This window comes from Ctenopharyngodon idella, chromosome 19 (assembly GCF_019924925.1).
Source record: "Ctenopharyngodon idella isolate HZGC_01 chromosome 19, HZGC01, whole genome shotgun sequence".
Lineage (NCBI taxonomy): Eukaryota > Metazoa > Chordata > Actinopteri > Cypriniformes > Xenocyprididae > Ctenopharyngodon > Ctenopharyngodon idella.
This window is the reverse complement of record NC_067238.1, coordinates 3,126,495-3,270,673: the sequence shown is the minus strand read 5'-3', so window position 1 is coordinate 3,270,673 and position 144,179 is coordinate 3,126,495. Positions and strand designations below refer to the sequence as shown.

Below are 144,179 nucleotides of genomic sequence, written 5' to 3'. Positions count from 1 at the left end.
TCTGCTTTCTTATAGCCCAAAACAAGTCTGCTGTTCCCAGACTATTTCATGTCTGGACTTGAGACATATTTGAGAATAACAGCTCAAGATGCAGATCACGGTCACTTTTGTGTTATGGTACACGTACAGCAGATAGCCTAAAGTGATAGTCAGACGTCCAATCCTGCAGACATTAAGACCTTCTTTATAAACAACCTTCAGCAAGCTCTGTAAACAGTCAAATCTGTCAGTTTAATTGCATTGGATCACTATCTTAATTTCTCATTCAAACCTGACAGTGATAGCCATCTCTGGTTGACCGTGATCCACATACCAGAGAATGAAGGGAAACCCAGTGACTCCTGGTGCAGGACGGTGGAATCTACTCGGATTCATGTTGTGAGGGAATGCAGGCAGTCACGTCTACTGCGAGCAGGTGCATGAAGGTACGGCTGTTGACTGCAGATGCAGTTGTTTCCTATAACAGGTCTAAACACTAGGCCGAAGCAAACAAATTTGTTTTTGTGGGAAGTCATTACTGCAGGTTGAGAAAAGAGGGAATACTATGGCAATTGTCTATTGGATCAAGAATGGAGCAATTCTCATGGGAGTCACGTAAGAGAGCATTTCCTCAGGGAAATATTACGTGTTTTGCAGAAGGAGAAGCAACTATTTCAAATGAAAGACATCCTCGTTCCCCAAATCAGAAAGCAAAATACACTCTATTGAGAAGTACTCAACTTTAGAAGCACAAAGAGCCATGTTTAAACCACAACAGATGCAAAGTAGATTAGTTCTGCCTCTAGTTGTGTGGCAGGATTGCACGTTGCATAGTAAAATATTGACCCAGCCACTTGAGTATTTTTTTCTGGACAGGTGTAAATTAAAGCAATAAGCCCCGTGAAGCTGTGGTTTACAGTGAATTTATAACAGCTAAGGGGGTTTTAGGTAAAATCATTAAAAGGCTTCCTTCCGCTGGAAAAAATAGTCCCTGACTATGAACAGCAACAGAAGTTACATTTCTTACGCCATTCGATGGCGGCAAAGATTGTCTTTATAAACGAGTCACTAAGTCGCAAAGACTTTTATATTTAAACTTTTATATTGAAACAAGACGCAAATGACAAATGCTTTGACTAGCGCTGTCAGTCAGCAGGGCACGGGAAAACCCATTAAATGTTAAAAGGACAAGATGCAGCAGACATTCAAACAGATTTTTTATTATGAACATAGGACTGGCCTGAGGGAAAATGCTAAATTTGAATTTAATTCACTTGATATCTCTCTCACAATACTCTTCTACATAATGCAGTAAGCTTCAATTAACAAAATCAATAGAGGACAAACATATGTTTACATTGCTAAGAGTGGTTGCTAAGACAGATGCAGCAACATACACATTCAGTGGCTCAGCAATACTTATGTAATGCGGTCAGCTGTATGTTTTCAGGAATTTTACAATGGCGAACGTGGCTCAACCAATCAGAATCAAGGGCTGGAACTATCCGTTTTATAAATGTATGCATACCCTTGTGAAAAAAGAAGTGCACTTTTAAAAGAGCACTTACTGTATTATGGAAATAATACAATTTAAAAGAATATACTTAATTGCAAATTGAATGTACTGTTTTCATACACTAAACTGCATGTTATTTTCAATCAAATGATAATGTATATAGTTTACAGTTTTATATTAAATGCAATTAGTTGAGCTTAAGAACCATTTAAGTAGGCCTTAAGTACATCTTCATATGTCAATTTATGAACACTTCTATTGTCTTTGAAATATGATTAAACTTTACTGCCAAATGTACTGACAAGCATTTATAGTAAATTACAATATACTTTAATGTCATTTCTATTGAAATGTATATGCCATGTTTTTAAATATATTTATAATCACACATTTGTAATGATGAAGTTGCAATTTACTTCATTTAAAATATATTAACTTAAATGTAATATTGAATAACAGACTACAGTCAAAATTATAATCAAGTACATTTCATGTGCTTTAGTATGTTAGTCAACACATCAAAATAAGTGTACTTCTTTAAAGCATGAAAAAAAAGATTATTAAAACAATGATTTAAAATGTACTTTAAAGTGAAACTTTTATTTGAAATTACTAAGTGCACTTTTATGAAAGTGTACTTAATACTTTTAAATAGCCATTTATTTAAATAAAATGCTATTATCTAAACATATTTTTTTAATATATTAAGATGTGAAGTATACTACAAAGTGTACATTCAGTACAATTAAGCGCACATATTTTTCACATGGGTATTGTATATAAACTGTATACATATACATTTTTTATTTTATAATTTTGTAATCATTATTATGTAATTAAGGCTGATGGACTGGTTGTGGCATGTGGGTGCCTGTTACGTACCTCGGCTTTATTGTGCAGTGTACACTGTTTTAGATCATCCATTTGTGCCATAAGTTTTGGTGTGTTGACAATTCTTTTGAGATATTTAGGAAATGTTTAGTTACCAAGGAGATATATACCAAATAAACACACACCTAAAAACTCATTAATTGGGGACGGAGGTGGACTTAGTGTTGTCTGTAGCTATAGCCCTAGTTCAATAGGAAGAAACGTAAGCAACAGAACCGTATAAGGGCGTTGTTCTGCAGCACAATCATGCTTTCCATGACATGCACTCAGACTAATGCTAATCAAAGAAAGGAATGCCAGAATAATAAAGAGGTTTTAATTATAGTTTGGAGGATTCTACAGAAGCAATTCAAGTAAATCAGAGATCAGAGATAACAGCTTCCATTTATATGAAAGATCAGAGCCATAAACTCTGTTACTTATTCAAGCGGCATTGCTCTCTTTCCATATGAGTAACGTCACACTTTTCACTTTCGTTTAAGCTCATATGAAACATTCACAACTGAACTTGCAACTTCCTGCCAAAATCAATAAAATAACCAGTTCAAATAGGAAGGAAGAACATAAAGTAAGGAAGAATATCAACTGTAAATGTGATTATATATAACAAAGAGAACAACAAACTAATGCCATCCATTCATTTTTTAAATTGCATGTCCCACATAGGGTCACAGGGATGTTGGAGCCTATCCCAGCGGCTGAGGCTGGCAGGGGAAACACCCTGGGCAGATGGCCAATCCATCATCTAACACACAGTAACATGCACACATATGCTCTTAACAATATAAGGTTCTTTATTGGCATTGATGGTTCCACGAAGAACCTTTAAAATGTTAAATTAACCGTTCCAATACACAAAAGATTGTATCATAGAAAAAGGTTAGATAAATTTGCTGGTTTAGATAAATAAAATGTTCTTCACACTTATAGAAAAATTGTTCTGTTCACTGAAAAATTCTTTGGGGAACCCATATTGTATCTTTTATGGCATTGCTTTGAAAACTCCAATTTGGAACCTCTATTTTTTAAGAGTGTAAATAAAATATGTAACCATGGTTTACTGAGATTAGGGAACGAGACTAGGCACCGCTATGGGGGAATGCCTCCAGCATATCCGGTGTCGGAAGCATGAGTCTCAACATGACAATGAACTGTACATTGGCAGGCAGCAGCCTGTGACGTCACTACTGGTGCGACCGTGAGTATAAAAGGGCACCTGTAAAATATGTCATCCACTTCTTGTCTGAAGGAGACGTGTGCAGGAATACTGAAAGCATGGCAAAAGGGATGCAGCGTCTCGTTTCCTATTCTCAGGGAACCATGGTTACATGCGTAACCTTAGACATTCCCTTTTGAAAGGGAACTCGTGCTGCATCACCTAAGGGTCGCTATGGGGAACGGAGTACCCATGCTGTCATGCTGAAGGGATGAGTGCCCTATTGGCTGAGCTAAGTCAAAGGACTCAAAGGAGTCCTCATCCCTACGGTGCACACCAGCAACGCGATCATAGACCGGAGCTTCTCAAGAACTGAGGCCTCGACTGGATGACTCTAAAGAGAGGAAGCCTAACGACGTTCATATTCAAGCCAGCATCCAAGGATGCTCACAGATAGCCTAGCACTTCTATTCAGACAGCCCTGAAGATTGGAGGCCTCAAACAAGAGGCCTAGCAAATGCTCTAACCCAAGGGCAGTACCAAAAAAGCTCAGAAAGGAGCTAGCAACTTAGTGTAAATGGCCCGGGAAGCTCTGTAGAATGGAGGCCTTAAAGGATTAGTTCAATTTCAAATAAAAATTTCCTGATAATTTACTCACCCCCATGTCATCCAAGATGTCCATGTCCTTATTTCTTCAGTCGAAAAGAAATTAAGGTTTTTAATGAACATATTCCAGGATTATTCTCCTTATAGTGGACTTCAATTGGCCCCAAATGGTTGAAGGTCAAAATTACAGTTTCAGTGGAGCTTCAAAGGGCTTTAAACGATACCAGACAAGGAATAAGAGTCTTATCTAGCGAAATGATCGATCATTTTCTAAAAAAAAGAAATAAAAATGTATATGCTTTATAAACACAAATGATCACCTCGCAAGTGTTTCCGCCAGACCGCCTTCCGTATTCTTCGAAAAGCTTACGCTGTATGTCCTACACCTTCCCTATTCAACTTACGGAAAAAATGGAACTGGCGCCACGTTCGTTCCGTAAGTTGAATAGGGAAGGTGTAGGACATACAGCATAAGCTTTTTGACCTTCAACCGTTTGGGGCCAATTGAAGTCCACTATAAGGAGAATAATCCTGGAATGTTTTCCTCAAAAACCTTAATTTCTTTTCGACTGAAGAAAGAAGGACACGGACATCTTGGATGACATGGGGGTGAGTAAATTATCAGGAATTTTTTATTTGAAAGTGGACTAATCCTTTAATACAACGACTCTCATAATAAAAGACGGCCTAGCAACACTCCACACTAAAGTCAGTAGCCAATGAGGCTCCCAGAGAGCCTATCAACTTAGCATACTACCCTACCACCTAGCCGAGTTCTAGAAGCGGAGGCCTCAGTATGACGACTCTCTAAATTGAGAGGGGACCCAACAACGCCGCATACTCGGGCTATCTTGCAAGGAGGCTCACAGAGAGCCTTCAACTCGCAATCGGTGTCAGAACTATATTCTTTGGTTTTACTGATTGTGATGAATGATTAAGGGAATTTGGCCTTTGTGTTTCCTCATGTTTATACTCCTGTGGAACAGGAAGTCATGGCTGGACAATTTCATGTTGATCACCCTGGTGTGCTAAATAAATGTAAATATGAATGGGAATATACTTCAGAGATATTTTACTCATAAGAATTTCTAGGGGTGCCAATAATTGTAGCCAACATGTGTTGGAGAAAAACATTTATTTCATAATGTGAGTTTCCCCCCACTTGTTTTACTTCAATGAAAGGTTAGAATTTTGTGAATTTTTTGAATGAAAGATCAAAAGGATAAACAATGCAGATTTATTTTCACAGCTGCCTTTGCTCATATTTAATTAGGGTGCCAATATTTGTGGAGGGCACTGTATAAAATATAAACATATTTTAATTTTCCATACCTTACCACAAAAGGTTCTTTATAGTGGAAAAAGATTATTTTAGATTGCTTTAGATAATTAGAATGTTCTTTACACTTCAAGCAACGTTTACACGACAATGATGTAAAAATGGAAAAGTTTTTCCTTTGCATTTTCCGCGTACAGACAACACCAAGGTCAAAACAATTCCCATTCACATGGATCTGCAAAAATGACTAAAAATGCTGTATTATGCATTTCAGGCCAGTAGCTGTTGATGTCACTTTGTGAAGAAACACTACGTGCCTATAGACTGAACACGTAATAGCCTACACATGCGCATGACTTCACCATTGTCATAAATTTGCATTTCAGTCATTTAAGTCAAAGATTATCAGAGACAAACTTTTTAGTCAATTTTTTAGTTGCATATTTTGCTGAAGTTACATTTGGCGGTATGGCTCTGTTCTGAATTCCCTGTCCTTTTCATGAGCTCCATAAAAGCTAAGACCGGGAACAGCAGCAGCTTCTGGGGACAATCTCCCAATTTTTTTAACAAGGAGAGCAGCACAAAATCCCCCTATTGAGAACAGAGCATGCATCAATGACAACAGAATGACACTGATTAAGTTAAACACAAGTTTAAGGAGGAGCTGGTGGAGGAGGTGGGTTGCAAGCAGCGTGCAGTGGAAGCAGCCAAGCAAGCAGAGAGACGGAAGCTGCGTTTAAATAATGCGCCTTATTTGAGTTGCCAATTGAGTCCATAGAAATCAGATCAGCTGATATGGGTGGGGTTGGAATTTGTGGATCAGCTGATAGCGGAGCTTGACTACGAGGCCTGCCTGAACTAACGCAGAATGCTTGATTTTTGTAGTTTACACAGAGACAATAACAAAAACTTGCACTTTGAAACGCGTTTTCAAAAGTTTGCATTTTCAGGCCTCCAAAATGTCAGTGTCATGAAAATGAATGGCCAAAACACATAAAAATGTTTACGTTTTTAGTTGAAAACAGTGTTGTGTAAATGGCCCCTTAGAAAACTAAAGGTTCCTTTAAGAACTGTTCACGTGAAAGGTTCTTAAGGAAACTCAAAATGGCTCTTCTAACCTCCCTTTCTGGAACCTTTAGTGAATAGTGTATAATGTCTCAGTTCTCCTATACAGAAGTGCATTTTCTACCATTATATAGCAACATCATTAATAAAAAAAATATGCCCCAAAGCTATTGGTGACACCATTTTCATGTTAATGTCAACAAGTTGAACATAAATTGAAGAGTTCAGATGCAAAAGCCTCTAGGTGCCATCTGAAATTTTCTTCTAAAATGAACATTTTTATCAAGCTTGTATGTTTAGGTTCAGTAATTTCACTTTAATGCCAATTAATAGGTCCCTTTCATTGCCATTAAAGTTAAATAACTTAACATAAACATACAAGCTTTATAAAAAATGCTCATTTTAGAAGAAAATTTCAGACAGCACTTAGAGGCTTTTGCATCTGAACTCTTCAATTGTTTCTAAACGTCAGTGCTTTACCAAATGCCAAATGATTTCTTGTAATCTCCTCTGTTTCAGGTAGCACAAGTTTCTAAAACAGATCTACAATGTGATCAAAACAGACATTCTTTTCAGGAAGTGTGGGGTTTTCCGTGTTTGTCACAGTTGCCTGTAAATGAACTCTGACTAAGCTGGAATGATGGAATGGCAACATTCTGAGAGCAGATGACCTTAATGGCTTTAATGATGGATTTTTACACCCTTACAATTCTTACTGAACACTTAATAAATTCCTATCATACCATAAGATGGCAACTATAGCTGACTTGAAACAACTTAATTTTGCTTGGGGTCTCATACCTCCCCTTGTGAAAAAGAAGTGTGCTTCATTTTTATTGAATGTGCATATAGTTCAAACTTTATATACTGTATATAAAAAATCTGTGCTTGCAGATAATATAATATTATGAAATAATAATAAAATATTTTATGAAATAAAAAGCCACATAAGTGTACGTGAAGAGAGTACAGTTTAATGACTATATTTCTTAACCAAAGTGTGTATTTGATGTTACATATATTTTAAGTGTACTAAACTGCATTACAAATGTGTTATTACAAATATATTTAAATACATGAAATACAAGATTCAATAGAAATGACATTAAATCATATTTTAGTTCACCATAAATGCTTGGCAGTACATTCAGTAATACACTTTAAACATATTTCAAAGAAAACAGAATTATGGAATTACATATAAAAATGTACATAATTCCTTTTTAAGTTGGTCAAAAAAGCACTCTATAGGTTCAGCTAAATGCATTTAAAATAAATTTAAATTATAATATAGTACATTTCCATTTAATTGCAATTAACATTTAACAATTAACAATTAGTGTCCAAAAACATTACATTCAGTTCGTACTTCTTGACATGCAACCACAAGTTCATTTCATTCATACATTCATTTATTCTTTATTTAACCAGGTTAAAATCTCTTTTACAAGAGTGACCTATGGGCAAGAAAGCAGCAACAATAACATAAACATACATCACATCAAGACAGAAAAATACAATCCTACAATCCTATTAGTTCCCCTGTAAATCTGACACAGTGCATCCAAAGAATATTGCAGGCATCACATTTTACTAAATATTTCAAAATTACAAAGTTAATGTTTTTGCTGTACACATTCGTGCAATGGTGTTTATATCTTCTGCCCTCATTCCTGATTTGGAGTGGTGATCTAATTATTTTTCACTGTTGTCCGCCCCTGACCCACTGTTAGGTAATAGGTAAACATACCACAATACATCTGAGACCCACTTTCTCTGATGCTGATGACCTGGAGTTTCTAATCCATTAAACTCTTGTCCTGAAACGGCCTCCAGATCAAGTCTGGTGCTTTGGCAGTCTGCGCTCCCATTGGGTACACCCAGATTCCTCAGTAGCTTGAAGCCATTGTTCCATTTTCCTGTGTGACTATATGACAATCTCCAGACTGTCAGATCTGCTAAATTTGGTCCTGCTTTCCACTGCTCAAAAAACAATCTTTCCCCTCAAACAACATGTTATCGTTTTCCATGATGTGACAGACATCAAGGGACTCAGACACCCATCTTAAAGGTTAGGAAAGATGACAGATTTAGCATAAAGTGCAGAGGGGTCATAGTTACATATCAGGGTGCTCTGGTCTGGAGGGACTAAGTTGGGACATGAACCAGGAACCAGAGGCCAAATGACTCACAATGATGTAAAAAGCATGGTTTGCTTTATTTAGCAAGAAAAGGTTTTTTTTTTTTAAATCTGTTACATTGCACTAATCTCATTTTAGAGATTTGATGCAGATTTGATGTCATGTGGTATGTTTTGGCAGAGTTTAGTATAACGGGGGCCAGCTAGTAGTCACTTTGCAAGTAAACCTCACTCCTCTGATCTCAAGAGATGCTCTGGCGACTGACACTAGAGGTTGCAGCCTTTAGCCTCCTTGCTAGAGCATCCGACTCCCACACCGGAGACCCAGGTTCGAGGTCCGCGCAGAGCGGGGCAAGTAGGGGTTACATTAGTAAAATCACAGAGTAAAAGTAAGAAGTAAAGTAAGAAAATTTGGACAGTTCGTTTTTTTTTTTTTCACCAACAAAAATTCCCAAACAAGCATCACACCATTGCATGTCGGCAAGCAACATACAGACTAGAACGATGGCAATTTCTTCTCCTCGCTCAAAAGGATCTGTAATCATCATGTTCCAACTTTGCTCTGAGCGATTTCAGAGCAAGAGAATACACAGGCACTCCAATTTTTAAAAACTCTTTTCCACGCTCCAGGCAAAATCACACAACTCTGCTTCCGCTCACATACTCTGGTCTGAACCATTATGGGGGTGGAGGGATATAAACAGTAAAATTGTTATATTAAACAACTGCAATGCCACATGGCCAAACAAATTAGAGAACCGTAACTATGTTGTGCAATATAGGCTAATATTCAAAGATCCAGTGAGGTATGTAAGTATCCTTGCGAGGCATGGTGCTGGACACTGCTTGCATTTTTTTTTTTTTTTTTTGAAATAATCAAAAATGAATATTTTATTTTGTGTGAACCTCTAAAGAAACATATATTCTAAGGTTTAGAATTTTTTTATGCTTTGTAAAAAAAAAAAAAATAATAATAATAATAATGTGCAATTATTTCTTTCTAGACTTATTGTAACTACATGATGTCCCTGCAAAATTATTAAATAATTGATTAGCCTGTTATCACAAATGACTGTGACTGGTTCAGCTTAAACTGTGATGCGAAGAAAAAAAAAAAAAAAAAAACTTTGGACAAAAACTTGCAATCTACAATATGTACCAGATGTTCAAATGTCTGGTTGCTGATGCTACATCATAATTATAAAGCACAATTCCAGACAAATTATTTATATTTTAGTGACTGACTATGCATTAAATCTTTTTAAGGATAAGGTGATAAAAAATCCTTCATGGGCTTAATAAAACTGTTCAGATTTAAGCTGCAGAAGCCAACCCTTAGTGCCGCCCATTCACTAACCTAAACAAAACAACAGCAAATACCCTCCTCTATACTCCTTAACCATTACAACAAATGTTAATGATTTCCAGACACATATTCAATTTTTTCTCATGACATAAATACAGTAAATATGCACACAACTAAATAATCTATCTGTTATGAACTGTCTGACTGATAACATAATAAGACCTAATTGAGCTGGCACACACTAGACGGCTGTTTATCATCTCACTAGGAGATGAACAATCAGTATGAATGTGTGTATATGTCAGACTTTTAGAATCTGAATCATGCAGTTCTCCTGCCCGCAAGACTTGGTGAGTTTGTTTAGTGTTAAAGCCTTCAGTGTGTGAGACACTGTCTTATCTGATTCCTGCATGGTTTGGAGTCGAGGACTCCGATACTAGACTGTATTTCACACACCTGCAGCAGAGAACCAGTACAGTGCGTCATTAGAAACAACAGCACTATTTGTCTCTGTCCTGACCGACACAGAAACAAGAAGCTTGATGACATCATGCTGTAGCAACACCTAATCTGTAGATGGGAGAGGACGGATGCAACAAGGCCTGTATGCTAATCCTTCTCAAGGACTAACCATCAGCTGACTTGCTGAACTGAATCAACTTGATATTAGTCAGGGATGCAACGTTTATTGTTTTTCCTGAAATCTTGGAGACAGGGAAAGAGACTCTGTCTCAGTTTGAAACTCTGCACTGAGTAACACTAGAGGCCCTATCATACTCATACACCCGGCACAATGTGGAGCCAGGCAGGACGCAAGTGTTTTTTGCTAGTTTCAACCTGACGCAGTTATCATTTTCATGTCCTGCACCACAATGTTTAAATAGCAAATGCGTTTGTACACCCATGTTTTCTGGTCTGAAAACAAGGTGTGTCCAGATGCATTGTTGGCGCATTGCTATTTTGAGGCAACTGAAATAGACTGTGCCATTGACCAACTGAAACCTGGTCTAAAGTCAATGCCGGATTTTATTTTATTTATTTTTTTGTTATTTAAAGAGCATGTTAATGTAGCGTGTTCCGTAGATGGTTTGCTCGCACACTTTAACGTTGTGCATGAGCAGATCCGTTTCCTCGCTAGAGAAACGTTCAGTTTTTCCGTTTGCAAATTCCACCATCTAAATAGCGAATCCGCCATGGCGCGAGTGCCACTGGCTTTTAAAGGGAATGGGAGATGAGACTCTGATTGGTTTATTGCACGTTACGCCTAAAACACACCCATTACTCATTAAGAGAATAGGGACAACCCTTTTAGACCATGATGCGCCGAGTGCATCGACCATTTTTCCCGTCATTAAACTAGCAAAATTGGATTTGGACATGCCCTAAGTGCACCGTGCGCTTTAGACTATGTGCTTAGATTGTTAAAATAGGGCCCTCTGTCTTAGTTTGAAACACTGCATTGAGTAACACTTTATTTTAGTGCCTTTGTTACATGTAGTTACTATAGTAATAACTATTAATTATAAACAATTACATGGAACTAACCCTAAAACAAACCCTCATAGTAAGTACATGTAGTTATTACTTAGTACTTACATGTATAATTACACTGTAACAATGACACCTTTAAATAACGTGTAACCCTGCATTGTGATGGCCAAAAACAGTAGAATCACACAGGTATAAATAATTATAATACATTATGCTTTATTCTCCATTTAATTTGTTATAGAATGAAAATTAGTCTTTGACCCATAGCCTACTGTAAAATACATATAAGTAAATAAATATTAGACACAAATTATTGCAACTGTTGCAATCAGCATGATGCTCTATTGCATTTGAAAATAACGTAACCTAGACTTACCACCTACGCTAAAGCTAACTGATAGTGTTAACAAAAGCAGACTTGATACAGACAAGCTTGCTTCTATTTTAGCTCGCTTCTAGGATTTTAATCTACAAGCCATTCATCGTAACTTGTTTCATGAGACTCATACCCCATGATTACTCATACAGCCATCTTCATCGCAAGTGCACACAGCAAAATCCCCAGAGTTAAATCAACTCTGCTCAGATTACATATGGTCCCTCTCTATATAGTGTTAAAGTAACACTGAAGCACTGAGTTAAAATTAATGAGATTAATTAAGTTATGACTGAGCATTAGTGATGAACACCTGCTGTTAACAAGCATTACCGAAGAGAAACACAATAACTACAAATGACTTCCAGCCACAGCCTTAGATGAAATCAACTGAAGATAAAAGACATTAAATCTCTCAAGATCTGATTAAACAACTCCACAAACAGCATATTATCTCATTAACTTTAACTCTGCTTCAGTGTTATTTTAACTCTATGTAGAGAGGGACCATATGTTCTCTGAGCAGAGTTGATTTAACTCTGGGGATTTTGCTGTGCACTGATGTACCAGGTTAACTACCGAGCAAGTTTACTGCAAACTTCAAAATGTATTAGCGTATACATATTGTATTGTGCATAACAGATGGACCCAAGGGCAGAAGAATAACATGCAGGCTTAGATGACTGAACGAAAAGTGTTTTACTGAAGAGTCCAAGTTCAATAGTACAACAAAAAGGAAGCCGTGCTTCCGCAGAAAAAATACAAGAAACAAAAGATGAGTTACAGACAAATCCAAAAACTCAACAGACTTAGCTTTCTTGGCAAGGATACACATGCATAGTAGGCTCAAGACTAAACACAACTGAAAGAAAGAGGCGTGCTTAAATAGGCAAACACAAACAAGATAATGATCCACAGGTGGGAGAAAACAAGTCCTAATGAGTAGCAATACAATGAATTCTACAAAAGCTGGGGCCACCTAGTGGCCGGGAGAGTCATTACATGGCATAAGTGTCAGTGCCAGCTAGTGGTTGGGAGAGTCATTACAAGTCAGCGCCAACTAGAGGCTGGGAGAGTCATTACAAGCTGGAGCCTTACAGTTGCACAGTTTACACAGTTTAGCTCTCTTCCAAAACCTAGTGAGCTGTCTACAATTTAGGCAATTTCTACTGTTTACTATTGTAGACTACTGTTTACATAGGCATAGGCAACCAAAATGGAACTTCATACTTTAACGTGTTAGCATGTACCCTAATAATCCAGTAATTGAAATCATATCTCAGTTGCAATGAAATGTCATCATGTAAACACCTTAGTTAAAAAAAGGCATGTTTTAAATGTGTTGGAAAGATAACACTTATTTGCTTATGCATTTATGCAAATCAAATTCAATTTTATCAGTAAATGTCACACTTTTTAAAAAGTTTTAAAAGTGCATAAGACAAATAGGTTAAATAGTTTTTAATTATTTTGGAAATCTAACACTACACAATAAAACAATACAAAATTTTTATACGTTCTAAATAATAAAATATGTTTATTTTAATCTGCCATTTTGGATTATCTTTTGCACTAACGTCATTGCAATGCATTCTGGGGTTGGTCTTATCTGTAAAAATAATTATTATTTATGTGAATACTTAAAATCCATTACATTTAAAAAAATAAAATAATAATAAATAAATAAAAATCTTATATTAAATTAAGTGTCACGCATCTTGTGTTTTGAAAAAAAAAAAGTTTACTAATAACAGTATGAAGAGTTATTTTATCCTTCTTTTAAAGTTGTTTTACTTGTTTAGGTGGTGGATTATCGATAAACAATGTAATGGTGTGGTTGAATATAAAACTGAATAAAAGTTTTGTTCCTTTTCTGAAAAACTTGATTTTTCCATGGTGTATGGCTGACATTTCAGTGGAATAGCCCATAGATATGTAGATTATATACATTTCAGATGTCATATAAAGCAAAGTGATATACATAGTGATAACATGATCTACGTGCCCTTCTCAAGTTTTGCTACATGCCACCTATCTCTTCACAGACTTCATGTTCCCAAACAGGCCTCACACAGACCTCACATGACCATGTTTATCAGGCTCAATCAGAACCTGCATCCACTGGGTTATGTTATAATCCTGACGACAGCCATGAAGACACGTTCTCCTGTGATCTCATCTGATTAGCCCACAATCACACGTCATTGTTTTAAAATACCTTGAAGAATGCAGTAAGAGCCATCTATGCTCATGTCTGAGGGATTCCATGTGGTTCTATTATTAGTCTCTGACACAGAGGACAGGGAGAGGGAATATCTGGTGAAGGGTGTGGGATGGTTAAGCACATTGTTTGCGTGGTAGATTAAATGTTGCTTATCAAGGACATTCAGAGGAATGCATTTAATATTAACTCTGTGTTTTGTTTTGTTTTTTGGCATTTAACATCTGGCATTTGAGCAAAGAATGAGGAAAACATTATATGAAAAATAACTGCATCTGTACTTATGTTTGATTTAGAATGGTATGTAAAAGTTGAAAAATATTAAGTTATCAGGATTTGCATTGTTCAAAAATTTATAAGATTTACTTTTTTTGATAAAAAGTGTCCTATACTCAACAAAGCTACATTTATTTGATCAGAAAAATACAGTAAAAGCATAATATTGTGAAATATTATTACAATTTAAAATAACTTTTTTTTTTAATTTTAACATACTTAAATTATTATATTCCTGTTATGACAAAGCTGAATTTTCAGCATCATTACTCTAGTCTTCAGTGTCATATGATCCATCAGAAATTATTCTAATATGCTGATTTGCTACTTCAGTTGTGCTGCTTAATATTTTTCTAAAAACCGTTATGCATTTTTTACAATTCTTTGATGTGTAGAGACTTCAAAAGAACAGCATTTATTTTAAATAGAAATCTTTTGTAACATTAGGCTATAAATGTCTTTATCATCGCTTTTGATAAAATGAATGCTTCCTTGCTGATTATAAGTATTATATATATTTCTTTTTTGTCCCAGCCCTATTACATAATTGTTGTTATTAAATGAAATATCTGGACATTTAACACTTATTTAATAACATTATAGATTGATCTGAATAAACAGGGTATGTGCAACTTTGGTGTATAAGACAGCAGGCTAACCGGGTTGCTGTATTTGTGCGAACGATTTTGTAGAAATTGTAATTAGGTGCTAAAAAAAGAGTGCCCATTAAAATGTCTTAACATAAAGGACCCGATCATGGAACAATGCACAGTACAAGCGCAGCGTTGAGCTTCTTGAGTCTGTTCAGTAAGGAGCATTTTGATTGGTGGATTAAAAGCTCACCGTGATTGGCTAAACAGAACATCCTCCAAAAAAAGATATTTATGAATCTTAACCTGCCAGGAAGGTCTCAAAAATACCATACACAAATTAAAAGCAGTTCACGCACGTGTGACGATTTGCAAATGCAGATTCAACTATCCATAAATACATGTAACATCATTCATAAATGTGTGATAGAAATTCAAGAACTTGATATTTACATATTTGTGTAAACATTTTTAATTTATTTAGGTAAGATGCATTTATATGAGCATTTGGGGAAATATTTATGCTTTTACTTGTGTATTTATGAATTGTGTTTTGAATTTATGAATCGGATTTTGTAAATGTGAATTGTGCATTTATGAACTTTGTTTTGTAAATGTATTATTTTTGAGGCTGATCTGGCTCGATATAGAAGCACCTGTAACACTTTTTTTTGGGGTTGTTATTTGTTGATATGTAGCCAAGCTGTCTGAACTTGAAAACATGTTTTTCACAGAATTGCACATGAAAGATTGTGGTGTATTATGTAATAATGCATTGTAAGGTGCACACACACACACACACACACACACACACACACGCGCGCGCGCACACACACACACACACACACACACACACAGAGAGGTTTGTTTTGCTATCAAAGTGAGGACAAGGTGTAATGGTTTTTATACTGTACAAACTGTACATTCTGTCCCCCTACACTACCCCTACTCCTAAACCTACCCATCACAGAAAACATCCTGCATTTTTACATTTTTAATAAAACATTGTTTAGTATGTTTTTAAAGCTATTTTAAATATGAGGACTCATGAAATGACCTCATATTTCATGTACGTCGTAATACCAGTGTAATACCCATGTCATTATACAAAACAAACAAACAAAATACCTTGCCAAAACGTCTTTGTTAAATATATGTACACTGTAAAAAATGAATCATCGGTCTTGTAATTTTCATAAAAAAAAAAGGAAGGATTTTACATGATTTATTCAAGTAGATTCCATTAAAGAAATCCAACCTTAAAAACTGCTCAAAAATATTATGTGTAATATTGTTACCATAATTTTTTTTAAGTAAACAGCACATAACATTTTTTACAGTGTATAGATATATGTATAGATTTTCTGTCAAAATTAAATATTAATCTAAAAATGTTTTATTTCATCCTATAGTGTTGTTAGGAGTGACTGTGCATATCATTTTTGCATGACTTAACCATTCTACTTTGCTTGAAATGTAATGACTTGCAGAAGACATAGTACCCATGGTGTCACCAGCACAAACTGTGCCATCAATATGTTGGCCTTCACTTCAGAACAAAGTTCTGTTTAAGACATTTTATTACGAAATTCATTCAGAAATACAGTTATCCACACACATTTCTATTCACACTGACCTATTCAAACTTTTGGAGACAAATGATGAATGTGACAAAGAAAAAGAAATAAAGTATGAAACCACAAAATATGATGATATACATCTTTTCACAATATGAAAAGATGTATAATGCTCCACCGAATGGAGACAGTAGACTGGAATCCTATAAGGAGAATGTTGGCTACTGTTGTGCTGAACTTCATCAGATAAATAGAGCGTATCCTGTTGTTTATGTGGTCATGCTAAAAATATGACAAATCATTCTTACAACTACAAGAGCTTAAATTGTTTGTGAAACAAAAAAAAAAATTTACAATGCAAGATATGGTTTGTTATGAAAAACAATGAATCTAGTAGTTTCCATTGTGCCCCATATCGCTTTGATCTGTCATGTAACATAAAGGCAGGTACTTTCAGTGGGAATTAATGTGTGACTCAACCCTGATCATATCTACTGTACATTATCTGATGCTACAGCACCATCAGACACACATGTATGTTTATTTTTCCCTCTGTGAAAACATATTGGTATCGGTGGGCCATACTTCAAGGGTCTGTCAGGGTGCTGTTTTCCACTCCAAATTTATCCGCGTTATGTTTATTTTTGGCTAAGTATCACAGTTTATCTCAGAGAGGATGTAACAATTTTCCAATGGTCATTGTCCTGTTGTGAATAAGGTTATCACCTCTTACTTGAATGTGGTTGATATTTTCGTTTTTTTTCTAGAGAGGACCCGTCAGGAAAATACCCTGCTTTCCATCAATTATGTGGAGAGCTGACTGCATGTTATTTATTTTGTGATATAACAGTAACACGTTTTTCATGCTGGAAAGATAATAAAGTTATGAAAATTTTAGCTTATTTTGAGGTGTCCTTGTTACAGTGTAATTATATATTTAAGTACAGAGGGTTACTTACTATAGGATTAGGGTTTGGTTTAGGGTTAGCTGCATGTAATTATGCATAATTATAGTTATTATTACTACATGTAACGTGTGACAATGATACTGTAAAATAAAGTGTTACCAAATTTTACACCCTCATGAAAAAGAAGAACACTTTAGCATTTTAAAAAGAGTACCTATAATATATTTTAAAACAATATCCTTAAAATAATATGCTAAAATAATATACTTGTGCAAACTGAATGTAATGTTTTTGGACACTTAATTGCATTAAATGCAATTATTTGAGTACATCTTTATTTGCAATTTTATAATTACTTCTATTGGATTTGAAATATTGTTAAAGTGTACTGCTGAACATACAAGCATTTTTGTAAACTAAAAAAAAAAACACTTTAATATAATTTCTATTGATGTAATATCGAATAACACTACAGGTAAAATTATAATCAAGTACTTTATATGCGCTTTTAATAGTTAACATTAAAATAATTGTATTAAAACATGACAATACATATTAAAACATTATTATTTATAACATTATTATTATCATTTTATTTAAAATGTACTTTAAGGAAAAAAAAATAGTTTGGTTTTGACAACTAAACCAACTTCTTTTTCACAAGGGCCTTTGAAATGTAATTATCTATGATTAATTATTTTTCTACTTTTTGATTGATAGGCCTACTTGATGACTCTTAGTTTATATAGCAAACTTGACTTTTTTTGGTGTATTACCCCTTTTTTTGGTGTACTATCCCTTTAACAGATGTAAAATTTGCTTAATAGTTTACACTAACTTCAGTATAAAAAACTAAAATATTTCTGCTGTTTTCAACCTGCTACTTTTTTTCATAGAGTGAACTGTAGCGAGAGAAAATACACTGGTAACACTTTAGTTTAGGTTTCAATTCCCACTATTAACTAGTCGCTTATTAGCATGGATATTACTAGTATATTGGCTGTTAATTAGTACTTATAAAGCACATATTATTGCCTTAATCTGCATGACCATATTCTACACACTTAAACGTACCCAATACCTAAACTTAACAACTACCTTACTAACTATTAATAAGCAATAATTAAAAGTTTATTGAGGCAAAAGTCATAGTTAATAGTTAGAATTGGACCCTAAACTATAGTGTGACCAAGACACTTGCATTGGAAATCTTCCATATTGTTTCCAGCTATGCACAGGCAATGACATTTGATGAGTCACAAAGTCTTGTTTTAGACAGATTATGACTAGTCGTTATTTAAACATTATTGTTAACAGTAAATCTAGTCCTAATGTCTAGTTACATCAGTCTTGTACATTTCTTCATGCATGTCTAGGAGTCTAGACTAATACATATTGATAGACCTGCTTTCACATCTCAGACTGTCAATATGAAGTGTGTAAACTCACCATTTATCACCAAAGCAGTCAATATTTAAGCTAAAACAAAACCACATACATAAAATACTGTGCTATCAAATCAAAATCAGCAGACCGTGAATTTTCAACAAAATATTGGTTATGAAATCCATAAAAGGGGATATGAAGAAATTGACTGTGGATTGGTTGTTGATTTCTCTCAGCATTTTTTTCTTTTTTCTTTGCAAGATTATGATTAATCACTTCTTGTTAAGTCTAAGAGGAATGCATTGTTTACTTTAAACTGTGTGACCTGCTATGGTTGGAATGTCATATTTACCCTTCCATGAGTTGCCTTTTAGAATGGTTTTCTGTGGTCAACAAATTAGAAATGACGTCAGTAGATTTACCACAAAAGCTTACAAAGTGTGACTAGTGAAACAGGAACTTGAAATGCAGTGTAGACCAGTGGTTCTTAACTGTTCAAAGTCCCCCCATTGTCAAACATAAACAAAACAGGGGCAGTCATGGCCTAATGGTTAGAGAGTCAGACTGGTATGCTGAAGGTTGCAAGGTTCGATTCTCAATACCAACAGGAAATGACTAAGGTGCCACCTAACCCCCAATTGCTCCCCAGGCACCACAGCAAAATTGGCTGCTCACTGCTTTGTGTGTGTGTGTGTCCACGGTTTGCAATGTGTGTGTTCACTGCTACTAATGTGTGTGCACTAACTTGGAACGGTAAAATGCAGAGGACAAATTCCAAATATGGGTTACCATACTTGGCCTTCACATGACACTAACTGTTACAGATGCTGTGTAGCTGCAGCAGGGATGAGGCGAAAGACGGACTTCTAACAAAAACAGGGTATTTATTAAACAAGGAACAGAACAGCGACACAATACTTAACATAAGATAACATCAAGAATGGACAGGGAGTGAGTCCAACTTAAAGGGAGTGCTAATGACGAGGAACAGGTGAATCCAGGGAGAAGTGGGAAGCTGATGAGGGAAGTGCAAACAGGTGTGGAGCAAGGAGGATTCTGGGAAATGGAGTCCAGGACAGGCGTGACTGTGACATTACCTCCCCCTCCCCGGAAGGCACGTCCTCGTGCCCAAGATGTAACAACAGGGGAGGGGGGGTGGGCAGAGCAGGTTCAGTCAAAAAGTCTATGAGCCAATCGACCTCCCTTGGCGAGGGCTCAGGCTGGGTGGCAGGCTTTGCTAGAGGTTCTGGTGAGGCAGCGGCCTTTCTTTTCGGCCGTCTGGGACTCACGGTGGACTTTTCTTTGGGCGGCTTGGTTTTTGGGTCAGGCAGGACCACAGGGGAATTCCAGGAAAATACCCATACTTTAACTTGTTGAAGTCCTTAGGTGGGTCCGTTCTTCTGTTACAGATGCTGTGTAGCTGCAGCAGGGATGAGGCGAAATATGGACTTCTAACAAAAACAGGGTATTTATTAAACAAGGAACAGAACAGCGACACAATACTTAACATAAGATAACATCAAGAACGGACAGGGATTGCAAGGAGTGAGTCCAACTTAAAGGGAGTGCTAATGACGAGGAACAGGTGCCGGGAATCCAGGGAAACGCTGGAAGCTGATGAGGGAAGTGCAAACAGGTGTGGAGCAGGGAGGATTCTGGGAAATGGAGTCCAGGACAGGCGTGACTGTGACACTAAATAACTAACTAATATTCAGTGGTCTCCCCATGTACTGTTAGTTTAACAGAAACTAGGAGTATTGATATATATATATATATATATATATATATATATATACACACTCACTGGCCATTTTATTAGGTAAACCATGCTAGTACCAAGTTGGACCCCCTTTTGACTTCAGAACTGCCTTAATTGTTCACTGCTGGATTCAACAAGGTGCTGGAAACATTCCTCGGAGATTTTGGTCTCTGAGTTTAGTTTAGGGTTCAATTCCCACTATTAACTAGTCGCTTATTAGCATGGATATTACTAGTATATTGGCTATTATTGCCTTATTTTGCATGACCATATTCTACACAATCTTACCCAATACCTAAACTTAATTTAGCAATAATTAAGAGTTTATTGAGGCAAAAGTCATAGTTAATAGTTAGTTAATAGTTAGAATTGGACCCTAAACTATAGTGTGACCAAGACACTTGCATTGGACATCTTCCATATTGTTTCCAGCTATGCACAGGCAATGACGTTTGATGAGTCACAAAGTCTCGTTTTAGACAGATTATGACTAGTTGTTATTTAAACATTATTGCTAACAGTAAATCTAGTCCTAATGTCTAGTTACATCAGTCTTGGACATTGCTTCATGCATGTCTAGGAGTCTAGACTAATACATATCTCAGACTGTCAATATGAAGTGTGTAAACTCACCATTTATCACCAAAGCAGTCAATATTTGGGCTAAAACAAAACCACATACATAAAATACTGTGCTATCAAATCAAAATCAGCAGATTGTGAATTTTCAACAAAATATTGGTTATGAAATCCATAAAAGGGGATATGAAGAAATGTATGTGGATTGGTTGTTGATTTCTCTCAGCATTTTTTTTTTCTATGCAAGATTATGATTAATCACTTCTTGTTAAGTCTAAAAGGAAAGCACTGTTTAGTTTAAACTGTGTGACCTTATCAGTGTTGGGTAAGTTACTTCAAATAAGTAATTAATTACTAATTACTAATTACATCATCAATGTTGTATTTAAAATACTTTTCTAATTACTCTGTCTGAAAAGTAATTTAATTACTCAGTAAGTAACTTACTAATTACTTCTTAAAATCTCTATAAACCTTGACCGGATAGACAATAGAAAGGAAACTCTTTTAATAATTTAGTCAAACATGGAATAGTTTAGCCTTTTATAGCTTTTTAAAACATTTTAACTTTATTAAAACATATACTATAATACTTTTATTTACTTTATAATACTTAATTTTTTTTTAGTAACAAATAGGGATGTCACTATACCAAAAATCTAGTAGTCGGTACCAATACCACCAAAAGTGCACAATACTCGATACCACGGTAAAAATATATAAAAATACAAATAAAACAATGCTAGGCTATATATTTTTTTCCAGGTAGGTCTAATAGTAGTAAGTAAAAATACCACAGAAATTGAATAATCAAATATAAAATAACTCTGCATAGTCATAACTGTATAAATTAAATATAGATTAATCCTTATTAAAGCTTTTCTTTTGTTGTTTGATTATCATTTATAATACAGACAGAAAATAGTAGACAGTAGCATGTTTTAAATGCTGCTGTCACTAAGACCTAATGGACGGAGACAATATGCTGTTACACATGCTGTTCACATTCACATAACTATGCTCAGAAAATTAGAATATTACTTAAGACCAATACAAAGAAAGGATTTTTAGAAATCTTGGCCAACTGAAAAGTATGAACATGAAAAGTATGAGCATGTACAGCACTCAATACTTAGTTGGGGCTCCTTTTGCCTGAATTACTGCAGCAATGCGGCGTGGCATGGAGTCGATCGGTCTGTGGCACTGCTCAGGTGTTGTAAGAGCCCAGGTTGCTCTGATAGTGGCCTTCAGCTCTTCTGCATTGTTGGGTCTGGCATATCGCATCTTCCTCTTCACAATACCCCATAGATTTTCTATGGGGTTAAGGTCAGGCGAGTTTACTGGCCAATTAAGAACAGGGATACCATGGTCCTTAAACCAGGTACTGGTAGCTTTGGCACTGTGTGCAGGTGCCAAGTCCTGTTGGAAAATGAAATCTGCATCTCCATAAAGTTGGTCAGCAGCAGGAAGCATGAAGTGCTCTAAAACTTCCTGGTATACGGCTGCGTTGACCTTGGACCTCAGAAAACACAGTGGACCAACACCAGCAGATGACATGGCACCCCAAACCATCACTGACTGTGGAAACTTTACACTGGACCTCAAGCAACGTGGATTGTGTGCCTCTCCTCTCTTCCTCCAGACTCTGGGACCCTGATTTCCAAAGGAAATGCAAATTTTACTTTCATCAGAGAATATAACTTTGGACCACTCAGCAGCAGTCCAGTCCTTTTTGTCTTTAGCCCAGGCGAGACGCTTCTGACACTGTCTGTTGTTCAAGAGTGGCTTGACACAAGGAATGCGACAGCTGAAACCCATGTCTTGCATGCGTCTGTGCGTAGTGGTTCTTGAAGCACTGACTCCAGCTGCAGTCCACTCTTTGTGAATCTCCCCCACATTTTTGAATGGGTTTTGTTTCACAATCCTCTCCAGGGTGCAGTTATCCCTATTGCTTGTACACTTTTTTCTACCACATCTTTTCCTTCCCTTCGCCTCTCTATTAATGTGCTTGGACACAGAGCTCTGTGAACAGCCAGCCTCTTTTGCAATGACCTTTTGTGTCTTGCCCTCCTTGTGCAAGGTGTCAATGGTCGTCTTTTGGACAACTGTCAAGTCAGCAGTCTTCCCCATGATTGTGTAGCCTACAGAACTAGACTGAGAGACCATTTAAAGGCCTTTGCAGGTGTTTTGAGTTAATTAGCTGATTAGAGTGTGGCACCAGGTGTCTTCAATATTGAACCTTTTCACAATATTCTAATTTTATGAGATACTGAATTTGGGATTTTCCTTAGTTGTCAGTTATAATCATCAAAATTAAAAGAAATAAACATTTGAAATATATCAGTCTTTGTGTAATGAATGAATATAATAGACAAGTTTCACTTTTTGAATGGAATTAGTGAAATAAATCAACTTTTTGATGATATTCTAATTATATGACCAGCACCTGTATTTCCATTCTGCAAAACAGCCACTCGCTTCTGCCTACATCTTCAGACAGCGACTACGCAGCCAACTGGTGCGAAATTGTGGACTCACACGCACTACAGCTAATGATTTTAAAGAGGCAGCGTTCACTTTTACCTTTAGATGACAAATTTAGATTTTAAATTCAATATTGATTTAAACAGAACTGTTGAACTAATTTACAGTACATTATAAGTAACTGTAATTATATTACCAAAAAAAAAAACAGTAATCCTTTACTTTACTTTTTCAGTGGATAAGTAATTTAATTACTTAGTAATGCGTTACACCCAACACTGGACCTGATATGGTTGGAATGTCATATATCCCTCCATGAGTTGCCTTTTAGAATGGTTTTCTGTGGTCAACAAATTAGAAATGATGTCAGTAGATTTGCCACAAAAGCTTACACAGTGTGACTAGTGAAATAGGAACTTGAAATGCAGTGTAGACCAGTGGTTCTTAACTGTTCAAAGTCCCCCCAATGTCAAACATAAACAAAACAGGGGCAGTCATGGCCTAATGGTTAGAGAGTCAGACTGGTATCCTGAAGGTTGTGAGGGTCGATTCTCAATACTGGCAGGAAATTACTAAGGTGCCCTTGACCAAGGCACCTAACCCCCAATTGCTCCCCGGGCGCCACAGCAAAATTGGCTGCCCACTGCTCTGTGTATGTGTGTCCACAGTTTGCAATGTGTGTGTTCACTGCTACTAATGTGTGTGCACTAACTTGGAAGGGTTAAATGCAGAGGAATTCCGAATATGGATTACCATACTTGGCCTTCACATGACACTAACTAACTAACTAATATTCAGTGGTCTCCCCATGTACTGTTAGTTTAACAGAAACTAGGAGTTTTGATATATATATATATATATATATATATATATATACACACACTCACTGGCCATTTTATTAGGTCAACCATGCTAGTACCAAGTTGGACCCCCTTTTGACTTCAGAACTGCCTTAATTGTTCATTGCTGGATTCAACAAGGTGCTGGAAACATTCCTCAGAGATTTTGGTCTATATTGACCCCATATGACATCATGCAGCTGCAGCAGATTTGTAGGCTGCACATCCATGATGCGAATGTCTTGCCCTACCACATCCCAAAGTGCTCTATTCGATTGAGATTAAGTGACTATGGAGGGCATTTGAGTATAGTGAACTCATTATCATGTTCAAGAAACCAGTTTGAGATGATTTGAGCTGTGTGACATGGCTGCTGGAAGTAGCTGTTATTCTGCTGGAAGTAGATGGGTACACTGTGCTAATAAAGGGATGGACATGGTCAGCAACAATACTCAGGCAGGCTGTGGTATTTAAACAATGGTCAATTGGTTCTAAGGGGCCCAAAGTGTGCCCAGAAAATATACTGAAATACTCAGACCAGCCGTCTAGCACCAACAACTGTGCCACGTTCAAAATCACTTAAATCACCTTACTTCCCCATTCAGATGCTCAGTTTGAACTTCAGCGGATCGTTTTGACCATGGGTGTGTCTCAATCAGCTCTCTAGTTCAGTATTCAGGGCACTGATCAGAGAGTCAGCCATTTTAAGGGCTGTATCAATCTCAAATTCCTACCAGTGCACTCAAATTTTCGCTCCCAATGCACCGTGAAAACCTTAACAAAAGTTCTGAAACACGAAACAACTATCCGGTTGTATTTTTTTTTTAAAATACAAACCATTATTGAATTATATTTATATACAGTTACGATACAACTGGCATAATCAACTTTTACAACGTGCCCCATCACATGTTACAATGTGCCCCATCTATGGGGCATGTTGTCACATTTCACTTCCCTTCTTTCGGGGTAAATAAAGAAAAAAGTATACACTGTATTAATGAAACAAAGCCACATATTTGTACTAGACATGTGTGAAATTAATGTGGAACAAAATAAATTCTCTGACCCCTAAGTAGATTTACACAAACTGAGAAAGTCAAAAAGAGTTAGGTTGTGCCCCGCTCTCCCCTATTTATCATACTGTACTTTAAATAACATTAAAAATAATGTCAGAAAGATATCAGTTCTGCTGTTGTTCATAAATACCAGTAGTGATGTTGTACAAGGAGGATGTTGTCATGTCGCTGGAAATAGAGTTATTAGTGTCCTAATGTGTAGTGAGCCAGGGTCCTGTCCTTACTGATTCACAACCTTGGAAGCTAGGGATCTGATTGAGATGCACCCCATGTCTACATACCTGCAGTGAGTTGCTGCCACGTGATTGACTGATGAGATATTTGCGTTAACGAGTAGTTGAACAGGTGTATGTACTGTACTAATAAAGTGGCCAGTGAGTGTAAAACTATTAATGTTATTATTATTCTTTTTTTTTTTTTCTTTTTTTTTTTTAGCATTTTAATTTAGAGTTAATAATAATAATTTCAACACCTCTAAGTCATCATGCAGCCCCCTTCAGATTGCTAAAGGCCCCCTGGTTGTAAACCACTGGTGTAGACTGATTATATAACTCTGACAGATGTTACAACAGCTGTTTTAAAAGCAGCTAAACTATTTAATGAGAACAATTTATTCACTGTGAGATGGCTTACATTTAAAAGTTAAGATGGTAAGATGGCAAGTTCTCAATAACTATATGTTTTAGAAATGAATTTGGTTGTTAACTTGGGGTGTACCTCCAGAGGTGTCGATCTCAGTTTTCCTTTTACATTTCCAGACATTGCAGAGATATCAGGGCTGTCAATACATGACGCGTACGATCACACTGGTGTGACCAGTCTTGGTTGGTCCCTGGAGCGTAGGATCACACCGGTGTGATTAGAACGTTCAGTACATCACGTGATCAACTGCCAAATTCAAACGTGCGTGCGCGCTTTGGCTAGCGCCAAGCCAGAGCCGGACGCGCTCAGCGCTTTTCATATCACAAATATGCAGTGTTTTCAACCACATAATGTTTATTTTAGGCTTCAAACATTTAAATACACATGAGTACTAACAAAACAATACATTTAGAGTTTTTAAAATACACACTGATGTCTATAGAAGCGGCAATAACATTCCTTTCCATTATAATTAGACGACACGTTTTATTCATATCAGATACACATTGTGTAAGTAACTTTAAAGTTTACTCTATTCTTCCCCAGTTCACTGGCTCACTTACTTTCATGTATTTCGGGAGAAGTGGATGAATTCACGTGTTGTAAATCCAAAAGATCCGATTCTCTGGGTGGCGCAAACTAACATGGCGGCGCCTATCGCGCATATTCGGTTGTTAAGTCTGACGTCACGGGGCAGCGCTTCCGGGTCCAAACGCTCTATCTCATACCACAAGAAAAACAACAAACGGTGCTAATATACACACACAATGTGGTGTAATACTACAAAAAATTATAATGATAACCTTTATCTCCATACCAAAATTCCAGATGACCAGACAGTGATTCATCTTTTATAAATCGTTAAAATATTAATGTCTGTGACACTGTGAGCACGGAGACTGTTGTGTAGACTGTAAGTATTTAAAATGTTTAACTTTTTAAAATGTTTGGTGTTTAATATGAATAAATAGCGCTCATAAACGGCCGTCGATGGCATTCTCAAGTGAAATGAGTTCAGGCTTGGACCCAGAAACGGCGTTCCTTACGTCACGACTTAACAAGTGGATAGCTCAACTAACGCTATTGTTATAAAGGTGTTTAAACAGCAAAACACATCCACTTACACATATTTGACAATCGGAATATCAGATATTTCATGCTATAGTTAAATTTGGGAATATTTTGAATAAAAAAGAAAAAAAAGAAATAAAGCACATCATCAGTCATACAGGCTGCGGTGAGTTACGTGACAAGCAATGACGCGTCGTCACCATGGAAACAATAAAGCGATACGTTCTAAATAGTGATACGGTGGCCTTGGAAAAATTCACGCTGGGGGTCAGCCAGAATATTTTAAACTTACATGTGAAAGGGTTAAAATACATTAAACTCACAATTAATTTGTGTGACTGACACACTTAGCAAAACCAGACATTTCTGCAATATTTCACTTGTTAATAAAATCTATGCTAAATTAGAAAGAAATAGAATGAAACTGGGAAGGGCCAATTTAGCGTAACTGTTTAGGTGTGGAGGATTTCGATGAGCTGGGTTGCTGTGAAACTTGGCTTTGGGTAATACTACAAATGGGCAAAATTATAATAAATAATTATTATAATAAAGGTCATCAACTCTTTGTAATACCAGCAATAACTTTCAATAGAACTCACAGTCTCCACCTACAGAATGCTTTAGATATTATGTCACAGTGTGTCATTAAAAGGAAAATGAATTATGGCATGAGTGGGACAAGCTTGCTAAGCTTATGATGATCTAACACAGGGAAGATTAATTATAAGATTAAACAAGGAATTAACACACAAAAGTACTAGTTTACTACAGCACTATTGTACATAGGGTCATAACAGCTTGACAATTTTGGTAAAAATGCAGTGAGGGAAGGTCAGCAAGAAGCTTATATGACAGACTGTTAAGAAAAACTCTCTTTTTTTCAAGTGCTCAGAACACTGATCTGCAAATTCACATCACATTAGTTACAGAGCCTGAACTAAACTTTAAGCAGAGCACTTAGAGAGTCAAATCCTGGTGGGATAGGCTGTTGAAAACAGCATACATTGTGTATATTTTGGGTGCTGTCAGAAGGTGTCGTATTTATAGATGTTCCATTACACTTCACTGGCTTCATTTTCCTTCATTTGTCTATTGATTCTAAAAATACTTTTAAAAAAAAATTATTTTCTTTGTCTTAATCTTTTATCTCAGAATGTTTCTAAAAATGGAGACAGTTTTAGATTTAACTGTTAAGAATGGAAAGGGCTAAATGTTTTTAGCATGAATGTTTTAAATGTAGTTTTAATGCTTACTGTAACATGCTACATGTTTCAAATCACATTTAAAAATCTGATGATGGCAAGAAGGAACAGGGAAGGTTTTTGTTTTGTTTTAGGAGCTGCTTACCTCTGACCTACTTATTAAAAAAACACTTCCTTCATGACTGTATAGACTCCCTTACAAAAAAGAAGTATTCTTCAAGTTAATTTTAGTATACTTAAGTAATGTTCAAGTATATTTTTATTTATACTTTATGTAGTAAGTATACTAATGTCAATGTACTAGTAGTAAAATTGTAAGTGTACTATTTCTTTACTGTTTGGGACCAAATTTAGTATATGAAAAGTATACTATAAGTGTAACAACAATAAACTTTATGTGCATAACTAGTTCACAACTACGTTTCTCATTTGTGCTGCACCTGTACTACAAGTGAATTTATAAGTATACAAGTAGTTTACTATTTTAATACTAGTAGTACATTTTTAGTTTATGAATGTATACTCTCAGTAAACTAGTTTAGTAGTTTTATACTGCAAGTTTACTTGTAAGTTTTCTTTAAGTGAACACATCATACTTATAGTTTACTATTTATACATTATTTTTGCACTTTAAGTATACTACTATGTTCCTATTTAAGTATAAATACTTTTATAGGCTACTTGAAATATACCTTTAATGATCAAAATAGATGGAGTAGATCGAGTCCATCAACACCCCCAAAGCTTTACAGTCCTATAGCTCCTCCTGGGTTGACATTTCATTCAGTAACATTAGGCAGTGATGCCTAATGATTTATATGCTGTTTAATGTTTGATGATTGCATTATTTTAAATTTGCGTGAGCAATCTTCTAGCACTTGTTTCGAGATAGTCCTCACTGCAGAACACGAGATCCAGGGGGCGAGATTGGATCCAGATCCAACTCCTCCCACTTTACATATCCCTAAACCTACTCATCTCCACCCCTTGGATCTGGATCCTAGATCTTAGCTGTGTCCCAATTCAGGGGCTGCGCACTTCGGAGTGCATGAAAGGGGTGGGGCTTTGGAGTGGAGGAAGGTCTAACTGAAGTCCAGGGTTGCCAGGTCTGCGCAACAAAACCATCCCAAAAGTAGCGTAATCACAGCACAAGTGTAAAAGCAGCCTAATTCCAGACATGGTAACAATAAGCCGAGCGTCGTTACATGGCTAGCGTCTGTGTGACAGACAGCTGACAGTTGACGTTTGTGTGTGCATTTTTAAGTTTTATGACTTTCTATTGGGTTTTGACATGCTTCACTGCCGGGTGTTTTAAGGTGTTCTCCCGCGGTATAATTCGCGTTCCAGGGGGGGAGAAATGGGAACGCGGGGGCACCGCGACGCAACCGCAAAGGGCACTTTTGCGATCAAAGGGGCAGGGGCTCAAGCTACCAGTGGGGAACAGATAACAGTACAGATAACAGTTGATAACAGTGGGGAAGCTACGTTTGAGACCATTCAAGAGCTCAGAAAAGCGACCGATCTGGCTCTCCATGCCACCAAGGAGACAGCCAAGTCAATAGGCCGTTCTATGGCAGCCCTGGTGGCCATGGAGAGGCACTTATGCCTCAACTTCTCAGACATCAAAGATAAAGATAAGAGCATCCTGATGGATGCGCCGCTGTCTCCTGTGGGCCTCTTCGGCGACTCCGTTACATCGGTCGTCGAGAGGTTCCAGGAGACACGTAAACAATCAGCGGCATTCCAGAGGTTCCTTCCCCGCCGTTCTCATCCCCCCGAGACTGCTGAGCGGGAGCAGTCTTGGCCGTCGACCAGCTCCTCGGGGCATAGAGCGCAACAGAAAGCCAGCGTTGCCACCCGTGCTCCCCCGCAGAGAGCTTGGGGTCCGGGGCGGTCAGCACAGCCGAAGCCTTCAAGGGGTAGGGCGGATCTGCGGACCGTCATTATCGCCAAGAAGGCTTCGAAGAGGTCCTGACGCCAGTGGCTCAGGACCTGTGAGGGCAGCCCCCTCTGGAGAGGGTCCTATATTAAAATCCATAAAGTTAACTCCTCTCCGGTGCCCTCAGGGGGCCGTTCTGCCAACCCTGCCACCTCGTGTGCTTCAGGGCGCAGCGGTCCCCACCGACCCTACGAGGAGGGCCAGTCATCACTTGATTCGGCTGTTCCCTGCCGGTTCGCCGCTTCAGGGCGCCGAGTCAAGTGCTCGAAAAACACCAGAGGCCAGTCTCGAGAGACTGGTTCCCTTAGTAAATTTTCTGGCAGAATGGAAACTTCTCCCAAATATCTCAAAATGGGTGCTGCTCACAATAGAAAAGGGTTACAAAATTGAGTTCGGGTCTCGCCCGCCCCAGTTCAACGGGGTCCTTCCCACAGTCTCTGGTGATGGAACAGGAGGTTATGACACTCTTGCAAAAAAGGAGCTATAGAAAGGGTTTCTCCTCCCAGCAAGCTGTCAGGGTTTTAAAGCCGTTACTTCATAGTTCCAAAGAAGGAGGGAGGGTTGCGTCCCATCATAGATTTACGTGTCTTAAATCGCTCTGTGCAAAATCTCAAGTTCAAGATGCTCACACTCATGTATCCATCCATCCTCAACACAGGAAGTTCCTCAGGTTTGCTTTCAGGGGCGAAGCTTACCAATACAGGGTTCTTCCCTTCGGCCTAGCACTATAACCCCGCACGTTCACGAAGTTCGTGGATGCAGCTCTGGCTGCATCAGGGCATCCGCGTACTGAACTATATCGACGACTGGTTGATTATAGCTCAAACTGAACATCTGGCAGCTCAACATCAAGATGTTATTCTGTCCCATATGAAGAGGCTTGGGCTGAGGCTCAATGCCAAGAAGAGTGTGCTTGTTCCGGCTCAAATTACCAACTACTTAGGGGTAGTTTGGGACTCCATCACGATGCAGGCACAGTTGTCCCCTGCTCGTGTGAGTTCCATTCTCAGGGCCGTGAATGGGGTGAAACTAGGCCAGTCACTCATTGTAAAACAGTTTCAGAGACTGTTGGGTCTAATGGCAGCTGCGTCCAACGTGATACCTTTTGGCCTGCTGTACATGAGACCCTTACAGTGGTGGCTCAGGACCAAGGGGTTTTCTCAGAAGGGAAATCCTTTTCGCATGATCAAGGTCACGCGGCGATGCCTTCGTGCTTTGGTCATGTGGAAGAAGCCTTCGTTCCTGTCCCAAGGTCCGGTGTTGAGGGCTCCTTGTCGTCGCGTAATGCTAACGACGGATGCTTCCCTCATGGGCTGGGGGGCGATCATGAGTGGTCGCTCAACTCAGGGTCTCTGAGAGGACCGTCAACTTCCTTGGCACATAAATCGGCTGGAAATGATGGCGGTATTCCAAGCATTAAAATACTTTCTCCCAGACCTGAGAGGCCACCATGTGTTGGTCCGTACAGACAACATGTCGGTGGTCGCATATATCAACCATCAGGGGGGTCTGCGGTCTCGCCAACCATACAACTTGGCCCGTCGGATCCTCCTGTGGTCCCAGGGGAAGCTCCTCTCACTGAGAGCAGCTTACATCCCAGGGCATCAAAATGTGGGAGCAGACGCCCTGTCGAGGCAGGGGCCGAGGCCCGGGGAATGGAGACTCCACCCCGAGGTGGTGGAGCTCATTTGGAAAAATTTCGGTCGAGCAGAAGTCGACCTGTTTGCTTCAGAGGAGTCAACCCAGTGTCCACTATGGTTCTCTCTGTCACATCCAGCGCCATTGGGCCTGGATGCCATGGTACAGACATGGCCGAGGCTGCGTCTGTACGCATTTCCCCCGTTCGCTCTGCTCCCGGGAGTTCTGGAGAGGGTGCGCCGGGACGGGGTCCGTCTAATATTGGTAGCCCCTTCTGGCCAACCCGAATTTGGTTTTCAGACCTAGTGTCTCTTTTGGATGGCTCTCCGATGGAGATTCCTCTCAGGCAGGACCTTCTGTCTCAAGCGGGCGGCATGATACTTCATCCTCGCCCAGAACTATGGAGACTGTGGGCCTGGCCTCTGAGGGGGCCAGGCTCATAGATGCTGGTCTCCCAACTGAGGTTGTGGAGACCATACTCCACTCCAGAGCTCCCTTCACGAGGAAGCTTTATGCCTATAAATGGAAGCTATTTGCTACTTGGTGTAGACAACGTCATGTGGACCCTGTCCATTCTTCTACCAGCTTAGTGCTGCAATTTCTCCAAGACAAGTTCTCGGATGGTCTATCCCCTTCGACTCTGAAGGTTTATGTTGCGGCCATATCGGCCTATCATGCTCCTCTGGGGGATTCCTTGGTGGGTCGAGACCCCCTTATTATACGCTTCCTTCGTGGTACTCGGAGGCTGAGGCCCATTGTTCGTACTAGAACCCCGGCCTGGGACTTGGCTGTGGTACTGGAAGGGTTAGCTGAGGCTCCCTTCGAACCACTGGAGGAGGTTTCTGAGAAGTTCCTCACTTTGAAAACAGTGTTTCTACTGGCTATCTCGTCTCTGAAGAGAATAGGAGATCTTCAAGCACTATCAGTTGCACCTTTGTGCCTAGACGTTGTGCCTGGTATGGTAAAGGCTTTTCTTCACACTAGACCTGGCTACGTGCGAAAGGTCCCCACCAATGTCCCAGGACCCATTGTACTTCAGGCCTTCTGTCCTCCTCCCTTTGCAAATTCGGATCAGGAAAAACTCAATCTGCTGTGCCCAGTAAGGGCTTTAGACACGTATGTCCACAGAGCTGCCCTGTGGCGTAAAACAGACCAGCTGTTTGTATGCTATGGGTCTCCTAAGAAAGGAGGCCCGGTGTCTAAGCAGAGGATGAGCAAGTGGGTGGTTGAGGCCATCTCACTCGCTTACGAAGCGGCCGGGCAGCCATCTCCCTTAGCTGTCCGTGCCCATTCGACTAGGGGTATGGCGGCCTCCAAGGCGCTAATGTCAGGAGTTTCCATCCACGACATATGTGATGCGGCTGGGTGGTCCTCCCAGCATACATTTATTAGGTTTTATAACCTTGATGTCGGCTCCACTCCGGGGTCAGCTGTGCTGTCTCAAGATAACAGACAGGTACTTGGCACTACGGTGTAGTTGGGATAGCGTTCCCAATGCGTATGACGCAGCGTCGACAGTTCCCATGAAAGGGAACGTCTCAGGTTACGTATGTAACCCTGGTTCCCTGAATAGGGAACGAGACGCTGCGTCGCTTTACCGTACCCCCGGCGTACCTGTGAGCGTCTTGCTTCAGCCATATTTCAGAAGCTAGCGTTCTTTGTTCTGGGTATGCTTTATAGTTTCCTGGTCCGTGACGTCACCCGCTTCTGACGTCTCGTCATGTTATTGGTTAGATTCACGAGTGCTTCACGACGCAATCACGCAGAGGCGTTCCCAATGCATATGAAGCAGCGTCTCGTTCCTTATTCAGGAAACCAGGGTTACATACGTAACCTGAGACGTTTTCTTTAAAAATCAGTAGGCTAGCTACTTTCAAACAATGTAAGTTTATAAGACTGTTTATAAAACTATGTGAAAAAGCGCTCGGATGAAAGTGAGCTCACTTCAGCTCAGGTCCCGCGTGCCTCACTTTCTCCACAAAGAGAGCCTTCCCTTGTCCCCTTCTCCCGCCCGGACCGCTGGATGACAGCATGTCCCTAGAAATGGTTTAGAAATGGTTAGAAACAAATGGTTTCTGCCCGGACGTCGCCAGCCTCCTCCCCAGCGGGCAGCTCCCTTTTTTTCCTGAGGTGCACGAGGAGCTCACGAAATCATGGCACGCCCCGTACTCTGCCCGCCTTCGCTCTTCTGCCTCTCACGCTCTCACCTCGGTTGACGGCGCAGAGCAGAAGGGTTATGACAAACTGCCGCCTCTGGACGAATCTGAGCCAACACAGCAGCCTCCTAAATCTGCGCCATCCGCTACTCAGCCCGCACCACGGCCTGAGCACAGACAGCGTTCACGCTCTGCTAGGCGCCACCCCCCTCCGAAGCGGCAGGGACCCCGGCCCAAGATAGTGCTGGACCCCGCACCTCAGAAGTCGGCCTGATACCCAAACAAGGAAGAGGAGGAGGCTAAGTCCCACCGCGGCCGGACCACCCTCCAAGATGCCTCACTCAGTTTTCCTGTCGCCCTGTTCAGTTTCAGGTGCTTGAAAAAATGTGTTTTCTGCCTGCACAGAGCCTGTTCAAACGCCCTGGCAGTGCACCGCTGTTATAGCGGACATAATAAAAAACAAACATTCTCAAAAAGAGAACAAATTTCCTCTTCCACCCCTTATGTGCACCACAGTTCCTCACAGCGACTTGGTGCTCGAACCAATCCAGCCCCTTGCCACCCGGGCCGAGGCCTGGCAGGCCATCCCCGGAGTGTCAACTTGGGTGCTAAACATAGTAAAACAAGGTTATGTGCTCCAGTTCGCTCAGCGGGCCCCGTTATTCAACGGAGTGGTCCAAACCTCAGTAGAGAGCAGGGACGTGCACGTCCTACGTTCTGAAGTGAACACTATGCTGGCAAAAGGAGCCATAGAAATGGTTCCCTTGGCACTGAGCGAATCAGGCTTCTACAACCGATACTTCCTCGTTCCCAAAAAGGGTGGTGGTCTCAGACCCATCCTCAACCTCAGATATCTGAAACGGGCCCTAATAAAGTGCTCATTCAAAATGATCACTTTGAAACAGATCTTCTCGCAGATGCTTACTTTCACATCCATATAGCCCCCTATCACAGACAATTCTTGAGATTTGCCTTCGAAGGGGTGGCGTATCAATACACGGTCCTTCCGTTCAGGCTGTCTCTGGCTCCGCGCACTTTGCATGGATGTGGCCCTCTCCCCTCTGAGGCAGATGGGCATACGCATACTCAACTACCTCGACGACTGGCTCGTCCTGGCCCAGTCGGAGGCGGATCTAGTGGCACACAGGTCCCTCCTCCTCAGCCACTTGGAGTGCTTGGGGCTCAGGGTCAATTTTCCAAAGAGCTCTTTATCTCCCAGCCAACGTATCTCGTTCCTGGGGATTATTCTCGACTCGACCTGCATGAGGGCCGTAGTCTTGCCAGAGCTATCCCTGGCCATTCAGCAGCTCGCGGAAACTTTCACGCCCGGATCCTCTCTGCCGCTCAGAACGTTTCAGAGGATGGTAGGTCTCATGGGCTCAGCATCGCCAGCCCTGCAGTTGGGCCTACTTCGTATGCGCCCACTACAGTTCTGGCTGAAACCGTGGGTCCCGCCCCCAAGCCTGGCAGCATGGTTGCTGTTCGCTCAAAGTGAATCAGGCGTGCACTGCAACCCTGGCTGGTGCCCCTTTCACCCAAGCCCCTTGTCTAGCAAGAACCACCCTAGAGTGGGCCCAGCACAACCTGCTTTCACTCAGAGGAGTGCATGTTCAGGGCATACTGAACAAATGGGCGGACATGTTGTCCCGGAACAACCTTCCCTCGGAGGAATGGTCACTCCACCCCCTTGCGGTTCAGGAAATTGGGATGTCTTCGGGAAGACAGAGGTCGACCTCTTCGCCTCAGAAGACAACTTTCGTTGCCCAGTTTACTTTTCAAAGTCCAAGGATGTGCTGGCCCACGACTGGCCCAGCCTCCTCCTGTACGCTTTTCCCCCGGTCGCTCTGATTCCCCAGGTTATCAGACGAATCAGGGAAGGTGCCCACAAAGTCCTCCTGGTGGCTCCCCTATGGAGGAGCCAACCATGGTTCTCGGACCTGTCTCAGCTGTCGTCCATGGAGCCATGGCCAATTCCCCTGAGACAAGACATCCTCTCCCAAGCGGGAGGGACGATTTGGCACCCCAAACCCGAGCTGTGGGATCTCCATGTATGGCTTCTAGACGGGAGCCTTCAAACCTCCCTGAAGATGTCCTGAACACTATCTCACAAGCCAGAGCTCCGTCAACGAGACGTCTCTACTCCCTAAAATGGTCAGTCTTTGCTGCCTGGTGTACAGCCCGGGGCGAAGACCCATTTACTTGTGACATATCTATGATATTGTCTTTCCTTCAAGACTTAATGGATAAGGGCCATACTCCCTCTACCCTTAAAGTCTATGTCACAGCTATAGCGGCCTCCCATGCTCCCGTAGCAGGGCAGTCGATAGGGAGAAACAACCTTGTTGTTCGTTTCCACATGGGACCTGTCTTTGGTTCTCAGGGGCCTTAAGGGCCCTCCCTTTGGACCACTCCAGACTGTCGACTTATGTCCGCTAACACTAAAAACCGCCTTATTGCTAGCCTTAGCATCTGTAAAGTGAGTGGGAGATTTACAGGTGCTCTCCGTGAGCCCCTCCTGTCTTGAGTTCAGGCCTAACAACTCAAAAGTCGTCCTGAAACCGAGACATGGATATGTCCCGAAAGTCCTATCCACACCCTTTAGGGCACAGATGGTCATTCTCTCTGCACTTCCTCCTTCCCAGGATGATCAGGAATTGAACCTACTCTGTCCAGTCAGGGCCCTGAGGACTTACATTGATCGTTCCGCCTCTTTTCTTCAGCCGGAACAACTCTTTGTCTGCTTTGGTGGCTGTACGAAATGTCTTCCGGTCACGAAGCCCAGATTATCCAGATGGATAGTCGATGCTATAGCGCTCGCTTACTCCTCCTTGGGCCAACAATGCCCCATAGGTGTTAGAGCACACTCCACAAGGGGCATGGCCTATTCTTGGGCATGGTCCACTGGCGTGTCCATTGCAGAAATTTGTGAGGCGGTCGGCTGGGCCTTGCCGTCCACCTTTGTCAGATTTTATAATCTAGACGTCCCTACATTACAAACGCAGGTTCTCTCTGCATAAGCCTCACCAATGTGACCAGATTATGAGTACTCGTTTATGGCCCTGACCAAAGTCCGGGTAATAACGTATTTTTCCCATTCCCTATATATGCTCTAGGCCCCAAGGGGCTCCTAGATTATATAGAAACGGAAGGACGACTACAGTGTCTTCAAGTCCCCTATCTTTCGGAATATATTATGCTATGTGCATCCGTGCAAGCCCTCCTTAGTGCTCTGCTCGGATGCTCTGTCGTCCCCCCTTCATAGCACAGCGTGATTGTATAATCCCCATTGCGTCTTGCCTAAACAGCAGACGACGCAGTACGGAGTGTAGTATCGAAAGGGAACGTACTCAGTTACTAACATAACCTCGGTTCCCTTAGATACGGAACAGAGTACTGCGTAACTTGCCGTGCTATTCGTAGGACGCCTCATGCCGTCGCTTCAGTCGAATTAAATCAGTTTGCCAAGGCGAGACGGACGCTTATATAGCCCGAGACCTCGCCCATTTTGGCGGGCTCGAGCGGGCTCGCTCACCATTGGCTCGCGCAGCTCTGCCGCGCCATCATTGGTTCGTTTTCTTAAACTCCACGAACCAATGGCCGTGCAGTTTTCACTGCGTGATTAAAAAAGGCTTCAGAATCAGTGAAAACAGGAGTTTCCCCGTTGCGTCTTGCCTAAACGGCAGACGACACAGTACTCCGTTCCGTATCTAAGGGAACCGAGGTTACGTTAGTAACCGAGTACGTTTTTTCTCATAGAATTCTAAATCCAACAGCCAGCTTGTTCGTTGGCGTTTGTTGGTGTTTGTTGGCGTTTGTCGGTGCGGTATGAATTGGCCTTAAAGTGCAGTTTTAGGTATATTTCTGAGAAGTATATAAAAAGTAGACTGAAAGTATAGTTTCTTATTTTTAGTTTAAAAGAAGTATACTAATAGCACACTTGAAAAAACTTATTTTTCGTAAGGGCTGTCATAAGTGAAAAATAATTCATACTTTTTGGAACTTTTACATAACATTAAGAACTGTGTACGGCATGTGTCTGTAACATGTAGTCTGGTTTCAGTTTTGTGTTTCCTGGACTTTTATTTTGTTTCTCAATGTTCTGTTTTTCCTTTCTGTTTCCTTTGTTGTCACAGTTTCCAAGTGTGCATCTCAATCAGCACCCTAGCTTCTGAGGTTGTGAATCATTATATCATGTACACGAATTCAGGCACTGGTAAGGACCCTGGCTCACTACACATTGGGACATTGACTCTATTTCTGGCAACATGATGTCCTCATTGTACAACAACACTACTTGTATTTATGAACAAAAGCAGAACTGATATCTTTTTAAAGTACATTATGATAAATTGATTGTTACATATACTGTACGTGCAACATTTCAAATAATAAATTATAAATGTTAGCTAAATTATGTTCATTACCTGTCTAGCAATGTATGTTTATGCTGAAATATAGCTAATAATAATAAACAATGTAAATACAATGATTTGTATTTTAAAAAAAACATCTATCGTGTGTCATTATGTGTAGTGAGTTGGTTCACATGATTTATGTTTCATGTTTCAGAACATCCGTTAAGGGAACATAGTAAGCATCAACGCTCCCTGGTTTTCATGGCGCATTATGGGACTATTTAGGAAGTGAACTAAGGACCAGCATAAACCAGCTCAAACCAGCTGCCATGCTTCAAAATGTATACATAATCAGCATATGCTGGTTTTTTGAACAGGGGTTTCAGTGTACTGGAAGGATTTTGCAATTGAGACAGCCCTTGATCCCTGATCAGTGCCCTGATTACTGAACTAGGGAGCTAATTGGGACACCCCCTAAGTATTTTTGCCTTTGTTGTCATTCACCCTGCGTTCTATTCGGAAAGGCTCATCCTTATGCCCTAATCCCTTCAAAGGGTTTACCCTCCGGAGTGAGAGCTTCGAAGGGAGTGTAGGGGTCAAAAAAACTCTTTTTTTGTAACGCACTTCTGCGTCATCTTAATGAGACAATCAAGGAGGCGCATTCGTCTTTTTCCCCCTGGTGTACTCTTTGTATTAATACGCATTCATTTATTGTAGTAATAAGCTATGCCGGTCTTTTACGTTAAATATAATGTATATTGTGTCTATGTATTTGAAACATTTGAATGGACTGATAAAGGTAGCTGTAAAGTATTTTTGTGGAAGTACAATGTCATTTTGACCATAATAATGTACCAAATCGAATTCATATCAATATTGCAGTAGTATAGAAAAATACTATACATACATTAGGTAAAATCGAACTCCGAGCCTCCTGTACCTATTCTGTGATGCCAAACAACTTCCCTGTGCAAAGGATCATGGGGGCCCGAAGTGTCCGTCAGTTGTACCCTTCGAAATCCTTCATTCCGAAGGGCCCTTAGAAGTGGCCAGTTTTGAGCACTTCGGTTTGGAACGACCCTTCAATATGGCGGCCATGATTGTTTTCACTCTGAAGTGCCCTTTGGAGGGCGATATATCCCGTTTGAAACACACAGAGTGATTCACTAATTGATTGATTAGTCCCCACCTGTGCCTTGTTTTCCTCTTCAGTTATCCTTTGTATAGTCCTCAGTTTCTGTTGTTCTTTGTCCATTATTATTAGTTGTAATGTGGTTTGTATCTTCAATGTTTGTTTTTTTTTCTTTTAGATTCTGCATCAACTTTCCATTGCTGCAACCATCGCTGACAATGTGTCAAATTCCACTCTGTGCATGTTAAAGGATTTTCACTGTGGGATGACTGTTAGATAATCTACATGCTTCATCTGTGAGACACAAATAACCCAGACCACAGTACACATATTTTGAAAAAGACATTCTGTGCTATTCCAATATTCAAGCATACAGGCAAGTAAGAATAATCAGACAAACTAAGAAACTCGTCTGGAGATTTTCAATCTTGCCATTTATTACACTGCAGTTTGTAAAAGTAGTAAAGTTATCCAAAGTATGTGCAGAAATAAATGAATGTTCGACTATGGTGGATATTCTGGTTTTGGCAAATGGCTTTCCCGTGCATCCCGTGCACGTTTTATAGACGTTTTCTCTTAGTATAGATATGTTTTATATGTATTATAACAGAGCTGTAAAAGTAAATTAAAGTATGACAATGGTAGAATCATAATAGTGATTTTTTTTTTTTTAATATTAGTTTATAATGAATTGAAGTTGTGAAATATATAACATGAATTAATAATGAAAATGAAAACAATTCATTTAATATTAAAAAAAAGTAAAATTAATAATAAAATAATAAAATTAATAGTCATTCTCAAATAATCAACTGCAAGCTGAAATCTGAAAGAATATACTATAAATGTAACATAAAACACATGTCTGAAGAGATCACCCTATGCAGTATAAGAGTTATTAAATTTCTAACACACCTAAGGCAACTGGTAGTTTTCTTTAAAAATATGATTGGAATAAAAAGAGAGACCATAATACCAAATTAACTGACTAATATGGCCTATTCTAAATTGAGAAAATTCCGTTTCATAATAATAGAATTGATAGACAAATTTAGCCTATGCTACCAAATAAGTAATAAGGTTGACAAATTGAATTTTTTGGTTTGTAGAATCAAATATGGCCACTAGATGGCATGCGTGATTAGTGGAACAAGTCCCACACATCATCTGGCAGTATTGATGCCCTTCCAGCCATTGATGTACTGTGAATGCTATGAACAGGGATATCATTCTTACAGTTGACTAAAACTCAAACCATAAAAAAAAAAAAAAAAACTAAACAAAAAAAAAAACATTTTAGTTACTTGAAATAAAATGAACATTAACTGAAATGAAATTAATGAAACTAATTCTATTTTAGCTAGTTACCAAGACAACATTTCCCGTTTTCATTTAGTGTTGTACTAAAATAACTAAAAATAAAACTGAAATAAAACTAATAAAATATATATATATATATATATATATATATATATATATATGTATAAACTAATATAAATGACACATCACACAACAAAAATGCTAAAACTTTAACTAAAATTAAAATGAAAAGGGGAAAATATAAAAACAAAAACAACAAATATAATACAATGTCAATGATACTAAAATAACACTGCTTTGAACCACAGAGTGAGTGGATAAAAGCTCCAAACTCAAAATATTATATTTAGAAACAAGTAAGACAGAAAGAGTGAGAATTTTAGAGAATAAAACAACAAAAAATAAATTTGGTGTCAACTCTTTACCAATGTTGCTTTTGTTAAAGGGATAGATCACCCCAATCATGTCACTCCAAACTTGTATGTCTTTATCTCCTCTGTGAAACACAAAAGAAGATATTTTGAAGAATGTTGGTAACCAAACCATTTGGGTTACCCTTGACTTCTATCTATCTATCTATCTATCTATCTATCTATCTATCTATCTATCTATCTATATATATATATAAAACAACCCAGACATTTCTCAAATTATCTTCTTTTATGTTCCTACATTTAATGACATTAAGGTGAGCAGTAAATTTACTAGGCTATAGTAAATGACATGGCTTTTGCAGTAAACAATTAGTTATTTAAAAAAATATATTTAGTTAATACAATACCTTAACATTATACAATAACATATGTTACTTAAATATAAAATGTAATTATAAAATAAATAAATTAGCAAAACATAGGCTACATTTAAAAGGAGGGATTTATGGTAGCAACCTGGCAACCTTTTGATTTTATTGGCAAGTTCGAGCTTTTCCTTGTCACATGATCTGCCAGACTGCCAGCCATGGAAGAGATAGAACCGCCACAGGTTTGCAGAGGAGGAATTCCAGGTGAGACACCTGGCAACCCGTGATCTCTCGCTTGATCAGAGAAGGTAGAAACCTGACAGTCAACCAACTGTTGCGGTCGATAAACACGAGTTGACATTAGGTTAACTGAACTAACGCAACCCACAACAACGCCATGAGAGGGCTCTGGATTAGGACATATTAATCCAAGAACATTTCGGATATTTCTTTGTTTCATCTCATCTCATTTTGGGAGTTTGTGGATTTGACAGAGTTTGACTGACAGCCGCAAGGTTAACCTGGGTTTCCTGTGTATTAAACTCTTCACGGCTTAAGAAAAGTTTTATGGAGGGATTTTATTAATACATTCAAACAGGTAATGCATTTTAAGTTCTAGAAATGTCGTCATTAGTAATAAAAGGTGATGTTTTAATGTTGTTAATCATTAGCCGCTAACGGCTAATAGCTCAACAACCTGTTGCTCTGTTTCAAAACATCATCAGCAAACCAGGAAATAATAACAATAAACAATTTTAAAAAGAATGTAAACACTCGAATCAAATCATTTAAACACAAACCGTCTAAAGAATAATTGTTTAAATAATGGTGTCATGTAATTTAGTTAATTATAAAGTGACTTTTGTTTTGAGTCAATGTAGCATCCGTTCTGTGATTCACCTTTTCAACATGTGAACATCTACACTGATTTATATGTTGACTAAGTTTTCAGCCTTGTGATTCTGCCAGTTTTGGGATGAAGGTTCTCGTCGTTGACATGTACGAATTCATTGCATTCCCCACATGGTTTCTGTTGGCGTGGGCAAGTTTCAGCAGGCACAGGTGATGTTCGGGGTAGAAACTCACAGAAAGAGCAACCTCAGGGTTTGTTTTCTGACAGAGACACATCGAACACACATACAACAGGAATTAAAATACCTGCTGCTGTTCTGATAGCTCTATTTATTATAAAGTTCAGGGAAGGGTTAAGTGGCAAAAGTGGCACACAATAATTATGACATACTACTGTATGTACAAGTCATAATCATGAGATTAGAGAGTCTTATGACATAAAAAGATGAAACGGACATACCACAAACTAGTCATAATTAGGACTTTTTTACATCATAGTTATGACATTAAAAGTCATAACCTATACTGTGAAAGTGAGTGCACTGTAACTTTGCTGGTGGCGGTGTCCATCTGAATACTATGGAAACCCATTTCTGCCACATAAAGGAAAAAAAAAAAGTTTTCGTAAATCATAATTATGACATACTAGTAAGGAATATGAGATTAAAAAGTTGAAATTGACATACTAAGTCATATTTTTTTTTTATTATTATTTTTTTTTTTACTTTTAATGCCATAGTTGTGATATTAAAAAAAAAAGAATTAAAAAATTATATATTAAAATATGACACTTTTAATGTCAGGATTTACTTTTTAATTTCATAATTATGATTTAGTATGTCAATTATACTTAGTATGTAATATTTTTGACTTTCTAAATACCATAACTATGGCACAAAACTAAAAAAATGACTTAGATTTCAGTTTAAACTTTTTATGTCTCTTTACTCTTATAATTATGACTTGCAGTATTATGTCATAATTATGACTTTGTATAAATTTGGCTGTAGATCTCATAACTTTGACTTTTTGTGTCAAAATTAGGCTTTTTAATCTCACAATTATGACTTGGTAGTTTGTCATAATTATGACTTAGTATGTCGAGTTATTAAATTTTATGTCATAATGAAGATTTACCAAAATCCTGTGGTGGAAACGGGCTTCTACAGAATACAGAGTGGACTCTGGGTTAATCATAAATGAAAAATGTGGCTGTGTGTCCTGCAAATGTTGCAGTGATTTTGTTCAGTAATGGCCTAGTTCAAGCTTGACTGTGTCTCATTTAACCTCTATTCATCTTGTCAGTGCATCTAACAATGTCTGTGTCAGACAATGAAGGATTGTTTAGCTGAGGTCAGAGCTCTTGATGCTCTTTAGGATGGTGAAGTGCACTGTAAGCGTCCTGAAATTGCTGTTGTGATGTCATTTTAGTCCTCTGAGCAACTTAAGGTTTTGTCTCAGGCTGTCTTTGAATATGTTTCCACATCATTACGCACAGTTTATGGTTAACTTGTGAGTTTAATGGCTAATGAGAAGATTCACAGTTCACACTGCATGTTTTACTTACAAAGGCATTTGTGCAGTTCTGCTTTTTTTATTAGTTTAATAAACTGAAAGAATATTCACTCTTGACAATTGACAATAAAATGACAATTTGCATATGAATGAAGTGTTAAACAAGAAGTGTTAAACAAGAAGTGTTAAAGATCTCTTAATATCCTTTTATATTTTAGTTTTTAACAAACTGCTCTTTTGGTATCAAGGCCTATACAGGGCTCTACGCTAATATTTTTCTTTAGGAGCAATTGTGCTCCTAATAAAAAAAAAAAAATAGGAGCACAGTCAAATATTTAGGAGCACTTTCTGATCAATAACAGACATTAACTTTCACATTACAAGGTGATATTTGCCCCTTTAAATTAATTTCCAGAGGCATTTTTACCATTATAAGATCTTTTTTTTTTTCTAATCTTATTAAATGTATCATATTTCATCAATTTCTTAAATTAAAATAGAAAATTTGTTTTTTAAATGTTAAACAATAAATTCAGTTAGAACAATAAGACCCAATCAGACTGATACCACTCAAAAGAAATAATCTCCATCTGAAGTGGTATTATTTACACACATGTACATAGACTGCTTAATGCAGCTCATTAGTAAATAATGTTGTACGAATGTTTTTAAATATATATATATATATATATATATATATATATATATATTATATATATACACAGGGTTTTTCCTGGGTCAAAAATGGTCTTCGGTGGTGACAGACATGGTCATCCACACAAACAGTAAAATATGCCCTACCCACATGATCTGCGAGCCCAATACTGACAATAAAGTACCCGCCACTCTCACTGTAATCCTTTCTTGCCCTCTTTGCAAAAAAATCAGTGATTTCATAGCTTTGTAAGAGAAGATGCTTCTTTGCTAGACCTGACAATTATTTTGTTATGTATAATAATAATAATAATTAATAATCAGTATTAAAAAGTAGCATTAAAAAGTTACATTAACTAATAATATAATTTTCTACCATACAAATTTTTGAATGCACCTAGCAAACAACAACTTGCTTTGTTCTAGTTTCACCTCATGAAATGTAAAGCGTGCATATTTAAGCGAGTTTGTCATTGTACTGTTTTGTTGTTGTGTTTTTTATTAAGAATAATAATGAACCCACCCACCATTAAAGCAATTACCGCTACTTCAAAAGTGAAAGTAAAAGTGCGCACGGGCATTCATAGCGGTGTGTTTTTTTTTTTTTTTTTTTTTTTTTTTTTTAATTTTTGGAGGCATTTTTGGTCGTAGTGTAGAGCCCTGCTATATGTTTCAATTCCAGAGATATTGGGATCTCAATATGGCTCTAAGGCTACATTCAGACTGTCAGTCCAAATCCGATTTGTGTGCATATCCGATTGAAATCCGATCAATTTTAGCTAGTGTGAATGGCAAAATATTACATGAAATGCAATCTGTTTCAAGCTGTATTCATATGTGGTTTGCATTTCTGGAAATCTGTTTCAGTCTGCCTGCTCTGATCGGATTTCACATGGTTTATATGACTCTCACACCACGTAAAACATAAACGTCAGACGTTGTTATAGGAAACATGCTGAAAGTCGCTGCAGAAACAAGGTTGTGTTGTTGCAAAGTGCCAGACGAGCAGAAAATGACAATATAACGGAGACATGTTTTGAGATTGTTCAATTGTACACATTTTCAGTGGTCAAAAACCAAATGAAAAGAACCAAAAACCAAACCACTTTGCAGTTTGCATACAGCTGATACTTTTTTTTATCTGAACAAATAATGTAGAAACTAGAATTGTATCTCTTTATCAACAATTGCATAGAACATACCTGTCTGAGTGCCATAAATATTCTTTTTCCGAAGTTTGCGTGCTTATAACTCTAAAGTCAACATATTTTACTAATAGACGTACCAATCTGACCCATAAAATATGAATGGGAAACACTGCATCCATCATAAAAGTAATCCATACGGCTCCAGGGGGTTAATAAAGGCCTTCGGAAGGCAATGGGTTTCTGTACGAAAAATATCCATATTTAAAACTTTATAAACTATAAACTTAGGCTACTCCTACATCTCGTCAGAGTTTACTCTTTTGCTGTAAATCGATGCTTACTAACCCCCCTTACTAATGTTATTTTAGGAGATGTGTGGAAATGTTGATGTCAAACACGATTGATTGTTGTACAGTATGACTGGAAACCTTGATGTGGTCAATTTCAATCAAGTCTCTCAAATGAGATTTGACAGCTTCTATTTGCTGCCCAAGTCATATTGACTTTTTTAGAGCTGGAACGATGCGTCAATGTAATCGATTACATAGACTACGCACTGTTTATGCTCATCCCTAATCCCCTCATGTTTCACACAAAACAAAACTGTAGAGCAGATGCTAATGGCTAGTATGGTAGCACTGCTTAACTCACAAAAATTGCGATGTCCATAACATCAGGAAGTTTTATCACAATTGACATCATGTTATTAAATAAACGAGTCCAATCGAGGTGAGAGTTCATCCATCGGATATTTTGAACAACCAACAAGGACTATTATCTAATGCTTAGTAACCGAGTGTACGTTTGAGCCTCGCACCCAGCTCCGGTGGATCTGCGAATGAACGCAAATAATTTTGTCGCCTCCGTAAGTAAACTAAACCTGTCATGATTATACAGTTCACTGTGGCTCTCACATTATATGACATGGCAGATAGCTAGTTGTCCAATGTGGTTCCATTCATTAATAGCACGGTTTGTCGAGAATGCAGATGCTAGTCCTCAAAATGTGCAGGTTTGGTTATAGAATGGAGTTTTCATTCACGTAAAAAACAAAAGTTGTATGAACACAACTGTATTAAGTGGTGCTGCCGTACTAGCCATTTGCATCTGCTCTAGATTTTTGTTTTGTGTAAAACATAATGGTATTAGTGATGAATATAAACTGTGTGTAATCGACGTAATCGATTACTTTAATGCGTCGTTCCAACCCTATTGTTTTTGTTAAACTTTTATGTTGTTGTTTTTGATGTTGTTGTAATTTTTGGAGCTTGTCAAACCTCTTTCCTCATTCACTCTTATTGTGTGAAAAACTGCAGGACATTGTGCAAATTTACTCATCTTGTGTTCTTTTGAAGAAAGTTTATTCTGTAAGAATTATTGCTTTAATTTGAAGGGGTCATGAACTGCGTTTTTATTGCTTTATGTTTTGTGGGGTTATTATGTTAGTATGCTTTTTACATCAAAAAATGTCATAATTTAGAAATAAAAGGCATTTTTCCTTTCATCCTACTGGGTCATTCTGTGTCAAATCAACCAAATTTCAGAAACTTACACAGCTCAATAAATAGTGATGAAAGCCAAAATATTAAATGTTACAGATGTATATTTACTGAGTAATCCACGATTTTGTAGAGGGGAGTCAAAATTACAATTTTCACTTAAGATTTGGAGCCAGATTAGAGGGGTGTAATTGAGTTGGAAGAAAAACACAAGATACATTTCTAGTTTTAACATTATTTGTTCTTTAGATAATACTCTTTAAAAGAAAAAAGTATCAGCTGTATGCAAAGTGACCCACATTTGGTTTTTGACCACTGAAAATGTACAATTTACTCACGGAGCCACATTAACATGTCCATATTTCTGGGATTGAATCGTCAAGGGCCTTTAAAATGAAGATACCAAAAGGAAAGTTTTTTAAGAACCAGAATCTAAAAGGATATTAAGATATCTTTAATACTTCCTGAGTTACAGGCATCCAAACGTGAAAAACTGATTTTTGACCGAAGGTGAAAATTGTCATTTTGACCCCCCCTCTACAAAATAGTGGATTACTCAGTAAACATACATCTGTGACATTTAATATTTTGGCTTTCATTTTCATTGTTCCGGGACGAGCCGTTCGCTGGGCCTGGTGTAACTAAAAGTTTTTAATGGACTAACGAGTAAGTTTTCAGTTCTGAAACTTGCAGGATATTCTTATAGTACGATCACCTCTTATATATCAAAAGCTCAAGGAAAAGTTGATTTCTCGATTCACGACCCCTTTAATGCTGCAGCAGAATGTGGGATTTTGCATGACAGTTTCAGTTTTAGATCTGTGCCATGTGGTGCATGTGTGGGGCTGGTTTGAGCTAAAAATCTAGGTTGAACTTTAAACTCTCACAGCTATGTAAATACAGTGACACTGGGTCACTTTACACAACCAGTCATTCCAGTTCCGTCTCATTTTTGTCAGGCTTTCGCCACACTGCACTTTATCTTCTGTGGGGATGTTTGACTCATTCATGTGGTTGGTTATGTTTTTTATTCATTTTATGAACCTATCCCTGCAGTCCACATTATGCTGTTCACCTCACATGCACATTCACAGCACTGGCTGTCATGTGATTGCTCTTGCATTTTGTACAGTGCCAGTAAAATGGCGGCCCAAGGTGTTTTTTGCTCACGTTACCTACTCTAGAGGGAGGTGTTACAAAGGTGCAGGTGTTCTGTACGTAAAGTGTTGATCATTTTGTTGCTTTGCCTATACTGTTAAGATTGTAATGTTAATATATCTCTAAATTATAATGGACCTTGATTGATAATTGAATGATTTTAGTGTGAGTTTCTGTTCAGTTGTTGCTTTGAAACATTCCTGTGTTTGTTGTATAACTGCAACAGTATTATGAAGTACTTTAAATGAAGCATTATCAAAACAAGATGGCTTTTATATGAATATGGGCTGGGCTGCCAGAGAATTGTCAAAGCACAGACCTGTAACAGTCAGTTTTTCTTCAGAGGTCATTTGTCTTAACATGTCCTGAGCGTGCTGTTCAAGCTAACTTCAGCTGTGCTGCATTTTTTTCAACTGTGTACAGTGTTCAAAGAGTTGTCGGACCAGTTTGACGAAACGGGTTAGGCTGTGTACCTTATTAGTTAATCCATCTTTTTTATTTAGACCTACTTGTTTATTTTCTTTCTTCTCATTCACTTTTAATCACTATATTGTGTTAATGTAGAACAATGCTGGAGATCAGATATCTTTTTAGGTAACTTGTCAAATCAACAGAAAGCATTATTGATTAACCTTATTTTTTCAAATGAAGGTACATGTTGGTCAATAAGCAGTGGAAAAGAACATGCGGTGTACGCGATGATGTGACACAGCATAAGTACGTGCACAGAAAGCCATGTCTCTCAGCATGCGATCGCAAATTCAGTTGTCTTTTATGTCTTATTGCGCTTGAATGGTCGAATATATGCGCAATTATGTCAAAATGCCCTTGGTGTGGAGTATTCATGTAAACACAGCCAGTTATGTCCCAAAGAAAAAGTAAACAGGATGTGTCAGTATAATGGATTTGTGTGTTTGGCCTTAAAGTGACAGCAGCCTAATATACCTACCTGCTGTCATTAATGTGAATCACACAAAAGAGAAAATAACTTACTGCTCTTGACTGAAAACCATTTTTTTATTAAGCTTTAATAAGAATAAACTTATATTATATTCATACAGTGAAGACTATGCAATGACATAAAACATGAATGAACATCAGAAGGAATTTTGAAAGAACAGGTTCTTCTCTTCTTCGTACCTGCCGATTGTACTAAAGTGATTATTTCCAAATTCGCCATTCAATAATAAATCTCTAATAAATCATAAATCGGTTAGCCTTGACTGGCAACTCGATTCGCCTCGCACGTGTGTTCCACACCTCCACTAAATGGTTTCGATCAGAGTAATCAATGCGACTTCAGAAATGGAGTGGAAGTGCCCAAGTGGAGTAGAGAGGCAAAACTACTGACCTGTTCAGGACTTCAAGTGCAGGCCAATTTCATCTGTAATTGTAAAATAGGCTATTTTAGTTTTGTCTTTGTTTACTTAGTTAAGCATTAAACTGCTAGCAAATGTTAGCAGTAGCACCCCATTACTATCATCACTCAAAATACTGTATGCTAAAGGACATCATTATCTATTGTAAAGTTACGGTAGTAATTTAGCAGAAAAATATTCACATTGTTTTATAATGGGTTTAGAGTGAGCTAGGGCAGACAACAACACAACCCTTACAAAAATTAAAAAAACAAACAGACATGTTTACTATAGTTAAACCATGGTAAATACAAATTAACAATTGTTTTGCTACACTACCCATAGTTTCACCATGGTATTTGTAGTGAACTCTGGTTATACAAATGGTAATCAATCTGCCAGAATAACATGGTTACTATACTTTTACTATAATAAAGCCATGGTTAATTTTTGTAAGGGAAATACATGACTCATGATAATGAGTCTTGATCAGTCTTGGCTGGTCCCTGGAGTACGATCCCAACGGTTTGATTTAGAATGTTCAGTGCATCACATGATCAACTGCTGAATTCACATGTGCCTTCGCACTTTGGCTGGCGCTGAGCCAGAGACGGACGCACTCAGCGCTTGTCATATCATACTAGGGCTGCACAACGATTAATCGCGATGAATCGTTTGCAAAATAAAAGTCTGTGTTTACGTAATATATGTGTGTGTTCTGTGTATAATAATTATGTATATATAAATACACACACATGTATAAATTTAAGAAATATTTTCATGTATATTATATATAAATATAAATATTTTATATATAAATATACATTTTTTTCTTAAATATATATATGTATGTGTGTATATTTATATGTACATAATTATTATACACAGAACACACACATATATTACGTAAACACAGACTTTTATTTTGCAAACAATTAATCGTGATTAATCGTTGTGCAGCCCTATTTCATGCATATAAAATAGTATATCAGTCCAGCGAGTAAACTAAAAAAATTACTAGCCAATGGTGATTCTATTGCCAAGGTGTATGTAGAGGGTTGCCACGTTGAAAGCGTTTCTTGTATGTAAAAAGTACCTATGTACACATAAGACGCAGCAGTATCACAAGAAAAGCTTGACGTGCGTGTGCCGGTAACCATACATTAAGGTAACTATAACTGTACATAGGGCTGGGCGATTTTTCCGATTAATTCGAATTTAATGTTTTGCCTCCATTTTATTATCTTTAAATCGAGAAATCGCGATTTTGAATAAAAATGTTAGCAAACGTTACAATTAGACGTTGACAATACAGCAATGATAACCATTAAGAGAAGAAAATGATCCGACCACATGATGGCGCGCATGATTAACATTTCTCACGTGAAGCTCTATGAACGTAGAACACATCACTAGTCTTGAGCGGCTTCTTACTCAAAAATGCGTTATTGCGTTGACAAAATGAGACGCGGGCAGTGGAATGGGAAAAGAGCAAAGCTATTAAACGCACGTTGAATTTTTTTTTAACTTGACTGCCGCATTTTTAGAATGCCGTTTCATGGGAGACGCTGTAAAAGACGCGAGACACGAGTGCAACAGCCAAACATAAAAATAGCGCAATGGAATGAAAAAAACCTGTAAAGAACTACTACTGTATGTTTGATATTTCATGTTTGCATGATGGTGACAGGCTAAAAGGTGTTGTTATTTTCTGTTTTTGCAAAGCATTTGCTGTTAATAATAGCCTATTACTGGTGTTACTTATTGCTATTACTTTGTGGCTAAGAAATATTTAGCATTTTTCTTATTTTAAAGTATTTCTGAGTATATAGGATGTTTAAGATAAGTTTGTCATATTTAATACATATTTTCTGCAAAGATATTTAACAAATTGTACATTTACACCATGTTGATCACTGCTGATGTGGTACTTTTGAATAGAACTTTAACCAGATGGTTAATAAAGAGAATGTAACTTGAATCATATTGTAGTTAAGTTTTTAAGTTGACTAGTTAAACATAAAAAATAAAAAAAATCGTATTAAAATCGTCAATTGTTCTGAAAAAATCTAGATTTTATTTAGGCTAAAACCTAACTGTACATTAACTATACATCATGTCTATTGGTTAGGATACTGATATAAGAACTGTTGTTGTCAATTAAGCTTCATTCATAATGCTTCTTCTTCCCGGTTTCTTAAACCTGTGCATTCTCTAAACTGTCCGGGTGTTGCACTGCTCTCGCAGTTGACTTTTGCTGCCTGTGTTCCAACAACATGGCAATCGATTCAAATTGATAGAAGTCACAATCTATATGTAAATCCATTTTTTTCCCCCTCCTACCCCTATTATTCTGTACACACTGTGTAGATTTTTTTGTAAATGCGTTTGTCACTAACTGAATTATTTGGGAGTTAATTGGTTGTAGAATACATTGTCAGTACTGAAAATGACTGAACTCTGTGTGTACAGAACACGATTAAGCACAAAAAGGTGAATTGACACAGAATTGTGAATGTGGCCAATGTATCCAAGAACAGTGAGTGTACATCTTGGATTTCTCCCACTCCATTTATAGAAACACACCTGCGTTGGAAGAAACTTTGAACAGCTTTAAAGCTTAGTAACTTACTTTTTTTTTTTTTTTATATATATAAACCAACACGATGCAGATCTTGTTAAAACTTTTACGGAAAATCACCTGAAATGTTCCTTTTATGTCACTGTTGACAACAGTTGTTACTTGATCATGCTGAGACTATTAATGTTATGGCAAACATTATGAAACTCAATATGTGATTGACTTGCCTGTAAACATACGTACCCATCTTGATCACATGTGACCCAGTATGTAAGATGCCCTAGTGACAATGTGACATTTCAATCAGCTTGTGCAGTTGAAGGACCTAGATTAGACCTGTTATCCTTCATCCTGCTCTAAGTGCAAGGGATATTTCACATCTGCTGTCCCAAGGTTCATAGTGCACAATAGTCATGGTGCTTAAAGCTGCTCCAGCACTACAGGGAAGGGAACTGAGACAGACATTCTGTTTAAAGAGGCTTATTAGTGGAAGCCTAACAGCACTATAGAAACAAATGGGATGCATGGTATATTCTGTGCTGATTCAAAACGGCAACATTTCAGAAGCACTTCTGAATAAATTTAGCATTGCTGTTACAGGGAAAATAAAACTGAGATTTGTTTAACTTTATGTGGAATAACAAAACGCAAAAATAGCCTGACAATTGGTAATGTAAAAGAGATGAGCAACTGTAATCACAGTTACGTAGGATTATGATGTTGTTTAGGGTTAGTTGCATGTAATTATGCATAATTTATAGTTATTATTACAGTAAGTACATGTAATGTGTAATAGGGATACTGTAAAATAAAATGTTAACTAATAATTTATAATTTAATTAGATAACTTTAATTATATAATTATGTTTCTACTATTTGTACATTTCTACGTTTGTATTTATGCAATACAAGCATAATATTACAACTTATATTTGCACAAAATGACGCAAATGCACAAGTGAACTTGAACTAAGTTACGTGCTAGTCAGAATGTTTAACTTCTGGTGTGGATACGCTCTTCCCGTAAAAATGCGCTGAAACACGGCAACTAAACCCAAAGAATTCACAAATTTTTATTACAATAGTGTTGATCAAAGGAAATTGTTGTGCTCCAAATTGATAAAAAGTTCCTTTTTCTTTCAGGTGTGTAGAGCCAAGGAAATACTTAAACATAACAGAAAAGGTAGCTGGCTGCCCACTAGTAACTATGATTGGGACTGTCATATTACATAACATTATAATGAGAACACTATTGTAATATAAACAGAAAAGGTAGCTGGCTGCACACTGAGTCCAATGAAGACTGAAGAGGTCTAGAAAAACATCATTTATTTTATAATTTATTTGCAATTTATAAAATAAATTATGTTTTTCTAGACCTCTTCAGTCTTCATTGGACTGAGTGTGCGGCCAGCTACCTTTTCTGTTTATATTACAATAGTGTTCTCATTATAATGTTATTTAATATGACAGTCCCAATCATAGTTTCTGATGTTGTGCATTTCTGTACTGATGTTGTGCATTTCTGCTTAATCACTTTATATGATAAACAGACTTAATTTAGGCTTTTATTCACATAAACAATCACTCAAGGTTGTTTCATTGCTCAGCGGGACTGCCAAAATTTCACCAACATTTCTCCACCCCCTGCTCCTCTGCGCTGTTTGAGACCAGCAAGTTCAGATCTTTCTGGCCTGAATTCCCCTTGCATGTGGTGGAAAAGCACCAAACGGTTCGAGAATTGAGCCAGTCTGATACAGTAACGCACAACATGACAGGAAAACCACAATTTTATTTATATAGTGCTTTATACAATACAGATTGTTTTAAAGCAGCTTCACAGTATACACAGAAAAAAAACCCTGTTAATGTTGCAAACTTCATCAGTCAATGCTGAAATTTGTTTGTGGGATTCTGTGTTTTCAAAATGCTGTATGATTATATTTGCAAAATTATTGCTGTCATTTAATTCGCTACTATGCTGCTTGGTCATAATCCTGTCTGGGGAAAAAAATGGAATGAATAGTTACATATGCAGTTATATAAGAGTCTGGAGCGACTTAACCATAATTAATGATTATTCATAACAATTTAGACATACTTTAGCAAATACATGTCTCTTACTATAATGCAGATGAAAGATAGTATTTACTGTCAAGATTATTAAGTTTTCTGGAGTTTCAGAAGGTGGCAGAAAACATCTAGGATGTTTCGTATCACTCCACACTGTTTTTGTTTTTATTTTTTTTTATATATATATATATATATATATATATATATATATATATATATATATATATAAGACATAAAGTGAATAAGAATATTTTCAAATCAATATTTAATGTCCATTTATTTATTTGGTAAGTAGCCTTGTAATATGTGGGATAATATAGTCATTATCACAAAATAATCTCCTTCAGGGTGATACCCTCTGCTTTGTTGTTGCTGTTTATTTTGTGATAATGATGTGTTGTCTGTACATTATCCTTTACTTGCATGTTGGCTTCATTCATGGGTTCTTGTTGTGTCAATCAATAGCCCCTTTCACACAGCAATTACCAGAATTACTTTACCGGTAAATAATACACACATATGCTGTTCACACAAGCAACGGCATTATGACTTTTTACTGTTAAGAGACCATTCACACATCAGCACCAAAATACCGGTCAGTTCTGTGATGTCAGTCATCGGAAATGATCTTTAAATGCTGTGCCGTTGTCTTCATTCGCCCGCATGAGAAGATCTTTAGTTTTACTATCTGTTCAATTTGACAACAATTTTGGACGTCTGTGTGATGGGCATTAGAGGATGATCAAACAGAACGCATTTTTTCCTCTTAAAAACACGAGACGCAAATACAGTGCTCAGCGTAAATGAGTACACCCCCTTTGAAAAGTAACATTTTAAACAATATCTCAATGAACACAAAAACAGTTTCCAAAATGTTGACAAGACTAAGTTTAATATAACATCTGTTTAAATTATAACATGAAAGTAAGGTTAATAATATAACTTAGATTACACATTTTTCAGTTTTACTCAAATTAGGGTGATGCAAAAATGAGTACACCCCACAACAAAAACTACTACATCTAGTACTTTGTATTGCCTCCATGATTTTTAATGACAGCACCAAGTCTTTTAGACATGGAATGAACAAGTTGGCGACATTTTGCAACATCTATCTTTTTCCATTCTTCAAGAATGACCTCTTTTAGAGACTGGATGCTGGATAGAGAGTGATACTCAACTTGTCTCTTCAGAATTCCCCATAGGTGTTCGATTGGGTTCAGATCAGGAGCCACTGAATCACTTTCACCCTGTTCTTCAGAAATCCAACAGTGGCCTTAGATGTGTGTTTAGGATCATTGCCATGTTGATGGTAGCATCTTCTCTTTCAGTATAGAGCAGTACATCTGTGAAGTACACCAGCAGCACTCATGCAGCCCCACATAAGAACACTGCCACCACCGTGTTTCACTGTAGGCACCATGCATTTTTCTTTGTATTCCTCACCTTTGCGACGCCATACAGTTTTGAAGCCATCAGTTCCAAAGACATTTATCTTGGTCTCATCACTTCAGAGTACAGAGGCCCAGTAGTCTTCATCTTCGTCAGCATGGGCCCTAGCAAACTTTAGGCGGGCTTTTTTGTGCCTGGGCTTTAGGAAAGGCTTCTTTCGTGGGCGGCACCCACGCATGCTATTCCTCTGCAGTGTACGCTGTATTGTGTCACGGGAAATAGTCACCCCAGTTTGGCTTTCTACTTCTTTAGATAACTGCAGTGAACTTGCATGCCGATTTTCTTCAACCTTTCTCATCAGAAGACGTTCCTGTCGAGGTGTTAACTTCCGTGGTCGACCTGGACGCCTCTGTGAGATGGTTGCAGTTCCATCTTTTTAAAATTTTTGTATCACTTTTGCTACAGTATTCTGACTGATAAGTAAAGCTTTGCTGATCTTCTTGTAGCCTTCACCCTTCTGATGTAAAGAAATTATTTTCTTTCTCAGGTCTTGTGACATTTCTCTTCCATGTGGTGCCATTGCTGACAGCATGAAATGGGAAGAGGTTTTAACACCCTTTTATAGTCAACTGTCTGCTGGACACCTGTGTAATGAATAATTAGACTCACCTGTGGTTGAATTCTTGTTAAATTAAACATTTATAGTCTAAAATTTAGCTTTGCTCCAGAGACACAGTGGGGTGTACTCATTTTTGCATCACCCTAATTTGAGTAAAACTGAAAATTTTGTTCTCTAAGTTATATTATTAACCTTACTTTCATGTTGTAAGTTAAACAGATGTTGTATAATACTTAGTCTTGTCAACATTTTGGAAATTGTTTTTGTGTTCATTGAGATATTATTTAAAATGTTACTTTTCAAAGGGGGTGTACTCATTTACGCTGAGCACTATAATAGTATGCAACTGCAGAGCCGCAGCGCTCAAAGCAGACTTATTACATCAGCGCGTTTAAGTGCTCATAACGGTAATCTTCATTCTTTGTTCACACACAGCATACCAGTAATTTACTGGTAATGTTACAACTTCTCATGCCAGTAAATTGCCAGAACTGATTTACTGGTATTTTTGAAAATGTCCTGTTCACGCATGATCTCTTATGTGTGAAAGGGGCTAATGTGAGGTCTGATGTTTTAAATAAATTGTAGCCATTGTATTGGTGAATTTATATGTAGTGTTTTTACTAATCAAGCAATCTATCTCTTATTTCCTCAGGAACCTCTACCTGCTGCTGTGTTCTTGACGTGGGAATGGAAAACCGAGGTAAGACAATGGAAGGATGATCTTGTCAAAAAGTCAGAAGAAATATCTGTGATTGGTCACAGTGGTCATCATTGAAGGGTCATGTGGATTGAATTGGTTTTTGGCTGCAGCTGACGCATTTTTTAATAATCATTTCATCTGATTTAGATATAGATTATTTGGATATTCCACATCTTTGTCCAAAAAATGCACAGTGCAAAGACCCCACTAATTAGTAGTAAAATTAGTTTTCAATATTTTCTTTATTGCTTATTAGCAGATTTTCCAATTAGGATATCTTTTGTTTCTCTTGAATAGTTGCATACACCCCCCCCCCCCCCCCTTTCTTTTTTTTTTTTTCTTTTTCCTCTTTTGTTTAACCACAGATATTTCAGAGAAAACAATGTCTGGTTTTACTCATGATAGGAGAGTAATTGGTGATAGTGATCCTGTGTTATATTATAAAATAACTGACCTCATAAGGAATGTTAGCCTCATAAAGAAGGTTGACCATGTGACACATAGGTGTGTTGGCTCTCGAGTGAGATATCTGATCACGCTTTGCCCAGTCGACACACCCACAGGTGAAACTCAGCGCTTTTCATTTGCCACGTTGTAGCTTTGTTTTCCTGTGGGGAATTTTACCTTTATGGACAAAGAGAGTAACTCTGTAGAAGAGGAGTCTACCTCATCAGGTAGGAAATATTTTCAGTTTGCTGCATTTCAGTGTCTGCAGACTGAGGAACAGGGTAAATATCTGTTGTCTACCATTGAGGGTCAAGTGCTTTTCATTGATAATGATGAGGAACGTTTAAAAAATTGAAGCAGCCTTTAATTTTTTGTTGGTATAGACTGTTCAAACTTTTTTTTCCCTTCAGATTTTGGGTTATTCTTTTTAAAAGGGATATATTCCTTTTCAGTTAGCTTTTGTAGGTGTTATGCAACAGCACATATGAGCATGTAAAAGTGGACCTCATAAATGGCCATGTACTTAAAGAACTCTTTATTTCTTCAAAGAAATCCTTTGTTTATTCAATATCAAAAATCTGTCATCTGATGTTCTAGATTACATTTTTTTTTTTTTTTTTGAGTTTAGAGAACGATATACAGCAGCAGCAGATCTGTGATTATTTGCCCATGTGATACTTTTTTAAAGTACTGTACTTTGTCAGGATCATGGTACAGAGATTATAATGCACCGTCATACTTCAATATATACACTACTGCTTTAAAGTTTGCGGTTGGGAAGACTTTTTTTTTTTTAAAGAAATGTATACTTTTATTTAGCAAGGATGCATTAAATTGATCAAAAGTGACAGTAAATACATTTATAGTGTTACAAAAATTATCTTTTAAATAAATACTGTTCTTTTGAACTTGGTGAACATAAGATAATTCTTTCAAAACAAAAAACAAAAAAAACTTTGGAACGTTAGTGTATCGTAATTACTGTTCTATGGTATTATGGTAGACAGTATTTTATTAATTCTTTCATAATTACTATTTATGCTCTTTTTATTTATATAAATATATATTTATTTATATATCTATATTGCTATGTAAATTATTTTTCTGCAGGATCATTTAAAATTAACTTGTGAAGACAAAAAGGTGTTTAAAAACCCCATATGTTATGTGACATTCAATGCTACTCTGAGGTATTGCAAAGGATCCCATAGTATTACTATGTTACCTCTCCAAAAGCTACCATAGTCCTGTTTCATTCAAAAAGCATTATGATATCATGGTACTTGTTAATATTTTTGTCAGTAATGAAAGTTATATTAAGGAACTTTGGCAGGAAGTAGAGTTACTCTTTACTTACATGAGTTTCTGCTGTGATCTGGAAATAGTCCAAGAGATTTCCTTGATAGGATTTACTCACCTCAGTGTTTCAGCCTGTTTTCTTCATGTGACTCTTGTCCTCAGCATTGGGACAGAAAGAGATATCAGGACAGCAGATAGGGAAAGAACAGGGATACACATAGACGGTGTTGTGTCTAATGCAGGGACAGATCACATGCTGATAGTTGTGTTTGTTTAATACATTTGTCTGTATCATGGGTGAATTCCTTTCGAAAGTGAGCATCGTCTTTATGCGGTACTGATACAGTGTTTCAGTACCGCATAAAGACGATGCTCACTTTCGTATGCGTCACTGCGGCTTTATCTGAATCTAAATGTTATCTGAATCTAAATGTTACCTTGACAACAAAGCACAAAAATGTAAATGTCTATAGTGGTAAAAAGTCTGTTATGACAAATAAAACTAGAAGTTTTTTTTTTTTTTTTTTCAGATATTTAATGTAAATTGATTTAAGTTTCCATATGGTGTCTGGTAAAAGCAAGCAAACAAATAATACAGTTTTTTTTTAATTAATTTCTCCTGATAGTTCTTGTGTACGAGTCAAAATCTCCTAAGGGGTAATAATGTAACAGTTTTAAAAAGTGATTTTTCACTATTATTTACAACAGGATCTGCATTTTTATTGGTTTAAATAAAATATTTTTGTAAGAGACAATAAAAATAACTTTGTGCATCAGAACCACTCCTTTACTGGTAAAAAATGAACATGATTTTCAAAAATTCAAAGAACTGAATGAAATGTAACATTTTTGACAAGCCCAACATGTCAGTCTTTAACATGTAACATGTAATTTATTTAAACCACGAAATAAACTTCATTCCATAAAATAAGTATAATGAACTACTCAAAAAGCATTTATAACATCTCCAGCATGTCTTATAATTACCCAAAATCAAACATGGTTCACCCCTTATGCACATTTTCACGTCTGTCAAAAATTTAGGCTGGCTGTCGTTTGGAATATTATAACTAAAAACATCAATATAACATACTCATGAGCATTTTCTAATCCACATCACTTGAATATAACTACATCGATGTCTGTCAAAATATAACGTGCACAATACACAGTATTACGAAAAACAAAAGTCCAGAGAGTACATGCATTTCCTGGAAAACCCACACTACCGGATGTTTTCCAAGAAGGAGAAAATGGCGGCCTGAGCGGCTTTACTATCTCCTCAGTTGTTTAAAAGATTAAGGCAATCATAAAAGTTTGATAAAATGTTGTTTAATTTTCCAATAAAATACGATGCATTTTTACATGATTTGTTACATTGAATTACCCCTTTTTGAATCATATACCAGGTAAAAGTTAAGATATTTCATCGGGTCTCTAAACAAATTGTAAGGACACATCATGTGATGTGATGTTTCACAATCCTAGAAGACCTGGAATTATCAGGGTAATTTTAAGATGTTTTCTAGATCTTGAAAAGTATGGATTTTTGTATTTATGCTCTGATCTAAAATATTTAATCAACTAGCTATTGCTCTTATGAGGACTAAATTAGCTTGCATGTCATGATATCTGATTTTTGAGCGAATTGTTCCTTCAATCATCTTTTAAATGAGTCACACTTGTTCACAAATCAGTCTGAATGACTCATTAGTGAATTGGTCTGAAGCAAAATGATTCTTCAAAATCCTTATCTAGTGATCACCAATTACTGGAAAGGACATGGGCATTTTTTTGGCCGAAAGGAGTGGCGACTCTGTTAAAAGCCAATTTACTTTCTCCAAGACACCGTGGTATGTATACTTTGCGTTGTGGAAGCACACTTTGACATGATTTAATTGTTGTCCTTCCTGTAGTGTCCTTTTCTGGTGCAAAAATGCCATTTGGAATTCACCCCGTGTGTTAATTTCAAACGGCTCCTCCTTTCTTCACCTCGACAGTTTCACTGGTCAGCTGTCATTATAACCATATGCTAATGTCCAGTGAGTCAGCAGTCGAGCAGCACAATGAACTGAATGCATCTAAAGCCTCACATCTGTGTATCAAAAGAACAAATAGTCAAAGCAATTCAGAGTGGAGCGAGCAGTATGAACAATTCTGTATCAGTTACAGTCATTGTCATTGTAACTATATTGCAATATAGTTGTTTTAGCTGGAAATACAATCTTGGAAATACTAAAAAAGTATTAGTACAATATAGCCATGTAGGAATGGCAATTTACACAATGTTTGGAACTATATGTCACTGCAACTTAATTTTAATCCAAATGTTTTCTTGAAAACATAGCAGAAAAGTCCAAAATTCATATCAGTTAAGACTGTTGAGACTGACAAAATATGTCCAAGATTTTTCAAATCTTTAATTCAGATTACTTTTAAAGGCATAGTTCAACCAAAAATGAGAATTCTGTCATCATTTACTCACCCTCAAGTAGTTCCAAACCTGTATGAACACAAAGAAAGATATTTGGAAGAATGACAGTAACCAAACGGATCTTGCCCCCTATTTACTACCATAATTTTCCTACTATGGAAACTGTATGGTATATGGTACATTCTTCCAAATATCTTCCTTTGTGTTCAGCAGAACGAAGAAATTCATACAGGTTTGGAACTACCTGAAGGGTGAGTAAATGTTGATAGAATTTTCATTTTTGGGTGAACTATCCCTTTAAGTAAAAGTAAAGAACATTACCTCAGGTTTCCATATAAATTGCAAAGACAATTGGTCAAACCTGACAGTATTAGTATCAGTTAGTGTCAGTATTATTTTCTAATATGTGTTTTCAAGGAAAAGTCATGAACTTTACAAATAAAAGGAGTCAAAAATTTAAGAAATACCAAGATGGTGCAATCCTATTGAACACGCAATATGGTGGAGTAAATTCCGCCTTCCAAATAAAAGAGCCAATTAGTAAAGCTGCTATTAGAAGCTCCGGTTGCCATAGAAACAATCAGTGTCCTGAGATGTGCACTTAAGACTGCATATGCACAGGCTGGTTTTTTAGCGCTATTTGATTTTACATTTATGAGACAGATCAGATTGTGTTGCTGATTTAAAATGTTATTTATATGTGAGTGTGGCAAACAGTTTTTGAAATTTCAGGATTTCCTGATTCAAATATACAAGACTTGATTTGAATTCCCAAAATAGCTGCACGGAGGTGTTGCAAATATGGCCCCCTTGAATGGGACTTTTTATTTGATTGATTGATTTATTTATGTTTTGTCTTTGGAACAAAGTCTCATGGTAGATTTGTGCTTTTAACGTTTGGATGAATTGTTTTATATTTGAATTAAAGGTGCAGTAAGTGGTATTTGAACTACGCTGTTGGACATTGTTGAAATTTGAAATCAGCAGTGCGAGTGGATGTCTGTTTATCACAGCTGACGCACAACAAAATGCTTCACGAAAAATAAAGCGCAGTTGATGAACAAACGACAAGGAAGCACAAAAAATGAACATACAGTACACACGAGTAAGTGTTCGTTGTTAGTCGCGAACAGCACAGCAGCTCCAGACAATCAAAACCCAGTGTACTCACATGAGAAACGGGATCAAAGCAGTTTTCAGGCCTTCCCTCTTTGCTCTCTCCAGCACTGGAAAGCTTTTCTAATATAACCTGTTATATTATCATTCCAGTGATATTCTTTTGAGCTGTTTTGTATTGTGTCCCATTTCTCGTTCTGTAGTTTTTTTTTTTTTTTTTTTCTTATTTTCAAATCTCCCTCTTGCTCGTTCTCTCTCCTAGACCGTCATACGCCCCCTGATGCTGATTGGTTAGACGTTTGTTATTGGACTCAGCCCAACTAACTTCCAAACAGTGGATTTGAAATATCACTGAGTTCCCCTTTAACTGAATTGGATTTCAGTAACACACTGTGTCCTTCAGATGGCGCTGGTGTAATTCATTTGGCTTTTGCTGCAGGCAAGAGGTCATATGTAGAGCCAGTGGAAATGCGTGCTGTCAGCCTGTATCTGCTTTACAGTTTCTGTTTGTAACTGTAGAACAATACGCTTTGAATTAGGCCTGTTGACTGTCCACATATATAAGTTTCTCTCACATCTATTAATGACATGAGATGCACAGTGCATTTGCCTTACAGAGTTGTTACAATTGGTAGATGTCGAAGAGAATCTAACCCTTGATCTTGTTGGAACTCTGTTGGTATTGCCATGCTCTGTAGGAAAGGGAATCGTAATTGTTCATATTTCATTGAAATATTCTATTATTATTATTATTATTATTTTTATCAGAACTTCTGAGACTGCATGTTCAAGAACTGTCAACTTAAGAAAATCATTTGGTTTCTGTTCTTTTAAAAAATGAAACCAGTTCTGAACAGTGTGCTGCAGGAATGAGTCATAAAAACTGGGGGGAAATCACTTTTTTACACTTCCTGTTCAGTGGTATCAGTCTTTTTTTTTTTTTTGGTTAATTGCCTGAAATAAAGTCTGTAGTTAACACAAGCTAAAGATATTGTCATATTTTAATCGACAAAATAAAAATACATCAGTAATACCCCACTCAATGGATCTACAGAGGTCACAACATTAAACGTCATCCTGCCAAAAAGGATGTGAGACTAGAAATTGACATTAAGTAACTAGATCAGGTCATGCTAAGAGAAAAGACTTTTGTAGAAGAGGCAAGCATGCTAAATACTTTTTTTTTCACCAAAAGAATGTAAAAACATTAGTCAATGAGATGGATTTTAAAGCTTTAGAGTTTCCCTAGAGTTTTACTGAATTTAACGGAAAAAAAAGAAAGAAAGAAAGAAAAAAGAAAAAAAAACTGTGGAAGTCAAGTAAAACATATTTATATCATAAAGAATAACTATCCAAAAGAGATGCATGTGAATTTTCTCCAAAGAGAATTTTCTCCAAAATAATGCAACATAGCAATGCAGTCAGAATTACCAACAATACCAGAAAAAAAGTACAGTAGATCCTTATCAGGGATTGTTTTCTGTAAATACAGTTTGAAGGAGTTTCCTGACGCTTTCTTAGTGGTGGTGAAGTAATATGACTGTTGTGTAGTAGCCTATTTGTAGCTTTTTTTTTTCTTTCTGGCGATTGTATTTATTCTTCAAAACGTGAAGAAAAAAAAAAATACAGATTTGTGTATACATCTTGATTAACAGAACAATCATAAACTTTTGTTGGTCACAGAGCTTATTTTCTGCAATAATCCAAAAGCCAATATAAAAATACTATTGGCTTTTTGTTGAGGGAACCAGTGTGATGCGAACTTACAGTCTGACCTAAAAAACGTTGTCACTGCAGCGCTCTATAGCTTGATTCATAAACTTAATGATCTAGCTTTGGAAATACCTCTTTAGGTATTTCTAAAGAGGAATTTCAAATGCAAAATTCTTTTATCTTAAGAAATTATTCTTTTTAATTTAAACAATAATAATAATATTGTGGGGAAGTTTTACAGTTGTACGCTGTCTCAAGTGTTTTAAAGGGCAGTGCTGTTAACATGCTTCCCTGGCACAATAAAGCTGTCTGCTATGTTTGCAGACCAGTGAAGTCATATTTCTGACATTATTAGTGTTATATTTGGTAAATCTTTTAATATATATTTTAAAAAATGGTTTATGTAAACTAAGAGCATTTAATTAAGTTGTATCCTATTTAATGAACCAGTTTTATCTGTTTTAGTTCATTCAACACTTGTCTGGCTTTTGTCTCCTGACAGCTTAAGTGAGTTTATCCAAACAGCGTGTGTGTGTGTGTGTGTGTGTGTGTGTGTGTGTGTGTGTGTGTTTCACTGGAAAACCTGGCTCTGACTGGCACTAAAAACAGCCAGCCTTGCCTTTTCTGTCCTCCTAGTCTCAGAGCTCCATCTCTCTGATCCCAGACTCCCACACATAACGATAACACTAGCCACATCATGTCCTGTGTGGAAAACTCCCTTCTCCAGAGGGATTTACATGAGGTTATGGACATGGAGTTCTTTTTGATTTATTTATTTTTTTTCCATCTTAATATCCACATGCAATCTGTTCAAAGTTTTGGAGCTGGCACTAATGTTTTAATGTTTTTGAAAAAAGTCTCTTATGCTAACCAAGGCTACATTTATTGAATTAAAATTCAATAAAAAACAGTAATATTGTGAACTATTAATACAAATTAAAATTAACTGGGTTTTTTTAATGTTTTTTTTATCATTATTATTATTTTAATACATTTTAAAATGTAATTTATTCCTGTGATGGCAAAGCTGAATTTTCAGCATCATTACTCTTGTCTTCAGCATCACATGTTCCTTCAGAAATCATTCTAATATGCTGATTTAATGCTTTAAAACATTTCTTATTATTTTCAGTGTTAAAACGTTAAAATATTTATCTGAAAATCGATCTTGTAATCATGATTCCTTGATGAATAAAAAGTTTATAAGAAAGGCATTTATGTGAAATTGAAATCTTTTGTAACATTATAAATGGCTTTACTGACACTGTTGATCAATTTAATGAATTACTGCTGAATAAAAGTATTTATTTAAAAAATAAATGATAAAAAAAAAAAAAAAAAATCTTACTTGCCCCAAACTTTTGAAAGGTATTTTCACTGACCCTTAAAAATTATTAGACACTTAAGCCACACTTATGTCTGAATGGCATTGCATTATATAACAAATATCAAAACAAGTGGCATTTATTTTAAAGATTGCATAAACACTGCATTTCACAAAAAGATGTCTGTTATGGTATGATTAAACATTTACAGAAGCCCCATGAGGCCATCATTATTATTTTTCTTTGTTGTTGTATATATAAACATGTAACTAATTTTATTTCAAAAGGATGAGGAAAATAAAGTGGGTTGAAGCCAAGGAGCTAAAAGAATTTGAAAATTGTTGTCTGAGGCATCCTGTCAACTGAAGGGATGCCACCTGCGTTTGCTGTGTTTGACTACACTTTTGCTAGAGCATTTAAAAATGTTAAATACACACAAAAAAACTTCATCTATCTCTAAAAAAACAGCAGTGATTTTAAAGGGTTAGTTCACCCAAAAAATGAAATTTCTGTCATTAATTACTCACCCTTATTTCGTTCCACATCTGAAAGACCTTTGTTCATCTCGGAACACAAATTAAGATATTTTTAAAGAAATCCAAGGGTATCTGAACCAACATAGGCAGCAACGTCATTAAACCTTTTGAGGGTCCAGAAAAGTAGTAAAAACATGGTTAAAATAAACAACGTGACTAAAGTGGTTCAACCTTAATGTTATGAAGCGACCGGAATACTTTTTGTGCTCAAAAATAAAACAAAAATAACGACTTTATTCAACAATTTGAACCGTTGTCATACGTAGTGAACTCTGTACAGGCTTCCGTGTTTACATCCGAACGCCGACTCAGTATTGGCCGAAGCTGAACATGTGAGCAGCACGACGCATGCATGTGATGCTGAAGCAAGAGCCGGCCAATACTGAGTCTGCGTTTGGACGTAAACAAGGAAGCGCTGCACTGTTCACCATGTATGACAACAGTTCAAATTGTTGAATAAAGTCGTTTTTGTTTTGTTTTTGCGCACAAAAAGTATTCTCGTCGCTTCATAACATTACGGTTGAACCACTTTAGCCATGGTGTATATTTTAACCATGTTTTTTCTACTTTTCTGGACCTCAAAAAGGTGCAATGATGTTGCTGCCTATGTGTGGATCAGATACCCTCAAATGATTTCATCAAAAATATCTTAATTTGTGTTCTGAAGATGAACGAAGGTCTTACAGGTGTGGAACGACATGAGGGTGAGTAATTAATGACAGAAATTTCATTTTTGGGTGAACTAACCCTTTAAAGATATGATTTTACTGTTATTTTCAAAATGTATTAGTACAATGAACTCCAAAAAAAACATTAGTAACCATACTATTAGTTCCTTCTAACTGGTAACTAGGGATGCACCGATACCATTTTTTAAGGACCGAGTACGAGTACCGATACTTTTTTTTCTAGTACTCGCCAATACCGATGCCTATACATTTATTAATCTCTCTCTCTCTCTCTCTCTCTCTCTCTCTCTCTCTCTCTCTCTCTCTCTCTTATTATTATTTTTTTTTTTTGTGATGTTGCAGTTTTACAAGCACAACACAGTGAGTCTAATAAATGTAGGACAGCTTCTTTATTATTACTCTAATGAAAAAAGTTATAATTTTTATGTGCTTGTCACAAACTTAAAGAACAAAAATTTCACAGTGTCCAATAACCTTCAAAGGGCATTATTACCAATATATATAATCGTTGTTATATAAAAAGAAATTTACAAACAAATTACAAACAATACAACAAATACTATAGAGATACAAATTAAATACACTTGTTTTTCAGATTCAGTAGATTTATTTACCATGTATACATTTATTTAACATCTTTTGTTGTTTTATTAACATTAATGACAAATATAGGCTACGGTCCCTTTAAGACCGACTCCATGGATACTGACACATATCCTGTTTTCACCCAAATGTTTACGTCCACTTAAGCCATAACTGACTGTATTTACGTGAGATACTCCACACGCAAGGAGAACTGATCGCGCGCAAGAGAGAGAGAGAGAGCGAGCGCGCGCACGCGAGAGAGCGCTTCTGGTCTGTGTCATTCAGCGTGATTCTGCCTATCCCGCCTCCACTAATCGTTAACGAATTGTGATTGAAAGGATGCAGTTCGCAATGTGTGGGTTGTCATCATTAATTTTTAAGTATTTCCACACCTCTGAGGCTGACATTGTTTCTGCTGCTGCCGTGGTTGTGCACGGAAAATTCTGTCAGTTACGCCACGTGAGGTATCGGTCTTTGGTATCGGTGGTATTTTTACGAGTACGAGTACAAGTACATGAGCTTGGTATCGGTGCATCCCTACTGGTAACCTTTTGGAAAGGAGACCTCTGAACTCTGAGACCTGGAACAACAAAGCGAAATAAAAACAATTTGTTTTTATTATTTTATTCGATTTAAAGTAAACTGGAAAATAAGTTGATCATGAGAAAACAACTATTTTGCTATGTCGAGATCATAAGAAAGCAATAAAGAATAAAATAATAATGCATGGCCTTATGGTTTCCGTAAACCGTAGTTCGTGTTGAACCTAACTTGTATGGTTACTTTTCACACTGTACGGTGTGAACTTGAAGAGAACTGACATTCATTTGCATTCACTAAAATTACTGACACACCAGTTTATTAAAAATCATTGATCAGAGCGAAAACAATGAAACAAAATTTACATTTGCCCCATGTAAAGTATAACTTTGCATATTCTCATTTACTGAGCAGTGGAGGAGAGTATGACTATACTGACATATTGCAACACTTTATTTCTTAATTTAAGTTCTCACCACCATAATTGTGTGGAATTTTCCCTCCCACCTTGGTTACGCCTAGGTGCTCAGCATCAATGTAAATATATACTGTGAACAGTCTTCATTTCACGCCCACACACACACACATAAATAATCACCCTGTACCGCCAACTCACTATCTGTCTCACCCACTGTAATTTGAACCTTCTATGATGTCACTTCCTGTCAGTCAAGGGCTCCACCTCGCCCCAGCTCAGGTTGCAGCCACTCTCGGGTTACACTGCACCTTCTAATGCGTTTTGAGAAATGAAGGTGTGTAGCAACAGAGGTAGAGACTGGCTCCGACCTCCTCTGGTCCCTCCAGAGATTCCCTCTGTGAACTTCTGCTCTGAAAAATCTGCCATCGGGAATGACTGGCATCCTGGCCAGCTGACATACTTCAGACAAGCAGTGTATGTTATTTATGAAGTCAGGGCTGCTGAGAGGGAGGGACCTTCATGAGTTGTTGAGCAAGCGAGCCACCAAAACAGAAGTTGTGAAGTAAGAAGGAGGGACGAACGGGCAAGCGCAAACAGCTAGGATTACAGAGCGAGAGTACCTGCTCGCTGAGAATAGTGGAACTGTGTTTTGCCCTCCCTGCCGCGGGCCCCGTGACAGGCAGAGGACGGGGCACACGGGACTTGGGGGTACAGGGCAAGATTATGGGACAAGGAGCAAGTACTCAGACTTTAAACCCAAATCATACCTACATAACAGGTGAGTCACAACTGAATTTTGGACAGAGTGTGGATTCAGAAACTCATAATTTGTATGGTTTCTTTTGGTTTTTTGTAAGCCGTGCCAGACCTGTTTTGCTTTTTACGCAGGAGGTGTTCGGGTGATATTGCTTATGCATACTCTACACAGATGCCAACTGCACTAGTTTGAGTTATCGCTGGTGTACGCTTGTTACACATGAAGGAAGGAGTAAGAGACAGGCAGGGGCAGGTTGGGTGAATGTACGCTGATGGAATCTGGCAATTGTGCAATCGGACATTCTCATGTTTCTGTCAAGCACGCTTACGAGTTGATATAAGAACATGCTTCGCTGTAGCTCTCTTTTTAATCATGTATGACCATGTGTTCGGTGTAGGAGTTGTGTACAGCAGTGTTAAAGGACAAAACCTGTTTGTACTGTCTATTGATTCAAGCTGACTCAAGTGGTTGTTGTTGACACTGTTTTCCAACTCTAAAAATTGCAGCATTATGAGTTCGAACCCAACATGCAGCCTTGCACTTCCTTTACTGTGTGGTTTAAGACAACACAAACAAATAGAGGCTCTGGGCCAATTGTTTTTATGAATGATTTGCAAAAATTTGTTGTGACAGAGGTCTTATTTTCTGAATAGCATAGTACTGTTTCTGCTGTTTATAGTACACAGTGTATGGCATGCATGTATAGGTGTATTGAATTAACTGGAAATATATTTTTTTCTTTCTTATTTTCAATTAGATGACATATTACACAGATTGATTTAAAGTGATTCAAATTGATGCATTTTTTCTGAGTGGATAACTAGACGCTCACACAGTTAAATCTGTACTGAGGTCATGTGACAATACTGTGTGAAATGTTTATCGTTGCTTATACTGTGGGGCTGTTGAATGCTCGAATCTGATTGGTTGACCAACGTTCTAAGGTGTGCAATTATTTTCAGGGAAACACACGGCTAAAGTAGTTCTAGGCAGGTCTTGACCACATTGCAGTTCCATATCACTATCGCCAAATGATTTCAGTTATTTCAATAGGTCCTACAGCCTATAACCGCAAAAGAAACAAAACACACAATGACACCGACCAAGCAAATAAATATAGTAAACAATAGGATGAAAATGACAAATTATTGTCATGGTTTTTGCCACAAAATGCATATTGTGTCCTGAAAGCGCATACTCTCTCCCGTTCTCTGTTTCACACATCACTTACTGCATAGTACGGACACACACTTGCACAGAAACGTTTTCTCAGCGCTGCTCTGACGAATTAATCAGTAAAATAGTTTAGCTTAATAGTTTAACTTAAAAGATACATGACATTTCTCACCAGCGATGTAATAACTGTGCCGTTCTTGTGGTAGATAAACTTAGTTTCGCTTTTAGTAGAGATACCGCTGCTGTGAGAGGCACACAGACTTAGGTAGGCTAATTCACAAGCTTATTCTCTCTCTCTCTCTCTCTACTGTGTTAATAACTGTATCAACTGTATTAGTCTGCTATCAAGGCTCAAGCCTCCATTACTAGTTCTGAAATGATGTTTTGGAATTAGTAATGGAGGCTTGGGATGAGATGCGTAAGAAATTAGTCCCACACATAAGTGTTTTAAGAACAAATACCTGACAAATGTCTTGAAATACAACATCGGAACAGTGTCTTGAGGTGTGGTAACCGTAGTATAAGCAGAATAATTGATGACGGGCCATTGAATTCTTAGAAAATAATGCACACCCGAGGTGTAACGGCCACTCCACTCCATTTTGCGTCATTGCCGGATTACCACCTTGGGTGTGCTTTATTTTCTAAGAATTTAACGGCCCGTTGTTAATTTTTCCTTACATGCAAAGTTTTGTATAATAGTTTATATATGTTTTAATAGTATGTAGCATGCTTGTATTTCATTCCAAACATATTAGTAAAATATTATACAATTATTTAAGAATTCTTTTTTATCTGTCTTGTTATATTTTAGTTACACTACCATTCAAAAGTTTTGGGTCAGAAAGATTTAATTTTAAAAATAAATTTTTATTTAATTTTAAAATAAATTAATTTTATTATTCATCAAAAATTAAAATTAATCAAAAGTGACCGTAACAACATTTATAATTTTACAAACGTTTTCTATTTCAAATAAATGCTGTTCTTTTGATCTTCCTATAAAGAATCCTGACCCCTCTCATGGTTTCCATAAAAATATTAAGCAGCACACGTTTTCATGGTATATAATAAAAATGTTTCTAAAGCAGCAAATTAGCATATTAGAATGTTTTCTGAAGAATCACGTGACACTGAAAATATTCAGCTTTGCCATCACAAGATCAAATTACACTTCTTTAAATCGCAGTAATATTTCACAAAATTATTGTTCTTATTGCATTTTTGATCAAATAAATGCAGCCTTGGTGAGCACAAGCAACTTGTCAAAAACATTTTTAAAAAATTGTATTATTAGTGCTCAAATAACCACCAGTTTTTCATTAGTTTTTCACCTTCTGATGACTTGTCATGTTGTTTTAAGGTGTTGCCACGATTCTCCTGTTTGTACAATACTCTCCACTAGTTTCCTCTCACATAATGTTTGATCATTTTACGAGCTTGTTCACTTGTCCCATTGACTTTTGACCTCTGTGTTTATTTACACACTACACAGTGTCCTTGTGTGAAGTCCACTACCATTAGCAAAGCTGTATATTACGCTCTATGATTTCAGGACAGTCAACACTGATCCGATTCTCACGTTTGTCACTGATATGAGAGGAATGTGTAGCCTTCCTGAAACAAAGAGCTTATTGAGGCTGAGGCAGTGCTTCATAGAAGCGTTGATTGAGGTGTGTGTGTGTTTGTGTGTCAGGTGAAGATCAGTGCTTGGGGTTTTTGGGTATATTGTGGCCTGTGCTCCGATTGTGGGACGTTCACTTTGATTACTTTATTATCCTGTTTTATCAAGGTCGTGGTGCCATGACGACAAGCCACATTGTTTCTCATGTCACTGTGTCCTTCTTTTTCCAATCAACATAAGGACAATGTGTTTTTTTTTTCAGTAAGAAGTAAGTAGACTCAGTAAAAATTTAGAGGCTATTCCATATATCTACTGTGATTTTGTGGGAAAAGCTGCGGAATTAATAAGTCAAACAGAGTAGTTAGTAATGTATGCTTAATGTATTAATAATTGAAGTCATAATCAAGTGAGCCAAACTATTGAATTAACTGGCATAAAAACTGAACGGAGACTGTGTAGAATTTTGTAAATAAAGGTGTTCAAGATAAAAAAAAAATATCTCTATTCTTGTCTGCTATCTCATTGACCAATCAGGGGTAAACGTTTCATCAAAATAATTCATTCAGTAACCCCTGTGTGTTGCTCAGAGACGCTAAACAGTTCTGCCGTGGCTTTGTTTGGAACTATTTTCGTCGCAAAATAAAGCAAAACAGGCAAAATTGTGTCTAAAAATGTAAATCACTTAAAGCCGCTGTCTGTAACTTTTTTTTTTTTTTTTTTTGGTTAAAAATAATCCGAAATCAATTTTTGAGCAAGTGCATAACCAGCCAGTGTTGAAAACTATCTTTTTACCTTAGACCGATTTACAACGGTAAGCTTGTAATAATGTTTTATAATTCGGGTAGTACTGGTGGGTTTCCGCGGAAAATTCGAGCATGTCGCCGTTTGTCTTTGCATCATTAAAGAACGAGTCCCAGCTAGTAGGCTATACTGCATATGAGGCGGATCATTTAGCCTTTTCTCACAGCAGCTGCAATAATTAAAATTAATGGCAGATTGTATGGTATGACAAATTAATGTTAGAGATTAGACTGTACAGAAATTGAAATCTACAGGTAACGCTAATACACACTAAATACACATAGTCATGCAATGCTGATGTTGTTAACATTAACAATTTGAGAACAAAGTATAATAATAATAATAATTTGCACGGTTTGACGTGATCCAAGCTAAGTGATCATTAGATTTAATCACCATTGGCAGCACGGTTTATTGTAATGCTTTTTTTCCCCTCAGTTGGTCAGAACAAAACTGGCAGGCATGTTACTTGTTCAGATGACATTTTCCTGGGGGGGGGAGAAACGGCATATTTTGTGTGATTGCTTAACTATAACATATGATAAATATAGCCTAAAAGACAAATACTCTTACAGGGGCATTTTTACCACATTTTAATAGAGTAAATCACACAGTGAGAGCTTGCACTTTAAATGAGCACGCACAGTAGTCTAACCTAAACCAGTAAGGCTACATCATGCAGTGTATGCACTCTCAAGGCATTTTGGTTTGATTTTTGCAAAGTGAGGGACATACTCGTCAGATTGCATATCGTTAAAACAACAATTGCAATGTTACCCCCTAGCGGTACATCAGGAAAAAGTTAGTTGTAGGGCTGGACGATATATTTAAATTTTCACAAAACAATATCCGATTACACCTTAGCAATCACACAGCAATGCCCTGGCAACAACCTACAACACTCTTAACGGTGGTTACTTTTTCTCTCGCATGCACCACTTTTAAAAAAAAATAAATACAATTTCACAATGTTTCACAATTTCACAATAATTAATGCAGCTTTGGTGAGCATTAGAGAGACATCACAGTCTCTGTCTCTCGGGAGTATGTGACATGAAGAGCGTGTGGTCTGGAGAGCTGATTGGATCACTGCATATTTTTTTTTAAATTTAATTAATTAATTTATTTGTTTATTTGTGCATATCAGGCAAATATGCATGGTTATTATGTGTCTTTATTGCTAAGTTTTTGTAACACTGCCATGTTTTTTCATTGTCAAAGCTAGACCTTCATCAGAAGAGCTTGTAGTTTTGACTTGTTTAAAGTGTTTTCATTGGAAAATCCCATTTGAGTGAAGTAAACTAGGTCTGTGTGCTGTCAAACACTTGCTTAATCAGTTAAGGGCATCTATGCCAATGAAGCTGCCAAAACCTATAAACATTCCAAACCTCCCCATGTGTCATACGCAACTTGCCTTGTCTTGTGTCTCCAGACCAGTTTAACGTTCTCTCTTTCTCTTTTTCTCATAATACATTATTCATGCTATATAGACATCATTTGCACAGTGAATAACACAACCTTCTCTTTCCTATGTTACAACATTTTTGTTCAAACAAAGGAAAAAAATGCATGTACTGGAATCTATGGAGCAAGTGTAAAGGAGGAAACAAAATTTCTTTAAATTTGTATAAGTCTTTTCCTGTACTCAAAAACACATATAATTACAATATAATTTGACCTTTTACCTTTCTGTATTCAGTCTCATGGACTGTGGGTCCAATAGCCAAGACTATTTCGACTCAATTCGGTACCCATTGATTGGCAGCTGCTTTCAAACGGTACTGTGCAAAGTTTCTATTTCCAGTCGCTCTGCAAATTAAGTGATTGACAGCTTCAGTCATTAAGGGAGCCTGTATGGGCATGATGTAGGCAAAAGTTTTGTATTGTTTACATGACGGATGTATGTTTTCGTATATATATTTTTTTTCTTCTTTTAATTATTACCATGTTGGGCTGCGTGTCTATTTTTCTTAAATGCATCAACTCAGAATGCCTAATGTTGGTTTGATTGCTTGTGTTACATGAGAAAATAAATAATTTCTGTCTACCTGATGTAGTAGATTTAATTCAGGTGTGGTTCGGGTCGTGGTCTTTGTCAAACGGGTCAGGTCAGGTACGGAGTTAAATTAGTTCTGCTGTCAGATAACGGGTCGGGTGTTCTGTTAAGTACTGGAGGGCAGGTTTACCAAACAGGACCCATGTAGGACTCTGATGTAGTTAAAACAAAACTATTGTTAACTTTAATTTTACAAATGTAAGCGGATTGAACTGAAATTTAATTGTGACAACGTTTATTAGTCTTTGTTTTAGTTAAAGGCACAATATGTAGGATTTTTGGAATAAAATATCCAAAAACCACAAGAACAGTGTTATATATTTTGTTGACTTGTGTACCTACATTATCCCAAATGTTTCCAAGAATGTTTAAATCCAGAGAAATAAGCAATTTTTAACCAGGACACGGACGTGTCCGACTGTCCTTGCGTCGCCTATCAGTGACGTCATACTAGTGTTGTCACGATACTGGAATTTCCAACTTTGATACGATACCTTGAAAAATATCAATATTCGATACCATTTTCGATACCACTGGGTAGTGTTGTCTAAAGTACCGGTACTTCGGTACCAAGTCGGTACTGAAATTTTGAAAATGTGACGATACCAGCATTTCTGTAGTACTGGTAGTACCGAGAATCCGGGTATATTCGGTACCCACTGATAGGGCTGTGCCAGTATTTACTTGAATATGACACGAGTGAAGCACAAAGCTTTGTTTACAAAAGAAATAATAGGTTAGCAATTAAATGTGACATCGCAGCCATGGAAACATTTTGGTTCATGCCGAATGAGAGAGGTACGAGAGTCCATAAATTTAAGCTTTGTATTCTGTTTTGCAAATCACGATCTGGTCACCTGATTAGCAGAGAATTTAACAATATTCCATTAGTTATTCCACTGAACATGGAATATCTGTTTCTTTTCCCAAATCTTCACTCACGCAGGGGATTATAATGTTTCTTCCTTTCGTTCGCTTTTAGGTCCGCAATTTCTATTTAACACGGCTTGTGCTTGTTATTAGACTTCATAAGGCGCATCAAGTTTATTTGTATAGCGCGTTTCACACATGCTGGTAATTTTTACTTTTGCTTTCCCTGGCAGCGCTAAATCAAATATAGCCTGAATGTGTGAAGATAAAACTCGCTCTTCAGACCTTTTACAACATATGTCAGTTTCTTGTAACATCAGGAGATAACATGAAGATATTATTTAAGCGAAATGGTCTCTTTCCTGCTCGTGTCCCACATCCCTCTCAAAGAGCAGAGCAGTAGGCTATATGATGCATCTTTGTGTAGAAATAAAAAACGAATGTTTTTCTTTTTTTTTTAAATAATATTTAACTTTCTTATTATTTAGGTTAGCATTATTTACCGATATTTATTTCATAGTTTTACAGGCTGTAGTGTGTCGTTTCATTGAAGGAATAGCTAAAATAAACACGCACGTCTGTTACAAAATGGATGTTTGAGCATTTATTTATTTTTTATTATATTTCAAAATTTATTTCATTGAGGTATATATACACACACGGACATACACACGCTCCAAATATTTATGTGTATGATTACCATATTTAATATGTTTTTAAAATAGGCTATATAAAATAGTAAAATAGTTCCAAAAGATTTTGCTGTGGTACCGAAATTGGTACCGAGAACCGTAAACTTTTTATGGTATTGGTACCGGCTACTGGAATTTTGGTACCGTGACAACACTACCACTGGGAAAACTGCCATACCGTCATACAGATCATTTGTTATTATCTCATAATTTTTTTAATAATTTGGGTAATTTTGTTGTAATAGCTTACACATAGCACAAGGAGGCTTTATTTAAATGATTGAACTACATTTACAAAGAAAGACAAGTAAACAGTCAGTAATAAAATAAGAACAAATAAACAAATTGCAAGCAATGGCACAAATAAGTACAATAGAATAAAGAGACAAATTAAATAAACATGTTTTAAGTGAGTCTAACAGTAGTATTCAGGTAAGAAATAATACAGAAATGAAAGTAATCAAATGTAAAATAACACTGAATAGTTTATTGTAAAAATGAAATACAGATTGATGTTTATAGTCTAATTACTTATATTATTATAATTACAGTTTTTCAGTCAAGAGCAGCGAGTGATTTTCTCTTTGTCTTTTGTTCTTTGATTAACATGACAGACAGCAGCATGTAGGTTGCTGTCCTTTTAAGAGCTTAGGCAGGAAGGATCTAATATAGGCTACTGTTACACAATATACAAAACTGACTATATTTACCTGAATACTCGGCAAGACGGGCATTTTGACATAATTTTATATGTATTTGACCTGTTTAATCACAATAGGCCATGGAAAAGAAGTCCATTTGGTTCTCGCGAGTTGGCTTTATGAGAGCGCCACTCATACAGATCAGTGGTGTGCGCGCTTAAATGGTGCGAGCGCGGAAACTGCGCGAATGACTGAAATTATGCGCAATACAAGCACTATTTAACTGGAGGGAATGCGACGAGTGACGGTGTGTCTCCACCGGCGCGAAGCAAGCGGAGCAGAGCGATTTTGTTGTTCAATCCTATGGAAGTTGAGCTTCATGCTCACGCACCGGAGGAGGTGCGTGCGTGTCAGTTCGCTGTCAAAGAGAAGAGAGGGCGAGAACGCGCAGGTGGTATCGGTGTATCAATACGTTTGTATTTAATTGCATGCCATTTATCAGCACAAGCCATCCAGCATTTATTAATATCGATCTAGCTTACTGCAGTGTGCAACAAGTGTCTCACAGCATTCGCTCGGCAGCAACACACTCAAATGTATCTAATATGATAAAACAGCGCTGTGTTACCTCATAAGCTTGACCGGAAGAAGCGGAAGTGGCAACTGTGGCATAATAAAAGTTCCGCTGCCGTCGAGCCGTGTGTCGCGCTCATCTCTCGTTAGCAATCGCTCCAGTGGCCTCGTTCAGCTCCCACAGCACTCGGCCCCGCTCTGCTTCATAATACAGTAACGTTAATAATCTCATTCATGAACATGATTCCGCGCTCAAACTCGGTGTCATCAAGCTACGCCTTTGTTTTGAATAGGCGACCTCTAGCGGCGAAAATTCTACATACTGTGCCTTTAAGTAAATTGAACAGGCAGCAAATTTTATTTATTTATTTATTTATTTTGGCACTATTCTATGGAGCCCAGCCCACATATGACAATGGGTGAAAAGATATTGTGATATTGTAGCCAAAATTAATAATTAATTCCCACAACGTACTTTTTTTACACGTTATTAACACATTGTACTAATTCACAAATTATACAAATTAGTACAACGTGGTCACGGTTTTCCTAAAATGAAGAACTAATTTATCATACTATTAAAATGTGGCCACAAATTCACAAGTCGTGAGAACTTACTTTGTGGCCTTGATGTCTCCTTTTTCCCACGTCATGTTCGGGGTCTGAAGTCTGAAGACTTCTCATGTCTTGCAACTATATTTTGGAGACAGTGTCTATGTTATCATTTATCCTGATGCAATGCTGTGCTCCATAGACTGTGATATTATTTCTTTTTTTAAACTGAAGGACTAAGGAAAAAAAACTAAAATTGCTGATAATGTTAACCCAACATTAATTAAACCAACACGGTGAAATAGACCTTTTGTTATAGTTAATCTTTATACACCGATTAAAGCCTTACTGTCACCAGCTGAATGTCTTCTGAAATGCATATTCAAAGGGTGGCAACTTTTTAGATTCCTTTGGGATTTTGTGAAATACCATGAAACTGGCCTGTTGGCTTGATGTGTCATGATTAGATCTATAATTAAACTTAAAGTGAAACTGAAGCACATCTCTAGACACTGTATACTGTATCCTGTCCTTATGATTACGTGTACTGGCTTTAGTAGCAAAGTTTTGTCTCACTCATTTGGGTGTCACTGCATGCAAATAGTATGGCAGCTTGCAAATCACAGTGAGCTCATGGCTTGGTTGAGTAAGAGTTTCAGTATCATCATCGCTACCCACTGTTGTAACTTGTAAATGTGACTCATTAGGCTGTTAAAAAGATTGTAATTATATAAATTTATTTTAGCAACCTGTTACACTCACAGTGTTATCTAACAGTGTTAACAGACTATAAATATTTAGGGAATTACAGTTATTGTGTTAAAGGAACACTCCACTTTTTTTGAAAATAGGCTAATTTTCCAACTCCCCTAGAGTTAAACAGTTGAGTTTTACCGTTTTCGAATCCATTCAGCCGATCTCCGGGTCTGGCGATACCACTTTTAGCATAGCTTAGCATAGCTATAGGCGCAATGATATTACGCAGTGCCTGTGACCCCCTGCTTGCACAGGGAGCGTGCCTTGCAACCATGGAGACATTTGTGAGAGATGCTGCGTAATATCATTGCGCCTGCTGCAGCCATGGTACGGCAGCAAAGTTCCTTGATCATTACGCCGGAATGACAGTACCTAGTCATATCGGCCTAAAAATCGCAACTTTTCATTTTCCGTTGGTCTTAGTACACGATGTAACTACAGAAGAGTCAAGTTTTAAATAGGAAAAATATTGAAACTCTTTGGTCATTTTTTAACGAGATGCTAACGGTCTAATCAGATTCAATGAACTATGCTAAGCTATGCTAAAAGTGGTACCGCCAGACCCGGAGATCGGCTGAATGGATTCGAAAATGGTAAAACTCAACTGTTTAACTCTAGTGGAGTTAGAAAATGAGCCTATTTTCAAAAAAAGTGGAGTGTTCCTTTAAGATCTTAAGAAACCGAGTCTGTTTCCTTTCCCTCTTGCTGTGAACACATAGCAGTGCAGTGGGTGTTATGTTACTGTAGTAGTACCATGATGACTTTATGTAGTTTGATTTGCATAGGTTGTTGGATTCAATGTACAGTGTTCGTACACTTTTGGTTTTAATCACAGAGTTCGTTAAGCTTTTTGTTAAAAATGATTCCATCTATTGTAAACATAATAACCCACAAAAGGCCATGCATTACAGTCATTTTGTCTGAATTAACCCAAGTAATGATGGCGTAGATTGGACTTTCTGAGTTGTATGTATTTAGACAATTTAGACACACATTTAAGTTTCTTCTAAAGTTTATTACTAAAAACAGTTTAATATGATGTTTCAAATAGCTAATCAAATTTCAAAAATATATAATGCATTCTGTAGTAAGTTGTATTAATATTAAATGTGTTACAAGTGTGTGTTCAGCATTTTACAACATACCTGTGCACATTAGAATTGGGATTGGTCATTTTAATTATACTTTATCTTTTTTGATATTTATTGTTATTTAGTCTGTTTAAAATGCATGATGAAAGTACAAAAACTGCAAAAATGTAAAAATGGACACCCACTTGTAGGTATGAAACTGACTTCACTCTCTTTCCTCCTCCACAGATGATGAAGTCGATCATAGTATGCCAGAGAGTGATGGAGCACATCCAGGAGCAGGAACCCCTTCAGCTAAGGGCAAGGGCAAGTTCTCCAACCTGGGCAAGATCTTCAAACCCTGGAAGTGGAGAAAGAAGAGAAGCAGTGAAAAGTTCAAGGAAACATCAGAAGGTACTTGTCTGTTATGATTTGTGACAGAAAACTACATAAATTAATTACTGTGATATAATGCTGATTCTGTTGAAACTGAATTCTGATATGAACCTTTTAAATTAGGATTTTGGAAATGGAAATGATTCTGGAATGAAAAAAACAAAACAAAAAAAAAAGTGTTTAACTTTTGTGATAACAGTAGCCTATATGCATTTTATTCAAAATGGTGACTCCAACACTCATGTTTTTCCACACTAGCAATAGCATACATGTAGTAGCATACATACTTCCAGTGCAACTTTCCAAATTATTGCAAATTAAAGTATTCCCTAAAACTCACTGTCTTGCAAAATATGCAGCTTTAGAGATTAATGTGCATCTGCTCTCTTTCTGAATGATTAGTGCTGGAGAGAAAGATTTCGATGAGGAAACCCAGGGAGGAGCTGATAGAGCGAGGGTTACTGAAAGACATCCCAGAGAATGGTACGGCAACCTAATGGGGTCACTAAAGGGGAACCTATTGCTGGAAAGGTTTTGTCAGATTCATTCTGTCATAAACATGTCCAGGTCATATTTTTATGTATTATGTGCTGAATTGTCATTAAAATAATGCTTCTACGGTAAAATAGGTTACTTTTTTATGGTGGTAATTGTCTTTCTTTCTATATTGAGAATACATAATTATCTTCAATGTGGTGTTTCAGACTGGTTCACAGTCATCAGGATAAGTAGGCAAAAAATGGAAATTGTGATGTATTCTTTTCTTTCCTAATTTGACATATATACAAGTGAAACTGCTTCTCATTTTCTTTTAGTTTTTCTTTGTTCTGTTTGTTTCTGTCTCAATCCATTACTTGTATCTGTTTCAGAGAGTAATGACGTGAATCATAAAGCCCCTCCAGTAAAGAATGGCCACACTGCTCCACTGCCTGGAGAACGCAGGTCAGATGCAGGAGTGGAAATCAAGGCACCATCTTCACGGCCACAGGGAGAAGAACAGAGGAATAGCCTCGTACCTGAACCGGAGCGCCGCAACAGAGCACCTTCCGATGTCAGTCGCAACCGTCAGCCACTGGATGTGGATGCTCGAACACGGTTACCGCCTGAAACGGACCGACGCAGCCGACTAGAGTCAGACTTGGAAAAACGTGCTGGATCGTTACCAAGAGAGAGACCAGGACAGGAGGAGGGACGATATCGGCGGGACGAACGAGACGAGAAAACGAATAGGGACAGAGAACGACGGGATAGAAAAGACGACAGGGAAGTAAAGGCTGAACGTAGAGATGATAGAGACAGACGAGATAGGAAGCCGGATAAAGAGGACTGGCATGGAAGAGGTGAGCGAGATGAACGTGAGAAAGAGAGGAGGAATGACAGAGAAAAGCGGGAAGAGAAAGACTGGAGAGAAAGCAAGGACAGGAAACAGCCACGAGACAGGAAAGAAGATCACGAAAGGCGGGATGAGCCAGAGAGGGGAGACGATCGAGAGCGAAAGGAGCTGAATGAAAGGAAGGAAGATAGAGAAAGAAGAGAGGAACGGGATAGACGTGAGGAAAGAGAAAGAAAAGATGAGAGAGAAAGGAAAGATGTCAGGAGACCAGAACCTATGAAACAGGTGTTTGATGGAAAACTAATCCGGCCTCATTCAGAACAGGACATGCGGCCCAATCTTCAGAAGAGCTCGTCTGACATCGGACTGAAGGCCCGGCCAGTATCGGAGGCCGTCCAGAGCAGCACACTGCCACGATATTCACCTGCAGAGGAAGAATCAAGGGCACGAACAGGTAAAACTCCCACCCAGCTCACTTCATTCATGACAATAGATTTGTGGGCTTTTAAAATTGAAGGCATCACCCAAAACTGTGAGGACTTATTTTAATATTCACAATCATCTAGGGCTAAAATAATACTGTCTGCACTGGATGTGGTGCGAGGTGACGAGACACCCGGTACTCTATGCACTTGCTCTACTTCCGACAACAGGACAAATTAATTTGGAACTTTCGCTTTGAAGTATTCAGTATAAACCTAGGGTGTCTAATTCTGCACCTGGATGGCCGCTATCTAGCTAAACTTAAGCTCTAGCTCCTATTCAGTATTCAGGGCACTGAACAGGGAGTCAGCCATTTTAAGGCCTGTCTCAGTCGCAAAATCCTTCCAGTGCACTGAAACGTTCACTCCCTAAAAAGTCCCAAAATGCACTGTGAAAACTAGGGAGCATCGATGCTCACTATGTTCCCTTAACGGAAGTTCTGAAACGTGTTCTGTTTTTTAAAATACAATTACTGAATTGTATTTCAGTGTAAACACATCATTAGATAGGTAATGAACATAATCTAGTTAACATTTATAATTTATTTACGGCTGAAATGTTGCGCGTGTATGAGAAGTGTTGTTGTACAATGAGGACATTGTCATGTCGCCGGAAATAAAGTCATCAGTGTCCTAATGTGTAGTGAGCCAGGGTCCTTACTGTCCTTACCAGTGCCTAAATTCATGTACACGATATACTGATTCATGACCTAGGAAGCTAGGGAGCTGATTATACACACCTGAACCAGCTAATCGAGGTCTTCCGGATCACTAGAAATGTCCAGGCAGGTGTGTTGGAGCTAAACTCTGCAAGAAAGCTGCCCTCCAGGAGCAGGATTGGACACTCCTGGTGTAGACAGTCTCAAACTGTTGCAGGCCACGTTCGGACAATAGGCGAAAGTAATCCAAAACTGATTCAGATTTGTTTTTTTCATAACAGTGTAAACACCATATAAGATCAGAAGTGATCATTTTAATTAAATAGTTCAATATATCCAAGCAAACTTATTCAAATTATTGGCATCATATTTTTGTCACCTGTGATTATTCATTAGCTCTTCAGCCTGTCTTTCAAATGAATGTGATTGTAATGGGTGTCAGTGTGGTGTCTTGTTTTTGCTGTCGGGATAAAATTACAGTAGTGTGTCTGTGCCACAAATACATTTACTTGAGCTTTTTAAAGCAGCTTATTATTAGGTTCTTGAGAAACAGCTTAGCTGTACACAAAGAGTTTCAAGAGTTTGATCACACAATTCATGCAATTCTGTGTTGGGGGGACAATAGATCTGCAGTTGCTCACTGTGTGGCAAAGTTTTGCTCACAGCACAATGGTGTTAAAGACCCCGTGAAACAGCTAGATTCCTGTGTTGGGATTTTACAAATTGAATCAGGAAGTTAAGGTGGGACATATTGATGGGTTCATCATAATTGTGCAGTCCTATGTATATCTTTTAAAAGTTTGAATAAAAGCCAAAAAAACTCCCATTTTGACTTCATGGGGTCTTTAATGCGCTCCTACACCTCACTGCCATTGCTATGCCTGATGTACTTGTGCCTGCCATTGTGAATGTTCTGTGCACTTGTGTGTATTTTGTTAGCTGTGTTTATGTATGTTTGTGCATGTGTCTTGTGCTCACCATTAGGATCACTGGGTGTGCGGTTTGTTCCTGAGCCCAAACCTGTGTGTACCTCCACTAAAGAGTCACAGCCACCCCCTAAACAGGCCATTCTCCCTCCCAAATGGCTGATGGCTTCTTCCTCCTCCACAGAGCTTCCTCCAGTCCCATCCTCACCCCCCTCCTCTTCGTCTTCATCGGCATCTTCATCATCATCTTCATCCTCCGCTCCACCCATTGCTAAGCCTCCTCCTCGGACTGTATCTTTAAATGTAGACGACTCCTCCCGCACTAATCCCATTCTCCCTGTAACAGCAGGAGACCGTGAAGCCCCGCCAACTGTTCCCACCCACTCCACCCTGCCTGCCATTCCTGCCCACTCCACCCCACCCACCATTCCTGCCCACTCCACCCAGCCCGCCATTCCTGCCCACTCCACCCAGCCCGCCATTCCTGCCCACTCCACCCCACCCACCATTCCTGCCCACTCCACCCCTCCAGCCCCTACTGCCCCTAAACAGCCACCAGTGCCCCCTCCCAAACCTGCCCAACACAACAGCAACACTGCACTGCAAGGTGAGTCAATATTTGTCCTGTTTTTGGCTTCCGCTCCAAAGCTACAACTGTAAATTATATGTGGCTTCATGCTGCTGTCTTCAAAGACCTTAGCCAGAGTAGACGTGACTGTGAGGGATGAAAGTATGGCCCTTTTACTATGTCTAAAAATCCTTATACTATAGTCATGATTAGCTGGAAATTCTACAGTGAATCTGTATTTATTTATTATTTATTTATTTATTATTTATTTTATTACTCACCCTCATGTCGTTCTACACCCGTAAGTCCTTCGTTCATCTTCAGAACACAAATTAAGATATTGTTGATGAAATCCGATGACTCAGTGAGGCCTCTATTGAGAGCAAAGCCATTGAAACTCTCAAGATCCATAAAGGTACTAAAAACATATTTGAAACAGTTCATGTGAGTTCAGTGGTTCTATCTTAATATTATTAAAGCGACAAGAATACTTTTTGTGCGGCAAAAAAACAAAATAACGACTTTTCAACAATATCTAGTGATGGGCCGATTTCAAAACACTGCTTCATGAAGCTTCTGAGCTTTATGAATCTTTTGTTTCGAATTAGTGATTCAGATCTCCTATCAAACGGCTAAACTGCTGAAATCACGTGACTTTGGCGCTCCGATCCACTGATTCTATTCATAAAGCTCTGAAGCAGTGTTTTGAAATCGCCCATCAGTATATATTGTTGAAAAGTCATTACTTTGTTTTTTTGGCGCACAAAAAGTATTTTTGTCACTTTATAATATTAAGATAGAACCACTGAACTCACATGAACTCACAACTGTTTTAAATATGTTTTTAGTACATTTATGGACCTTGAGAGTTTTAATGGCTTTGCTCTCAATAGAGGCCTCACGGAGACACCGGATTTCACCAACAATATCTTAATTTGTGTTCCGAAGATGAACAAAGGCCTTACGGGTGTAGAACGACATGAGGGTGAGTAATAAATGACATTACTTTCATTTTTGGGTGAACTAACCCTGCACAGGCTGTAAGCAGCTGGGTCTGGACTATCACCATATATAGTGTACATGGCCTTGACTGTTATACAGTGGCTTCCTTATGGATTGTCATTCTGTAGATAGTTTTCCATCCTGTGTGGTCATACTGTGGTTTCATAGTTTACACAATCAGCTAAATTGTTTCCTGTCATGGAGTGTATTGTTTTGACTCAGTACAGATTCGTGTTTAATTCATATTTATCAACAGAGCTTAATTTTACTTGTGATACTTTATTCACCAGTACACCAGTACTCACCAGTTTACTCATTCTCATGACAGAGACCTGCATGATTTCCATTATTATGTAATTCTGGTTCAGAGTTATTATTACAACTATTTCAATTATATGATTACATTAAATCAGAATAAAAACATGTCGGTAACACTTTTTTTCTCAACAACTTTCCGTACAGGTTTGTACCGATATTTAATCTGCGAATATCTTAATATTCAGTTGTTGGAGATGACTTCTGTAAGTCATTTTATAATTTAGCATTTATGCATTTTGGAGGTTTTGTAGCTCTAGAAATTAAAATAAATTAAATTAAAGTTCATCAAGGCAACTCCATACATTCTACTCTTTTATACTGTAGGTTATTCTTTTACAATCAGCTGTCAGTAGTAGTAGCTTAGCTTGGTGGTATTTGTCATAGCAGTGATAAAAGGAATGAAGTTTTATCATTCAATTTTTCACACATGCATACTAAATGTAGAAATTTTTCTGGCATTTGACAAAGAATCTGAACTGACAGGTGTCAAATGTTATTTATGGGCTTCGTATGTTTGTAATGTATAGCACAGTGAAGAGAAACAGGAAAGTAGAGGGGGAAAGAGGGGGGAATGCTTTGTTTCCATAGGAGCATAGCAGCTCTAAAGCCCCGGGTATACGTCACTTTCCGCGCCTGGACGCGTCTTGCGCGCAGTCGCGTCCGCACATCTTTCAAAGTATGAAACTGTCTGCGCTGTCTCGAAATTTGGGCTGTACGCGGACGGGGTATGCGGCCAGTGTGGTGCCGAATTCCTACCCCTGCCAAATTATTACCACCCTAGTATTGGTAGGTTTAGGATTAGGTGTGGGGGAGGGGTTAGGATTAGGGGTGGGGTTAGGATTAGGCAATCAGATAGCGACTTCAACGAGGGGGGGTAATCATTTGGCGAAAATTACGTCATGCAGACGGTGCACGAACGCGGACGGCCAAAGTATACCTGGGGCTTAAATGTTACAAGAACTTTTTTCTTTATTTTTTTCCCCACCAGAATTGTTAGTTAATAAAAGATGATGGCCTATGTGTTGAGTCAGTCAGGTGTGTTAGTGTCTGCTGCTCCCTCGCTCTGAAGCAGATAGACAGATGAGTTTCAGCGAGATGGGCAGGCTTAGACATGTCTCTGTGCTGTTTGTGCTGCTGTGCTGTTCGTGCTGCTGTGCTGTTCACTGAGCAGCTTCATATCTCACAATACACTTGTCTCCTGACTGCTGCAGCAGCCCTGGTTTCAGCCCACAGTTCTGAGGAAATTTTCAGCTACACTGAGACAATGTTGTAAGACAGGTTTTAAACATGGTGTTTCACACCAAAATGGCCCAAGTAATTGCACTTGGGCAAGGGATGGAAATAAATTGGAATTGGATTTTTTTTTTTATTTTGAAATTCCAAAAATGCAGAAAGTTTTCTGTGATGGGTAGGTTTAGGGGTAGGGTTAGTGTAGGGGGATAGAATATACAGTTTGTACAGTATAAAAACCATGTGTGTGTGTAATGTTCCTATAGGACTCAAGTGTCTCTGTTTGTTCTCCATAGCAGCTGATGTTCTGTCTGCTCTCACAGACATGAGAACTCCCTGTTCTTTTGTCCTCTGACTTTGTTATCATCAGTACAATAGAGCAGTGATTGCCCAGGTTTTTTTTTTTTTTTTTTTTTTTTTTTTTTTTATCCACCTGGATTTTTCCCATTCATTTTTTTTTCCATAGACATTTCAGAAAATCTGTCAGTAAAGACTTGTAAGCCATGAATCAAATCATGGATGAAAGTAACTGCCTTTAAATTTTATTTAGATGTTTGATTGAATCAGTGAGTTCAGTCCATAATTTGCTGCATTCCTATGCTGTTGATTTTCTATAGTTTGTTCCAATAGATTTTGTGGATTGACCTCTCAATAGATCTCACTCTGACAGCTGTAACAGTGTCATTGAGGAAAGATAACTTTAGACATGCTGTGGCCCAGTGGTATGAGAGGCAGGCCGCAGCTGCTCAAGTGTTAAAAACACAGTACACTACCCCTCTCCAACAGGATCTATTTATAGACTCCCTTGTCCAGATACCAAGACAATCCCATTTCAGTATAGCCTACTGCTGTACCATTTGAGCAATTGAGTGTTTCCCCCAAACTTGTTTACTGGCTTCATTGTTGGAAGTTTTGCTGAACATTTTTCATACTTTTATTTAAATCATAATATTTATCACTTAATTTTTAGCTAAGTTCCTTTTAAGGCTTTGAATTTGTTTTGTCAAGCCTACTTGGACACAATTTAAGTCACATAATAACCACCAGCTTAAAGCTGAAGTGTGTCCTTCTGGACCACTAATAAACAAATAGGGTTGCAAATAATCTAAAATGTTCCCTGCCTTCCTTCATACTCTTGCTAGCCAGATGATGACATGTTCTGTTTATCATTTATTGTTCAGCAAACATACATAGAGCACTCAAATATGGTAAACAGAAGCTCAGCCAAACTTGCTTGACACACAAAAACAAACCTCGTCGGTTCTTTTGTGTCAAGCAAGTACGCTTGAGCTCAGTTTACCATATTCAGTGAGCTTTATCCATGTGTCTTGATCAATGTTTATATGTGAATAAAAGCCTAAACTAACCCTTTAAGCAAGAGGTTTTAATAGGTGGCACCTGTTGAACTAGACCAGTGTCCAACAGTGCTTGTGATTGTTGTATGAGATGCTAAAAACATATTTCCCTTCATCCACCCCAAAGCGTCAACATTACAAAGATATTACAAAACTCCACCTCCTCAGTACTGGACAAGTTGGAGACAGCAGGGAGAGTTTGGAGTCTATCTTTCCCTGCCCACCTACCTCAGCCAAAGGGTCACTCAGCTCCGCCCAGGTAGCCCTGGTGTCTCCCCATCCCACCAGCTGGCATGCATGTCCTAATGTGCCAATAACCTCACAGAGTCATGCTTTTTTTCACACCCATACTCAACCTCCATAATTCTTCTCCAAATCACTACGATTACTGAGAATGAATGAATAGAATTCAGTTCATCATATTCAGAAGATGTAACAATTACATGTAACCAGTGTAAAAGATGACCAATAACCAGTAATGACGATTAAATTCAGACTCAATCTGGATGCACCTGTATACTAACGTTTCACCCTCTCACAGAACATACAACTTGACTGAGCGTCACTCAACAAGTACTTTGGAGTAAGTCTGGAGGCAGTGGCAGTGTGCAGTGTCTAACATTGAGTTTTTGGAATTCAGTGTGGAACTGGCCGGCGTTTAAGCACGCAACCACGTTAACTCAGACATGAATGCTTGGCCGACACATTGCAAGTGCATACTTAACCTGCACTGTCTCAGTAATTAAAAGGGCGGTTATTTTCTTCACATGTCTGAGCTGTTATTCTCTACAATAACGCGCATTGATGAATCATGCACAATAGGACTATGAACATGTATTAAGAATCTAAGAAGTGTCAGTTTTGATTTCATGTTCACTATAACTAAGGCCTGATTGAGAAAGTAGATATTTTAAGAACCAAGTACGGTAACTGTATTCGTGTCCACACCAATGCAACTTTCTGTATACCACTATAGCTTTATTATAAGCACATGCTTTATCGTTCATAAGCTTGAAAATGATTCAGACAGTATTCCTGTGTCGTTTTCATTGCAGCTAGGGTGTGGACATTCCTTTTCTCATAAAATTTGGAAAATTGTTAACTTTATAGGTATTGTTATCATTACAGTTATCATCCTTTGTGTGAATAGGCCTTTACTTTGATGTTCATTATAACGTCCCTTGTGACAGCATTCAGGATGTAGTTTGTTCTGAACAGTCCTTTATGAAAAGTCATGGTTTTCTAGCTAGAAGCCTTTCTGTTCACAAACTTGCAGAGTGGTATTTTACAGATCTTATTATCAAACCAACTCTTAGAAAATTAGAATCTATTAAGTATTATCGATTATCTTAAATATTAAATCCTGTATTAATTAAACATCCTGTACTAATACCTGATTGATTAATTCCATGGCATGCGAATCAATATCTAAGCTGATAACATCCTAGCTTGGCACTTTCGTACAAACTAATTTATTGTTGTCACATATGCTTTATAACACTCTTTTCTCTGTGATGTTCATTTTGATTTTACTTTTTCTCTACAGTGGATTCCTCTCAAGTCCCGGTTCCAGTCAAGCGATCTCCTCCCGTTCCCCCAAAGAGGATGACTCCTGTGACCAAACGCCACTCGGACGACTCCTCAGCCAATCAGCCTGAGCCTCCTCCCCCAGGCCCTACCTCTGTCCCAGCCCCTGCGTCTGCCCCGCCTCCTGCCCAATCAGATGACAGCAGAAACTCAAACTCTGAAGTATTCACTCCTCCACCAACCCATATCCCGCCATCCCCTCCTCACTCCCATCCAATTCCTGAAGTCCCCCAAGTGGACCCACCCAGCCCCACCACAGAACCACCCTCCCAGCCGCCCTTACCTCTGCACATTCGCATCCAGAGAGCCTTAAACAGTCCAGGCCCAGTCCAGCCCAACCCAGAAGGATCCCAGCGAGCTCACTCACTTCTCTTTGAATTACCTCCAGACTTTCTCGCTGAGGCTCCAGGAGGGGGGCGATACTCACTTCCTGTCACTATCGAACCTCTGCGACTGTGAGTGTACTTGTACTTTTTATACCCTAGAAAGAAATATTACAAGGCTCAACAATAGGGACTGCCCAATCGCCCGAGCCAGTGTGAAAGACATTTAGGACAGTTTCGTGACAGCTGTCACAAAATTTTGTCATTTGTACAATTTTTAAGTCTTGCGTATTTTGCGTATACCTTTTCAAGTCATTTTAAAAATTCAAATGATTTTAAACCATTCAAGCCCATGAAGACAAACTGAGTTCTTTTTCGCGTCTTTTTGCACTTGAACAGACAGATACACACAAAATTATGTAAAAAATATCCCACTTTGCGAGTATCCTCATAAGCACAGTTGGTAATGTCGTATGTGAACGTAAACAGTTGACGTGTATTGAAATGGGTTGTGTATTATTGTATTGGATTCGTGCACTAGGTCTTAAAGTGACAACAGCCTATTATGCATGCTGCTGACTGTGTCATTAATGTTAATCGAACAACAAAAGACAAAGACAAAATCACTCACTGCTCTTGAATAATTACTTTGTTAGCTTCAACAAGGATTAATCGATATTTAATTTATAGAGTTAAGAGTCAAGACTATTGTGTTATTTTACATTCGACTATTCTATTTCTGTACCTCAATACTACTACCCCACACCATTCATATGCTCACTGTTTCTTTATGATTTTATATTGTTTAGGCCTGAGGATGATGATTTTGACATTGAAGAAGAGCTACAGAAGCTGCGTCCTGCCCCTCGGCCCACACGACAGCCGGAACTGGAGCCACGCAGCCGACGCGGTCTGGTGGGAGACCCACGAGTCACAGTCATTCCTGAGGATGCAGGACCTGGAAACAGTGAGGACGAGGAGGAGAGCGATTCTGACGGACCCATCCATTACAGAGATGATGATGAGGAAGATGATGATGAGGAGGATATTCCCACAAGTAGGATACTTTTAATTTTGTCTGACCAGTCAAATGAGAGTGATTTAGGAATGTTGCACCTGTCCTGCCCTAATATGTGCATATGTATAATATTACCAGTATACTATTTTAAAAAAAAAATGAATCACATTTTCACAAAAGTATAAAGCAGCACAACTGTTTTGAACATTGACAGTAATAAATAAATATTTCTTGAGCAGCAAATCATAATATTAAGGCCTGTTCACACCAAGAACAATAACTATAACAGTAACTACATTAGCATTCACACCAACGCATGATACTGTTCTGTTTATTATAAGCGTGCGCTGCAGTTTTGTTGTCTGCTGCTTTAAATGCTTGAGCCTTAAGCTTTTTAAAGCAGAATGGATTCTGATTGGCTTTCAGTGTTTTTAATCGTTCATCAGCTGGAGAGAAAAACAAAACACATTCTGAAAGTGATTCTGACGATATTGATCCTCTGTGTCATTATTGTTATAGTTGTGATATGGACTCTATTATTTTACATTTAGAGCGATTTTTTTAGAACACTATCTTATTACTACGCTACACAAACCCTATCTTGTTGTTGTAGTTATTGTGTGTGAACAGGCATTTAGAATGATTTCTGGAGGATCATGTGACACTAACAACTGGAGTAATGGCTATAATAGTAGTGTATTTTTAACCATCCTTGGTGGAAATTATATTCATATAGTAGAGCTGCACGATTCTGTATAAAATGAGAATCACAATTTTTTGGTTTCAAATCACTATTCTCCCACGATTCTGAATATACAACCAAGCAAAATAACATGTAATTTACTAGAGGTTCTGACAAAATATAAATTGCTGACTCTAATTGCTTGAAAATGTTTGAATTAATTATTTAAAAAATGGTTTTGAATGAATTCAATGACTAATTAATAAATACTTGTTTCATTGCTGGATGAATCAGTGTTTTTGAACAAATCTTTTGAATGAACGATTCAATGACAAATACATTTTTTAACAGTCAGTTGTCGCCACCTAGTGGAATTGATACAACCATTATTTGACGTGCTAAGTTCGTTTCAAAAGGTAGTTTGCTCTATTTTGATCGCTATCGTAGACATTGGTGTTTAATACTAACTTAAAACTTATATCTCAGTATCTTCTGTGATAATGTGAATATTTGTAACACAGAAATAACTAATGTGTGATACAAAACGTCTCTCTCTGGCTCTGGCAGCACGAACACAGATTTGAACGTTCAAAGGTTTAATAGACGCGGGAGAATCATTGTCATTAATAAAGTAGGATAACGTGGGTGCTTGAATCGAGATCGCAATCTTTTTACGATTAATCGTGCAGCTCTATCATATAGTGTCAAACTCGTTGCTAACAGATTTCTTATGTCAGAGCATTTTAACCATGTATGTATTCGATCATGAATGTTACAACTTTGTTCCCGCATAACATCAGTACAATGTTACAACTTTGTTCACACATAACACCTAATGAGGATTATGGGTGTATCTCGATAGGTGGTCTTGCGAGTCGTGTGAAGCGAAAGGATACTCTGGCACTAAAGCTGGAGCGTCAGCAGGAGAAAGAGCAGTCTCAGGAACAGGACGACACCACCTGGACCAACAAAGAGCAGTGGGAAGCTCTCCGCAACAAGATCGGCACCACCCTCACAAGGTCTGCCTGTGTGTTCAGGGTGGTTTCATGGGGTCTTTGTCCTTTCCACACTAACACTGTGTGTATTTTGTTCTCACAGGAGGTTGAGTCAGAGACCCACAGCACAAGAACTTGAGCAGAGAAATATCCTACTAGGTCAGTTACACCCCTTGTGTTCTAGTCCTTCTGTAGCATTTGTGGTAGTTGCAATTTTTTGTTGCTTCCAATAAAGATTTTCTTAATATCTGCATGTTCTTCTGTTTCAGCCAAGAATGAAGCGGACCGACGGGCAGAAAGGAGCGAAATCAAGCGCAGGCTGACCAGAAAGGTTTGGAGGGACATAAATTACTTGACTAATTTTGTTTGTCATGTAAAACCTCTAAAGGCTTAAATGTTTGTAATTAGTTTGAATGAAATATAAGTACCTTATGCTGCAAGGCTGCATTTAGTTGATCAAAAAACGTAAAAGTAATATTATGAAATTAAGTATCAGTTTCTTTTAAAAGAAAAAAAAAAAAAAAGTACTAACCCCAAACTTTTGAATGGTACTGTATAAAATTTTCTGTTTGGTTCAAGTTATAAAAATCAGCAGTAATTTAAAATTATAATTAAATTTCACTCATTTAATTTACCTTTCTTATTATTTTCAAGAATAAAAGCAGCTCTGTTAGAGTTTCAAAATATAATTTAAAATGTAATATAAATATTAAAATAAAACAAGTTTAATAATAGTTCAATAATCACTTTTGAATTTTTAACTATCAATGCATAGTGGACAAAAACTACAACTAGCCAAGTTACATGAACAGTTACGCGCCGCTTCTAATAGTGGCAAGAATATTTTGAGTGAGGTGCAAGTAGGTGCTAATCATAATCTTGTAAAAGCATGAAAGCAAATATTGTTGTCTTTATATTTGCAGTTGTCACAGAGGCCCACGGTAGCTGAGCTCCAGGCCAGAAAAATCCTGCGTTTCCATGAGTATGTGGAGTGCACTCATGCTCAAGACTATGACCGGCGTGCTGACAAACCCTGGACCAAACTTACACCTGCTGACAAGGTTTGACTGAATTACTGGTCTCATCTGCCCCCTTGTGGTGGCCGATATAAGATCATTTCAGTTTTATCTTATGTAAATTGTAGTTACATAAAAACATTTGCACATAATTGAAAATGTCTGCAGTCTTAAAAACCAAGACCTCTTTGCCAAACAAATCTTATTTAAAAAGGCACAATGACATTGAAAGATGCTGTTTTTCAAACATCAACCAACTTTAAAGGCTTGGAATTTTATGTTGATTTGACCACATAACATCATCAATAAGATGTAGTTCTATAACTCAACCCAACCAGTGGTATTCTGAGTGTTTAGTTTTTTTCTTTCTCTTTACTCTTGTGTTATTTGTTCTCCTCTAGGCGGCCATAAGAAAAGAGTTGAATGAGTATAAGAGCTCAGAAATGGAAGTTCATGAGGACAGCAGGATATACACCAGGTCTGACACTTTCAACACTTTTTTGTAATTGGAATAAATGATCATGTTTACACACACAAGAATATTCAGATATTAACTGGAATTTGGTCAAATTCTTCACATAAACCCAGTTGCTAAAACCTGAATAACCATAAATATGCATAAATATGTTTCAAGACGGCATATGCCTATATTACTTTCTGGATCTAAAGCCTCGTTTCCACCGAAATTACCTGGAACAATTTTGCTGATTGCATTTCCATAGCAGTCCAAAGTACCGTGAAGATAAGTCCGGTGACGTAGAACTGCGCACGACTTTCCAGTTCCCCTTGGATTTCGTCCTCTGCATATAAGCTTAATAAAGCCTGAACCACGTCGTTAGTCCATCAGTCAAATTTTTTAAACTCCACTGTTGACTCGAAAAGCAAACAACTCTTACTGCACGCACTGCAATAGACTTTAAAAAAACGATGGTTGAAATAAAATGCTGCGTGGAGTCAACCAATCAAAATGCAGCATGAACTCAACCAATCAGCATGTTCAGTGCCCAAGTCCCACCCCCAAAAGTTCCTGAACTTTGAAAAAGTACTAACTCGCAAGCAGGTACTTTTTGAGGGGAGAATTTTTACCCGGAACTTTATTCAGACCCTGGTTCCTGCGGTTGAAACACGCAGAGTACCACCCCAAAGTCCCTAGTTCCTGCGGTGGAAACGCGGCTTTATAGACACCTAATTCAGAATATCCACATGGGATCTACATTTGTATCTGTATCTAGAGAACCATTTAAAAGTTTAGGTCGGTAAGATTTTTTTAATGTTTTTGTAAGAAGTCTCTCATGCTCATCAAAGCTGCATTTATTTGATCAAAAATACAGTAAAAACAGTATTGTGAAATATCATTACAATTTGAATATGCTGATTTGCTGCTCAAGCAACATTTATCAATATTTTTTGTGGAACCTGATACTTTTTTTTTTCACGATTCTTTGAAAAATAAAAGTTCAAAAGAACAGCATTTATTTGAAATAGATATCTATTATGACACTATAAATGCCTTTACTGTTATTTTTTGATTAATTTAATGCATCGTTGCTGAATAAATGTATTAATTTCATTTTTTTTTTTAAATATCGTACTGACCCCAAACTTTTAAATGGTAGTATACATATAGAAGATTTTTTTATTAAATAAAGTGAGAAATGGAGAAATGCGGAGCTGATTGATTGAGTTTAAGGGGTGGCCACCATTTTATTCCCAGACTTCCTTTTTTTCTGTACAAAGTCTATAATTGTAAGATAATCTGCATGATCATTGTCTCCAATTTATTTAAATTTTTATTTATAAAGCATATTTAATATCAACCTAAGTTGACCAAAGTGCTGTACATAAAGTTAAAAAAAATAAAGAAAATAAGAAAATCAATGCAAGAAACATAAATTACAAAGAATTAAAATCGCAAGAAAAAAGCTACTGCAAAGGCAGGTGAGATTGTGGTACCAACAAAAAACAACCATTTTGGGATCCGAGTGATCTGGAAGGATTGTACGTAACAATCAAGTCGGAGAGATATTTAGGAGCTAAATTGTTGAGAGCTTTATAGACAAATAACAGAATCTTGTAATCAATACGATATCGGACTGGCAGCAAGTGCAAAGAACGTAAGATTGGTGTAATATGGTCTCATTTATGGCTATCTGAGAGTAGACAGGCAGCCGCATTTTGGACCATTTGAAGACGAGAGATGGAAAAAGAGGTTATCCGGAATAAAAAGAATTACAGTAGTCAAGTTGTGTTGAGATAAAAGCATGAATAACAGTTTCAAAACTTTTCCTGCTTAAGAAAGGTTTGACTTTGGCTAACCGGCGAATATGATAAAAACTGGTACTAGCTATGGTGTTGATTTGTTTGTCTAATTTAAGACTAGTATCTAGGTGAAATCCTAGATCTTTAACGTCAGAAGTAAGACATGCTCGAGGTCGATAGAGTCTTCATCTGGGTGCTCTTTTGGCCCAAATTGAATGATTTGGGTTTTATCATCATTAAGTAGCATGAACCATCACCTAGACTGAATGTGCATAACAAAAATATAATTTCTTCTTTCAATTCCTTTTGCAGGTTTCATCGGCCATAATCAGCATCCCTGAAGAGGAAACCCTAGACAGATAAAAGCTGCCCCTATAACTGCAGCTAAAAGCCTCCATCTCACTCCAGCGTCCTGTTTCCCATGATCCTCCAGCGTATACTGATGAGTGCCCAGGCCAGCCGTTCAGTGCTCTAGAATGAAAAGGAGGAGGAAGTGATGTGCGTGTGTGCAGGATGCTGGTACTTGATACTTCACACACTTTTGGGGAGCAGGTTTAAAGTGCCAGCCCTCTGCAGAGTTCCCATGATTCTCATGGCCGGACCACTTTGTTGGAGTATTTCAGGGAAAAGGGGGACGCAGAACTGTGTGGATTGGGTGTGTTTAATTGTCTTTATGGTACACACATTTCTGTGATCAAGAATAGGCATGTGTACCCAAACAATAATACTTTTATAGAAATTATGACACTGGTGACAAACTGTTTTAGTGGTGAGTGATTGTGAGAGACTGTATGTACGTATGTGTGTTTAATGATATATGCTGTCCACTTATGCCTTAACACTGGTACAGAATTACTTTTTATAGCCTGACCTTAGAGTAATACAGAAGAAAGTCGGCATATAACACTGTTTCTCACCCTGAACGCACACTCATGTGTGTTGATCTGAAAGCACATCTTTGACATTCTCAGGACGTCAGCACACGGTGTCACTTTCTGTGCATTTTACTGTAAATTACCATAATTTTTACTTTTTCACACACACTTCTTTAATATTTTTCTTCTCTTTTTAACAACACAGCACTTCGCTTTAGATATTTCAAGGTTAATCCCATAAAAACTTGCAATATTTTACCCAAAAAATCATAAGAAAAAGACATTTTTGGCATGAAGAAAATTAAGCCTCTAAACCACTAAGATTTTTAGCATTGTGATATTATTTTCATGACATTTAGGCATGTTTTTCCTCCCAAAAAAATATTCTTATTATAATGTGTTGGAACTTTTTTCTACTTTTTTTCTCAATGCACATTCTCAATGATAATTCTTGTTACTGTAATTTTTTTTATTTTTTTTTTAACTTTATTAAAGTAAAATACTGTAATACAATACTTTTTCATATTAGCATGCATTAAAATTAGTTAAAAAAAAAAAATAAACTTTTCCATACATTACCATAATGAGAATGAGATTTTTGTTTTGTTTTTTCGTTTTTTCTCACAATGCCAAAAATTTTAATGATCTCAAGCTTCATTTTCTTTAGTCAAAGCTTTTCTTATTTCTTTTTTGTTTGAGGATGGTGGTTTTTTTTTTTTCTTTTTTTTTTTTGTATTGGGGTGAAATATGACCTGGACATGTTGTTGACAGATTTCACAAGATTCAGCTGTAGATGATGATATAGTTCAGGGGTGGCTAACCCTGGACCAGGGTTATCCTCTCCAGGACCAGGGTTAGCCACCCCTGATATAGTTCATTGTATATTGAACAAATTAAAACAAAATGGTTGATGTTACATCATGGAGTCTTTGTAAAAAAAAATAATAATCTTGGTGCATTTTTGACTGGTACATACATTTTTGACTGGTACATGTCACTGCTGGTTTTATGGTACACTTTGTTTTGTAGGCCACCAGAGGGCCTGTGCACTGTATAGAGACATGCTGTAGATTGATTGTATATCTCGTCTTCCTGTCATCAAAAATTTGTTTTAATTGTAATTATAGTATTACACTATCCTGTTTTATAAGGTGCAAACAGTATGGCTACAGGTTAAGTGATATAATGATCCGATACAGAACAGCTGTATAGTTAATTTTTTATGTAAAGATATTTTAAAAAGGTCTTTCACGTAATACATGTACATTCACTTCACCATTAATTAAAACCTAAACTGTGAGTATCATTTGGTTCATTTTTATTATTATTTATTATTTCATTATTATTATTATTATTATTATTATTATTATTATTATTATTATTTTACATAAGACAACCCAGTCTACTGATGCATGGGACATATCAGTGTTCCTTGGATGCCTCATTAATGTGTTCACTAACACCAACAAATATGTCAGAAAATTCTCTCTCTCTCTCTCTCTCTCTCTCCTTCTTTCTCTCCATGTCGGGTTTTGAAACATATGTACATTTAGTTTGGAATTGCTATGGAATGAGAATCATCGCTATTAAGATACAGATATCAAAGTATAATTTTTTTTTTAGTGTGTTTATATATATATATATATATATATATATATATAATCAGATATAGTCAAAACATTTATTCAGACACCTTGAACATTTCATTCATTATTACAGTTTATTCACTATAGTTTAAAAAATTGTAATAAAATATGACAAGAATAAACTGTCAGAAAAAAAAAAAAAATTATCTTAATTTTTATCAATTTTACTGGTAGTCCACTGTATGAAGAATTTTTGTGTAAAATATGTCAGTTTATTTTATTTTCCTATCCTCACTTACATAAATGAACTATAGTGACCTGGATCCACTAGTAAAAATATATAAAAAAATATCTGAATAATTTTTGGTTTGACTGTATATATAAAATCTCAAAGTACCATGGTATTACCATCTGGTACCTGATATTGTACTATGTGCCGACTGCATTCATAATTTATTTGGAACCTGTAGAGGGCAGTATAGATTTGCTCAAAATTACTAGTCTTGGTTTTTTTTTTTTTTTTTTTTTTTTTACCATTACCTTTCATTGTTTTCCTTTCTGAGCAAGATTTTCTTAAATATGACATATATGTGCGTTTTAAACTATTTTGCAAAAGTGATCAACAACCATCTTTATTCTTGTAGCATCTTGTCTTTAAACCTGTTAAGTATCAACAATCATGTCTGTCTGCTGTGGTTTCATCTCAGTTAAATCTATCTTTTTATGAGCACTCAAAAGCTTTTGAAATGTTAATTAATAAGCTTGCAAAGAGGGATGCCATTGTGGCTTCCTTATTGATATGTTTATGAACAGCCCACCCATCATGACATTTTAAAGTTTTCTTGTATCATGAATTTTAAATGGCTTTCCACTGCTCTCCGAACACCTCTTCAACTCCAGCACTGCACTCTCTCATCCACACACTGTCTCTATCCCTTTATCTGTCTTCTGCACACATTTCCCACAGTTGAAGTCACCATCAAATCAAAATTGACATTTTATTTTCAATTATTATGGTATTTATTATAAATGATTTTTTTTTTTTCTTTTAATATAAAGCATTAGCTCTTGTAATCTTTAATCAAAATGACTTCTCTCTTGCAACGACATCTATTCTCTGATGGTGTTTAGTGGCACGAAGGTGGAAGAATTTGTCACACATGAGATCACAAATTTAGCAAACCACGCTACCCAATTAAGTCCCACCTAGTCGTAATTTAGTTTTGACTAGTCAAAATTCCAATTCCAGATATCTATTCTTTGACTCATCATAATTGGAATTAATATAAATGCAAGGTGATATGACTAGTCATAATATGCACTGATGATATAACATTGTTATTTTGACTAGTGATATATACATTCAAGATATCTACAATGCTATTTTGACTAGTCATATTCTCCCACTGACATGGCATGTGGAATTGGCTTCTAAAACTATGATATGACTATCCATAAATTTATTTACATAGTATATTTACAATATAAAATGCATGACGGACAAGTATGATACTTCAGAATCAAGGCAGACCCAGTCATAAAAAGGTGAAGGCTGAGTTTAAAAAGATTATGGCCTGGTTTGACAGACTATAGTAAAATTGTAATTTGACATTATCTCTAGTTAGAATTATGTATAGAACAAAATCAATAATAGATAAGTCTAGTCAAAACTAGTTTGTAGATATCAGGAAATATTTTCCAATGGAAGACTATGACTAGTCAAAATCGCATTGTATCTCGAATGTATATTATAACTAGTCAAAATGAATTTTCAATGCATATCGTGACTAGTCATAATCATGTTGTACATATCTTAAATCCAATTACGACAAGTCAAAATTGCAGAATAGATATCTGGAATTGGAATTTTGACTAATCAAAACTAAATTATGACTAGTAGAGCCGGTGGTATTTCATGCTAAAAGGGCCTGCCATACATTTCTAACCGGCATGCATCTCGGTTTGACAGTTTAGTTTAAGGGCACTGAAAGATATAAATAAATGAATGTTAAGGGGTTTACAGGTTATATTATTACACTGTCATGGCAATATACCCTCACCTTTCATCTGTTAATGAGTCATCACATCCTTGGTCACTGCTGCTGTACTGATATCATGTGCTTTACTACATACACAGGATCGATTGAGAGGTATGACTTTAAGAAGACTCATTAAAGTGCCTCTTCTGCTCTTTATTACACTGAAGTGTGAAGCCTGATGTACCAGTGGAGTGCTTGACATGCCGTCTGATTAATTCCTCATGTGAAATACAGAGGCATTGCAAGAGAGCATAAAATATAAAGGAGAAAATGAAAGAATGTGAAGACAAAAGGAAACAGAAAAGGGAAAAGAAAAGTTTCATATTCCCATATCCTTGAATGACAGAGAATTAGGTTTATATAATCAGTTGTTCTGTTGACTGATTTTAGCGTGAAGGCGGGCGGCTCCTTTTGGGTTTCATTTCCAACTGTCTAGACAACATTCACAAAAAAATCAGAAAACCTAAACTTGATTTGACTAGACGTGGGAAAGTTTCTTCATTCAAAACAGAATAGCAATTGGTTTTGTGCAAATACATATATAAAAATTTGTTATAAATATTTATATTTATTTATTTTATTTTTTTGACTCAAAATGCCGTATGAGCCGCTTGTAAAATGCAGATAAATGCATCGTGACTGCACATTCAGTAAATTAATCCATGTTGTTAAGTTGCTTGGCAACCATAAACAGCCTACAGCCCGTACACACCAAGAACAATAACAATAATTAAAATAAAGTCCACATCAACGCACAATAACATTATTACGCACTGCAGTTATGTCGTCTACCACTCTGAATGATCAAGCTCTTTAAACTCGGGTGGATTCTGATTGGTTGTCAATGTTTTTATTTTTTATAAGCTGGAAAAAAAATAGTTTTATAGCGATGTCGTTCCTCTGTGTCAGCTGTGGTGAGGTGTTTTCCTATCTCACATTATTAAATTGATTATTCAAACTTTAGGCCTATATAGTTACATTGCACTAGCCATTAGATCGAAAGATCTGAAAAAACCATATATTTACCCACCCATAGACCATATCCCTATTATCCGCACAGACAGATTAACCCTATCCACCTTATTCCCACACCCCATGACGCTTTGCGCGAATTATGGGTGTAACTTCCGTTAAACTGTAAACAGTCAGTGAAAGACTCGCTCTATGAACGCAATTATACGTTTTTTTTTTTTTTTTTTTTTAAACTGGGTACAATGAGATGACATTATCCTACTCACCCTTCAACCAACATTAAAAGGACATTTAATAGTGTAAAAACATCAACAAGGTACTTTCAACAGGCCATAACGGACGGGTTAAATACAACTATAGTGATATATATCTATATTATATAATATATGTTGCCTTAATAAAAAAATGTTCATGAACTTAAGCATTGCGTGATACTATTTCAAAGTGATTTCCATCCTTTTTACAAATAATAAATTGTATTTACCTGTGAAAACAAACCTGGAAAGAGACGTGAGGCTTTGTGGAGAAAAACGAGAGACTCTTCGTGCATTCCAGTGAACTATTAATGGGATATATCGTAAATTATATCGGGAGAACAGACCACAAATGTGCAGTATATGTTGTCCTTTTTCATACTATTACAGCGTGCAAAGGGACAAAAGAAAATAATCACGAGGATAGAAAGCAGCGACTGAAAAGAGCTCTTGCCATAGATATTCTTGTTATAACATGTTACGTTAAAATACCAAGCCTTACGTTATTCTCATGATGTCTGAAAATAAAACATGAAAGAAAAATTGACAGCTCATTCTGTCAAACTGACGGATAAGCTTTATTTGTAGTGTGATATAAAACAGTTTAATGTTGTTATACGTAATATGTCCCTTATCCATTAGGTGGCGACCAAGTGCTTGCTAAGAGTTTAGTTGCAGTGTTAAAGTAATTGAAGCAACACAGTATGCCAGTATTCATGATGAGTAGTCACTTTTGCTCGTGTGTTCCACCAAAGCTCTGGTGTTAATAAAGCACACACGTTAAAGAATGATGTTGATTTATTAAAACATCACATGGTGTCAGAAGTGGAGCGCCGTTAACACCATGGCAAAGTTTCAGCCCCCGGACAGTTTTGACTTTGGTCACCCCGAACGTTGGCCTGAATGGCGTCAGAGATTTCGCCGTTACAGGATAGCCACCAAACTGGACAAAGAAGAGGCTGAAGTTCAGGTCTGTACGCTGCTTTATTCGATGGGAAAAGAAGCTGAACATGTGTATCAGACATTTACGTTCGGGGAGGAAGAAAGAGAGGACTATGATACTGTAATCAGGAAGCTCGATGACTACTTTGTACCGAAAGTTAACGTTATTCACGAGCGTGCACAATTCCACATGAGGGCTCAAAAGCCAGGTGAAATGGCCGAGGAATATATCCGTAGCCTCCATGAGCTAGCAAACACATGTGACTTCAGTGCTGCCAAAGACGAAAATATTCGCGACAGACTCGTGATTGGGATTCTGGACAGAAAACCGTCACAAAAGCTTCAGTTAATGCCCGACTTGACTCTCAGAAACGCCGTAGAGCTCGTGAGGCAGTCGGAACAAGTCCGTGGACACGTTAATGAACAGGCTGCCAGCATTAGTGCTCAAATCAGCGAGGTGGCCGGCGCCAGGAAAGAAAACCCCACTATAGCGAGAGAGGCAGACAGCACCGTGACTGGAAACGAAATCAGACGGAGCATGTAAATGAGTGGAAATGCAAAAGATGCGGAAGAAATCATGGAAAAGGGGAAATTTGTACAGCAAAAAGTGCTGAGTGCCGCAAATGCAGGAAAAAGGGTCATTTCGCTGCAGTTTGTAGAACCCGAGAAATCCATGATGTCAGCAAACCACAAGAGGGCAACAACGTAACGCATTTCCTGGGTGAGTTAACTCACATTGATGATAAAAGTGGAGCATGGATGGTCACACTCCCGATTCATGGCACAAACATAGACTTTAAAATTGATACAGGTGCGGACATAAGTGTCATTTCTGATAAAACCTTCTCTGTTTTGAAGTACAAGTCACAACTTAGCAAGGTTAATGTGAAACTTGAGAGCCCAGGGGTACATTGCACTGCAGAGGACAGTTCAGAGCTATGACTACCTTTAAAGATAAGCAGTATAGTTTTGAAGCGTTCGTGGTGACTGGTCCCCATGTAAACAATCTCCTTGGTCGAGATACAGCAAGTGCAATGGGTTTAGTTAAGATGCTGGAAGAGCTTCAACCTATTTCCTTTTCGGAACTGGGACTAGTAAAGACAAAACCCATTAAAATCTGCCTGAAAGAGGATGCTGTACCATACAGTGTGCACACTGCAAGACGGGTGTCCGTGCCCTTGCTTTGAAAGGTCAAGGCGGAGCTAGAGAGAATGGTACAATGCGGTGTCATTAAGGAGAGAACTGAGCGTACTGAGTGGTGCGCCCCTATGGTGGCCGTTCCAAAGAAAACAGGGCAAATCAGAATTTGTGTTGATCTAAAACAACTAAATAAAGCTGTAAAAAGAGAGAAATTTGTGCTGCCAACGGTTGACGACATCCTTCCTAGACTAGCACATGCCCAAGTTTTTTCACTTCTGGATGCAGCTAGTGGCTTCTGGCAGCTGCGACTGGATATGGACTGTGCTAAACTAACAATGTTCATTACTCCTTTTGGAAGATATTTTTTCCGCAGGCTACCGTTCGGGATCACCAGCGCACACAAAATCTTCCAACGGGAAATGTCAAAGATCCTCAAAGACCTGGAAGGAGTTGCAGTTTTCATGGACGATATCTTAGTATTTAGCAACACTCCAGAGGAACACGAGCAGCGACTGCAGAGGGCTCTGGAAGCCATTGACCGGGCTGGTCTAAAGCTGAACAAGGAAAAGTGCCTGTTACGGCAGAGTCAGCTCAGCTACCTGGGACATGTCATAGACAAGGAGGGCATACACCCAGACACAGCCAAAATCGAAGCTATCACGCATCTTGAAAAGCCGAAGAACATCTCAGACCTAAGGAGAATGCTAGGAATGATTCATTACCTGGGCAGGTATGTTCCTCATCTCTCTGAGGTTATTCGACCTCTCAACGGGCTGTTGAAGAGAGATGCAGTATGGTACTGGGGATCTGTGCAAGAGGAGGCCTTTGAAAATGTAAAGTGTCTAATTACAGAAGCTCCCGTACTAGCATTCTATGATGTCACAAAGCCCACAGTCGTCAGCGCAGATGCAAGCAGCTATGGTCCGGGGGGCGTTTTGCTGCAGGACCATGACGGACAGCTGAAACCAGTGGCCTACTGTTCCAGGGTGTTGACCGATGCTGAAAAAAGATATGCCCAGATCGAAAAGGAGTGCCTGGCGGCTGTGTGGTCCTGTGAAAAATTCTCAAGGTTCCTGTATGGATTGGAAAGTTTCATCCTGCAAACCGACCATAAACCACTGATTCCATTGATCAATGCCAAGGATCTTGATTCAGTTCCCTTGAGATGTCAAAGGCTGTTACTGCGGATGATGCGTTATAATCCTGTTGCACAATATGTACCCGGCAAACAACTGGTGGTCGCTGATACGCTTTCACGACACCCTCAGTCAACCATCTCTTCAGTGGTCTCAGAATTAGTGCAAGAAGTGGAAGCTTATGAGAATGCAGTGAGTGGTGCATGGCCAATCTCTACCACAAAGCTGGAATCTGTGAAAAGAGAGACAGAGATGGATTTCGAGCTACAAATGGTCAGGCAGTACGTGACCGATGGCTGGCCCAGGTATGCTGCTAATGTCCCACAAGCCATAAAATCATACTACAGTGCACGCCATCACTTGTCAATTTTCCAGGACCTTGTGCTTTATGATGACAGAATCATAATTCCCCGAAATATGAGGTCCGAAATACTACAAAGACTGCACAGTGGTATACCAAGGTATCGTGAAATGTAGAGAGAGAGCCAGATGTAGTGTGTGATGGCCGGGCTTAAGTAAGGAAATCCAGCAGTTAGTTAACGTAGTGTCCGTGACGTCACCCGTAGATTAGCAGTGCCATCTTAGCAGCGCGTCACTCCCAGATAACTGAAAATTGCAAAGAGGCGGGACGTGGTTGGAACTGAGATGCCTGGTTACTGAAACCATGCCCGCCTAGCTCGACGTGATCATGTTATCAGGCTAAGAAGCTATCTATCTATCTTAAATACTATCTAAAATATTAATAAAGATAAGTTATATCATTTGAAAGTTCTAAATGTTTACTGTCAATATACTGTCTTTTTTACGATTTAGATGCTCCAGCACCAGTAATTGCAATTTTTGTTGGGTGTGCAAATAACAACATGAAAAATCAAACGGGACTTCATACCTTTATAATGAAAAAGAGATCGCGAGATGAATCCAATCCATTGCACTTGGGTAAAATGTCCATGAGTGTCCACTGAAAAACAAAAAACAGTACTTTTTGTCCACAAAAATGTTAAATCCTTGAAATATCGATATATTATCCATTGTTTGCATCACATTTCTTCTGAATGATCTGCTCTTTATCATTGTTCTTCAAGAAATTATGCAACCTGAGCAGCGTTTATGTTGTAAAACTGTATCGTATATATCTCACAAACAAATGAGTCTGCGTCCAAAGTATAATTTTTTAAAAATGCAGCAGTGCTGTCGGAGTTTTATATCCTCCCACCATTGTCACTGTAGTAAATCTCAGACTCAGGAACAAAACTTTTAGCCAATGCCACGATCCAAAATTGTGTGTTCTGTTTATCTTCCGCATGCGTGCACATGTACACAGATGCACATCTATCTCGAGTCTCGACCATTAACGCAGCAAGCCATATTATTTTATAATTGTATATGTTATTATTTTATAATTGTATAAAATAATCCCGAAAAAAAAGCACAAACACGGCAGAGATGCCAAATTCAGCAGCTGGAATTAGCTGAGATAACATGACGGCTCACAGACAGCAGCGGCAAACCTGTCACTCAAGTGACCACGCCCTTAATTATGCAGAACTTTAAGGCTTAATATAATTTAAACGGATGAGTTAGAAAAAAAATTCACCCCCCTCAGAGTTGTCATGAAGGGCAAAATTAGCTGTATAGACCAAAACCACACATTGATCCAGGCTGTAAACATGTTTTTTTCTGCTGTAAAGATGGCCATTTTAACATGGGACTCAATGAGATTCTGCTCTCTTTTGGAGCCTGTCCCTAGCGGCCAGTTGATTAATCGCAGTTTAAGTTACTTCCGTATTGGCTTCAAGAGAAACTGGGGGAGGTTGCCGCTTGCCCTATACGCAATGCCTCAGTGGGCGGTGCTTGTACCATCTGAATTGATGTGATTCTGTACGGGCTTCAGACAATTGTCACACCAAAAGGTGTTCCAGTAGCGACTGATGCAGCTCCGAGTGAACATATGAAAGGAAACTACTTAAGAGTTTTTTTTTTCCTTCTTTTTTTTTTTATACCACCCACAGGGCTGTTGAATGCCTAATTCTGACCAGTTGACCAGCGTTCTAAGTTGTGTGGTTATTGTTTTTTTCAGTGAATGCACATCTAAAGAAGTTCCAGGCAGGTCTTGACCACAATTACAGTTCTATATCACTTCTCCAAATTATTTCATTTATTTCAAAGACCCTTGCAGCCCACCACAGCAAAAGAACCAAAAACTACAAAGACACTGAAGTAAACATGACAAACACGACAAAATGACCATTTAAAAAAATATCTCTGCTCTGTCTTTCAACCATGCACACACACACACACACACACACACACACACACACATTTACAGACACTTGCACACACAGAGACAAAAAAATAAAAATAAAGCTGCCCGCAACTTTATCATAATTATCAATCATTTCATTTCACTTTTAAAGAGCTACCTTACTTCTCAGTAGCAAGATATTAATGTTATTTTTGAATTAGTTAAACTTACCTATTTGCTGGTAGGGCATAAGAGCGTTATAGACAAAAAACTGAAAATGTCTTGAAAAACAAAATACATGTAAAAGGTATCTGAGGTGTTGTAACCGTGATATAAGCAGACTCCACTATAATTGACTCCGGATTGTAAAATTATTGAAAAATAATGCACTTACCTTCGTGCTGTGGCCTGATTGCATGCTAATTATCAATAATTCAACCACAAGTCAACATTTTTTATTAAACAAAAATGGCTGTAATGCATTGCCTCTTGTTGTGTATTGCTTTATTATTATGTGAGTTTTTGGTTTTATAGAGTTACTTGAATGTACACATTTTAAAATGAACAATAAATTTGAGAAATCTGTTTAAAATTATGTACACTCCCATGGAATAAAGATTACTGTACTTCTAGGTTGACATGTTGAAATTACATGACCAGCTGAATACTACTCACTTTATCTATGTAACCTCCATATTATTTTTTAGCTGCAGAATTATTAATCATGGATGGTAAGCATGCCTGTGAAAAGAGTATTGCTATGATATCTTCAGACAAACAAATTGCTCATACTTAGGGTTGGGGATTTATGAAACTGCTGCATTTAACTTGACATGTTTTACAACCATGAATGATTCATCAAATGTACAAGTTAAGTGCAGCTTGGTGAGGAAAGGTGTGCTATTCCTTTTCTAAGCAACTGGACAATTTTCACTTAGAGAACAACACAATAGACTAAAAAGAGACTTACATCAAAGGAAGGACCAAGAGTCTAGAATACCCTGGCTGTGCCCGAAATCACGCCCTTACTTCCTTATAGTTGTGGTTACTGAAGCCATAGTGGTCATTATAAAGTGCACCCATACAATCCCATAACGCACCACAATAATGAGTGTACAACCGATGTACACTCAACAACTTGCTATAGAATATACCCCTGCACTGTGATGGTTGCGGCACATGAATTCTTGCATCTTGTCAGAAGATGGCACACTCAGTGTCGTTTTCATTCACTGCTTCAAGTGGAATATATTAATGGCGTTATGTATGGAATAGTGCATGAACGTATAGTAGACAGTTTTAGATACAGCTGTAGACTCCAGTAAGCAACTAGCTTGTTACCATCCAGAACACTATAGCAACTATAGCAATTCCTTAAAAAACCCTCGGAATCCCTCAGCACCCACACAACACCAAGGCATTGTGGCAGTTAAGTCTTCTTTCTGTTACATGTTAATGTTTCACAGATATAGATAAGTTAGTACACAGGCTTTTCAGTTATTTGGAAAGCATGTCACTGTTAAGGGGAAATGAGGTCTGCAGAGGCAGTGAAGCAGTCATTATTGGGTCTCTGAAGGCTTCCTGATTCTGTGGGGAATCCACATAGTCACTGATGTGAGACTCATTAGAATATGCTGGACTGGCAAGATTTCCCCTCAGTAATTTGTTTCATTTTCTCAGTCCAGCCTCAGGAGTTTAGTTTGGCAAATAATTCATATAAAGCACAGAGGCAGTCATACACCTGGGAGTTTGAGTAATAATTGTTAAAACACAAATGCTAAAGCAAATCTGTGGTCACATATTTATTTGAAAACCTTAAAGGAACAATTAACCCAATAAAAATATTTCCTTTACTTAGCATTCCAAATTAATATGATTTGACTTTTTCATGGCATACAAAAGGAGTTGCAAATCTTCTGAAGCCATTTGATAGCATTGTTTGAGGACAATACATTGTTTAACATAATATTTGTGACAGGTGACATACTGATACAAACCTTTAGACTGATAATGACCTTTTAAGTATGTGTACATGTAGGCTACTTATGTAAGACCAGCGATAGGAGTAAGACATTATATAACTTCATAAAGGTATATTGTAGCAAAATGTGTATCGTCTGCTCAGTTAAGACTCTAAAGATTTTTGATCTACTGAAGAACGTGTGGTGATATTTTACATGGTCTCAGGCCATTACTCACATGCCATAAGGAATATTTCTCACTGTATTTTATAGCATAACTGCAGGCTATGATTCAGACATCTCATAGTATGTCTGAACATCTGAAATTTGCTGCAAAAACAACCCTTTACAGAGCCATATTGTATGTGTCTAATAAATGGTTAACAGATGGCAGCAATAAAAGGGTCATGATTTGTATTTTTTTATTATTATTTTTATTATTTACGGAGGTGCACTTATAAAGTTAGTAGGATTTTTACATAAAAAACTGTCAAGATATAAAAATAAAAGGCCATTTCCACCCTGATTTTACATTTAAAGAGGTGTGTGTCCTTTAACACTTTGATGCAAATATCCACTAATATGGTTTGCTAACATCTTTGCATAAGAAATATTACATATGGAACTTTTTTTTTTTTTTTTTACTTTTAGTTTGTTTACAACTTAGCTAATTATGAAAAGTGTTAATTAAAGCATTATATCTACCCCCATTTAATAAAATGTTGCAGGGCTGAGCATTGTAGCTGTTTACAATCATATCTCCTGAGTCTTACTGCAACTTGATTTCTGCACTCTCACTAATGCTTTAAAATTATGGATTTATAGTTGAGTATTAAAGTTGAGTGAACTTAAATTTGAATGATTGCTTGTTACCTTTGCAATATTTAACTCAATATTTAAGCTATGACAACAAAATCTAAGTTAAATAATCTTTAAATTTTAGAATAAAATATTAGTTGGATCAACAAAGTGTCTGTCTTTGCTAACTCAGATTTTGAGTTTCAGTGAACTCAAAATTTTAAGGCAACCAGTTTACTTTATACTGAAACCAGTAAATAATTTTATACAGTATAGCATATTCCAGACTTTTGGGCCCGTTTCACATTAAACCAGGATTAGGCCTTAATTCAATTAGGACATTTAAGTATCTTTTTAAAATGTGCTTTGGAAAAAAAAGAGAGAGAGAGAGAGAGAGAGAGAGACAAAACAATGGCACTAACATATTTTAAGATATGTCAGTGCAAGTTGCTTTCAGTTAAAACTGTCAGTCACCAGCTCTGTCACCTCCTCCGAACTACATTCCCCATCATCCCTCCTTCTGCTCACCTGCTCACTGTCAGCAATCACCCAGTCAAAGCCACTGGAACGCAAGCCTGCAACCTTTAGCCAAAAAAGCATAACGGCTAATGGTAACGCTCCGCCTCTGGCGCAGTGTTGCCAAGTCCCGCAGAATTTGGCTACTTTTACACTGTTGCCGCGAATTTTACCGTGAGACCCCCCTGAAATGCGATTGGGCTAGTTTTGGGCTAGTTCTGAGGAGCAATTGGGTGGGTTTTGTTATGAAAACCTGGCAACCCTGATTACTAATGAGAAGAAACTGGTTCACTCCAATCACAGCACTGTATTCTGGATTACACCGGAGAATTCAAATGTTTCAGGTCTTTTAATTCATCTCTGTCATTTGTTCAAGCGCTGTTGATGCGATGTTTGCGTTCCTTAACATGCATTTGGCTGCCTATAAACATGTACGGAAACTGTCTGTAAAAAACATTTCACATGTACACACTTCTGCGCTGAACACCGCAATGATTTTAACAACACTCGCAATGCGGATCACAGTTCATATCCGGACCAAGAGTGTTTCAGGTTTTTATGGACATATTTCATATTCTCTTCAACATCTGTAAATGAAGAAATTAAAACGTAAATATTAGGCTAATATTTACATTTTAACGCTGTACTATAACATAAAATAATTATTTTGTATTAAATACTCGATTTCTGTCATATCAAAATTTTGATTAAGGTTAAGTTTACAGTAGGCTACTTCACCAGCGATACAATTAGTATTTGCCTTTGCCTATAGCGGGGGTTTTCAATCTTTTAGATGTCATGGACCTCCTATGATTATCCTCATGTGAGGAACCAACATTCTAAAATTAAAAGGCAGTTATATACACTGCCCAGCCAAAAAACAAAACAAAAAAACACAAAAAAAAAAACAAATCACTGTTTGGATTTAAACAGGCACACGCTTAAGAGTCTATGATTGGATCATTATTGCAGTGATTATGTTTCTAGCATGTTATATGTTTGGCAACAGTTCTTTTAACCCTAATTGATGAAGTGTGTAGCTTTTCATTTCTTAAACAATGTAGGAAGACACATCATGGCTATATTCCAGGATGACAATGTCAAGATTCATCAGGTTCAAATTGTGAAAGAATGGTTAGGAAGGAGCATGATGAATCATTTTCACACATGAATTGGCACCTGAATCCAGACCTTAAATTAATTGAAAGTCTTTGGGATGTGCTGGAGGAGACTTTACAGAGTGCTCACCTCTTGCATTGTCAATACTTAAGATCTTGACCAAAAATTGATGCGTTGTCTAATTCCCATTATGACAGTCTTCGTCCTTTTCTGGATCTCAATGTTGAACAAACATTTGAGGAAACATGATTTCAGAATGTTAACCCACTGTGTTCTCTCTCATTCAGTAACACAGAATGATTGGTTCACATCGCTCACTCTGAAAGATGCTTTTTTCCACATAAGCATTTATCCACCACACAGAATGTTTCTTCATTTCACCTATCCAGGCTCATGTTACAAATTCACAGTTCTTCCTCTCGGGTTCTCACTCGGCCCTCAGACTTGTTTGTGTGTGGAGGCAGGCTTAGCTTCACTGAGAATGTCAGTTTTCTCCTGTCGTTACACGCAACTCATGTTCTAAGTATTCCGAACAGAGGCACGCGGACCTTCTATCGAGCGGGGAACCCACTCTACGGAGATTGGCTCCTCCCCCCTCAGATAGCGGGCATAATATGGATGAAATTCGGACAGGCAACTGTTGATCTATTCGCCTCGCGCAAAAACACCCATTGTCCTATGTTCTTCTCGCTATAATGTAACACCCCCCTTTGGGTAGATGCACTGGCCCACCCATGGCCCAAAGTGCTGCTGTATGCTTTTCCTCCCCTATGCCTGATAATTCCCACACTGGCCAGGGTGAGAGAGAAGGGCCTGTCTCTCATTCTGATAACACCCAGGTGGCCCAAAGCACCATGGCTGGCACATATAACTTTCTGTTATATGCCCAGCCGTGGCTCCTCTCCCTCCGCACAGATCTATTATCTCAAGCGAACAGGAAGATTTATCACCCATACCTGGACAGGGTGGCTCTCTGGGCGTGGCCCTTAAGAAGACAAACTTAAAAAAGTAAGGGGCGTCCCCCGCGTGTGGTTGCTACTATACAGAATGCTAGTGCCGTGTTCTACACGGCCTTTATATGGTTGTAAGTAGCAAGTGTTTGAAGGGTGGTGTGATGGGCGTGGTCTCACATCATATCAGTGCTCAGTTCCTTATATTTTGTGTTTCTTACAAGACCTGATGGATAAAGGCAGGTCTTTTTCCACTATTAAGGTCTACTTGGCGGCTATTACTGCCTGTCATGTGGGCTTTCAGAGCTCAATGGTCAGGCAGCATCCTCTAATCCGCAGATTTATGAAGGCTGCCAGTCATCAGGAGAACTGTTCCTGAATGGGACCTCTCTATGGTGCTGGAGGCTCTGTCTTAATACTCTTTTGAGCCCCTGGGAAGTATTTCCCTAAAGCTGCTGTCCTTCAAGACAGCTTTGCTCTTGGCCTTGGCTTCAGCTTAACGTGTCAGTGAGCTGCATGCATTCTCGGTTCATTCCTTATGCACTAAATTCTCTCTTAGTAGAGATAAGGTTTTTCTTTAGCATAACCTGGCTTTTATGCTTAAGTGCTTCCCTGCATTCACATCGGAGGTGTTGGAGCAGTCCGCTTTTCACCCTCCACAGTTTTCCTCCATGGAGGATCAGAGGCTGAATGTCCTGTCCGTGCATTACAGACCAGTGCTTTCTGGACGAGCGACCTGCTCTTTATTTCATGGTCGCCCCCTCACAAAGGAAGTCCCATATCTAAGCAATGCGTCTCACATTGGCTTGTGAAAGCTATAGCTGTGGCATATGAATCGATGGGAGCGCAGACCCCAGGAAACATCAGAGCTCATTCCACAAGGGGCTTAGCCGCCTCTTGGGCTTTGTTCAGGGGTGTGTCACTGCAGGACATCTGCTCTGCTGCCAGCTGGGCGTCTCCTTATATGTTTGTGTGTTACTACTTGGTGTCACCAGAACCTCAGTAGCACATTCTGTTTTAGGGGTGGGGTCTTCATAGCCCCGCCTCTTTTTTCTTCCTTTCTTCTTTCCTATTTACACATTGTAATAAAGGAACAAGTGGTGAATGGGCCGGGAGGCCATGCACATTTATGTCACCTAGTATGCATTTACAGGGTGTGTATGTATGTATTGCTGGATTTATTTACATGTGTGGGCCTCATACATGCTTCATGTCCTGCCTGTGCACAGCAGTCATGTGTGTGCATCAGGGTTGCCAGGTGGATGATTATGGGATGTATCAGGCACCGCCCCCTTGGGGTGACTGTCCTTCTCTGGCTTACAGAACCTCACTGTGAGTGTATTGGGCAATCTGGTGGATCTAGGTGGATCTCGAACATGAGATGATGAAAGAGAACAATAGGTTACTGTCGTAACCCCAGTTCTCTGAAACCCCGGTTCGACTGGAGAGATCCACCAGCTTTGCCCCACTTGCCGCACAAGAAGCGAATATACTTACTGGAGAATAGAGGCGTGTGCAGCCCATATATGCTCTCAGGTAAGGGGATGGGGCCTTACCTGGCATTGGCTGCACGCTTCTGTCTGTCTAGCCAGACTTGGTGCAATTGGATGCTTCTGAGGGGTCAGGTACGGATGCCCTTCCCATAGGTTGATCTCTCCACTCGATGTTTCAGAGAACTGGGGTTATGACAGTAACCTATTGTTTGCCATCAGTTGGTTGTGGAGGTGAAAACAACAATGATTCCACGCTCGTTGCACTGCATCATCAAGCTACGCCTTTGTTTTGAGTAAGTGACCTCTAGGGTGAAAATTACATATTGTGCCTTTAACATATATTAACTCACAAAAAGATATTTAACATGGAGATATGAGTTAAAATATTCAGGAACTAGTACTACCAATTCAGAATAATGTCACGACCCTCTAAATCAAAAAACACATTTCTGGGTTGTGCCCAAGTCACTTGGCTGCAGCTGAATTTATGTTTAAATTAAACGACACACACAAACAGTTTAGTCAAGGGCTGCACGATATATCAACATTAAACAGAAGTCGCGATATTGCTTAGTGCGATTTTCGAATCGTAAAAGCTGCGATATAATTATATAAATATATGCGTTGTATCCAACAAAAATAAAAGAGCACAACAGTCAGTAAGAAGATTTTCACGTTACTTTAGATTTAAACCTGTGATAAAAATAAAAACAAAAATAAAACAAACCTTGATCTCAGGATGTTTGGGATGTAAGAAAATGTATACTGAAATCAGCTGTATTATATACCCTTTTGTCTTAAGACACAACTTGTGGACAATACAAATTATATATGTTATTACAATGCTATCCTTTGGTTTAGTGTGTGAATTTATCACATTTAATCAGCCCAGTGACAGCAAATCAAAGTTATCAGTTTAATTACTGTCATTGACAAATAAATTAATTTTTTATTGATTATACAAACAATTACATAAATATTAAATACATATTAAATATTATAAATATTAAATATTTGAAATTACACATAACTTTTTGAACATGCTACATAAAAGGTCCATTTGCTCTAAGCTGCCTTGCTTTGACTGCTGGACCTTGACTTCGATTGCCATGCGCTGCTTTTTTTGTGGGGGTGACTGGTCCACACCTGCATTGTCCTGTTGAAGGAACAGACATAATCATGCAACGCTGACCAAATCTAATGAGTGATCCTTAAAGAAAATCTAAAGACAAATTGCTTCTACCATTTCAATATGAAGGGGTTGAATTGAAAAGGATATGATTATAGGCCCATATTAAATTATTAAAGTGTCTAATTTCTAAATCTAAGTAAAATTGAGAGGTAGGAGGGTCTAACCAATGCTCTTTTCCGGTTCAGGTGGGACCTGGTCTGAGTTCTCTGTGCTAAAAGACAAGAGGCTTGGGGCTTTTGCAGCAACAGTGGGTAGCACAGATGCAAAGCAATCTCGTGTTTTGTTCCCTGTTGCGGATAACTTGTGGGCATGGGTGCTCCCTGTGGGGTCTCTGAATGCACCGGCACACCTTTCGGGTCCACACCTGCATTGTCCTATTGAAGGAATGGACATAATCATGTAATGCTGACCAAATTTAATGAGTGATCCTTAAAGTAAATTTAAAGACAAATTGCTTCTACCATTTCAATATGAAGGGGTTGAATTGAAAAGGATATGATTGTCATCCCAGATTAAATTATGACAGTGTTTCATTTTTTAAATCCAAGTAAAACTGAGAGATAGGAGGGTCTAACCGATGCTCTTTTCCGGCTCAGCTGGGACCCGCGCCGAAGGCTACTCCGAATTCTCGGTTTCGTCTGAGGAGCTTGATGGTTGTGGCTCTCCAGATTAAAATTCAGCTGCTGCGTCTTTTCATTTAGGTTGTCAGTTTCCACACAAAGTTTTTGTGGAGGTGCCTGACACAGACCTACATTGTCCTGTTGAGGGAACAGATATAGTATTGTAATGCTGCACATGTTAAATGAGTGCTTCACTTCTTAGAATGCTTTATGTGGGTAGCCTGCAAGCACCTTTGGAGCAGCCACAGGTGTCCCATGTGGGGACCCATCAGGCACGGGTGCTCCCTGTGGGGTCCCCGAATGCACCGGCACACCTTTTGGATCCACACCTGCATTGTCCTGTTGAAGGAACAGACATAATCATGTAATGCTGACCAAATTTAATGAGTGATCCTTAAAGTAAATTTAAAGACAAATTGCTTCTACCATTTCAATATGAAGGGGTTGAATTGAAAAGGATATGATTGTCATCCCAGACTAAATTATGACAGTGTTTCATTTTTTAAATCTAAGTAAAACTGAGAGATAGGAGGGTCTAACCGATGCTCTTTTCCGGCTCAGCTGGGACCCACGCCGAAGGCTGCTCCGAATTCTCGGCTTCGTCTGGGGAGCTTGATGGTTGTGGCTCTCCAGATTAAGAGTCAGCTGCTGCATCTTTTCAGTAAGGTTGTCAATTTCCACACATAGTTTTTGTGGAGGTGCCTGACACAGACCTACATTGTCCTGTTGAGGGAACAGATATAGTATTGTAATGCTGCACATGTTAAATGAGTGCTTCGCTTCTTAGAATGCTCTATGTGGGTAGCCTGCGAGCACCTTTGGAGCAGCCACAGGTGTCCCATGTGGGGACCCATCAGGCACAGGTGCTACCTGTGGCTTTTTCTTTCTCCGCTGCTCCATGTTCTTCAGCGTTGCATCTGAGAAGCTTGAGTTTGGGGCCTGCTCGGATGCGTCACTGAAGAGCAGGGATGAAGAGAGGTCCCCTTTCTCAGAATTGGCGGGCACAGGTGCTCCCTGTTTGGACCTGGCAGGGACAGGTCCTCCCTGAGCAATCTTCTGCCTTGACTGCTTTGTGGTCTTCCGTGATGCATCTGAGAAGCCTGAGTGCTGGGACCTTCTCTGGGCCTTCTCAGATGCATCACTGAAGACCAGGGATGTGGGGCATGAAGTTTCTTGTGCCTCCACTAAATCCCCCCACTGGCCAGAGATGTGGCCCCCATACTCGGGCTCCTCAGATATAGGGGATGAAACTTCCACCATTGCCCACCACTTCCCCGCAGCAAGGGCCGTGGTGAGCTCATCAGAACAAATACTGGGCATGGTTGACATACTCCAATAGATGTTTGATGTGATGGTGAAAGGTGATCTAGAAATGACTATATGCAATCTGTAACTGTGAAACTATGAAAGAAAGAGAAAGGGAAGAAATAAGATGACTAAACATACAGTATAAGAACCTGAAAGCTTGTTTTAAGCCCAAAGTATACTTATGTCATCTGCGTTCTGCAGTTTTCATCATCAGAAGGTGTTTGCACTGACGGTGTGTGTACAACTGCGCATACGCTAGGTGAATGTTAAGACACAAGAATATTGACACGATTCAGTGCTGCCCTTTGACATCTGGTAGAGTATAAATAAGCAATTATAGTGCATATGTCAAACTCATTCATCCATTAATAGTCATTCGGACATGACTACGCATGAGATTGAGAATGAGCAGAACGTGGAAAACAAAGTATACCCATGTAAAAAAAGTACAGGCCTACAGTGTATGCCCAGTGGTGGTCCATCAGAAAAGTGAAGGGAGGCTGAGAGCAAAAGTTTATAAAATTGTTCTATTACGCCCAAATAGAAACTACACAAATCAGCTTAAGGTCAGTCAGCTTTCACTATCAGTGTGTCATCAGATCTGCAATCGGTTGGTCAATGAAACAAATGATCAAGTTATCAATTTTTCTTTTGATCATTATTGATTTAGATATCAGCCTCCTATTTCCACACAAACCACCACTGCATGCCTGTTTATTTATCTAAATGTACAGTAAATAGAAATAACATTCCACTGTTTCAGCATTAAAAAGATTAAAATTCAGATCCCCAATCCCTGTGTAAAGAGCATACTCACAAATACTCGCCGACTCGCTACAAAAGGAATATTTCCTCTGCACTCAAGCTTATACTCATCGAACGTTCCGAGGAATGCGGCGATCACAGTGACGTCACGGTGGAACATGGAGACCTACGCTGTTTCGTTAGATTAAAATTGAACATGCAATACAAATACAAAGAGTGACTAAGCATTTTTAATTAATGAGCGCAACACAGAGACAATTTAAGACTGGCTATGACTCGGTGACAAATGCAACACACTCTTCTCTGCTCCTCAAACACATACAACATGAGTTTTTACATGTAGTGTTTCTTGAATAAAGAAAGCGCTGTACTTATTCAAACAAACAGTTGTTTACTTACCCTAATATTGTAAACAAGCAGAGATCTCTCTTCAAACGGCGTGTAGCACTTATTTTACGATAGAGGCGTGTGGAGTTGTGAGGTTTGACTGACAGTTTGAAGAGCCAATGCAGTTACGAGGTTTAGTCACAAGCTCTTTTTTAAAAAATTTCACTGGTTAAATAAATATTTCAAAACCCACAGAGAGACGTAAAGGATGACCACTAAGATTTTTGAAAAGAAAAATAAATAAGAAATTACAAAATTCAGAGATACAATGTTTCTGCACGACAGCAAACAGACGAAAAAAAAAAATATTATTTATCTGGCCAAAATATATTTGAAATGTAATGTTAATATGTGGTAAACAGTGAAGTTCGATTAAATGTATTTTTGAATCTGAAAATATATTTTGTTTCAACCTTCATATACTTAAAATATATTTAAAAATGTATTTCAGGGGCAAGAAAATACATTTAAAAATATATTTCAGGGCACAAGAAAATACATTTCCAATCTTACAGTCGGAAAAAAGCCTTTCGATCAAAACTACGTTCCATTAAATGTTAGAAGAATTTTAAACACTTACAGAAAAAAAAAAAACATTAATTTCCCCACATTTTTCACATTGACCACTTTTGTTCATATATGATCTTCCCAAAAAATACAGAGTGAGCATGGCACTTGATCCCCAGCATGGAAACACCCTCACAGATGTGTATTTTAATCTAGGGTGACCAGACGTCCCCGTTTTCCGGTTTTTGGTGTTCTGTTCCCGACTGGAGCTGTCCCCGGAAATATCCCCGTTTTACAGCTCGTTCAAAACAAAACAACCCGCAAATACATTGCAAAAATATCCGACCAGCTTACCTGTCAGTTATCGGAGCAATTGTGTAGTGATTATGTTCACCAACAGAGGGGGTTGTGCAGCTACACTTGGTCGCGCGCGCGCCGCTACTTCATGAAGAACGTAATCTGGACCAGAGCAGAGCGCCATTATATCATTATATCGTCAAATATCAAAATAAACTTTGTTATCGGTTTCAAAATAGTAACACACTAACTATTACTTTCAAATTGAAGTAATACTGTGTGTATGTTTTATAACAGGGCGCGAGATTGTTTTGCATAATTTTAAACGTCCAAAAAAGTTCCGCTGTCACAACGCAGCAATTTCCGCACACATATCACGTGGTGAAGGTACACTCAGATATGAATAAATAATAATAAAAAAAATAATAATACACGTGCAAGTGCAACTTACTTTGTGCTTAAAATGAGTCTAAAATGCAGTAAAAACAGCTTGTGAAAACAAAAATATTAAATTCAATAATGAATGTTAAAAAAAAAAAAAATGTTAGCCTAAATGACGTTTTATTTATCTTATCTTCTTATATTTATGTTGTTTCATTTTTGTAATGTAACGTGCTTTTGTGAAGTCATATTTCTGTTATAATAGGCATATTGTTTTGAACTGCTTGTCCCCATTTTTTAATAAATAGATAATAACAAATGAGATTTTGGTAATATTTTGACCACTCAAATAGGAAATGTCCCCGGTTTCCATTTCAGAAATCTGGTCACCTTATTTTAATCTATTATTTATTAATTTAATTACTTTATTTGTAATTTAATGTCAGTGTAATAGCGTTTAAATGCACATCAAATAAAAATAAATTAATAAAATCGCTAGATGTACGATGTTAATAACTGTGACATATTTTCAACTGACTTTTGGAGTAGGCAGTGTTGCAAAGTCCGCGGTTTTCCCGCGGAATTGGGCTAATGAGAATAATGAGAAACAGCTGTGAACAATCATGGCAGATAGACCAGGCAGTGTGTTATGGGTAATGGAGTCTTTGAAAATAATAGTAGTCCAGGTTGGAGTGCCCTCTGATAGCAATGACGGGCGCTCTCACTGGTGATTGTGACAGATGTATCCTTCACTGCCTTTGATATCCCACAATCCTGTGCGTCCATTCTGTGACTGTTGAGCTGGAAAATTAAAGATGGCGTCCGAAAGTTGAGTTTGCTGGTCAGTTTGTATGTAAATGTAAATTTTTGACCAACATTTTCCACTTTTGATGACATTTCTAGTGAGAAATTGCAGTTGCTGTAGTAATTAAATATTTGTTCAGTTCTCACCAAAGCTCACGCTATTTTGCTGTAGATCATTAAACTGTTACGCTGCCTCAGAAGTCTGTCCGAAATCAGTTTCGTGAGGTGCCTTCATGCACAAACACTGCCTTACAAGTCATTGCCTGATAAGGCAGTGAGACAACAAGTCAGCTACCTAGGTTTTCGGATGCAGCCATCATCTCTGACCCACGATCACCATCTAATTACTGATCACCACCAGCGGTCACCCATCACCTCAGCACCATATAAAAGGACTTGCCACACACACACACACACACACACACACACACTCACACACTGTCTAGTCTCGATAATGGCTCAGACTGAATTCTTCTGGACTATCCCTTATATGAATCATACTTACCTTCTTGCTCTCTTTTCCTTATTCCAGTTCCTAGACTCCAGTCCCTCGTCAACCTCCAATCTCTGTGTGGTCTTTCTACAAGAGAAAAAGGGAAGTTAAACAGTACTCCTTCAGTGACTGTTCAAAGTGTGTGTGTGTTTGTGTGTGTGTGTGTGTGTGGCTACTCACCATTCCTCCTTTCACCATCTTCACTTTCACTCAGCTGCCTGCCATATTGCTCCATTGTTTCCTTGTGTTAATCAAGAGTTTGAATTATTTGAAACTTACCAGTCTCTCCAGTCTGTGTTCCGTAACAAAAACATCTCAAGCATGCATTTTAGGGTACGTTTACACGACAACGATATGTTTAAAATGGAGAAGTTTTTCGTTTGAATTGTCTACGTACAGATGACACCATTGTCAAAACGATCCCCATTCATACGAATCCGTGAAAATGACTAAAAACGCTGTATTCTGCTGGCAGGCCATTAGATGGCGATGAAACACTCTAGACTGAACATGTAGGCGCATGTGCATGACGTCATCGTTTTCACAGATTCGCGTTTTTGTAGTTTACACAGAGACCGTTTTCAAAAACTTGCACTTTGAAACCCATTTTCAAAAGTTTGTGTTTTCAGGCCACCAAAATGCCGTTGTCATGTAAATGAATGGCCAAAACGCATAACACCATTTTCAACTAAAAGCGGAAAACTTTTTGTGTAAATGGCCCCTTAGTCTGGGACTAGGCTTAAGCCTAGCATTACATGAGCATTACATGTTCATTACATGTTTAGTGTATAGTGTTTCATTGCCATCTAATGGCCTGCCAGCAGAAGACAGTGTTTTTAATCATTTTAATGGGTTCGTATGAATGGGGATCGTTCTGACAATGGTGTCGTTTGTACATGGAAAATCCAAAGGAAAAACGTAACTTTTAACTTTTAACCATATCGTTGTCGTGTAAACCTATACCCTCAGTTTGTTTCTTTGTGGCATTCAAATGCTTATGCTTTGGCTGTAATGGCACTATTTTAATTTTTACTACTCTGCCGTGACTGAACACAAATAAACCACAACATTAACACTGACACTATAACATTTGCATAAGAAATTTCTATCTAAGACACAAGTATAAAAGATTGTGAGCGAGTATATGAATGAGCGAGCGTGAATTCCACTTTGACAGTGAACAAGCACTGAACATTTGTCATTACACATTTAACGCTAACAGTTTGTTTCAAAGTCCATGAACATACAGAACATGCATTACTGCCAATTTTCATGATGTCCTTAAGGATAACTGATGTTCACTCATGACAAAGCTCCATCAGCTCAGCATGTGACATCATTTAAATTATCCATGACAATCTTCTCTTTTATAAGCACTGTCACATCAATGATCTCCATTGGGGGAAGGTCATTCTCCACTTTGACCAACATTCATGGAGCTGAAGTTCATGTGGAGTGTCCTGATATATTGAGACTGCAGACACTTGAGAGCACAAACACAGTGAGCAACATGCCTGTTTAAGTTTGTGTGGATGAAATTATGCCGCTCATTCACATTAAGACACATAGAACATGCAGAATTATTAGCGACATGCGCTGATAACTTTTGTCATGCTTATTTTATGTGATAGGCTGTTAGATTAATCCATATTGAGTAAAAATATCCAGAGCTCATCATCATTATCGACATAAATTCCCAATATGATTTTCGTTTATCACCTAGCCCTATTCAAAAACCATGTTTTTTCCACAATGTTTCAATTTAGGGGCCAGTGGCTCTCTACACAGCATGGAGTGTGGACCCCTGTTTTATGTTTTTTTTTTTTTTCCTGTCCTTAAAATTCTTGACAGTTAACAGGCCAAATAATTTTTTAAATAAATAAATAGCTTTCAGAAAACTACTTCTTTATTAAGGTATTAAAACAAAAATGGCATTCACATACTTCACAAATTTTGATGAACTTGCAGAGCTGTTCGAGGATTAGTTCACCCAAAAATGAAAATTGTCATAATTTACTGTCCCTCATGTCGTTCCAAACCCATAAGAATTTCTGTTAATCTTTGGAACACAAATAAAGATATTTTTAACATTCTCTCCATTTTTGTCCATCCATCCATCCAAGTTTGGAGGACCAACATTTTCAATTATAATGAACAGATATATCTAGCCTGTCAATAGATCGACCCAAAAAAAAACAAAAAAAAAAACAATGAGAGAATATTAAAAATATATTTATTTGTATTCCAAAAATTAACAAAAGTCTTATGAGTTTGGAATTACATGAGGGTGAGTAAATGAGAGCATTTTCATTTTGGTGAAAGGAAGACCAAAAAGGATGATTCCAAGAAGGATAAGTTGGTTTTGAGTTTTGCCTGCAATGTATAACACGGATATCAATGATTTAAATAAAATGTGTGAACATACTTTTGTTGTATAAAAATAGTAAACGAGCAGGAGACAAAAGAAACATTTATTTTCTAAACATATACTAACATCAACTGAAAAGAATGAAGCTCTCCTATGTCTCTGGCTTGGTACATCCACAAAAAACAAACATTGTTTCACTTTTAGTCAAAAACAATTGATAACGACATTGAATTTGAAACATTTCTTGACATAAAAAGTCTTTCTTTCTCTAAGAAGCTGTGAAAATCACACCTCCTCGCACAGCAGTCGTTCAACACACTGAATAATGCTTTTTGTTTCGAGGCGCTTCATAGCCTGCAAGAAAGATTGTCAACCCACATTGTGCCAAATCAACCCAGGTTCCTTACCCAACAGTCTCAACCCAGCATTTGGGTTGAAAAAATAACCCAGCATTTTTTTTCCCAAGTGTGATGTCAGCATTTTCACAAATTTGTGAAAAACTTGCACTTTAAAACCCATTTTCAAAAGTTTGCGTTTTCAGTTTTAATGAATGGCCAAAATGCAGAAAAGTTTTTCAGTTTTAGTTGAAAACGGTGTTGTGTAAATGGTCCCAAAATATAGATGGCATTCTTCTTACAATGTAACATGCGTACATTGGGTGTTAAGGGAAATGATCCCGGTTCCGGTTGACCTAATTTATGCAGCCTATTAATCATTTAATGGTTTTGAATTTTAGAAATGTGATAGTGTATTATGTGTATGCTAGGTTAAAAAGATGGGTCTTTAATCTAGATTCAAATTGACAGGCTGATGTGTCTGCCTCCTGTACAAGGCTAGAAAGCATGCTTCATAGTTTGGGTGCTAATTAGGAAAAGGATCTACCGCCCGCAATTTGATATTCTAGGTAATATCAACTGGCCAGAATTTTGAGACCACAATAAATGTGAAGGACTATGATGCAATAGGAGCTTGCTCAAGTACTGAAGAGCTAAACTATTTAGAGAGCTTTGTAAGTAATCAGCAGGATTTTAAAATTCATGCAATGTTTAATAGGGAGTGTAATGCAGTGTTAACAGAACCAGGCTATTATGGTCATACTTTCTGGTTCTAGTGAGAACTCTAGATGCTGCATTTTGGACCAGCTAAAGTTTGTTTATTAAGCATGCAGGGCAACCACCCAGTAAAGCATTACAATAATTTAGCCTTGAGATCACGAACACATGAATTGACTTTTCTGCATCTGACATTTATGCGCATATGTCGTAATATAGATATGATGGAAAAATGTGGTTTTACAAATGCTAGAAACGTGGCTTTCAAAAGAAAGATTACTATCAAATAGCACACCCACGTTCTTAACTGACGATGAAGACTTGCCAGAGCAGCCATTAAGTGTTAAAGTATTCTAGGTTATTGTGTGTGGAGGTTTTTGGTCCAATAATTAAAACCTCTGTTTTTTTTTGTTTTTTGTTTTTTTTTTCAGCTTCAGCATTTTGGGCTTCAGCAGAATTACTTGTCACCCTTTTTTTTTTATTTTTTTTTTATTGACTATGCATACCATTAGTTTTGTGAATTGGTATGTTTAGTTAGGCTGCAAAGAAATATAGAGCTGAGTATCATCAGCCTAACAGTGAAAACTAACTCCATGTTTTCTTATGATATCTCCCATAAGTTGTATTTACAGGGTGAAAAGCAACGGTCCTAGTACTGAGCATTGTGGTACTCCATATTGAGCTTATGATTGATATGATACCTCTTCATTTACTGCTACAAATTGATAACAGTCAGATAAGTATGATTTGAACCATGCCAGTGCAATTCCACAAATGCCAACATAATTTTCGAGTCCATTTAAAAGAACATTGGGGTTGATAGTATCAAATGCAGCACTAAGGGCTAGTAACTAATAGAGAGATACAACCACAATTGGATGATAAGATCAAATCATTTGTAATTCTAATGAGAGCAGTCTCAGAACTGTGATACGGTCTAAATCCTGACTGGAAATTCTTCCAGATAACATTTCTTTCTAAGAAGGAACATAGTTGTGAGGATACCGCCTTTTCTAGTATTTTTGACAGAAAATGGAGATCCAAGATTGGTTTGTTGTTAACTAATTCTGTAGGTCTGCTTTGTCTGCTTTGCAAACAGACTTTTTTACAGAAAGATATGGACATAACTGTAATGCCACCACATGCAAGCAACTGTGTTATTTGAATGCCTAATCTGTGATTTGTGTAAATTTGTGAGGACTCACAGTCAGATGTTCTTTTTTTTTCATAAAATGATTTATTGCTGTTGTTTATGCATCAGTAAATCAAGCCAGTGATGAAATGGTCTTCACGCTGTTCAGTGTTAGTAGTTAAATTATATACAGAAAGCAAAGAAAGAACACTGCCTTTATAATTGTGCGAGTGACTAAGTTCTGCACCCTTCCCAAAATTCACATTATAATCAATAACACAGTCTACACTGTGCAATTAATCTATTATTTACGTCATGTTTGCACTGTTAGTTATTAATAAAAGTTATATTCAACAATGTTTATTGAACTGTTAAAAAACAATTTCATTTAAATGTATAAACTATGTAGCTGTTGATTTGCCATTATTTTCTGTATTTCTTCTCACATGCACTTTGTTACTTTTCATAATGTTTACCTTAGTTCTTGTTTTTAATACATTTATACCTTTTGATAGTCATTCTGTGCATGTAAAAGTGATTTTAAAATGACCAGGATTTCTGGGTTTAATTTCCAACCCATTTTAAGTTAAAGGATTAGTCCACTTTCAAATAAAAATTTCCTGATAATTTACTCACCCCCATGTCATCCAAGATGTCCATGTCCTTCTTTCTTCAGTCGAAAAAGAATTAAGGTTTTTGATGAAAACATTCCAGGATTTTTCTCCTTATAGTGGACTTCAATGGTCTCCAAACGGCTGAAGGTCAAAATTACAGTTTCAGTGCAGCTTCAAAGGGCTTTAAACGATACCAGACGAGGAATAAGGGTCTTATCTAGCGAAACGATCTGTCATTTTCTAAAAAAAATCAAAATGTATATGCTTTATAGGCACAAATGATCGCATCACAAGTGCTTCCACCAGAACGCGATTCCGGATTCTTCAAAAAGCTTACGCTAAATGTCCTACGCCTTCCCTATTCAACTTACGTAACGAACGTGGCGCCAGTACCGTTTTTTCCGTAAGTTGAATAGGGATGGCATAGGACATTTAGCGTAAGCTTTTTGAAGAATCCGGAATCGCGTTCTGGTGGAAGCACTTGTGATGCGATCATTTGTGCCTATAAAGCATATACATTTTGATTTTTTTTTTTTTTTAAATGACCGATCGTTTCACTAGATAAGACCCTTATTTCTCGTCTGGTATCGTTTAAAGCCCTTTGAAGCTGCACTAAAACTGTAATTTTGACCTTCAGCCGTTTGGAGACCATTGAAGTCCACTATAAGGAGAATAATCCTGGAATGTTTTCATTAAAAACCTTAATTTCTTTTGGACTGAAGAAAGAAGGACATGGACATCTTGGATGACATGGGGGTGAGTAAATTATCAGGAATTTTTTATTTGAAAGTGAACTATTCCTTTAATTTTAACCAAGCAGTGTAGTAATTTTAAACCATAAAATAACAGATTAGTATCCAGATCAGATGGAGGACCTCCAACCTATTGACAACCACAACAGCCCTTTCAGCGGAGACCATGACAATTAGACGAGCCTTAGAGACAGATCCCCTGTGAAGGGGACATGGCAGTCATCGGCACAGATCCTCAGTAAACACCAGACCCCTGCAAGTTCTCTGCAAGACCCCTATGGCCATCTTTGACTCCTCAAGCAGAAGGAGCTGGATGAAATATTCTGAATGATACCAATCTACAATTCCAGCCTGGAATCATAAAAACACACTGCACAAGGTTAGTCATTTGCATAAAACATGCCCAGACCATCTCCATATAAGGGCTTTGCGCACAACCTTTCCTTTACAGTCTTTCATCGCTCTCTGTGCTCTCGCCAGATCCTCGAGCAATGCAAGTGTGTCATTCTCAAAACCAGTTCAAACACAATAAACACCTTTTATACAGACCCAGATTACAGACCTCTCATTAGCCAGCTATACATATGCGTAAATCTGCGTTATTCAGAGAAACCTCGCAGCTGAAGCTATGGCAGCTTTTCTGTATATGATGAAATATGATGAAATATATTTAAGATTAATTTTTTTAATTTAAATTATTTATAATATAATATAATATAATATAATATAGTCCTAATTATAATCATGTTAAGATGAAATACAACTTCTTAAGGCCACACAGAGAAAGTGCTTTTTGCGTAGGCTACATGTGGTTTCAGTTGTTCCTACATTTTTTTTTCTTCAAAAAATTAGAATTTTAGTACGAAAGTTTCTGGTGAATCATGATTTGCTCATTCGTACGCAGATATCACGCACAAATTTGTGCGCACGCATGCTTAGTGAATGAGACCCATTGTAATTAAAAACAAAACTTCGTGGCTGAAATGTGACTGAAATGTTCACGAAATATAGCTTGAAATGTTCACGACATGTAGCATAAATAAAATAATAATTCTTCATATAGTTGTTCTAGTACTAGTTGTTCATTGTTAGTAAACAATTCATATGCTCAATTCATATGGATTATTTTAACAATAGCCTATCTTTTTTGTACTTTTTATGCATTCAAATGATGGTTCTGTGTACTTTCAATGGATGGACAAAAACAATGAAAGAATATATATAAAAAAATTATTCATTTGTGCTCCGAAGATGAATGAAAGTCTTTTAGGTTTGGAACGGCATGAAGTTGAGTAAATGATGACAGAATTTTCTTTTTTTGTGTGTGTGTGAACAAATCCTTTAAGATTGCATTCAAAAAGTTCAGCTGTTCACTTCTGAAAAAAAGTTCTGGGCTTGTGACTTGGTGGTACTTGGATGGTCTGATTTGTGTAGAGGTCTGAAAAGTTTGAGGACCACTTGTCTGGACGATTTAGCTCTTGTGTCTGTTTTTGTAGCGCAGCCTTTATAGCCCCTGGGCATCATCAGGGTGTCAGGCAACTTCTTGAGACAGAATGGTCGTGACTGTAGCTTCAGTAAGCTGGTAAAGGTGCACTCAATTGACTGACCAAGTTAAAAAAACACTCCAGAGTAAGACACCTCCAGCTGTCAGTAAATTAAGAGCAACCAACAAAACCGAAAAAGTAAAGAAGAGAGAGAAATAATAAATCGACAAACTATGGAGACACACCATCATTAAAGTTGTTAATTTGCTGTCACTGTGGGGTGCACATACAGTGTTTTTCATGACAGCACTCGCTGAAAAACAGTGTTCCTGTGAAAAATATCCAATGGAAAAACAATGTGATAGTGTTAGTAATGAACACGCCAAACACACTTGCAAATGTGCTGACCTGAGCCTGAGGGGCTGACTGAGTTTCATTACCTAACGAGAGAACCATTACTCATTACATGCTGATCACACAACAAACCGCTGAGTTACTGGCTGCTGATCGACCGTGTCTCTGGGCTTCAGCTCCATCATAATGGACATCTGAGAATGTAATCTCTCCATGTGTCAACTCAAACTGCATTTTAACAGTCATGTTTAAAGTCAAAGTTTAAAAGCTAATGCTGCACATTTGATGATAATGAAAGTTTTCACTCTTTTGAGCTGTGAATAATTTACCTAATTCAATCATGAGAATTGAATGCCTGAAAATGAATGCATGAATAATTGAAATGTAATTAGGTACCTTATATCTAAAACACTTTTATATATACAATAATCCACCTTGCTGCCTTGCTGATTCACCACCGTTAGTACATGTTTACTGTAAGGCAAAGTGTATGTTTTCTACCTGGTCTCATGGGAAAATGTGATTATGCATACAGATAGTCTGACTGGTATTTTTTATTTTATTTTTTTATAACAGTATAACTATATTTTGGCCTTAGTTGACTGACTACAATTCAAAAGTTTGGGATCAGTATAAGATTTTTAAAGCGTTAGTTCAAAAATGAAAATTCTGTCATTATTTACTCACCCTCATGTCATTCCAAACCCATACGATCTTCAAAACACAAATGAAGATATTTTAATTAAATCTGAGATATTTCTGTCCTTCCATTGACAGTCTACGGCAAGGGTTTACAATCTTTTAAATGCCACGGACCTCCAAATATGATCATCCCTGTATGATCATCCCATTCAGTTACATTATTGTTTTTCTGTCAGGACAACTATCGTCAAAGATGATTAACAATTAGCATACCGTTTGGATTGGTGATATGGTTCCGTTCTGGGCAAGAACTTCCTGCGCATCCATGCAGCCAAACATGGATAAGAGCAGGGAGAGCAGCAATAACCCCCTAGGGTAAACAGAACAGAACCAACATAAATGTATTGGAGATATCATAAATGTTCAATAATTTAATGTACAACATAATTCAAGAATTAGTCTAATTCGAAAGGGAATCATAAGGCCAAGTCCTGACTGGACGAAAGAAAGAGCTGGGGATGGAAGAAGGTAATTAGCTCCTGAGCACTGCGATAAAGCTGCTGATAATACTGATGACCTTATATATGGATGCTGTGATAGGCCTCATATTCCTATAGGTAGACGTGGATCAGCTGAGAGTCAGCTGATGTAAGCTTGACTGACATGACATGCCAGAGTTAATGCTACGGACCACTATTGTCAAAAAAGATTGACAGTTAGTATATTAGCAAGCCTAGCATGGATAAGAGCAGGCAGAGCAGTGATAACCCCTAAAACAAAACCATATGCTGTGGTGGGGGGTTTGTTGTAAGGTTTTATAGCCTGGACCTGCTAACTATGCCAGCGTCTTGAGTGCTATCGTCCTGAGCTGAGACTGTACAGTTTCACAGCAGGACAGGCATTTGTCAGTATGGCGTAGTGGGCATATTGTTACCCAAAGTGTCATCATTGACGCAGAGCGAGTTCCCTAGAAAGGGAAAGTTTTGGGTTGCGACTGTAACCCTTGCGGGGGGATTAGGCGGCTTAAACGAGGCATTTGATTGTGGCATTTTTCTTAGGGATCCGAATTCGTCACTCACTGACGTTAACGTTGAATGTGACTCTTGTGTCACATTCAAATATATGTGAATAAAAGCCTAAATTCAAACTGTTCATCATATAAAGCAATCGAGTCTCTTCAGAAAATTTGGACTGAACTGTTCAATTCATATAGATAAGTTTTATGAACTTCTTAAAGCGTCAAAATGTTAGTTGAGTGGACTGTCAATGGAGGAACAGAAATCTCTCAGATTTCATTATCTTCATTTGTGTTCCGAAGATGAACAAAAGTCTTATGGGTTTGTAACGACACAAGTAAATAATGACAAAATTTACATTTTTGGGTAAACTAACCCTACAATAATGTTTTTGAAACAAGTATCTTATGTTAACAAAGGCTGCATTTATTCAATCAAAAATACAGTAAAATTGGTAAAAAACTGTATTATTGTTAAATATTACAATTTAAAATAGCTGTTTTCTATTTGAATATATTTTGAAATGTAATTTATTCCTGTGATGACAAAACTGAATTTTCAGCAGACATTACTCCAGTCTTCAGTGTCACATGATCCTTCAGAAATCATTCAAATATGATGATTTTAATATATTATTTGGTGCTCAAGAAATATTTACTGTTGAAAACATCTGTGCTGCTTAATAGTTTTGTATAGACTCTTTTGATTTATAGTATTATAAGTATTATATCCTTTTAAAAAGGTTAAAATACAATTAGAATAAGTAATTATTTCCAAGTTCATTCAGACCCTAAACTTCAGTAACTCATCCTGAATACAGCCACTTGAATCTTGAACATGGAATAACAAATAATGAAGTAAAGGTCGATCAATCAATCAATCAATCAATCAATCAATCAATGCATTGTGATTTTTGTGATTTTTAGATAACACTGTTCTAAATCTTTTATTAAACAAATTCTGCAATATGTTTACTAACCTGTAAAAGGAGAGTGATGTACAGAAAAATTGTGATTCAGATATGGACATAATTGCTGTTGGTTTCTTTTCTAAAACATCTTTGCTCATTAAAATGTTTTTAAATATCATATCAAGAGGTGGCATTTAATTCATACACTGATAAAAAAAAAAAAAAACTGTACAGATGGTTTCATTCTAACTTTGCACTGCCCATCTGGAATGGATATGTTTTTGAAAAGAAATTTTAATTTCAATTAATAAATCTTAATTTTTGTTTTTAACGGATTTCACATTATAGTTCCAAATTATATGCTATGGTTCCAAATGATTATATGTGATAATCATGTCACATCACAAAACTTACATTCAAAGGCAATGCATTCATGTCATCAGTTCTCTTTATGTGAGTGCTGGCAGGGATGTAGGTTGATGAAGGTGGTAAATAGAGCATTAGAAGAGAGATGGACTGAAAATCAAAGCAAGGAGATTTTTTTTCTTTAAGTTTTCATCTTTGTTAAATAAGCAGTTATTCTGTGTCTCATTCCAGTAGTTTTTATTCACTAATAGTTTTGTAAAAAAAAAAAAAAAGTTATTTTGATTTCTTAGCTACTGTTTTCAAGCAAAGGCTAAAACAATACCAAATACAAACAGAAGATTGTTGCAGAAGTGCAGAAGATTGTTCGTGATCCATTGCTTACAGTTTTGTTTATCATTACACTAATATTTGAATCTCTGTATAGGTTCTGTAGTTATGCCCAAACCGTGATATTTTTGAGCCAAGTGGATTTGAATGCAGCTTCCTAAAGTTATATATATATATATATATATATATTTCTGTGTGGGTGTGTGTCATGTGCCATGGTGAATACACACTCACGATGAGGAGGAATGTAGAAAGGAAGACTTTAATGATAATCCAGGAAACAAGAGTAACACCATCAAACACAAACGTATAATACAGACGTATACTACAGACGAGAACCGACAAAGACTGAGGGAGAACACAAGGAATATTTGCAGGGTAAACAGAGGGGCAAACGGGGCTAATTAACTAGACACAGCTGGGACTAATGAACTCAAATCAGGGAAACTAAGGGAACAAACTAGTAGCGGGAAAACTAAGAACAAAGAACATGTGACACAGAACATAAACACAGAACACTGACAGTGTGTTCTTGTATACATGGTTTATGAGGACACAAATGTGTATAATGACATGGGTATTACAACGTAAACATGGTTTATGAGGACACTTCCTTACAACGTAAACATGGTTTATGAGGACACTTCCTGGGCCCGTTTCAGTGAGGTTCAACCAACTCTGAGTTAAAACTTGAACTCTGAATTGACTTATGAGTTTTTGTTTTCAGAACAGCTGAATTGAGTTAGTTCAGTCAACTCTGAGTAGGCTGACTCTGAGTTAAGCACGTGCACCACAACTATAAAAAGCCATGATCAATGGAGCTCCGATATTACGATTCACCATGGCAACAGTACCCGTCAAAAAAGACGTCTGCATACTTCAGAGTCAATACAAGTTTAATTCTTATCACTGTTATAATATCAGAGGTGGAAACTGGCAGAACGGTTATTGTAGGTTATTGAACTAATAGGCTATTCATTTTCATGGTATCCCACGGGCAAAAAAATATAATATAAGTGCATTTTTCTTATTTTGCAAATTCTTTGCAATAAGTGTAAATAGTAATTAGATGTTATTTATACTTTATACTGACAGATACATACTATTTGCACCTCAGTATTGTTGTACATTAACAGGATGCTGTAAGGGTGGACCTCCTACAGTGGTTCAGGCTGTAGGGTTGCCGAGCGACTAAAGAAACGTTATCAGCGAGATGGCATAAAACTGTACATTTCTTGTCTATTACCACCCGCTGCAACTTATACCAACGACGGAAATAAGCGCAGTTACAATAACAAAATATGTGGGAGAGCGTTGCTATAGTGTGATGATATTGTATTGCAATAGGGAGCATATTAATGTTAATACCAAATCAAAACTAGTTCGCACATCATTTGTAATTGAAAGGGTTTAATGACAATATCTGATTATGGTTACACTTAAAATAGTTACAAAAGAGATGTATGAGATGATAAAATCATATACCATTAATCGTACCCAGCATGTATGTAAAAAGTTACCTGAGAGATAGAGAGTGAGAGAGAGAGTGAGAGAGAGAGGAAGAGAGAGAGAGAGAGAGAGGGAGAGAGGGCCAGAGAGTGCCCAAGAAAAGAGGCAGAGAATAAAAAGAGACAGAGCAACAGTTACAACCTTCTTTTATCCCTTCCTTGACCATGTGACTGAAACCCAAATATGAGACATTCAAACTGACCAATCAGGAAATTGAAACTTCCCCCACTGTGCTAAAGGTGTGACAGTTCGTAGACCCCCGATGTACACACATCTTGGCCTATAGGGCTTGATCACTATCAACACATTTGTGTCTTCCAAATGGCCCTTGTAGCAAGAGAGAGGGGGTTGAAACAGTAAAGCAAATGTCTTTGTTCATTTTAAAATATCTTTAGATATTTTCAATCTTACAATGCAATAAGAGTGTAAATGATAATATTTTTATTGAAAATAAATGCCTTTCTGATGCGATATGTGATGGGAAAAGGGAGAAGAGCAAGCTCGGCAAAAGCCGGACTCAAACCCGGTCAATCACGTCACAAGCAAGTTCTCCGCACCCAATGCTTTATTGCCTACACCACTGAAGCCATTAATCATGCTCCTAGTTTTTAACCTTGTGTGACATTGGAGGGCGGAGCTACTGTAAATTCACACTTAGTAATAGACACTCCGAATAATCTTGTTTTTCGTTTGTGTTAAGATTATTTTTATAACCACACTGGCAGATAATTTTACTTAAGTAAAATGCACTTAATTTAGATCCCCCAGGAAACAAGACTAAATATCTTATATAATTTTCTTATATAGAAAATCCATCTTGATTTAAGAATTTTTAGATATTTGTACTTTAAATAATACAAAAATACTCGGTAAGAAAAACATTTTTGCAGCATGCATGAATGAATGAATGAGATATTTAAACATTGCTTTCGCTTTAAAAAGGGGGAGAAGACCAAAAGAAACTCTGGATTTACCGAAGAAAACCTGCTCCCGATCAGGTTAGGTTCACAGAGTAAGTTACCATGGTAACTGACTCTGAGTATAAGTTACCTCCATTTTAGAAATGGGCTTGACATACCCTGCTTTCTCGGGTTTGACATACCTCCCATTCTGAAACGGAAACCACAACGGCACCACAAATTTAGTTATTTATGGTCCTAAATTTTAATATTAATATTTTGTATTAATATTAATATTAAGTTTTTGGTCACACATCAGTGATAAGGTCACTCACTCAAGTGGGTGTGTGTGAGAGCATCAGATGATTCCTTTCAGTATTTTGGGGCACCAGCCCAGGAGTCTCACCTTGACAATAAAGAACAATCATGGAAGATTGTTGACTGAATTACAATTATATAAATTGAGTTTTTATTTGTTATTATATTTATTTGTTATTAACTGATATTAGCTATGCGAAATCTAATGCAATTAGATAACCATATACTGACAATATACACTAATGCCAAGGTCTCTAGAAAGAGGTTTAGTAAGTGATATTTACGTCTGCCTGGTCGTGCTGAATATTTTGAAGATGGGGGCTAAGCTTGTCGTTGTTGTCTCCGTTGCAGTTTTCAAACTTCCCAAATTCACTTCTTGCAGAACTTCCATTAGAAGTTTCTCTCATTAGAGCTTCAGAGTCTTGAGAGAGCAACCTCATAACTTTGTAGAGTCGGACTTAGCTTAGCACATCTTGGGACCGGAACCTTGAACCGGGACTGGAACAGGAACTGGAGTCTGGAACCAGAATGGGAAACTGCAGCAACCCAGAAACTGGAACAATTCTCTGTCTCAGGGACAAGCCTTTTAATCTGTCCTGAGAAGGAGGGAAATACAAATTGGCACCTTTTAGATCCAGTGTTTTGATTGGCTGATGCTGTCAGAGATGGTCACTGGATGGCCTCTCTTGCATGAGGTTCATTTGCATAGCTTAAAGTTCATGTTTAGAACAATGTCCTTAAGCTTTTTCCTATGCATAATTCATTTTTCAAACCAGTTTCAGATTAGCCTAGGCATCGTGCTGAAAACATAAAGGCCAAAGATCACTGGGTTGTGTTGAACGTTTACCTATGCATTCATGTATACCTTAATAGGTAAGTTTGTATATTTTGCATGTATACAAACAGCACTCATTAAGTATATACGGTTCTGTTAATAGAAATGGAGGAGATTTGCTCCATTTTGTCCATTGTGTGTCCATTTTGTGTGCTTTGTGGCTTTAAGCCACATGGCAAACCTGTTTGGTGAGTGGAGTCCACACCTCAGGTCTTAGGACTAAGGGACTGGGGTGAACAATGGGGAAAATGGTGATAGAATTAGTCTGCTCATTGACATGCTAATGTCATCATTCTTCCCTTGCCCAAATGGTCAGTGTGATCTCCTAGCACATCCATTTCCTTGTTTGTGGAACTTCTCTTGGAGGTGTGAGTTTTATTCCTGTGTTGGTTTTTCATCATGGCAGATGAGGGGATGAGGGGAGTCTGCCCTCAATGTTCTATATATTTATCTATCTATCTATCTATCTATATATATATATATATATATTCAGACGGACTCGCTTAGCACTTTTCAGTGTTTGACTGAACAGTGAACATATCTGTATTTAATATGTATTATAAGTTATTTTATGACTTTTCAACTAATTCATTAAATTTTATAAAATGATAGTACATAAAACACATGTTTGTTCACTTGTTTACACTACAGCAGGGGTTCTCAACCACATTCCTGCAGGCCCCCCAACACTGCATGTTTTCCATGCCTCCTTAATCAAACACACCTGATTCAGATCATCAGCTCATTAGTAGAGACTCCAAGACCTGAAATGGGTGTGTCAGACAAAAGGAGAGATATAAAATATGCAGTGTTGGGGGGCCTCCAGGAACATGGTTGGGAACCACTGCACTACAGCTATTACAAAATTGGGGTGGTGATGCCCTCTCTATATAATACAGCGCTAAATGCCATTTCCTCAATATCCTCAAAAGAATAGAGCAAATGTTCATGAAAACACCCTAAGTGTACGTAACATGGCATGATCGCATTGTTTCGTTCCCTCATCTCAGGGAATGTCTCGGCTACCCTCATTTAGTTTAGTTAACCCTCGTTCCCTGAAGAAGGGAATGGAGATGTCACGCTGGTAACAGACAAATTGGGAATCTCGCCAGAGAGACCAATCTACTTCGAGTGTTAACTAAATGTACCAACTCACATTGGCATGCGATTTTTGCATCTGACTGCCACACCCTGCAGTGTGGGTATAAATAGGCAGCAGGTGCAACGCATATTCAGGTTTATGCTGAGGAGCCGAGCCGGTGACCCAGCCACTCAGCGGTTGTACAGCAACTGTGGTGATGGGATGTGATGTCTCCATTCCCTTCTTCAGGGAACGAGGATTACGCAAGTAACCGAGATGTCACATTGGTCTGACATCGTCATTGGTCACATTGTCTCATGTTTGATGTCACATTGGTGACCGACGAATTGGGGATCCCTACCAAAGCGCCACTGATGCTGCTTCTTCCAGTGCCCTGCATAAGCCTCCTGATCCCTTCATGCCTATTAGGGCAGAAGATGGGACAGAGCTTATACAGAGAAGGTCGATCACTGCTGTTCCTGCACAACCCACTCAGTAAGACTTGGATAACACTGGGAAAGCATGCCCTGCGGAAGCCACATCCTGCTGCAGGGAGGTTCTATGTGGAGTTTACACATATGGACTAACCCCGTAGGGCCGTACTGCATATGGAAGTCTCTGGGGTGGCTCTGAACCAGTTAGGGAGGAGACTACATCTGGCAGAGATGGCAGAGCGGGATCTGCCAAGGGAAAGACATGAGCTTAGAAGCTACAGTACTTTGCAAAATTCTTAGGCTACCACCAGCTTTGCTGTTTCAGCAATGTTTTAATGACCATCCATATTTATTTTTTCAGTCTCTTAATTATGATACAAACAGAAAATCCATGAAATATGTACACAAAATGTAAAAAAAAAAAAAAAAAAAAAAAAAGTTTCTTTAAGCAAAAATCAATATTTAGTGTGACCTCCTAGACTTCTTCCATTTTCTCAAAAATGAAACTCTGAGAAACTTCTCATCATATTTTGAAAGTTTTCTTGGCCTTCCAGTCCTTTTCCCATTCCATTTAGGTTTAAGAGAGCCAGGTTCCTACTATTGCTCAAGTGTAATGGGAGGTCACTAAATACTAGCCACTTTAGCCTATAAAAGCTCTTTTTCTCTGTTTTTTAATACTGCATAAAAATTTATAAACAGACTGAGAAATTATTATATATGATCTTTATATCATTACTAAAACAACATCTAATGGTGGCCTAAGACTTTTGCTCAGTACTGTATACCGTGGAAGAATACACAAATAGGATCCCCTCAGGGTCACTACATATGGGCACCCAGCCTAACACCAGTTTTCAAGAATACAGCGAATGAAGCCCTGGTGCTGGACACTCCTTCACATCTGACTGTCAAGGGGGATGGAGGAACTCAACAGGGTTTGCCCAACAGGGAACTCTCTGGAGCAAAATAAGTGCATAATATGGGCACAGCAAGCCGAAACTAAGCCGGGGCCTCTCTGTGCTTCTACCCATTTGAGGTGAGAACACAGGAGGATACCAGATCAACACAATCTAGCGAATGTGTTGGGTGTCACCCAGCCCACAGCTCTACAAATATCTGTCAGCGAGGTGCTGCATACCAGTGCCCAGTGCACTTCTGGTAGAGTGGGCTCACAACCTGACCGGGCAGGGCATGCCTTGTGCTTGGTAAGCCAAGGCGATGGCATCCACTATCCAGTGGGCCATCCTCTGCTTGGAGACAGCCTTTCCCTTCTGCTGGCCTCCGTAACAGACAAAGAGCTGCTCTGAGGTCCCGAAGCATTGTGTTTGGTCCACATACAGTTGCAGAGTGCAGACGGGACAGAGCAAAGCTAGGGCTGGGTCTGCCTCCTCCAGGGGCAGCGCTTGTAGGTTCACCACCTGGTGTCTGAAGGGAGGGGTAGGAACCTTGGGCACATAGCCAGGCCGAGGTCTTAAAATTACATGGGAGTCAGCTGGCCCAAAATCTAGGCACGATTCGTCGACCAAAAATGCCTGCAGGTCCCTTACCCTCTTGATGGAGCCCAATGCAACCAGGAGCAAAGTTTTCATAGACTGATAGATCTGATAGATCTACTGACTGAAAAGGCTAGAATGGGACATTCTGAAGTGCTCTAAGTACCAGAGCCAAACTCCAAGAGGGTATGGAGGGAGGGCGAGGAGCATTTAACCAGGAGCCAGGTGTGGTTGGGTCAGTAGGGCGCAACTAACAAGACCTGTTCCTCGTCCTCCCTGACTTTGCACAGTGTCTGTGCAAGTAGGCTCACTGGGGGGGAACGCATATTTGCGCACGCCTGGGGGCCAACTGTGTGCCAGTGCGTCCCTGCCTAGTGTCCCCTCGGTTAGGGAGTAGAACAGCGGGCAGTAAGAGGTTTCGGGAGAGGCAAACAGGTCTACCTGAGCGGCTCTGAACATCTCCAAATCAGCTGGACCGCCTGGGGATGAAGTCTCCATTCTCCCGGAAGAGCAGCTTGTGAGAGCTCGTCGGCTGCACGATTGAGCACACCTGGGATGTGAATGGCACAAAGCGACCTCAGATGCTTCCGACTCCAGAGGAGGAGATGGTGTGTAAGTTGCAACATGCGGTGGGAGTGCAGACCACCTTGGCGTTTGATGTACGCAACGGTCGCAGTGTTGCCCGTACGGACCAATACGTGTTTACCCTGTAGCGGCTTTTTTAGGTGGCTAAGTGCAAGACATACTGCTAGCAACTCAAGACCATTGATGTGCCAATGCAGTTGGGGGCCAAGCAGTGTTACTGCCGCTGCAGCTGCCATATGCCCCAGGAGCCTCTGAAATGATTTCAGTGGGACCGCTGTCCTGCCTTTGAACAAATTCAAGCAGTTCAACACTGACTGAGCATGTTCCTCTGTGAGGCATGCTGTCTGTTCGACTGAATCCAGCTCCATCCCGAGAAAAGAAGAGGGGCCCTGGGAGGTTGGTTCCTCGGAGGGGAAGCCCTCACCGTAATACTCAGATCACCAAGGCAACTACCTGAAGTAGTATTGGGGTTTTGATGCCAGAGATATAAAGCCAAGTTGGTTTGCAAAGCAACTCTAGAATGTTGTCTCTGAGGGCTCAGACAATACATCAATTCTCGATTTGCGATACATTGAATCTGGATCGATTCTGAGCTTAGTTTTAACAGCAGATGGCGCTCTAGGCTAGTTTTTAAACACACACTCAAATGCTCATGAAGAATGCTGGACAACGAGCGTTGGGTAGAATCATGTAAGTGGTTCAAACCTGTGGTTTGAAAACACTGGTGTCTGTGACGTCACAAACTACCTTGTAACCAACAGCAAACTAGCAGGGGAGTCTTGAGAGAAGCCAGGTTATCCTGGTATATGTTTTCTGTTGATATTTAGCGAAATGGTGGGTGTATGACGTATATTGCGATGTTATGATGAACTATATGCCTTTCTCCACTGACATTCTTAGTTATTAAAAGCGTTTGCAAGGATACTTATTGTTATAAGGCAGCTCTCCGACTCTGAGATGTCCAATGTAAACATGTTTTTTGTAACATTAGCAACACATTATTAGCTGTGGCATGAAGATTTTTTTTTTTTTTTTTCCACAGGAAAAAACGTTTAAATATTTTGGTGATCAAAGTTAAGTTTTAAGGGATAAATTTATTGACTACAGGGGGACTATAATTGTACGCCAGTTGAGCTTCGGCACTGCTGCGGCGCACATGAATTGCTATGGTTACCTGTGAACGCCATATCAGAGCAGATCAGTCATGCTACATCAAGCCACTGATAGTAAGAACAATTGTCAACAAAGCATAGGCTTTATCAGAAAGAAATATCATTTCAGCAAGAAAGTATCATATCTGGCTGCTGCTGTGGCTGACTAGTTCACAAAGCTTACTATAGTTAAGCGGGATGAGACAAGTTTAAATATTTTTTAGGTAAACTGTAGCTTAATAGAATTTCATTCATTTCCAAACACAACATCTTCCATAGTGCAGATTTAACATTAAAACTTGCACTATTCTGAAAAGATGGAAGTTAAAACAGAACAGAAATTGCTCAACATGTTACAAATTAAATCTAAGGAAATTATAAAAAAGGAGTTTAATTAAAAACAGATTTGTCCCAAAAATAATTCACACGTTTACACTTACAAATATCACATAGAGTAAAAGAGTATGCGCTTTTGGCGTGATGTCCGGGGTAGGGGGTGGCGGAGGGATGAACTGTACATAACTGTACAGACAGTACCAGCAGACTCTTGTCCTGTTTGAGATCTATTGCAGACAGTTAGCATGTGGATTTGGATTTCAGCAAGGTAGACGACCCCTGTAAACATCCACCAGCTCCATGCTGAAACACTCTTAAAAGTCACTCTAAATATTCGTCTGTGCATTTTAAACACATGGACAACTATGCAGTCTAGCATCTGATACCTGGGCTGTTGAAAAAAGGACAGAGGTACTAAGCGCGCACAGCCAGATCAGTGGAAAAGGAAGGACAGACTGACACAAGCGCATTTGTTCGTTTCAATAGACACAACAGACTGGAATGATTCGACCTGCTGTGTAATTTTGTTTGTGTGTTTTTCAGCACATGCTGGGGTGCGACCCAAATGCATCGGTGTCCCCCTCCCTGCCTTTGCCCTGCATGTCCTCCCATCTGCTACAGAGTTTGTACATCACAGATAGCTGGGACCAAAATTGCTTCTTATATCTTACTGTGTATTCCTGTGTCCAACACATGTTTTTATTTTCTATTCTGTTATTATTATACACGCCTGACTTGTGTCTGATCTGAATAACAGCTTTTCAATTTCATGTCATAGTTGCACTTTGAGTGTAAACAAGTGTGCTGACAGGAAATGATCAGATTAGTATGAAACTTTTGCATTTTGAGTTCAATATATAATCAAGATATCCATCTATCCATGAAAAACAGTGTTTACTGCTTGATTCTTTATTTATTTTTTCCTTGATTTTTTTGTTTTTTGGTCCAGAAGAGTGAAAGAAGACAATTTTTTTTGTCCTCATATAAATGTACTGAAAGGAATCTTTTATTTTGGTAAGACAATTTCAGAATGGAATTATTTAAACTTTAACATACAAAATATAACCCTTTTTCAGGATACTGTATTTTATGGATAATTTTGTGAAATCCAAATAAGCTTTACAGATATTTATTGAAAAGGGTTTAAACAATGTTTTTCATGATTGTTCAATCAACCATAAACAATTATTGCACATGCACCCATGGAACAATCTCTAATTAATTACAGCTCCAATAACTTAGGACACTTAGGATATGTTTACACAGCAATGATGTACTACGAACTTTGCGTTTTTTCCTTACAGATGACAACGTTGTGAAAATGTTCACACAGATCCAGGAAAACAACTTAAAAAGCTGCAATATGCATGCCAGGCCAGTAGTTGGTGATGTCACTTTGTAAAAAAAAACACTATGCGCCTATTATAGGCTGAACACGTAATACGCATGCGCTCGACGTCATTGTTTTCACAAATTTGCATTTCTGCTGTTTACACGGAAACAATAATGGTATCTTTTTCAAAAACTTGCGCTTTGAAACCTGTTTTCAAAAGTGTGTGTTTTTAGGCCACCAAAATGCTGTTGTCGTGTAAATGAATAGCCGAAAAAAAAAAGTTTTCCATTTTTAGTTTAAAATGGTGTCATGTAAATGGACACTAAAGAGACTTTTCTACTGACTCTGAAAAACACCATGTCCAGGGTCTCTGATCACCAGTGTGAACATGCCATAGTCCTGCTGCAGGAAGGCATGAGGACTGCAGATGTGGCCAGAGCAAGACAGCACTACAAGGAGACGTTCTTGCAGTGCCAAATCACATGTAACAAAATGTCCGCCGTGTTCGAGAGTGTAACATCTCACAGCAAGAACTGGAAAGTCTGGTGCAGTCCATGAGGATGAGATGCACTTTAGTACTTAAAGCAGCTGGTGGCCACAGATCAGGGGCGTTTCCTCCGAGGAGGCAAGGGAGGCAAGGGAGGCAGTGCCTCCTCAAAAATAAATAGGATGAGAAAATAATCCATATTACATATAATCAACACAAATATTACAAATTATGACATTAAAAAGAGCGCAAGTCACTCGTATTTCTTAAGGAACACTGCCCAACAGCGACACCCGCAGGTAAAGTTACAGCAGGAGTCATGCCTCCCTTTGCTTTCATAGAAAACCATGGAAAACCATCAGACCCCCGGCGTGCGGTGGGTTTTGTGGGGGGTAATTGAGAATGAATGGGGGAAAGTCACGTGAGAGGAGGCAATGTCTCCATCGCGCTATGACTGGATGTAATTGGTTAGGATTGGATATGATTGGTTTGTGCGATAAATCCCACCTCTTGTTGACGTGCACGTTCCGCGTGTCAGTTTGAAAGAACAAATGATGGCGTCAATGGGAAGACTAATTGAAAAGTAAGTAAACAGCTCACCCACTTAGATATCACTGCTTTATGTCACGTCAAAATCAAACTTGAAATGGACTGAAAACACGATGACTGCGGGGGTTTTTAGTGCAATCATCTTGGTGAAATTAAAAATACAATTCGTGTCTGTGACAGACGGTGTTTACGGAGCATGACTGATGATCCAAAATAGCCTTAGCTGACTATTAAAAAGAAAAACATCAATATACAAATAAAATATATTGTTTAAATTATTATTGCCTTTAGTTATTATTTTGGAATGAATGTAGAAATGCTTAAAACACTAACTTGATGAGATTGACTTGGTTTTGATAAATTACAATACACTGTTAATGTAAAATTACAAAATAGAATTGTATTTGGTTTCTTTTTTTCTTTTTTGATGTAATGTAAAGTAATGTTCATTTAACAAGGAAGATGTGTCAACGTTAAGAGTAATGCACATGAATTGACATTGATTCATAAATAAATAAAAAATTTGCCTCCTCATTTTAGAACACCACTGCACGCCACTGCCACAGATACAGGGACTCATTATTCCATTTCTGTTCATCAAATATCTGTCACTAAAAAGAGTCGTTCAGATTCGTTCAATGATTCGTTCAGTGATATATTTTACAAATTTACACCAGTAGGTGGCGACAAAAGAACATCGTTTATATATTCATTGCAACATGCCTTATTATCCTTTGTTACAATTTGCGTGTCTACAAATTATATATTCTAATTGTTTTCTTCACAAATGGCAAGATCTATATAGAACGTAGATCTATTTTTCCTCTATGTGTGAACAGCTGAGCAGGAGTTTTCTAAAATAAATATCAGTCTTGTTATTCAAATGTATTGTCAGTGTCACATGTGTCAGTATCAAATGTATCACTCACATGTATAATTCATCCTTTCTGTCCTCATGCTCCTTTTCATGTGGTCACCCAGCAGATCCACGTTCACAAACGAGATGCCAGATTCGTTTATTTCATTCATGAACAGACAAAATAAACAGACTAGTTTAGTGATGGGCATACTCGTTAAATCAGTCGTATAAATCAGTTAAGTCAGTCAAACCAATGATATGCTCCTTCACAGCGTGGGTGTTATTGGCTCACGCTATCGTCAAGACAAAGACAGCACAGAATTGGGTACAAATTACTGGTATAAAGTGACGTGTATGCGTGTGTTTCACTGAAACAAACACACATCACTTGCACACAGAGATGGGAGATCGCGCTGCACACTACAGAAACATTCAGGAGCAC

At 38.0% G+C, this 144,179-nt stretch overlaps 2 protein-coding genes and 1 long non-coding RNA gene across 8 annotated transcripts in view; 2 read left to right on the top strand and 1 right to left on the bottom strand.

Moving 5' to 3' along the window:
- The first annotated feature begins 41,883 nt into the window (after positions 1 to 41,883).
- Positions 41,884 to 98,249, top strand: phactr4a (phosphatase and actin regulator 4a). Of its 6 annotated transcripts, none has more exons than XM_051872781.1 (15): positions 41,884 to 41,964; positions 57,205 to 57,252; positions 80,172 to 80,336; positions 80,721 to 80,801; positions 81,188 to 82,105; positions 83,777 to 84,325; positions 88,319 to 88,450; positions 89,738 to 90,233; positions 90,911 to 91,158; positions 92,664 to 92,820; positions 92,900 to 92,955; positions 93,066 to 93,127; positions 93,720 to 93,857; positions 94,214 to 94,290; positions 96,384 to 98,249. In XM_051872781.1, exons 1-15 carry the CDS (start codon positions 41,919 to 41,921, stop codon positions 96,397 to 96,399), a joined length of 3,189 nt encoding a protein of 1,062 aa, XP_051728741.1. In that variant the 5' UTR covers positions 41,884 to 41,918; the 3' UTR covers positions 96,400 to 98,249. The 6 variants fall into 6 exon arrangements, with proteins under 6 accessions (XP_051728741.1, XP_051728745.1, XP_051728744.1 ...); XM_051872783.1 differs by lacking the exon at positions 41,884 to 41,964 and adding an exon at positions 41,972 to 42,298; XM_051872785.1 differs by lacking the exon at positions 83,777 to 84,325.
- Positions 98,250 to 114,784: 16,535 nt separating this feature from the next.
- LOC127501306 (uncharacterized) lies at positions 114,785 to 121,226 on the bottom strand. Its single transcript, XM_051873255.1, has 7 exons — positions 116,726 to 121,226; positions 116,450 to 116,632; positions 116,141 to 116,248; positions 115,865 to 116,047; positions 115,454 to 115,663; positions 115,122 to 115,253; positions 114,785 to 114,790 (listed from the first exon to the last, which is right to left on the bottom strand). Exons 1-7 carry the CDS (start codon positions 117,236 to 117,238, stop codon positions 114,785 to 114,787), a joined length of 1,335 nt encoding a protein of 444 aa, XP_051729215.1. The 5' UTR covers positions 117,239 to 121,226.
- Positions 121,227 to 142,866: 21,640 nt separating this feature from the next.
- The window catches only part of LOC127501052 (uncharacterized), a 19,689-nt gene continuing 18,376 nt past the window's right edge, over positions 142,867 to 144,179 (top strand). Inside the window, exon 1 of the long non-coding RNA XR_007926494.1 lies at positions 142,867 to 142,912. This is a non-coding gene — a long non-coding RNA (uncharacterized LOC127501052). The remainder of the gene's footprint in view (positions 142,913 to 144,179) is intronic.

Bases quoted from the DNA above. Each gene is read 5' to 3' on its own strand.
- LOC127501306 (XM_051873255.1), bottom strand. From the start codon at position 117,238: ATGTCAACCATGCCCAGTATTTGTTCTGATGAGCTCACCACGGCCCTT. The intron at 116,633-116,725 runs GTGCTCGCAGGC...TTCCCTCAACAG, and splicing joins CACCTGTGGCTGCTCCAAAG to GACAATGTAGGTCTGTGTCA. The intron at 115,254-115,453 runs GTTAGACCCTCC...TTCCTTCAACAG, and splicing joins TGAACCGGAAAAGAGCATTG to GACAATGCAGGTGTGGACCA.
- phactr4a (XM_051872781.1), top strand. From the start codon at position 41,919: ATGGAAGAGATAGAACCGCCACAGGTTTGCAGAGGAGGAATTCCAG. The intron at 80,337-80,720 runs GTACTTGTCTGT...CTGAATGATTAG, and splicing joins GTTCAAGGAAACATCAGAAG to TGCTGGAGAGAAAGATTTCG. The intron at 82,106-83,776 runs GTAAAACTCCCA...GCTCACCATTAG, and splicing joins AGAATCAAGGGCACGAACAG to GATCACTGGGTGTGCGGTTT.